This window comes from Rhinolophus ferrumequinum, chromosome 7 (genome assembly GCF_004115265.2).
Source record: "Rhinolophus ferrumequinum isolate MPI-CBG mRhiFer1 chromosome 7, mRhiFer1_v1.p, whole genome shotgun sequence".
Taxonomy (NCBI): domain Eukaryota; kingdom Metazoa; phylum Chordata; class Mammalia; order Chiroptera; family Rhinolophidae; genus Rhinolophus; species Rhinolophus ferrumequinum.
The window spans coordinates 47,170,022-47,314,200 of NC_046290.1; the positions used below are offsets into that span (position 1 = coordinate 47,170,022).

Here is a 144,179-nt window from a genome sequence, read left to right on the forward strand (position 1 = left end):
AAGGCAGAGATTTGCACCCATGTAGGTAGAAATATAAATAGATACCTGGACTTTTAAAGGCCAATGGGGAAGTTCAGTACTATTTCTGCACTATTGTATAAGACACTAATTGCTATCCAGTCTGAAGATGAAGACTCCATGTCATAGTGACAAATTGAAAGTTATATAAGTTATGAACAAACTATGTTATATTAAAAAAAAATCAAGTGCTATTTGTGATAATAATTGTGTGCAGCAAATAAAATAGACATGTTTTTAATGAGACCTGGTTCAAACCATGATGTTTCTTATAATCATTTCTTACACAGTTCCCATCTATGCTTTTATTTCAAATATCAACTCAATCATTTAATCATTCAACTCAGTCATTCAATATATATTTATTTGTGCCTTTTGCCAGGCATTGGTCTAGGTGATCAATTAGTGATCAACTCCTTGTTAACTCCTTGAGGACTTTTCATTTGTAATCTGGGCAAAATCATTGTCATCATGTTTCAATGCCTTTCTTTGTGTATTGTTATTCTTTCTGGTTCTCTCAGTCTTTGACAAAATACACACCAATGTGGATTATGTTGAGGAAAGTAAGAAAAGGAGCCTACCCTATTGCCTGCCCTCTCCATGGAGACCCTTGAGGAGATAGCAGAATTTCAACACTGAAACCACAATCCATTATTGGATGCCAAGATTTTCAGCAAAAGGATTAGTGACCTCAGTGGAGCTGGAAAAGACACACTTTATGGAGGAGCTGCTGGCTATTACAGGACAGTTTGGGAGCTAAATTGAGATAACCTCCCTTTCCCAAGCATACTAGAGGGAGGCGACCCTTAAGGGAAAGAAAAAATTGATTCTTGGTGTGACCTTTTTAAGACAAGGCCACCGATTCCTCACATTGAGAAGTGGAGTTTATGTCCCCTCCCCACGAATCTGGGTGGGCTGGTGCCTGCTTTGACCAATGGAGTATGGTGGAAGTGATGTTATATGACCTCCAAGGTTAGGTCCTACAAGGTTGTGGGACTTCCACCTTACTTGCTGGCTTACTCTTAGAATCTGAGCCATGCAAAAAGGCTGTGTAGAGGTGCTCTGGTTGTCAGTCCCAGCTGAGCCCACCCTTTCAGTCATCCCAGCACAGACAGCAGTCATTTGCATGAAGAAATCTCCAGATGATTTCTGTCCCCAGCTGTTCTAGTCAGTCCCAGATGAGGTCCCAGATATTGTAGAACAGGCACAAGCCATCCATTATGTCCTATGTAAATTTCTGCCCCACAGAATCTGAGCGCATCATAAAATGGTTGTTGCTTGATGCCACTGACTTTTGGGATGATTTTTCAGGTAGCGATAGACAAATGGAATAGTTGGGTCATAAATATTTAACTACCTGCCCTCCTCTAGTTTTCCATGTTTTACATTCTCTGTTCTATTAATTTACTCAAGCCCCAGTAAATTATGCCTATGTTAGCCGTTGTTTCATGTAACAATTCTTCTAAGGGCAACTTGATTGCATCCATTTCTAGTGAAGTGTGTACTGTTCTGAAGCACATTAATAAGGTTCCAAGTCAGCCTGCTGAAGGGAGGAGTTAGTATAACCAAGAAAGACTGACATACCCATAACACGCGTCTATGGGGTTAGTTCTTCAAAAATCACCCCAAATGAGCTCCACTATTTTGACAAATACTGATTAAATTGGGAAGAGGTACTTGACCTAAGAATAGCTAACATCAAACCTTAAATTGGCTGACAGTCGGTATGCTAGAGATGGCCAAGAGGAATGACATTGGCTAACTGGTACAGTGAGATTCTCACTCTGGGAACATCTGGACTCAGGAGAGAGCGAGAGAGAGAGAGAGAGAGAGAGAGAGAGAGAGAGAGAGAGAGAGAGAACATTTGGGAGTTGATAGTAGAAGGTAAACAGACCAAAGTCATGAGTAAGCAGAGGCTATGAGATAAAGAAAAGGGGAGCCAGGTCAGTTGCTATTATCAGGAGCAGTGGAGCAAAGTGGGGAAATGGCACTAGGAATCAATAAGTGACGATTTCAAAGGGGGTTGCAAGACATACAGGTCACTAGAGTTAGTCGAGTTACATTTTATCCAAGTCTTTATTCAGGGACATACCTCTCAAATGTAAAATTGTTCCTATGGGAAATGAATTTCCATTTGATCATTTGGTGACAGGATGTTTTATGATGCCATTTTTAGGAATCAATTTAGGTGTAAGGCACACTCTGTATCTGTTTCCCATCCATTTTCCCTCTTAGTAAAATCATGCCGTAGAATGACATTAGTATGAGTTTAATAAGATGTTGTAGGGGTCCCTGAACCCTCCTCTTGATACCATTGACAGGGCTGAATTTTCACAGAGCTGCATGTTCCCAGTAAGCCACTGCTGTCACCACATATAGTCCTGGCCTGGGAGGATTACTGGGTCCTCACCTAGCAGGTTCCTTCATCTATCCCCCTGTCTGGTTTCTATAAACCCAGAACAGGGCTGTCACAAAGTGGCCAAGGAAGGGCCAAAGAGGCCCCTGGATAACTCCTCAAACCTGTCTCACTATGGTAATCAGCAGTTAGCAGATCAGAGTTGAAAAATGCCATACAACCTGTCAATCTAATATAAGTAGAGACATAGCATCACCAAGAGAGTCTGCTATGGAGAGACTTTGAGAGGGAGGCCAAGTAGTTTTGAGATTGTATTTTTCCTGAACTGAGCTTAGACTGACACCTCGAAATACAGACCAGTTCATCTGCAAAGATTTCCCCCAAGCGGCATCCCAAGTGATCCATAAAATAATCTTGGCCTTCCACCAGCAGCTTTAGAAAGAGTGCTCACTCAGTTAAGGCTGGAGTAAAGAAGGCCATTTCCTGCCCTAAGCTCCATGTTGCAGTGTCGGAGAGAGCCTGGGCGTTCTCCAGCGGTCCCCACAGCAAGAAACTGCACCCATTAGCTACCTCCACCCCATAGTAACTAATGGAGATGTCACAACTGTACTGTGACAACTTTCTGCTCATTGTGGACCTGCCTAGGCATAAAATAAACAATGGGGTCTTTTTTTTACAAACCCCTGTTGTTTGGCAGCCATATACCCCTCCTGAAAGTGATGAGTCCCTTAGTCGGAGGACAACATCTGTGTATCTGTAAATGCTCTGTTAATGGATACAAACTATTTGCCTAGACTTGCTGTTAACCAAACTGGTGGCTTCACATGAGCAAGAAAAAGAAGGCTCGGAGCAGAGCCAGCAAGGTCAGGTGGATGCATGGATGTCCGAGAAACAGGAAGTAACCCCTGCCTACCCATGTGCCGTGTTTCCATGCAAAACACAATGTAATAATAACAAATAGGTGGCCCTGGAAATAAAATAAGGCAGAGCCCCATAATACACACAAAATACATAGGATTAATGGTGATTAGGAGGAACTAAGGACAGACTAGTTAATGATTTGGGTAAACAGGGGGACTTGACAGGTGTGAAGAGTGTTGTGTACACACAGTGGTAGAGAGGGTTATGCTGGCTTCCATCAGCATCACGTTCAGTAACGTGAGCTGGGCTTCCAGGACTGACTGACATCCTTATTATGCCCTTGGCAGCAGCGCTCCCTTTGTGAATGTCATTGAAGGAAATGGAAACCCTCTTCTGGTTTTGACTTTGCTTTCCTTGACCCTTTGCCCTGAGTCAGTCACGGCAAGGTGGTGTGTATCTCAGGTGCACTTTCGCAGTTGGGACCTGAAGCTAAACACTTAATTCTTGTGGAGTGGAGGAAGGAGTCAGGATGTGAGTTTGTAACCTTTCCCCTGAGCATAACCCTCAAAAGTCAAGGGCTGGAGTGTGGGGGTGGAGGTACATGGTGCTGCTCTAAACAAAGTGCATTTTTCTCAGCCAAGTCCTGCTCTGCCTTGGGAATGAAGCTCCATCCTTAAGCTTCTCTTCAGCTTTCCTTTGCCTCAAGGGTTTATCTGGCTCGCCCTCCCTCAGAGGACAGAAAACTTAGGTCAGAATAATTTGTGGGGCTCACTACAGAGATTACAGCCCGTCGGAAAGCACTTTCTAAAAGAAGCATTCTAGGTCGGGAGAATTCATTGTACCAATCTGCCCCAACTTCTTTTTACTTTTAGATTTCCTCCCAGGAAATTTCTGCTATTAAAACATGGAGTTTTGTCCAGAGGGGAGACCATTGATGGCATATGAGCACTTGTTCACGTTCTTAGAGTCTTAGAATCAGACAACGCATCCCTTTGCCTTTTCTTCTCACTGCTCACTGACAAGAGCTGTTTTTCTCAGCCTTTGCACTTAAAGGCAGCAAAGTGTGTGGTGTGCTCCACAGGCGCTGCTACCAGAATCAAGTAACTGTTGTTGAGACAGCTCTCTAACACTCAGACACACTGCCCTGCTGTCCTCACTTCTTATACTCAGACAACCTTCTCCCACCACCTGCCCAGCCCAGCCCCTTTCCTGAGTAACCATCTCGTCTGCCCAATGCATATGATTTTATCAGGCTGTCTCTGACTCATTTTAAATTGTTATTTATACCATCTGCGTTTCCAATTAACAGCAAAGGGGATTTCTTTGGGAGTTGAGGTAGCAACCCAAAGCAGATGTTTAAGACCTCAGAGAATAGATGCTTAGGGCAGTTGACTTAAGGGAATTATATTCTGTGTCTAGGAAGAATGAAGTGAGTGAAATGAAGGAGTCCAAGAAAATGAAACAGCTAGGGACAGAGCATGAGAGTGGATCTTTTAGTATTAGATCCCTATAACTCTGGCTGGAGAAAGAGGAAATGAATCACTTGGATTTGCCTACCTGATATTGCACACAACTTGAGAAATTCTGAGAGTTTCCTGAGCATAGGGCCATTTGATTCTCATTCGGGCCCAGTTTCCCCCATGGGAATCCTGGCCCGGACAGCTTGTCACCAACTCACAGGCCCCAAAGAGGCTCCAAAGCACAGCGATAGACCAGAATGAAGCAAGGCCTCTCTTGTCAAATAAACCTTGTTAAAAAAAAAAAAAAAAAAAAAAAACCCTCAAGATTTCCATGGTTAGGATACAACCCTGAAAGAAATTAAGATAAAATCCTGAATCCTCTCCTGGCACTCGCACCGCTAATCATGTTCTTATGTCCTGATTTATGCTGAGGGTTTTAAAAGACTCACAGCTGAATTACTCAGACCCATTTAAGTTGAAAGGGCCATGGGCTCAATCCTAAGGCAATAAATAAGCTCTTACAGTCCTGGTTGCTCCAGCCCTAGAGAAGACTGTCCACGGCAGGGGTGAGTGAGCCTAAGGCCTTGGGGAAATAGCTAATAATAACTGACAAGTACTGCAACTGACTGTGCAAGATACTTTATATACATGATCTCTGATGCTTACAGTGGCCTCAGAAAGTTGGTATGTCTATCTCAATTTTGCAGATACAGAAACAGGTTCAAATAGGACCAGTACCTTGTAAGTAGCAGGGCTAAGTTCCTGTCCTAGGTGGAGATCTCCAGACAGTGAGACAGAGATGCATGTGAAATGCTTTATTAAGAGAGGTTCCTGGGAAAGCTGGTCAGGGAGCAAGGAAGAGGAACCAGGAACGGAAGTAGGCCAGCTAAAGTTGCAACACCAAAGAAAGTCTCAAAAGTGAGCTCTGGAGACAATATCAGTCTCAGAGCTATTCCAATTGGGAGCAAGAGAGCTGGGGTATTTGTAACCCTGAGCCAGTCAGTTTTTGGTTAAGGACAGGATGTAAACCCTCTGGTATTTCCCTGCTGGCAAATGGTTCCAACGGTCTGAGGGAAAGCAAAGAGAAATAGGGGCTGGCTGCTGGGAAGAAAGCGGACTGAAAGCCAAATGCTTGCAGATGATAAAGGGACCCGGGGACAGAACTCGTGCTTCTCTGCTGGGACATATCCCTGCCACAGACACGGTCATAAAGCTGTGAGCCTTCTGCATCCAGTGGCTGGCATGCTGGGCCTTGGCGGCTGCATTGCAGCTGAGCTGGCTGCTGGCAGGGCCTGTCATAATGCCGTCACAGGGAGGGCGGGACAGCGGAGTCCATTTATTCCATGCCCCACCATCACAAAGAGCCACAATTCTAAACTTTTGCTTATGGCAGAGATAAAATGAGAGAATGGAAAGATGTCATCATTCAATGTTAAATTCCCAGGCCTAGACTGTCCCTAATGTAGTATAAATGACTATTTTCTATGTTTCCTATAATTGTCCCATAATTAGCACATTTATATTGTGTGACACTACCTTTTGTGATGGGACATTTTGGGTCTATTTTTAGAATTTAATCAATAGATTGTGAATAGAATGTAGCAATTATTTAAATCATAATGGTCATGATATTCTCATTATAGTCATGATCATCAATATTTAAAGTTACATGATGATGCTATAAATTTTTTGATATTTCACATCAGTCAAATGTTTTTCAATCATATTTTGTTGTGTATAAAAATCAACAAATGCTGTAACATTTCTTATTAAGAACACCAATTTCTTAAACGTAAATGTAAAAAATATGCCACAATTTTTGTTAGTCTGTTTTGGCATCTTTATTAGTTAACATATTGGAAATCTTGACATAAGGAGACTGAGCCTCTCGCAACCCTCGAGATAGCTGCAAAGAAAGCAGGGGTGACACACAGCTGTGAGACAGCTCTGGGCTTTCTCCCAGATAAAGAAGAAAAACCAACAAGATGTCTGTTTCAGGAGCTGGAGGTCCCACATCCAAGCAAATGGCCACCAGCCACAATCCCCTTCAGGTGCCAGCCAGGAAGTTCAGGAAGGTAGCATGTGCTCAGTAATTGTTGGGTGAAAGCATGAAAGAAAGCATGAAGCATCTAAAAGACCCATGGATTGTGGGGAACCGTTTCACTCAAAAGGCCTTTGAATTTGGAGAGGCTGAGGCAGCAGCCTGAGTTGCTGTAGGTTAAAAAGGCAGCGGTGAAGTCCATCCTGCAACAGCTTGGAAAGCCTCCAGCCTGGGACCTCCCCAGTGGTGTGGAATGGCTCCAGAGCTGTGTGGCTGACTCTTCACACCCACTTCAGGGGGCGTTGCCTTGGACACCCAGGCTCTGCCTCCGACCTCAGAGTCTAGAAGGGCCTGCTGTGGGAAAGGAATGTAAGAATGCATTAGCCATTATTTATGGCAATGGTGTACAAGCTTTTACTCAATATCTGTATTGTTTTAAAAAATTATTTAAAATACATCCCTAATATCTGCAGAACAGTTTTGACCTAGATCTTTCAGTTGTTGGCAGACGAGGTGATGTATGTGTTATTTTACCTAGACAGTTATTTTAGATTCACTTCATTTCAGTTCCTGGTACAGCACAAGTTACTAACCCCTGACTGAGTGCCGAACATTGTGTTAGGTGTTGGGATCGAGAGATGAAGAAGACCTCCTCCCTGCCCTCCAGAAGTTCATAGCCCATACACTCAAGGCAAGGGTATAGGGGTCAGAGGAGTAAATCCAAGAGTTAACAGTAGGTCACAGGGGACCCTAAGGCTACAGTGAAGCTCAGTTCGGCCCACTTTAAAGAGATTAAATATAATCATCGTCCCAACCACCTTAGGTACTAAGGGCAGGGGAATTGCCAAGACTAAAGGCAAAAGCTTCTATGATGTGGTAGGAATGTATATTTAGACATGAGGCAAGGAGGTCTGGTTAGGGTAGAGACCTTGTTGAATGGAGGGAGAACTTTCCATCAGTTTCTGCGTAGACCCAGTGGAAGCAATCCCAGGCCATCATCTCTGGTGGCTGGAACCTGATGTAAAGCTTGAGGGTTGGAAAGCAGGGACAGGTGCCAATGTGCCTCTTTGTCTCTTGAATGTGAGCTCTGCCCTCAGCCCCCTAAAGACAACCTGCGGAACAGAGTAAGTCAGCAACTATTTTCCCCTCTTGGTGAATCGATCTTCTATAAGGTTGTCCTTTGTCTTTCAAGCCCCCTCCCTCTGTTCTCTCCCTTCCCTTTCCCCAAAACTTTCAGTCCCCCGCTTTTATGGGTCTGCTGCTGTCCTTTCAACTCCTGCCTGCACCCTGTGCCACTCAGTCTCAGCCTCCTCCCCACGCCCCTGCCCTACAAGGAAACCTTATTCAAAAGCATCAGAAGCAGCAATTGCAAAGATGGCAGAAGCCCCACAACAAGAGGGGAGAACGCTTCCCATTTATTCTGGGGGTCCATTTTATGGATCTCAGATGGGAGCTCTGGCCCCTGAATGTTAGGGACTCAACTGGGCGGGCTTAGTTCTGCTCAGTTACCAAGAGCTGGTAAGCAGTTCCAGCTTAACATGACTCAAAAAATGAAGCCTAAAGGACTAAACATAAAAAGTGAAGTTCCCTTCACTCATTTTAGTTTTTAAAATCCTCTCTCATTCAGACTGTCCTCTCCATTCACCTGCAATAATGACCTTGTAGTGTACTGCTAATCTATTGGCCTCACAGAAAGTACAAACCATGGAGCAAAGAAATGCTGATTACTGCCCTTTTCTGGCTGTGGCAAGAGCTGTGTTTCCAGGTAAGCCCATAGATTAATGATTCTCCAAGGGCAGTTTCCCTGATCCTATCATCAGAATGATTTGGGGTGTGACCTTTTTGGATTCTTCCCCTCTCCTCCCCCTCGGGTGGGAGAGTAGGGAAATGAGTGCGATTCTGAGTCAGTAAGTCCAGGATGGCACTTGGGAGTTCACATTCTCACAAATGTTCCTCATGATTTTGATATACAGTCAAATTTGGAACTCGTTGCTCCAGAGAATATAATTAGTTTTTCTTTCCAATTCAGAACTTCATTTTCCTAAACCTCGCGGATTCTCAGACTCTGAAAGCCTGTGTTTTCCCTCCAAGGGGAGCCACACGTCGGCTTGAGCATGTCTCCCTCACTCCACTGCACACACTCCACGTCTTTGTGCCTGTTCACAGCCCAGCATGTCGCTCACTGCCCAGCTGCTGGGCGAGGTTTGACTGCCCAACAGCTCTGCAGTTATCTGAATGCGCAATAATGACCATTTGGAGTCACTATCATATTTCTCCGCGATGTGACACTCATCTGAAGGGATCATGTGTGGACAAAACGTGCCCCTTTGACAGCAATGTTATTTCAGTGCGTTTCCTCTTTCAAAGGGTTCCGCCTTTATCTTAACTATCAAATTGTTCTAGCTCCATAAAAGCAGGGCAGCTATTGTGATGGAAATTTATATACACAGTGTAAATGCTGAGCTTGTTTGTTGTTTGAAAGAAGCTGCTAGAGACTAACTAGATCAGGTATGTCCTGGTCCTTCATTCAGGCAGCAGATTCAAAGGCTGGTCTTGAAGCAAATCCTCCTCCCTCTTCCTTATTCAGGTTACAGAGGCCACCAAGGAGGAAGCATGTGTATGGACATGAGCACAGAGCTAACTGGGCCTCCTCACCCTCTCAGAGTCCAGAGCTCCTGCTTGGCACTGAGTCCTTGGCTTGTCAATGCTTTGAGGTAATAATCTCACCCTTTATCTCCTGGAAGAACACACTGATCCTTTTTTAAGCACAACAACACACCACTTTTTTGGTATTTATTTTTCCCCACTCCATTGGTGGATTTCTGCTCCCATATACCACATTTCATAAGAGATTAAGAACTGCTACATGCAAGATTGAATACCTAAAGTGGACGCAACCTGTGAGTCATTCTTGCTTGAGAAAGTTTCAGAGTGGCCACCACAGAGGATAAAGGAGATCATTTCTAAATTGGGGAAGAACTTAAAGTCACAGTCGTAATAGAAGTGTTGCTGCACGAAGCAAAAGTATTTAAAACATATTAAAGCTACTCAGTCATAAACACAATCACAGCTTCAGGGGATTTTTAATTTACGTGTCCCTGTTGCCAAAACCTAAAATTATAGATATTGGTCCACGTATAGGCCACACTACCCAGTATTGGTAAGCAAGGTGGAGACATCCATTTTTTTTCCTCACGAAATACAAGTGGGAAAAAATAAATGGGAGGCCATAGGGTATAATGAACAATGGACTAGCTATTGAGATCAGAGTTCACATCCCAACTCCATCATCACTGTGTCTTTGCCACCGCATATATTTCTTAATGAATGATAATAGTGAAAGAAGGCAGAACAGAAGGGATATTAGGAATAAGTTCACTGACACCCACAGTTAATAGATAAAGAAGCTGGCCATTAGAGAGGTTAACTGACAGGACTAAGGGAACCCAGCAATTCTCAACGTAGCGTGGGCAAAATCCCAGGCTTGCTGACTGCTAATCAGAGCTCTTTCTCATTGTGCCCTCAGTTTTATCACCCATTACGTGAGAACATTAATGCTTATTCTGGCTACCTCATAGAAATCTTAGAAAAATCAATTAAGATGATATGAGGGTTAGATTGAATTATCGCTAATGAAAGTGGCACTTAAAGACCATGTATTGGTTCTTTTCCAGTCCTCCTTAGCACAATGAATGGCCCCACCATCCATGCTGTTACACAAGATTTCGCACACACAACCCCAAATCTAATCTATCGCTAAATTCTATTGTTTCTTTCTATTATAAAAGGCATCTTGAGTCGGTCTACTTTTCACTATGTCTGATTCACTATCCTTATCTTGGTACCACCATCTCTCACTTAGACCACAGCAGTCGCCTTCTAGTTGGTCTTCCTTCATCCATTCTTACCCCCTTAAATGAATTCTCAACACAGAAGCCAGAGGGATCTTTAAAAATTTAATCATGGTCATGACCATCCCTGCTTAAAACCTTTCAATGATTTCCATTGCTTTTTAAATAAAATCAAAATCCTTAACCCTTTTATAGAGCGTCAAAAAGAATAAAATACTTAGCAATAAACTTAACAAAGGAAGTAAAAAGCTTACATTCTGAAAACTATAAAACATTCTTGAAAGAAATTAAAGAAAACCTAAATAAATGGAACCTCATATTCAGAGACCTAAAGACTTAATGTCATTAAAATAACAATACACCCCAAATTGGCCTATAAATTCAGTGCTATCCCTATCAAAATCCCAGTTGGCTACTGTGCAGAAATTGACAAGCTGTTCTTAAAATTCATATGGAAATTTAAAAAAACCTAGAATAGGCAAAATAATCTCGAAAAAGAAAAACAAAGTTGGAGGACTCACAATTTCTAATTTCAAAACTTACCATAAATCTACAGTAATCAAAACAATGTGTTAAAGGCATAAGAATAAACCTATACATGAATGGAATAGAATTAAGAGTCAAGAAATAACACCCTCACATCTATGGTCAATTGGTTTTTGACAAGAGTGCCAAGAAAACTCAATGGGAAAAGAATAATCTTTTCAAAAAATAGTGCTGGGAAAACTGGATATATCTATATACAAAAGAATGATGTTAGACCCTTCCTCACACCACACACAAAAAAATAACTCAAAAAGGATCACAGACTGAAATGTAAAAGCTAAAACTATAAAACTCTTAAAAGAAAATATTGGAGAAAAATCTTTGTGACCTGAATTAGGCAAAGCCTATTTAGATATGACATCAAAAGCACAACTAACAAAAGAAAAAAATAGAAAAATTGAATTATATCAAAATTAAAAATTTTTGTGCTTCAAAGGATGTCATCGTGAAAATTAAGAGAACTGCACTGAATGAGAGAAAGTATTTGCAAATTGTATGTTTGATAACGGGCTTATGTCTAGAACATATAAAGAACGCTTGTAATTCAATACTTAAAATACAAGTAGCCCAATTTATACCCAAGCAGAGTATAAATCAGTCATCAAGTTATAGGATTTCTAGAATAAAAGTGCTTTAGGGGGTGGCCCGATGGCTCAGTTGGTTAGAGCACGAGCTCTGAACAACAGGTTGCTGGTTCGATTCCCACATGGGCCAGTGAGCTGCACCTTCCACAACTAGATTAAAAGCAACAAGCTGCCTGCCGGAGGGGCAGGTGGATGGCTCAGTTGGTTAGAATGCCAGCTCTCTACAACAAGGTTGCCAGTTCAATTCCCGCATGGGATGGTGGGCTATACCCCCTGCAACTAAAGATTGAAAATGGTGACTGGACTTGGAGCTGAGCTGTGCCCTCCACAACTAGATTAAAGGACAACAACTTGGAACTGATGGGCCCTGGAGAAACACACTGTTCCCCAATATTCCCCAATAAAATTAAAAATAATAATAAAAAAATAAACGTTCTTTAGGAATTCACAGAAAGGAATAATGCATGCAAGGTAGAAGAACAGTTTGAGCTCTGCCCTTTGGGGGATTTAAAAAAATATGACTTCCAAGTTTTAGGACCTAGCATGTCCAGTAAAATTCAAATCACCGAGTGAGGTTTGAAGAGAGAATGATCTAGAATTCTGGGCCTATGCATCCATTTGGAGGAATAGCAAGAAGGACATTGGGACAAGGCTGAGCGAAGAAGGAAGGGAGATTAGGAGAGAAGTTTGTAGGAGCCAGATTGATTAGAGCTTTTAGGCCAATGTACTCGCTTTGGTTTTCACTCTGAGTAAGATGGGGAGTCAGCAGATGATTCCAAACAGAGTGATATACTCTAGCTTCAGTAGGAGGTCAAGGGCAGAAGCAAGGAGATCAGTTAGGAGCTTACATGCAATAACCCAGGAGAGAGATCATCGCGGCTTGGATCAGGGAATAACAGTGGAAGTGGTCAGATTTCAGACATGTTTGAAGGTTGAGCCAATGAGATTTGCTGATGATTGGAAGTGGGGTGTGAATGGTAGAGAGGACTCAAAGATGACTCCAAGTTTTTTGCTCAGAGCAAAACAGGACATGGAGGTGCCATTTACTAAGATCTGGAACACTCTGAGGGGAGATCAGGAGTTTGATTTTGAACTTGTTAGATTTGAAATGACAATGAAGGTACCTAAGAAGAGATAGCAAAGTAGGCAGTTTTCCAAGGAGTGTGACCAGCATTTTAAAATGCCTCCCAGGACAGAATCTTTCAGAGCTTGGGAAGTGAGAGTGTACCTGAAGTGTTAGGCTCCCAGTGACTTCACCCATAGCCCCACAGAAATTCCCAGAAGACACCAGGGGAGGCCACATAAGAGCATCTTCTTCACTTTCATCCCCAGGCTTTTGGTTACGGTCCTTTTAGATTTGTCATTACCTGATTTGTCCAAACTACATGGAAACAAGTTCCCATCCTATGGCAATTCTGTATCCCTTATGTGGTCATCTTATCTAAAATAGTAACCAGGTTATTATATAATTTGCTTCATGGTTTAAGATGCTGGACTACTCCTAGGTTGACAAGCAAACTATTTAACTGGGAGAGTTATCAAAGTTATCGAAGTTCAGATCTAGAATGCCCACTATCAACTCAGCTTGGTTAAAAAACAAACAAATATATATATGTATATATATGCACACACACATATGATTTTATAATAAATACCTTTGGAATTTTTAAATCACACATTTTCACTTATCTCATAAACCATGACCCAAGCACCAACCCAGATCTAAAAGGTGGTTGGCCTGATAACTCCACATGCCAATTTTTTTCCCAAGGAACAGACATTTGCAGATTGTCTATTTTGTGCCACATTCTTTTATGATATCTTAAAATTTTATGATATCTACCTAATTTTCCTCTTGAGAAGACAACTAAGACCCAGAGAAGTTAAGTAAGATGCCAAAGGGTACACAGCAGAGAAGTGGCAGAATCAAGAATGAAAAAAATCAGTAGGTTCTGTTGCATCACGCATCCCAGATTTGCACAGCGTTCCTCTGCTCCCGAAATCCAGCTAGCCGTTTAACCCTCCTGAGGTAGTCAAAGCGTATCCCCTTGGAACAATCATGGGTCCAGAGGAAGCAAGTTCCTCTTGAACTCTTTGGGGTATATGACATATGATACCAAAGATCGGGTGATAGCTTTCCTCCTTTATCTTTCTGCTGCTTCTTGGATTTTAAATATTTGGAATGTTTGGGTCCACAACTTTAAAGTTCTGGGAGCAGAGCACGCAGAGCCTGGCAGAATCTTCTGCAGCAAAGGCACAATCAACTACAGATTTTCATTTCCAACAGACAAATCTGTGCTTAACAACAAGGCACAGCCTAGTGGGAGATCTAATTTTGTCCCCGTTTGACAAATGGGGAAAATGAGATTCAGAGAGGTTAGTTCACCCCAAACCCACACAACTAGTAATAATAATGGGGCCTTGGCTTCGTGCAGCCGCACAGGACTATTCCCATCAGTTCTATGAATAACAAACAGCAGGTGCTTCTGTAGGACTTACAATGAAAGACACACATGTTAACTACTTCAGCCCTATGAGGTAGCACTAGTATTATCCTCCACATTTTATAAATGAAGAGACAGAGATGCAGTGATATTGAGTAATGTGTTCAAGGTCACACAGCTGGTAGGAGGCAGGTTCAGGATTCACATCCAGACAACCTGACTCCACAATCCATATGCCAATAACCACTCAGTCATGATCCTTTTTCTGACTCTCCTAGCAGTTCCAGATTTGGACAAGGTCATCTGACCTTAGCCCTGCGCTCCATCCATGTCTGTTTTGGCCAATGCAAAGCCTGGATTTCATCCCAAGGGGACAAGTACACGACGAGGAAAAAGGATGGTGGGTGAGCGCAATCTGCAGCAGGTGCACAGTTCTACAATGAGGTAGGACTGGTCCCCAGCCCTGCTGACTCTGCAGGGAGCTCATGAGCGATACAAATATAGACCCAGCTGAGCAATATCCTCTCTCTCTCTCTCTCTCTCTCTCTCTCTCTCTCTCTCTCTCTCTCTCTATATATATATATATATATATATATATATATATATATATACACACACATATATATGTATATATATATACACAAACATATATATCCCTTCCTTTTTCTCAGACACACTCACACACTCTCACATACACACTCACCAGCTGCATGTTAGAATTTCCTCCATCACCCACCTTTACAAATGGCAAGGCTAGTTAGTGGAGGGTGAAAAAAAAAGGCAAAGATCTGTGGTTGGTTTGCAGCTGCCAAAGGGTCAGGTTTGTTGGCAAGCAGTGAATAGAGGACACATTCTGTGGGATCCTGGCTTTGTCAAAAGCCGAGCAACATGGTGTTTTCTCCCGAGGGGTGTGAGTGTGAATGTGCGTGTGCATATGTGAGAGTCGCAGCAGGGACTGTGGCACCAGAGGGGTATGTAACACATAAGGAAATGGATCCACACATATCAAAGGCAAGAAATATGGGCACAGTGATTAGGAAAACACAAAGTCGTTCAGAGGTGGCGGCAGAGATCATGTTTCTCTTTCATGTGGATCCAAAAAGAACTTAAGCCTGTACTGATTTTGCCTGAGAAAGCCGCAGTGACAGAGGACTCAGGTACGTGTGAACACAGCAGCAGGAGCCGCGTCTACACCTGGATGATAATGGAAGGGCCTCAGCTGGGACCTGCTTCACCTCAGGAGCTACCTCCTCCAGGGGTCTCCCTGTGTCCACACAAAGCCTGTGAATCCTATCGGAAGACCCCAGGACGTCCTTAAAGAGCCCCATTAGCCTCTACAGAGTCAGAGGGACCCTCCACTCTCCACCATCTGCCACAGCACAGAAATGTTGAGGCAGTGGGAAGTCGTCCAGGAATGGCGAGTGATTGGGAAAAAGGAAAAGAATGAGAGAGGCACACAATGAAGAGAAAAGAGCATAAAAAACACCTCCCGAAATCTTGCACAGCATTTCTGACCCAGGGGTCTGGTCATATACTGCATGCTTTGAATGATTTGAGTCAAAGCAGGAGGCAAGGAGGGAGTCCTAGGAATGAACATTAGGATCACTAGTGAGAATAAAGAGGATGTTCAGATATAAGTGTTTGCGATCTACTCCCAACCCCTCCTCAATACCCACTCTAAAAAGAAGAAATCCGTGGATCTTACACTCAGCTGTTGTGATGTGCCTGGGACTGTTACAGAATGAATGGGGTGGTGACGGGCAAAATGAAATAAAATTGGAGCAGAATGAGAAGTTGGCAGATTCCCACTGACAGGATAGAGAGGGATGAAAAAGGAAAGAACAGACCTGATAAGGAGGGGTTAGGGGAGGCAGAAGAAGAGAATCATAGTGAGGGGTCTGTAGTAGTGGGAGGGAGAGAGGAAAGGACCCCCGAAGCAGCTGCTGTGTGTGTGAGCACGGGAAAGTGGAGGAGACCCAGAAAGAAGTTATTTAATAATTTAATATCCTTTTGGTAGATTTCGGTGGGGGGGCATATGTGTCTTGTTTGATTTGTTTCATTTTCTAAAAACCTCAGGAAACATTTAAATTGTTTTTCAATGAATTTGCATATTGGATTGGAATCTTCAAATGAGACACAAGGCCATCTTATTAGGGTTTCATTTTCTTTTAAACTCCATGACCTTAGAGATGGAAAAAGATACTTCATAAAAATGGAAATGAAAAAAAAGGAAAAAAAGAAAAGGTGGGGTAGCAATACTAATATCAGACAAAATAGACTTTAAAACAAAGTCTGAAACAAGAGACAAAGAAGGACCCAGTAATTCCACTTCTGGGGATTTACCCAAAAAAACCAAAACACTAATTCGAAAAGATATGTGCATCCATGTGTTCATTGCAGTATTATGTACAATAGTCAAGATATGAAACCACCCAATCAATGGATGAATAGATATAGAAGAGGTGGTATGTATATGCAATGGAATATTACTCAGCCATAAAAAGAGAATGAAATCTTGCCATCTGCAACAACATGGATAGATCTAGAGGGTATTAAGCTAAGTGAAATGAGTGAGACAGAGAAAGACAAATACCATATGATTTCACTTATATGTGGAATCTAAAAAACAAAATAGACAAACAAAACAAACAAATTCATAGATACAGAGAAAATTTTAAAGGCTGCCAGATGGTAGGAGGGTTGAGGAGATGAGTAAAAAGGGGAAGGGGTTAAGAAGTACAAATTGGTAGTTACAAAATAGTCATGGGATGTAAAGTACAGCATAGGGAATATAGTCAATAATATTGTAATAACTATGTTTGGTGTCAGATGGGTACTAGACTTATCGAGGCAATCACTTCATAAGTTATATAAATGTCTGATTACTATGTTGTACACCTGAAACTAATATAATATTGTGTGGCAACTGTAATTGAAACATAAAAAATTAGTGAAAGGAAAAAAGTTGGAAATAGAATTATTATATGGTCCAACAATTCCGCTTCTGGATATATATCCAAAGGAAATGAAATCACTATCTCAAAAAGGTATCTGTACCCCATGGTCACTGTAACATTATATGCAACAGCCAAGATATGAAAACAACCTAAGCGTCCATCGATGGATGAATGGATAAAGAAATGGTGATATATATATATATATATATATATATATATATATATATATATATATAATGGAATATTTTTCAGCCATTAAAAAGAAAAAATTCTGCCATTTGTGATAGCATGAATGAAGCTTGAAGGCATTATGCTAAGTGAAATAAGTCAAACAGGAAAATACAAATACTAATAATCAAGTTACATATAAATGAGATCAAATACAAATATGATCTCATTTATATGTGGAATCTAAAAAAAAAAATGAACTCTAATGCAAAGAACAGATTGGTGGTTGGCAGAGACAGAGGGTGGGCAAAATGGGTGAAGGTAGTCAAAAGGTACAAACTTCTAGTTATAAGATCAGTAAGTCCTGGGGATGTAGTATATAGTATCGTGACTATAGCTGACAATACTGTATTGTATATTGAAAGTAGCTCCTAAAAGTTCTCATCACAAGAAAAAAAAATGTGTAATTTTGTGAGGTGATGGATGTTAACTAAAGTTATTGTGGTAATCCTTTCACAATATATTTGTATACACATTTCAAATCATGTTGTATACCTAAAACTAATACAGTGTTATATAACAATTGTATCTCAAAAACACTGGGGGGGAAAAAAGTGAAAAATACTCCATGGTGGGGAGGGGGTGGTAGATGAAGGCATAAAGGATCAAATATATGGTGATGGAAGGAGAACTGACTCTGGGTGGTGAACACACAATGTGATATGTAGATGATGTATTACAGAATTGTACACCTGAAATCTATGTAACTTAACTAACCATTGTCACCCTAATAAACTTTAATTAAAAAAAAAAAAAAACACACATCTCCGTGAACTTTGATATGAAGGAGCAGGAGCCAAAGCCAAGTCTGCTTTCACTGTGTGTTCTGAGGTCTGGGTGTCTTCGGGGAGTCCAGATAGACAGGGAGCCGGGGAAGGCTGTCAGAGCATTTGTCCCTTCTCTATCTCAACCAGAGTCACTCTATTTTTAAAAATCAGTTTCATCGACAAAACAGGATTGAGTAGAATGTTTTCTTTGGGGAAAAAAAAAGAAGATTCCTCTAGAATAAAGTTTGAAAAACAATGATTTAGTCCATGTCCTTTGTCTTACCGAGAAGTAACTGAGCCGTGGAGTTTGTGACTTGCCCAGGGTCCAGCTCTTAGTTCTTGAGCCACCCTCAGTCTGGCTGTCTCTCCACACACATCCCTGCCTCTGGACATACAAATATTTCCAACCCATCCCTGTGCTCTGCTCCCTATCTGGGAGCAGGAAATTCAGGTTTTCTTTTCGATATGAAAACAAAAAAATCTAAAACCTAGAGAGAAACAATTCCACATCTAATATAGACAAATGCCACCACACCAAATAGAATCCCAGCTAACTAGAAAGGAAAAGTGTACAGCTATCCAGCACCTCATTTTTACTCCTAGAGCAATAAAATATTGGTTTTCTTAATTCTAAACTCAACCATGACTTTCTCCAGAGAATTCCCTGCTTAGTCCCTGTCTAGAGACATCCTGGAAGTAAATGGCATCTTCCCTTTGCTCCCTGGCTGAGTGCTCAGCTTCACCCCAGCTCTTGAAAGCCATCTTCACTCTCCTGTCTGGCCTCTCAGGCCCAGCAGCTAGTATCAACCAAATTTCACAGAAGCTACTTATTAAATAAAAACAGAGTGTTATGACTCTGAGAAGTGACCTGACCAGCCCAAGGCTCATTAACCCCTGAACTGACTCCTATTTCTCACCTGTTCCCTGAAGTTTATGGAAAGGCCTGTGGTGAGGCCATCCCTGCCCCCAACTGTTGCTAATTATCTTCAAAGACTCACTCAGAGCAAAACATTCAGCACAACTCAGGAATCTGATTTTGTAAAAAGGTGAGACTGTTTTGAAACACAACCAGCATATGCGAAGCAAAACTGCACCATTTAACGCACTGATTATTAAGTAAAAGAGTAGCAACAGTAGAACAGCTTTCTTCACACTGAAAAATCCAAATTAAGCAGGCAACTCAAACAAAATTTGAAATGTACTGATTTCATTTCAACCAACATCAATCAGTGGGTTGAAATAATGACATTCGATTTAAACTTTCACATTTTAGCAATCCAAAAACATCACCTTTGACCCTCACCTTTGGTCACCTTACCTTCCTTACTAACTCTATGGCCAGGGTAGCTTTTTCTCCGTAGGTTCTACGTGGGCCAATCTAACCCAACTCATGTCCAGTGCTGGAGACTGGGGGTCCCTGTGTGATTGGGACTCACCTGCCCTGAGCTCACAGTCCAGTGAGGGAAATAGAGCCCAACATATGAACAGAATAGAAATCCAATCACAGAGTGTTGAAGTGTGCTGAGCCGTGGCAGCAAAGAGAGTTATTTAGTCTGCCTGAGGGAGTCGTGAAGACTCTCTACCCCTCTTAGAGGGCTGGGTTTGCCATGAGTGGTAGGGGTTCTCTGGGGACTTGGAGCAGAAGGAACAACATGTATGAAGGCATGGACTTATGAGAACACAGGATCCAGTCCAGAGAAGGCCAGGAGATTCTGTGATGCCAGCGTGACATTGGGCAGGTAATGAGTAGTCAAGGAAGGTGAAGATGGAAAGGTAGATGGAAATAGATGGGATTTGCCATGTTTAGAAGATTCGGCTTTATTCTTTAGATAATTTTTAAGTACATGCCTTTATTCTTTTCTGCTTTCCAAATTAATTATGTGATACATACTCATTATGGAAATTTTTACATGGCAGGAAGAATTGCCCATAACTGTTAACATTTTCACTCATCGTTTCAGACACGCACACGCGCGCGCACACACACACACACACACACACAGGACCAGATGTCCAGATGGTCTTGTAACTTGCTGTTTTCATTTAACCACATCTTGTGAACATTTTCCATCTTCTATTATGGGATATTAGACCATTTGTAATTTTTCCATGTCTTTATGAAGCTATAAAGAGAATGCATGTACAATTCTGTTTGTGTAGTTGCTCGTCTACTGCCATAACTTAAAATCACAATTGCTGAATCCAAGTGAATCGACATTTTGAGGCCTTTCATATCTTGGCCTTTCATATCTAGGCCTCAAGAGTTAAAAATAACTCTTGAGAAAGACTGCACCGTTAACTCAACATAGGGAATTAACTGAGGAAATTTCCTTATTTCCTTACCATTATTGGGTCTTGCAATTTTTATAATTTTTGCCAGTTTGTTGACCAAAACTAATATATCACCAATATTTAACTTGCTTTTGATTACTACAAGGGTAAATTTTTTTATGTTCTTTGACCTTTTGGGGTATTTCTTCTATCCCTGTTCTTGCACCATTTTCCTATGAGGAGATTTTGCTTTTAGTGATTTATAAAAGTACCTCATACATTAATAATATAAACTTTTGGTTGGTTGCAAATGCTTTTTTCAGTTTGTCAATTCTTTGTAGTTTTGTTTATGATAATTTTATACCTAAACAAGTCTTTTGATTTCTACCTAAACAAAATCATCAGTCTTTTCTTTTATGCTTAAAAGGGCTATTCTCTCTCTGAGATCAGATAACTATTTACCTTCATATTCTTCTATTTAAATATTTAACACATTATAAATTTATTTGATGTGTGGGGTGAGATGAAAATCTAATTTACCCCTATAGTAGGCCCTGTCACGGCCACCCAAAGATCCTAATCCTTGGAACCTGTAAATGTTACTTTATATGTAAGAAGGATTTTGACAGCTGTGATTAATTGAAAGATCTTGACATGGGGAGATTATTTTGGATGGTCACTAAATCCAATCACAGTGTCCTTTTAAAAGAGAGACAGGGAAATTTAACTCACAGAGAAGAGGAGAAGGAGATGTGAAGATGGGGAAAGAGTTTGGAGTGATGTAGCCACAAGCCAAGGAAAGCCAGCATCCACCAGAGACGGGGACAGGCAAAGAACAGGTTTCTCCCGGAGCCTCCAGAGAGAGCTGGCCCTGCCAACATCTTGGTTTTGACACAGTGAAACTGATTTCTGAGTTCTGGCCACCAAATCTGTGAGAGAATAACTTTCTGTTGTTCTACATCACCAAGCTGATTGTAATTTGCTACAGCAGCCACAGGAAACTAACACAGAGTCCCAGTAAATAGTTTTCCTGAAACAATAAATATCCATCATTTTCTTACTCGCTTGAAATATCATGTCTATCACATTCAAAATATTTATGTTTGTTCCTGAGTTTTTCCTTCTTTTTATTCATCAGTCTATTCTTGTGTCAGTAAACACTATTTTAACTGCCATATCTTTTTAATTTTATATCTGGCAATACAAGTATCCCTTTATTAATTAAAAAATACATTTATTATTCTTAACTAATTAGTCTTTCAGATAATAGAAAATTTAGAGTAACTATTTTCAAATTCTCTAAAAATTGTCCTTTAGGATTTAATGAATTAAATTTGTAAGTTAATTCAGGGAGAATTTTCCTTTTTAAAATATTACTTGTTCCCATTCCCATTCTCTATCACTAAAATTCTTATTTTTTGTCCCACAGTAACTCTCAAAATTTCCCTCATATAGTTCCTGTGCATTTCTTAAGTTTCTATCTGGTTGTCTGCCCTTCTTTCCTTCCTTTCTCCCTGCCACACCCCTCCCTCCCTCCATTCATGTCATCTTCCCTCCTTTTTTCTTTCTTCTGTAGTTGCTTATATAATGTTTTTGAGCAGAGGAGTGACATGTTATTTCTTCTTTGGCAGTTAATTTAAATTTCTAACTTTGTTTTGTTATTTTCTTAGGCTAATACTGAAACTCAGTTTTAGGTTCTAGCAGATGCTGTGTGGGTGGTGGCAAGAGGCAATGCGAGTTATGGTGTACGTGGGGGTGGGATGGGACATCAACGTCTGTAACTTTTAATTACCTCTCCATATTCAAGGGATCGTTATTTACATAGTTTGAAATCAGTTACAACAGGGCCTTATGACATTTAAAAAGGGAAAACTATGTCTCAAAGAGCCACAGTTGGAAGCTGTCCTATAAAGACCTAGAATTCTAATCAGTTGTTGTCATCTCTGTCCTTTAGCTGTGGGAAGAAAACTCTCTTGTGCATCAATATGTGTTCTGAGCATCAAGCCACCCTCAACAACGTTCTATTTTTATTTGCACGGTGCTTTGGCTCGAGGAAAGCTTTAGAAGGAGAAGGGTTAGCCTACCCACTAGTCAGGTCTGAGAAATAGCCCTATTAGCACCTCTGCCAAATCAAGGCAGTAACAAGAGAATTTGGTGAAGAACTGCTCTGCCAAAAGATAGAGAGAAGGAAGATGTGATTCCATCTTTACCAGTGGGAGAAATGAATAAACCAGTAGGAAAAAAAAATCTCTACTTCATTGTTACCCTTCTAAACAAATAGTAAATGCTGGGTAGAAAAGCTGAAGGTATGGTTTTCAGCCTTGGGAATAAAATGAACCAATGTTGAGCACCACAGTTAATGATCACTGAAGATGAATTAATGATGCTAATCATGACTATAATATCATTGTTATTAAAATGCAAGAGCAATCTGTGAAAAAAAAAAGATGTTGTCTTCTTAGCAAGGCAGACTTTTTTACTTTCTTCAACTAATCAACACTCTGCCAAGGAGAAAGGAACATTCTGCCAGAATTTAAACTGGGAAAAGAAAAGTCCCAAAGCAAGTTTATATAAAGCCCAAGAAAAGTGATACATAATAAATTAAATACACTGAAATAAGCAAAGCATGAATATTTAACCACTTGACTATTTTAATTTAAAAGGGAGCTATGAGACCGAGGTTCACTCATACTCATACAGGATGGAAAGTTTAAGCCTGGATTGGCAGTACCGGAAGCTGTCCTGAATCTTTCTTTACTCAAGAGACTGGCAAACGGAACATGGCGCCAACATAGCATCAAGCTACAAGCCAAGCCAAACGTTTGTCAAAGGCTGACCGTGTCCCAGAGCCTACGTGGCTTCGGAACTTGGACACAGAACATACTGGATGTCTAGCTTCTTGCACCATTTGTCAGCATCACCTTAGAAGCCTGCAGGCACCAAATGACAAGATAGAAAATCATTTTGTTTGGGTCCTGGGATGGGGCCAGGCCCATTTATGGAGACCAGTTCCCTTGAGTCAAACCCCAAAGCAGAGATAAGGCAAACACATCTATCTTACCGTTCAGTAGACCGAATGGGTAAAGAACAGGCAACAGTGTCAGAGAAAGCAGCTGAGGAAGGAGTCCAGAGTGTCAAAATGGGACCTCGCTGCCACACGGAGGGACACGTGCTCCAGTTTCAGCAAGAGGGGGCTCTTGTGTCCTCAGGAAAGTTATTCTCTAGGCCTCAGTTTCCATCTGTTTGAAACCCTGCCCTTTGAGATTTATATAAAATTGATTCTACACTTCCCCGCCACACACACACACACACACACACACACACACACACATCAATTCTATGTCCTGTCGGAAGTCCACAGAATGCTCCTCAACATTTCTGTGAACAAAGATAACACACAATTCTCTGTCCTTGTGAAGTTTACTATCTGGGATGACAAAATAGCAGGGCAACACTGAAGAGGGAGATTTGCTGGCTGGGTGATGTTCTGAGGGAATATTTCACACAGCTACAAAAGGATGGCAAGAAGCAAAGATCAGTGGGAGGTGGCCTTGCAAACCACATGGGAGTGGTGCCTTGTCCTATGGCATGGAAAAGAGGTTTAAGACCTAATATTTATAAACTGTTAACTACCCACCTGGCCCTGTACTGAGCATGCATGATTTTACTTAATCCTCACACAGTTCTATGCCATAGGTGTTACCATCACCCCCATTTTGTGGATGAGAAAACATACTCAAAGAGGCTAGGAAACTCATTAAAAGGAAAAAGGTCATGAGTACCAGAGCTGGCACCCAACCCACATTTCTGCTCCAAAGCCCATGTTCTTTATCATCCCACTATACTGCTTTCTAATTGCTGAGAAGGCCAGAAAGGCAGTCCATCATTTAAAAATATGACATGACCTATGTGGACACAGACCGGTCTGGAGAGTCAGTGTTCTTTCTGGCCATATTAGAGCTTATATATATCTACTGTAGACACTGCTTAAAATGCAAAACGTTAGTTGATTCTTAGTAACAAGTACAGTTGGCTCTTGAACAATGCAGCAGTTAGGGGTGCTGACTTCGTGAAGTTGAAAATCCAAGTATAACTTTTCAGGCCCCCAAAACTTCAGTCACCCCTGGGTATCCGTGGGGATTGGTTCCAGGACTACCGCAGATACTAGAATCCGCGGATGCTCAAGTCCCTTATATAAAATGGATATAAAATGCATATAGTCGGCCCTCTGCATCTGCAGACTCCCAATCATGGATGGAAAATACTGAAAATATTGCAATGAGTTGAATCCACAGGTGTGAAACCCGGGAATACAGAGGGCCAACTGTATATTTATCGAAAAAAAAATCCATATGTAAGTGGACCTGCACCGTTCAAACCTGTGTTGTTCAAGGGCTAACTGTGTTATAGTCTGGCAGGTGCTAGAATATATCAGCTAACGCAAAATTCAAGTACATAATAGTCTAAGCATGAATAGACTTTTCTCTCCTACTGGCAGAACACAATAGAAATGCTTCACAGTTCAGCAGCTCTTTCCACGTCATAGCTTACTATTTCCCAAAATTCTTGTAAACCTCTGTATGTTTTCATTCCTTTGAAGTGCCCCAATGTCTCTTGGTAATGTGTAGTGGAATACAAACATCTAGAAAAAAAAAGTTTCTTTTTCCCAAATATTATCACTAGAGTATTTCTTCTCCTATATTCATCTCATGTTCAAGCAGAATGAATCCTAGAGAAATTGGATCTGTCCTGGATGTGCACTAAGGGACAAAGAGACAGAAATAGGGTGAGGATTTTGATTATCAAATCTATATCTTCTCTGAGAGTCAAGTCATCCCTTTGCAATCAGGCAGAAAATTTTCAAGTTTCCTAGCAAGTGATTATCTACACCAGCAGATTCTTGTCAGTGAACCTAAAATGCTTTCACAGGCAGTAATGCAAACGGGAAATTCACTCTCACAGGCTGTTTTCCTGGTAGGCTCTGTGAATGTGAAGGCATGGGGGCCGGGGGGGTAAGGGGTAGGATAAATGAGAGGGAAGAAAAGCTATTTTAAAGTGTTACATACTGATAGAAAAAGCACTGATTTCATCAGAGCCTTATAAAACAGCTCAGGTCTAATGGAACATGAAATGTGACTTGAATCTTGCACCCATTAGCCTTAGGAGAGCAGATTTTTCACTCCTAAGGTTCCCATTTAAGCAGTGCCCTTGGTGTGGCCTTCAGAATCATGGCCAGCCTGTCAATACCAGGATGGAACCCTGGGTGGCAGCTCTATATGCCTTGCTTTCCCTCCACTTCTTCACAGTGTGCCTCTCTGGGTGGAGCTGCAAGGTTCCAGGTTAAAACTTAACCAGCTTCGCCTCCAGGTGCTTCTAACACTGGTCAGAGTGAGCCAGGCCCTGCCTCTTTTGTTTCTATGTGGTTTCCTGACTTGTATTTGGGCTCATTAAACTGAGATAATAGGCAGTTATTAAACTGTGTGCAGACATTAAGTCCACTGGTGTGTATGTTTAAACATATCTAGATTGTGTTTATGAAGGGTGAGGGAGGGAATCTTGCCTACTTTGTTTTTCTTCAGAAAATAATGGTAAAGGGGGAGTTTGCTTTATATTATATATGTTCTTTACTATTTAATCGTATATATTTCTATTTATACTATTCATTTATGTTTACTGTATTACTTGAATGTTTACAATTAGGTATTATGTAATTGAAAATGCATTTTTAGAAGACTGAATGTCACATTTACAATACAACTTTTAAATATAGTATGAATATGCTCATTTTAAATAAATCTTAGGATACACTGATAAAAAGACTATTACAGGTCATCCATAATGATACTTTTTGGAGGTAACATCTGATAATACTTGGATGTATAGAATTTCACTTTTCCCCCCTGGAGATGTAGACATACATGGAGATATATACATACACACATATAAAATTACATTATACCGGGGTGCCAAAAAAATGTATACACATGACTTGTATTCATCTTGTTATCAGTATATATTGAGTATTACAATTTTAATACAGTTTTTTCCTTTCTTAAAGTGTGTATACATTTTTTTGGCACCCTCTGTATTTATTCTTTTGAACTGCTTATGCCTTTTCACTTAATAACATGTTTGCATTTGTAGGTGAACATATATAATCATTTTTTAAGGCAGCAGAGTATTCTATTATTAACCACTATTGTCAATTTCAGATCTTTCTAATATAAACAGTACTGGGGATAATATTAGAGATGCACATGCATTTTTGTAGGATAAACCTCCAGATGAGTAATTGCAGGGTCAAAGGCATATCTTCCCAAAGCCTTCCCACACTTATGGCCAAACTACTGGTGTGCACAAGCACATGGTGTGCAAATATGCCAGTTCCCTCACCCTCAGGTGAGACAACTGCCCTGCATGTTCTAAACTGGCCCTCAGGTCTCCAGAGGGACCTCATTCCCGTTACCTACAGTGACAACTCACTTCATAAAGACTCCTTTGTTTCCCACCTTCCTTTTTCTGCCTCTCTTCCCTACCTTCCTGACATTTTGTTTTGTTGTTTGTTTGTTTAATCTAGGATGACCACCCAACTAAACTATATGCATGTGAAATCTTTGTTCTAGGGTCTGTTTCTGCAAAAACCCAAACTAATTTTTTAAATGGACAGGAAAAATTATGCAGTATGATAGGAAAATACCTGCTATTGAGATAACATATAAGAAGGGAACCTGACTCAGCCTTGGGCGTCAGAGAAGGCTTCCTGGGGAAGATGGTGCATGGATTGTGTGAAGTCTGAAGGGCACATAGGAATCAGAGGAGGCAGGGTACATTCAGCATGGAGGAATTCTGATCTGACCAGCATGGCAAAGGCCGGGAAGCAAGAGCAAACGTGGTCTGTTAAAGGAAATGGAAATGTTCAGTGTGGCTGAGACATGCATCAAAAATGGTACAAAGATGAGTGATGAAGCTGGAGAGGAAAGAAATAAATACATCATAAAGGACCTTGTTGACCAGGCTGAGAAATACAGCGCAATGTGCCTATTTTCAGCAGAAATTTTAATCATTAGCATTTCCAGGCTTTACTAGGATTTGGATATAAAATGTGGGACTTGGTTAGTCTAAGCATTTTTTTTATATATTTTTCTTTAAAATGAATTCCATCCATCTTGCTATGCCCTTCCTTATGGTACTTTTCCCCATTCTACCAGAATCCATGCCCTTGTCTTTAAGCCCTTGGTTTAAAACTAAGCTTTTTGGTGTGGGGATTATCTCTGTTCTTTGTATCCTCCATAGTGCCTTGCACAAAGCACTGGTCATGGTAAGGACGTACATCCTAACTTGCTCATCCCTTTCCTCCATCTCTCTCTTCCTCTCCCTTCCCTCACCCTCCAAGTCGGGACTTCTTTGCAGTCAGCCCACATATATGAATCACAGTAGCGTCTCCCGAAGGGGAAACCCCCTCCACCAACCAGCTGGTCCAACCTCATTCCATTAACATTGCTGAGTGGGAAGGTCCCCATTACACAACCACAACAAAGCCCAGTGCGTGCTGAGCACTCCTCTCTCGTCCCTCCAAACTCCTCTGGGTCCTCATCTTTCCCATCATCTTCCTTTGCTTTAAGGATCTGATTCTTGCCCTTCAAGTCCCACTTATTGTCAAGTGCATGTATCTTGGCCTTCAGATTGAAAATAAGTAGTTATCCAATTTATAAGACACTGAAAACAGGCACTTCTTCTATGCTTAGGGGAAAACATTAATTCAAGATATAGAGGGAATACAGAGTTTAGAGCATGAGTAATAGAGATCCTTTAGAGCAGGGTTGAACAAACTTTCTCAGTAAAGGATGAGACAGTAAATATCTTGGGCTTTGCGGGCCATAAGGTCTCTGCTGCAGCTATTGAACTCTGCCTTTCCAGAGGGAAAGCAGTCATAGCCAATACCTAAGTAAGTGGCCAGGGCTGTGTGCCAGCACAACTTGACTTACGATAACAGGCAGTGAGCTAACTTGGCCCACTGACCATAGTTTACAAATCCCCATATAGACCAAACCTCTCATACAGATAAGGACACTAAACCCCAGAGGTGATGTGTTCCAGTTCACTCTGATAATTAATGGTAGTGCTGGGCTGAGGACCTGGGACTCCTAACCCTTCAGTCCTTAAGACGCGACTACTGCTTTTTCCACTTTGACTTGTATTGCTAACCAACACTCACCCCTAGCCAGTTTTTCCCTCTGATAGTTTGATAGATCCTAACACTCAGGAAGCAAAGACAGATATCAAAATTTTAAAGGTTGTGGACATTTTCCCAGGTGTCCTGTCATTTCTAACACAATCTATGTCTGCATTTTGGAGTGGTCAACCTCCAATTCTAGTAGATCATGTGTGTGTGTGTGTGTGTGAATGTATAGAAACATTGCCACTTACAAACAGGCAAGAATATTGACAAATGGTCAGATGGATCTTGTCCAAATTGAAGAAAGATTTTCTAGTTTGCTCATATTAAACTGAAGTGTCTAAATTTTCAGGAAGGAGGCTTTTAAATAATGCAAATATGAAGAGACAAGATGAAAAGCCAAGTCAACAAAACAATGAAACCTAGCTGAACCACTGGTAGTACATTCCAAATTGCTTGCTGTGCTACTATTGACTTTAAAAGGCAAGAGGAATGTTTTGTCTCACATCTCAACCAACATAGGCCCCATGACTTGAATGGTCTTAAAAGTGTTCTCAGTTATGGAAGAACTGACCTGTCCTCTCAAACACAAGTGCCAGTAGAAGGAGGCTTAAGCAAAGGCACTGCTGGTCCTTTTCTGACCAGTAAACCATGACAGCCAATGGCCCAATTTGGTAGGACAGACATGAATAACGAATAAAATTCTACTCCCTTCCAGTTTCAAGGGTTTGTTCTAACTGGTAGACTGTTTCCAGCACTCATGAACAATAACTACACTCGTAGATGTACAGCTAAGGACAGGTTTTACCTGTGCACACAGGTAACTTGTTTCCCATTGGCCATTTCAGCCATTCTCCCAAAACAGGCCTTGATCCACTTCAGTAGAGTCATGTTCAGAATGGTTCCACAGCATTCAAAAGTATTAATTAATAAATGAAATTACATGGAAGTATACCTGGAAAGATTATATTTATTCTAATGATGATTTATGAAGTTACTGTTCTGATAATTAACTCTGGCAGCTGCTTACAGTGAAAATGAAACAATCTGCTTCCCTGACTCTTTGCTCCAACCACTTTTTAAAAATTTGATTCTCAGCACCAAAAATATCCCACCAAAAAGGAAGTCAAAGGACTACCTACTAACTAACTAAAGGTAACAAGACTCATTCTTGAAAGTGAGGGATGTAAACTAATGTACCCACCCCCAAATCCAGGTCGCCTGCCCAGATTTGAGCCAGTGACTGCTAGACACTTAAAATTTATATTTACATTCATATTTATTTAATAAAGAAAAAGCTAAATTCCCTGATGTTGTTACAGCAACAAGAGACACTCCCACCCCCAATAGCTCCCTGCATCAGTTTTTCTCAAATATTCCCCAAACTCAATGGGCAATCAATATTAGAATGGTGAATAAATGAACAAAAGGGTGAACAGAAGGATATAGAAAAAGAAGAAAAAAACCACTCTACTCACTATGCATGAACCAAGAAAGAAGTAATCTTTACTGTGTTCTTGAAACATCACCATGAAACAGGAGGAATTTTTTACTCCAAACCATCAGAAATTGTTGATTATACCATCTTGCATAATATAGTAGGGGAGGAAAACTATTTTCTGAGAGTCTGTTATGCCAGGCATTTTGATTAGATTATTTTATTTCGTCTTCATCACTTCCCTGGGAGACAATTGTTATCTCTATTTTATAGATGACAACATTAAAGCTCAAAGGGATTAAGTGTTGTAACCAAGGTCACAAACTAGTAAGTGATAAACTCTGGATTTAAATCCAGCTCTATCTGACCTAAAACTCTTGTGCTGTCTGTAGCATGACCCGGCTTTTCTACTCTGACAAAGTAAAGAAACGCCTCCTGCACTCAAGATTACTACAATACTGTGTTAAGAGGGAAGGAAAAGATCAAATTCATTATTTTGGAAACAAGTGTTAGTCCCATTTCAAAGTTATAGACCCAGAAGCCAGAGGATTAGGGTTCCACCAGAAGTCCCAGGTGACACCAATAAATGACTTCAACACACTCAAGTGTTTTAAAACTCTTTAACACTCTTCAAAACTCAAATTTCCAACTTACTTTATTTTGTCCGGTACATCACATTGATTTAGACACTTTAGAGAGATCTGATGTAGATCACAGACTTTGAAAATTTAAAAATAAGGTGAGTGTGATGCTTAATGAAAAGGTTCCTAACTGAAATCTCTTAAGGAGAATGTTGTTAATGCCACTGTAAATAATAATGAAATGTAAAATATTTACTAGAACACAGTGGTCAATAATGCAGCTTTTATGAGTGGGAAATCATAAATAATACTTTTATTAGTAGTGAGAAATATCTTTTCTTTTATTGTTTAAACCCAGTAAAGAATGACTGGAACACTTTGGAATGCTGGTCTTAAAGATCTATCTGTGTTACAGTGTGTGGGGAATAAAATGGCGTCACTATTACTATTTTTATGTAACTTATAGGAACTCACACATTGATTTTTATGTATAACTAGCCACAAAGTCCTTTTTATTCCTTTTCTTGCATTTATGGGACATTGATCGGGCCTGTGGTTTAATGGACTGAACTTTATGTATTGTTTTGAATTAGCTGGTAGGGTACATAGCCCAAAACAAGCCTTGTATTGAAGCTTCTATTTTACTTTGTGCAGAGGTAACAAGATGCTATTTTTATAAATAGTGATAGTGAGAAATAACCACTGGATTATTTAAGTAAAGACACTCTAACACAAATAAAAACTAGTTCAGCAAACTGCCTTGCATATATATGTAAGACTCGCAAATTGCCTTGATCTGACTAACTGTTGGTCATTGTATAGACATAACCTAAGTCTGCTGTCTTGTTCAGATGAAAGAACAAAGACAATCAACTTATCTAAGTTTTTCACTGTGTAATAAGGTAATGCCATATTCACAGTTTTGTAGAGATGATTAAATAATGTAATGGATATGAAATGCTAGGAAGTTCTGACAACTAGCCACTGAAATGATTGTGGTTGCTGTTGTTACTACTATTTCTGCTACTAGTACTATCACCTCACAGCCTTCAGTCAGTCATTTAACCCATCAGTCAATATGGTGCATGCGGTGACACAGGTTCTTTGGGAGGACATCCTATGACATGACAGAATTGCTTCTCTAAAAGCTGCCATAGTCCAGAAAACCACTCAAGAAAACACAAATACTGCAGCTCTTCCTTTCTTTCATTTGGGGTGATGGAAACTTTCCCAGTGTTCTCAGAAATGCAAACTGTTTTCTTAAACCTCAATTGAATAAGAAACTGTGATTTAAAACATTTCCAAAAGGAGGATCTGTGAATCATGCACAGAAACAAATTGCTTTCTTTGACGTCAAAGACCCTTGGTGTAGTGACCATCCAACAATAGACTACTGAGAGACTTATTCCAAAGACTTTGTCCTTCTCAGTCTATTCCCAGAGGTTCATCACTCAGTAGAGAAACTTAACTGAAAAGTGGACTCCTGGGTCTGGTGCAGGGTGTATACTGGCCTTGCATCTTTGCATATATAATCAAAATGTTCTCCCACCCACGTCTCTTTAAAGAGATTGTCCAACACATACATACCTCAGAAATTTCTCCTCCCCTCTCTCATCTTCCAAGCTCCCATCCCTGGACACAGTATTAGTCTGGATAAATACTCAAGCAAGTTCAGTCAGATTTACTCTTCCAGGAACTTGGAATTGGGGCCAAGAGATTGAATCAATTAATTATGAGAAGGGAAATGGAAGATGATACAGACTGAGGGAATGGGACAGCTATTGGAATGTGGTCATGGTAACCACCTGCAAGTAGATGAATGAATCAAAAAGAAGGTCTACAGATAAATAAAGATGAAATGAGCATGTAGAAATAAAGAAAAGAGATGCAATCTTCCAGTGATTTTCCAGTCCCTAAGAAGACCTGCTGTCTTTCCTTCAAGTGTATTTCTGTAGGCTTTCTTTGCATTCCATAATAACCCCCCTATGCACTTGCACTTCCTTGAAAGGATTTAAATTCCCAGAGATCAAAAAACTTCCTGGCTAAAACATTCTCTACCGGCTCTGGAAGTTTATTTTGAACTAACCATCTCCCTGCCCTGATCTTCCAGAGGTGTCAATCACTTTGAACCTTAGGGAGTGCCTAACTGGTAGAAGTTGTGTTGCTTATTGATGAGAACTGGGAAAGAGGCAGACACAGAAACTCGTAAGAAGTAAACAGTGAGTAACACTAAAGAGAAGATCAAAGTTCAGTCCTGCCCTAAACAAGAAGGTGGGGCACTGTGACTGGCTTTGAAACACAGGTTGTCTTTTCTCATCTGCATTAGGTAGGTCTTTGGTTGTCTCGGTAACACTTGGAGCAAGAATTAAAGGAGTCCCTGCAGCCCAGCCCCATTCTTTTATTCCAAGAGGAAGACTGACATAAATTAACCCCAACATACACACACACACACACACACACACCTCTATTGTGTTTAAATTAACCACTGAGGTAATTAATAAGAAAGTCTTCCCTGAAGAGGAAACAATCATTCATGAATAAACAGTGTTCCATGTTCCAAAAGGGACCTAAGGACCAAACGAGAAGGAAGGGAGTGATTTCAAAGTGGAAAGAGAAAAAAGTTGTTGTTTTTGTATGTGTGGTTTTCATACCCTCTATAAAATAGTAAAATTTAAAGATTGAAAAAGTATGATTCCGTGGCTTTCATTTTGCTTGGACTTGTAATCAAGGAGCTTATAATTAGGAAGAGAGATGAGATAGGTGCATAAAGAGAACCATAGAACAAGAAAGTGACAAACATCATAAGACGGATAAAGAGGTGTGGGGCTTAGGGAGGAAGAAACTATCACTTTCCTGTGGGACATAAATGAGAACATCAAGATAAAGAGTAGAACCAAAGGAATAATTTTGGGCAAACTAGTGGAATAGACATTGGAATAGACAGTGGAATAGAATAATTTTGGACTGTGGAACAGACATTGTTTGGATTGCAGAACCTTCCCAGGAATATTCAAAGCACCGTGCCTCCAATGACTGCCACCAAAGGAAGCTGGACTTGGTCATCCCAGTATATATGTCTCTGTGGCCATGTTTCCTCTGGGAACTATGGATTGACTATCTAAATATAGTTGTTAACGTTTCTAAGAGAGAGGATAGGAAATGGGTGGCTATCAGGAAAAGGGGGATAACGAGTGGGCGGTTGCCGTTTTCTGGGGATCGTGGGGGGAAGTGTGGAGGGAGGAGCAGTGAGGGGGTAGGTAGTGATCCAAGCCCTCAGCGCTGGAAATTAAAACAAGCAGATGCTGCAATCCTCAGACTCTGCAGTCTTCCCCCGGAAAGCACCCGCAGATTTATGAAGCTGGAGGAGCAGGATCGCGAGGGGGTGCTCTCCTATTGGCCAGTGAGCTAATTAGGAGATGATTTCGAAGTGTCCCTGTGGTTGTCTCTGCCGGGAACCCACAGGGTTCACCAGTCCAGGACGGGTTTAGGTTGGTGTCCCGTTCCCCACACTGCCAGATTTCCGTACTACGTGTAGCGTGACCGGTGAGGCACCGTAGCGCCATCATGTGGCCCAGAATGAGGGTTTGACTCTCTCTCCCTTTGTTTCCACCCATGGTCCAGGGCAAGGAGCCCGAGTCTGTGCCATTCTTGGGACGGGGTGGAGACGTACTTATCCCCATTCATGAGAAACATTTTGGTTCTCAGCTTTGTCCTGAGAAGCCAGTCCTAGCTCCCTCTGACTCATGAGGGCCAGACAACTGCCATTCCCATGCCGGTTATAAAACACTTTCCTCTAAGTCACACATCTGCTCCGTGTGTCACCAAAGACCATGTAGCCTCAGCTCTTTACCCACAGTGGCTCCCTCTTTGTCTCTGGTCCTTGAAATTTCCCTTTCTTGCTTTTGAATTCAACCAGGTATTTTAAATTCTTTAATTTTCAAAGCATTTTTATGTGTTAAGACTGGGGTAAGGGATTACCCATGTCAGCTCAGTGTACCATTTTGGCTAAAAGACCGCAGCTAATAAGCGACAAAGCTGGGTTTCCAATCGAGGTACTCTGAATCTTAAACAAGGGTTAATTTTTAAAAACATATTCCTTCCAGAGCATCTGAATAAAGTTGAAAACCTTAGCCAAAGTAAATTTTAGCAAAGGTAGGATAAAGATAAACTCATGGAATTATTACCTCCAAAGCTACTGCAGGTTAAAACCACATGTTTGAGGAGGTTTTAGAAAACTGCACAGAACGAAACTCTTCAGTGGGTTAGTGTATTCTAGAGATTTATCCTGACCTTGTGAACTTGACCTTGGAGGCAGCTTGCCTCTCATAATGCTGCCATGTGTGAACAGGAGTCTAACCCAGCCTGGTAATTCCTATGTCCTTTTTGGCTATAGCAGGAAGAAATCATTGCTTGCTGGTGCTATTTCTCATATACAGATCATCTCGTCTAATCACGCACACATTCATCTGGTACACATCAAACATACACACTCCCAGCGTAAAGCCAGTAAGACGATGTTAAGAGCACGGGCTTTGCTTTGGGAAGAAGTGAAGCTTGTCATGAATCCTGGTATGTCTGTGGGAACAGGCTGCAGAAAAAGTGAGCCACAGCTACTCCTAGAAAACAAGAGGTTTGGCTTCTACCGGTTACAGCCCTCAGGTAGCCTGCCCTAGTCTTTACACAAACTTTTCATGTACTGAGTAGCAGAATCTCATCATAAAACACAGCTGTATTGATTATCTACAGTTTTCATTTCCACTAATGCTACCTCCTCTAGTGCAAGTAATTGAGTTATGATCGAGAGTTGATTATACAATAACAATTCAGTTAACTGGCTTGGGAGGGAAATGGGATGCTGGGTTAAGTGAGTTTCCTGTTTCTAAATAATTTAAGAGGTTAGAACCTGTCTCTGAAATCCTTTTTTATGCGTATATAGATATACTGATTGACTTAAATTAGTACACATTTATCAAGAACAAAATGTAAGAGCATGGGCATTGGCACAAGCTTCCATCAAGGCTTTATGTCTTCTTGGCTGCGTGATCTTGGGAAAGTTATTTAACTCCAAAGCCTCAGTTTCCTTACCTGTAGATTGGGGATGATAAACCCCATTTCCTAGGATTATTGTGGGGATTATATTAGATCATGGATGAAGAATGCTTGGCATGGCTCCTGATTGAGTTTATCCTCACTAAGCAGCACCTGTTATAGCTATTATTGTTATTATGAAACTGAAACTGTCTCATTGTAGAAGAGGCTGTCACAGCGTGACAGATCTGGGATAGACTCAGAACAACTCACAACAGAAGTCACTTGGAAAAGGTGGGGTTGGAAAACACAGCCAATGATTGGCCTATAGATTTGCACAAGAGAAAATGGGCAAGTAACGACTAGATCCTGTGCACCCCAGCTGGTGACGGAGCTTACACTGATTGAGTCAGTGCCCTGAAGCCCATATGGTTAGTTGTTGACAGAGAAGAGAATCCCTTGTCCCTATAAGATGCAAATCCCCAAGAGGTTCACTTTAAGAGCCATTGTTTTTGGACCAGATGCTATAACCCAGCGGTTGGAGCCAAGATTGTTTTTCTGTGTGATTATCGCTTGGTAAGAAGAACCATGGCCTGCAGTCTAGCTATGGAGAGTTACTGTTGTCATTTATGGAATTCCAGCTAATGAACTCATAGCAGGACGTGGTTTTAGGCATATCAGGAGACATTTACTCTTAAGAAAAGCCACCCTCTCTTTGTCTGCTCCAGTCCACCCTCCAGAGTCCCTCTCTGGTTTCCCACACGGTGTTTGTTCCTCTGGGCATTACTTCTCAGGAGGCTGGGAACAAAGAGATTGGGTTTTCCAAGGTTACCAAACTTATCTCTTCTCCTTTGCTGTACAAACAACTTGTGTGAAGGCCACCCAGATTTTTGCATTTAAAGAGAAAACTTGCAGGAAAGGATATGGCCCAGGCTGCTTTATATTTTGCCAAGTTGAGGCTCAAGTTGCCTCTGTGGGAGAACTCCCCTGCCATTGCTAACTATGCAGCCTAACTGTCCAGGGGGTAGGAGGCGTGTGGGATTCGGAGCTACAGTCCCAAGTCGTGTGTTGTTTTATTTTTGCCTCTATATACAATGTTCTGAGCTCAGTCAGAGTCTGCTAATGGACCACAAGTTGACAGCAATTTCACATTAGCAACAGAGAAGCAAACAGGGAATAAATCTTGACCTATAGCAGTTGTTCTCAGAATATGACCGGGACTCGTCGCATCAGCATTACCTGGGAAATGGTGAGAAATTCAAATTCTCAGGCCCCACCCCATTCCTGCCTACTGATTCAGAAACTCTGAGGATTGGCCCCAGTAATTGTTTTTAGAAAGCCCTCCAGGTGATTCTGATACATGCTAACGTTTGAGAACCACTGGCTTTTAGAAACCCTGGCAGTGTGAATAAAGGAAATCATTCTACAGTCTTATGAAAATCAAAGTGTGGCTGAACAGGTATGCCTGTGGAGGTAGGTGATGGTTTGGACAGAGCAAATAAACGAGAGGGACACACCTGAGCCTGTGTGAGTGGGGTTAGCGTCTGTTTTCACTTGTTAATTTATTAATTAATGTTTTCTCTGCCATATCAATGTTTCTGTTTGTCTTTCAGAAATAGCCATCTTCATGTACAGGGTTCTCAAACTGGCACAGTGGAGAAATGATGCAGGACAGGCCAGGAAGTAGAAAGAGCAATGCCACCAGTCCTGAAGGTCATACCAGGACCCAGGGAAGCCCAATGATACGGCTCAGAGGAGAAGGCTGGCTGAAAAGGGAAGAGAAGCAGAAAAAGAGAAAATGGATGGAAGAGTGGACGCAGACAAATCCACCCCAACATTTGCAGGGCTAGGGGCAAAAAGAACAAACGAAGATCCATACACTATATGTCGAAATATTTATAAATCAACTGGACATCAAGTGAACAGATTATTAAGTAAAATATATAATATCTTCCTACCTTGACAAATATATCTTCAGAGCAAACTGGAAGTCCAGAGTTGGGTAAATTTAGAATTCTTGGGGTTCTCAGAGTTCCAGAATGATCCCTTCCCTGGCCTCTGGTCCACAACCTGTTCCATTTCTCTTCCTGTCCTGGCTCAGTCCCTACACCAACAGGGATTTCATTCATATGCACAGACATGCTTCCTGGAAGTCCAAGCTCCCCATGCACCCCTCCTGCAAACAGTCTCCTGTGGCTACCACTCAGACCCGAAAGGGGTGGGGTACCCTAGCACTGAGGCTGGACCCAGGGAAGGTGCCCATAAAGGCCCAGGGCAGGGAATTCTGCCCGATTACTTGGATCAGGTCTCAAAGAGGAGCAGGCTGTAGGTGCGCATGACCCCTTAGCCTGTGGATTCTTCAGCCCATGCGCAGGGGTAAGGCAAATAAGAAGCATGGGTCCAGGACAGGGGCCATCTTGCTCAGGCCTAGAGACGGTATGGGGTAGAAAAGAGGAGGAGGCATCAAAGAAGTAAGAACGGGGAGGAAAGCGCAGGTGATACAGACTTCCGAATAAATCCTTCACAAATTGGCTTTTGCTGTTACCAGTCCAATGAGGGACATGATATTCTTCTGGGTAGCAAGCAATGATTTTTCCTGTAATTGGCTGAGCCACTCACGCCGTGGAGAAAAGTGAGTACCCCCACCTGATCCATGTGTTATTTCTCTTACTACTCAGAGACTAACAATGCCTTCTTTTCCTATAATAATAACTGTAGATCCATAACTATCTATGCTGGACACTGATGAGAAAGAACAAAGAAGGAAAAGAGGGAGGAAGAGAGTTAGTTAGTTGTTAGTATCATAGACCAAAAGTTTCTCTGGGTGAAATAAAAGAGTATTTCATCAAATAAACAACTGAAAACAAGTTTATACAGAAAATTGGTAACTTGATGCAGCATTTGGGGCTTTCTGATGTGGGTTGGTTTTTACTTGGCTTAGCTTCTGATGTTGCAAAAATTTCATTTGTGGAGATTCCATGGCCAACTGTTTTGATGTAGATTATTTGAGTTTTGTTGTTTGCTGTTTAGCACACATGAAATATGATGCATCTTCTCTGGGAATGTTTCATTTCCTGGGGCTGGAAATGTAATGGGGTTAGGTGACCTGCTCCATTTTGAGCTATATGTTCAGATCTATAATCTAGATCATAACATTCTTATGCTTTCAAAATCATTTTTTAAAGGATTGTGTCTTGGAAGAAAAAAATACTTTCTAAAGATAAAATCAACCAAAGGAATCACAAAGGAAAAATGGATAGAAAAGCATCATGCAAAAAAATTAAAAGGCAAACTGGAAAATAGATCTGTGACAAATAAAGTAAAGGTAATAATTATTAACATATACAAATGTATATACACACATTTTCATAATCATCAATGTTCCAATTTTTAAAATGTACAAAGACAGTGGTGGAAAGAAAAATTGTAATCTCTAGAACATGTTAAAATATTCAAAGGAAAGTAAGATAAAAATGAGAGCGGTTAATTGGTACAACTTTTCTGGATTCATCTTTACAAATGTATCAAGAGCCTTAAAAAATGTCTCTGGCCTGGAGCCTGGCAATTTCCCACAAAAAAACGTATTAGAGATGTGGGAAAATATTGATATAAATATATGTTCTGTGCAGAAATATTTGCAGAATCAAACAAAACAAAACAAAACTCGGTCTCTTCTCCCATCAGAGTCCACCTGTGTTCTAGAAGTTACACCCTAGAGCCCGACTCCCCAGGGATTTCATTCTTTCCATTTTTCTCTCTATCTCATTTATTATCAATCTCTCTCTCTACTCGATATATCTCATCAGCATACAAATTTGTCCAGTATATCCCATATTTTTACATCCTTTTTTTGATCCCACATCTTTATCTGGTTACAAGCCTATTCCTCTGCTTTCCTTCGTAGGAAACTCAGAGGAGTTATCTGCACACATGTCCTTCACTTTCTCACCTCTCATTCTCTTACTTACTTGCTCTCTTCTCGTCAACGTCAGAGATGACCTCCATCTTGTCAAGTCCAATGAGGACGTGCCTATCCTGTCCTCAAACCCTTAACAGTGTCGCACATGTTTAGTCACTGCCTTCTGTATCTTTCCTTGGCTTCCAGGACAACACATTCCTGTTTTTCCTCTTACCCCAGTGGCCACTCCTTATCGAGCTATTTTCCTGAATCTTTCTTCTCCACCCACCTTTTAAAGAGTAGAGCTCTTTAGGGTTCAGTTCAGAACATCTTCTTCATCCATATTTATTTCCTTAGCTGTTCTCGTCTAATCTCATGGCTTCTGAGACCTTCTTAGATCATTAACTCCAAAATTTATGTTTTCTGGCTTTGAACCTCTCCCTTGAAGTCTAGACTCATAGAGCCCACTACTTAGTCAACATTGACACTCGTATTTCAGGCACCTCAAACTTTACGTATCTCAAACGACCACTTAATCCCATCTCCTTCTCCCCAAAATACCCAGCTCTCCCTCGGCAATCTCCACCCCCTATCATCAGAAGTCACGCAGTGTCATTTCCACCTCATTCCATTCATGAAGTTCAGATCATTTGCAAGAGGAAGGGAATTACTTGTTTTTTTTTTTTTTTTTTTGTGAAATGAAGGGTTGCAAAGTTCTGGAAGAGGATGACATGTGGCCATTTTGAAAATACAGCTTGTCAAGCATGTGACAGAAAAACACAACTAGCAGAAAGTGACTGTGGTCACTAACAAAGCCAAAATACATCTTCAAGGTCAATGGGACAAGAGCTAGGATTAAGGGTGAGCTGAAAGGCAAACAGTTCTGGGGAAATCCCAGTGCCACACATGAACAAGTTCATGCTGAGGATCTTGCCACAAGGTCGCCTGATGGGGACTGAAAGACCAGGTCAACTGGGCCATTGACTCAGTCATCTATTCAAGAGGGCAATCACCTAGTTAGAAATAAGAGCAGTTAACTTCAGTGTGCCAAAACACATATGCACAGGAAATGCTTCCCAGAATATAACTCACCTGCCCATGGCTGCCTCTGATCTTGTTTTCTCCCTGTGCTTCACACAGAGTAAAAACCACGGTTTAAACTAGACTAAAGAAAATGTAAACTTTCAATCTTCCCCTTTAGTGTGAGACTGAAGTATCTGGACAAGTACCTACAAAAATTCTGATAAAATCCATCTCAACAGCTAATATTAGACATGCATAGACTTCCCTCTGTGGCGAAGAAGAAAAGACAGGAGGGAGGAAGGGAAGGAAGAAGAAAGGAAGATCAATGGACATATAAAAAGATAAGGTTGTTGAAAACAGAGGACTATTCTTTAGAGTCAGAGCAAATAGCACCCCCACCCCCAAGAAACAGGGAAAGCACTTACAAAAAAAGATGAGATCCCTGGGCCATCAGAGTTCTGAGAAGACATGATCTGAGATTATTCAAGATTGCTTTCAGAACTTAAAAAATTAGCAAATTCAAGATGCAATAGAGGTAATAAACAGCAAGCTGGATACTAAATTAATAAATGAGAGTTATAAGATGGGAAATCTCTTCGTTATTTACAGGGAAAGGATAAAGAAAATTACACAGGGAGCCAATCTATAAAAGACATAGAGGACAAATGCAGGCACTTTTTTCTAGGAGAGTACAGCAATAATATCACTGCAGAAAGACTTGACACTTCTAATCAAAAAGATATAAATTATTTGGGAAAAAGAGGGCCACACATAGGCATACTCTGATGATCTTGTAAACACTCAAATTAAACTTTGAATTTAAAGACTACGGATGGTGTCAGATGGGTACTAGACTTATTGGGGTGATCACTTCGTAAGGTACATAAATGTCTGATCACTGTGTTGTACACCTGAAACGAGTATAATCATGTATGTCAACTGTAATTGAAAAATAAATTTTAAAAAATAAATAAAGACTATGGAAACCCACAAATATGTTGGTATATAAAATGAATTACATTCAAAATGGAAATAAATTACATTATCGGAGTTTCCGGTAACACTAATTCACAAAAGGTAAGAGAATCAAATAATGGCTCTCAATCCTGAAAAATAGAAAAAATAAGGTAACTTGATAATGTGGCCGGTTACAAAATAAATTATCAAGAGTAAAGATCTTTTCCTGTTCCGGACAATATGGCAAAATAAATTCAATTCTGAAAAATGCTTGGAAGTGAGAGGGAAATCAGGGACCCCAGAGACCAACATAAAACCACAGAGAAATCTTTGGGGAGACATTGGGTTATTGGGTCTTGATGGCAGATTGAACAGAAGAGGGCTGGGAGCCACCAACAGGGTGCAGGATTGGTTACTGCTTTCTAGGCCCCAGTATGATTTTCCTAAGCCTTGGATTTGGAATGATGACCTTTTTCCGTAGGAGTGGTATCATACATTAGGGTCAGGCTCTAAGGATACTCAGAAAAGCCTAGGTGATTCATGATGTTTGTTAGCTTAGGGGCTGACTCTTGGAATAAAACTGGCCAGCCACACGGGCCGTCACAGAGTGAGAGCAGATCAACCCAGTGCGGAAGCCCACCATGATCTGGGTTCCTATCCAAACTCTTCTCATCCTCGCAGTGAGACTTTGGGCCAGATACTCAGTCTGCCTCAGCTTCACCCCTAAAATGGGGATAACAATAGTATCTACCCTTCTTGTGCAGATCAAATGAGATAGAACAAGTGAAATGGTTAGCACAGTTCTTAATTCACTGTAAATACATAAGTGCTAGCTCTTACTGTTCCACAAGCACTCATTTGTTACTCCACCTTTGGGCAGGTCAGTGCTTAGTTTATTAGCCCAGTGGGACAAGAAGAGTCAGCCTGAGCCCAGCGCTAACTGTGCCCGTGGGAGGTGATGGGGCAGCTCCATGGCAATGTCACAGGCTAGCTGAGGTGACACTGAGAAGAGTGTGAGCAGGTATGCTGGCCAGCTCCTAAGAATGTTCTCCTCACTCAATTCCCTGTGTAACACTGCATGTTCTGTCTGTACAGAGAACCAGTCATGTTTCTAGGGAAACAAAAATGAACACATTCATCATTTTCTCACAAATAAATCTGTCACCTAGCATTTTTTTCTACCCAACTCAGGATATCTGCTTGACTGTATCTGTGGCAGAGAATATGTACTGAGAGATGTTTGCTGTTCACCCATAATGTGCTGTTTCACTTAGTTAAGTGGAAACAAGATGTCTTCCCTCCAAGGTGCTCACAATATCTACCATCACCACCACCCCCCACCATCACCACCATCATGCTACACCTATACCACAAACATACCACACCACACACACATACACACATGCCACACACACATCACCATCACCACCCCTACCCTACACCATGCTACACACATGCCACACACACCACACTGCAAAACATTCTACACATCCCACACCACACCACTCATACCATTCCACACATATATACCATACACAAAACACCACCCTGATCTCTCTCTCTTTCTCTCTCTCTCTCTCTCTCTCTCTCTCTCTCTCTCACACACACACACACACACACACACACACACTCTCTCTCTCTCTCATTTGAAGATTTCATTTGTCTCTTCCAACATTTTTAGGCTAGTGTATAATCCTGGGACCCATGAACATTCACTCATATTTGTTAACTAGAATAAAGAAAGGAATAACTAGAATAAAGAATACAAGAGGGGACGTGTGTTGCCAGGAAGTCACTGCTGCCTCTGCTTATATTGCTCAGGAAGCAAAAAGCTGCCCCTTCCAACTGTGGAATGGTTCGGTGCTCTCCTGAGTCACCACTCCCCCACACCACATACCCACTTTTAGATTCATTCCCTCTCACATCCTGCTGTAAAATATTTCTGAAGGCTGAGCCATCCCTCCCTTTTAATATGTCCATCCAGTTAGCTTGCTTAATAGCTAAGCTTTGTTAGTGGTTTCTCCAGGATGTCTCTCTCCCACTGGCCCAGAGGAGACTGAAAAAGATGGATGTGTTTGACCTAGAGTGAAAAGGAGCAAAGTGGACAATCTTCTCACTCTGGCATTTGTGAGAAGTTCACTCTGGCATGAACTTTCCTCATGTTCACAACAATCATGGAGGGTTCTGTCTGTACCCCAAGTCCCTGTTGAAAGGTCTCCAGGGCAATTTTGCTGTCCAGATCCAGTGCCTCTGTGAGGATTTGGATCCCCACTAGAAGGTTCTAAGAGGCCAACGGAGAAAGCTAAGCCCCAGAGTTGGCTGGGTCATTCAGGAAATAGCGTAGATTCCAGAGCTGGCAGGACAGTGTTTCCCTTTGACCTCTGACCCACCATACCCAGGTCTTAACCAGAATTAATCTGACCTCTGAGTTGCCCCTAAAACTATCTCAAAGAGAGAGAAAGGGGAGGGATGGAGAGCAGATGTTCTAAGAACCAGCACAGTATTTAGTCAAAGATTCCTTTAGGCTTTATTTCTTAGGAATGTCATCCAAGAGAATAGCATTTAGGAATATTGAGAACCCCAAATGGTGCGTTAGCTTTCATTCACTTGACTAGGCCCCAGTATGATTTTCCTAAGCCTTGGATTTGGAACGATGACCTTTTTCCGTAGGAGTGGTATCATACACTAGGGTCAGGCTCTAAGGATACTCAGAAAAGCCTAGGTGATTCATGATGTTTGCTAGCTTAGGGGCTGACTCTTGGAATAAAACTGGCCAGCCACACGGGCCGTCACAGAGTGAGAGCAGATCAACCCAGTGCGGAAGCCCACCATGGTCTGGGTTCTTATCCAAACTCTTCTCATCCTCGCAGTGAGACCTTGGGCCAATTACTCAGTCGCCTCAGCTTCACCCCTAAAATGGGGATAACAATAGTATCTACCCTTCTTGTGCAGATCAAATGAGATAGTACAAGTGAAATGGTTAGCACAGTTCTTAATTCACTGTAAATACATAAGTGCTAGCTCTTACTATTCAACAAGTACTCATTGAGCACAGCCAGGCTCAGTGCTGGACGCTGGGCTACCGTGCCAGTGAAGATGAAGCCCATGAACTTCCTTCCTCTGCTCTGCTACCTCCCAGGCCTTGAGTGAAGAGATGTCTGGATGGCCTGGGTCCAGCAGAGTGGACCAGAACACTTAGGGGTGAGGACCTTGTGCCAGGCAAGCTCCTGGACACCTCCCCATCCCATCCGCATTCCCCATCCCTTCCTGCTCAGGGCTTCAGGACAGATTTGCCCACCTCCTTGTTGCTTCAACGAGGCCTCCCTCTCCCTTATCAGGTGATTGCCAAGTTGCACAATCAGAGTTTCCTGCCTCCGCTCACCTCTCCGTCTCTGGCAGACAGTTTTCAAGCGATGTTTTTCTGCTTGGCCACAGTAGAAGGGGCACACTCCCAGGCTCGTGAGAGCCTTCTCCTCACTCCCCTCACCCCTGCCAAGCTGCAGAGGGAAAGACACTGATGTATGTCAAGGGACAGTGGTCTCACCTTACGTGAAGGGGCAAAGCACAAACTCATGAAGATCGTTATTGCCCAGAACCACCTACCTGGATGAGTCAAGGACATTTCTGGCACTCACGTGAGAAGTTTCAGTTCAGTAGGTCTGCAGGGAGGCCCAACAAGAAGTATTTTCCCAAATTTTCATGCTAAGACATATTCCAATAGCAACAAAGGGACACACAGCTCCCTGGGATCCCTGGCCACTGCAGTCCAAGAGCATTGCTAGACACCTGGGTGGACAGAGCGCAAAGGCTCGGGGAGAAGGGGGGGACGGAGCACAGCTTTGTCAGACTTCCTCCCCTCCATTTCCTCCTCACTGCCACCAGAGAGAAGGGACAGCAGAAAAGATGGCAGGATCACCTTAAGCAAGAGGTGGGGTGGGTGAGGGGGACAAAAGAAGAGGAAATCCCACTGCTGATGGGCAGCGTGGAGCGTTCCTTTGGTCACAGGGCAGACCCCAGCCTTCTGAAGGTCGCAAGTGACATCAGGCCTCTCAGGAGAGTCTGTGAATCCATTTACATAGAGAAGGGCTGTGTGTTGGAAACTTCTTTAAAATGCTTTTTTCAGTCAAAAGCTCTCTCCCACCCCTCTTTTTTTTTTTTTAAAGTCACAGGACCCCAACCCTCCCGGCAGATCTCAAGGGAGACAAGTCACTGATGAAGAATGAGTTCTGTGCCCTGGCCTCTCCACTTGAACCTGCAGCTGGCCCTCTGTGAGGCTGGGATGTCCCCAGTGCCCTGGGGACAGCCACGGGGCTGCGTCTCCCAGCAGGTGTGTCAGAGAAGCAGCAGGAGTCTGAAAAAGACAGAGCTTTGTACAGAGCCTCTTCTTGGACCTCAAAGCTGATCCAAGCTACATTATTATGAAAAGTTATTAACTGATATTCGGTTACAGAATCATGGGCTGAACAAAGAATGAGGCCCAGTGCAGCCGAAAACCATATGGTCTTGGAGACTGCACACACCTGCAAGAGAACAGGCAGGCCTGGTTAGAAACCGTCATCAATTCTAGGCAAGCCATAAAGTTTGGACTTGCTTCATGGCACTTTCTAATTAGCTGCACGGTGAGTTTTCTCCACTTCCTTATAAAGGCCCGTGCCCCCTCCTCCACCCCTGTCTGTCTCCCACGGCCCAAGACATCTGGGAGAAGGTTCCCACCAGACTCCCAGCCCTCTGTCAGACCGTCGTAGACACTGGAAAGAGGAAAATAGCGTTTACCTCTGGATTCAAAGCAAAAATAGAGAGGAGACTCTTAGGAAGTTATCATGAGGAAATAATCCCAAAGGGAAAAAGCATACTGTGTTTCCCCGAAAATAAGACCGGCTCTTATATTAATTTTTGCTCCAAAAGAGCATTAGGGCTTACGTTCAGGGGTTGTCCTCCTGAAACATCATGCTAGGGTTTATTTTCTGGTTAGGTCTCATTTTCGGGGAGACACGGTAGTTAGTGCTTTCATATAACAGCAAGTCACAACAGCATTCATATTGATTAAATGTAAAAACAAAACAAGACAAAAACTGTTAAATCAATTATATAATATACACCCAATGGAATGGGGAAGCAAAAACTAGAAAGATAAGTGTGAATGCTATGTGATGCTTGGGAAAAGACTTACCATATAATGTACAGTTTTTAAAAAAGTGAATGTAAAAATGTATCTCTGCTATAATTATGCTGGTAAAGTTACATACGCATATGGCTTGAGTAGATTAAGGTGATGAAAACCTGAACACAGCTTGGCTGATTGTGGTGGTGAGATTGTGGAGGGTTTTTCCTGCCTTTTACTTAGAATTTTGTTCATGCTTTTGTAATGTTTGCAGAATGCACACTTACAAATAAAATGAAAATGAAAATAACGTAATGAATATTGTTTTTAAAAGCGGGGGAAGGGTGGAAGAGAAAAATAGTGTGGTATCAGAGCCAAACCTAGGCCAGTGTTTCCCAGAACGCAGCCACATGGAGTGACTTTTGTGAAGAATTCATTTCCATCACTCCTCATCCCCATAAGAAAGAAGAAAAGTGAACAGAGTCTTGGATGGGAGCAGAGGTTTCCACGGGCTTCTCTGACAGTCTGACAGTACAGACCCCAAAATCACTGGTTGTCAGTGACCGGGGTGAGGCTCTGCTTGGGTTTGCTCCATGGAACGTACATGACATGAGCTTGTCCGGAAGAAAAATGTCAGCCAGGCACGAAACAAGGCCGGCAGTGCCTGGGCAGAAGAATGTGCCCAAACAGCTGCACACACAGTGGCCCGGGAAGATTTGTGAAGAATTTCTAGAAAGCAGCATTGAGTTTTCTCCCAGCCTGGGTGCTCCCTGTTCTGGGGCTGGCTCCCCAGTGCTTTACCAGAAGTCTTGGCCACTAGCCACCTGGCTAGCAGAATGGAAAGGGGGCTGTGCCCGGGGCCCAGGCCACACTGCGCTTTGCAAAAGGAATTACCGTATAGGAACTTAGAATTTTATTCTTGGTCAGTTAAAACACACATTTGTACTGTCTGTGGATTCATACACATCCAGAGAGAGTCAGGGCCAGTCCCTTCTCCTACTAAATTCCAGGATTGAATGAAAGCCTTATATTTAAAATTCAAGAGACTCATCACAGGGGGAGACTCATCTAGGCTGGGTTTTCGTGCTTTATCACCCTGGGGGTGAGAGCAGGACAAGGAGGAAGTGATTGTGCACTCAGAGTAGGAGCGTAGAGTGTGTGGGAAGGGTCAGGGGAAAGAGTCCCCCTGTGTGCTTCGGAGGATGAGACAAGCTTACAAAATAGCTCATCTTCCAGTCCCCGAAGGGAGGCAGCTACACCGCATAATATTTCCAGTTAAGGGAAACATATAAACGTTCAAGACACAGCCTGGAACAATCAGGGTTATAATTCCTGGCTGCAGCCAATGGAAGGGAGGGAGCACATGTGTAATGAGGCTCAGAACGCGGCTCAGAGCCTGGAGTCACGAGTCGCTGATAAACACAACATAAATGTTTTAAGGGCCAGGCTGCACGGCACACAGCTTTGATACCTGAGAAGCACTTTGGAAGCACTTGCCCTTTGGAGGAATCAACTCAAGGCTTGTAAAATACACCTGTGATACTCTCATGGATTTTTTTTTTTTCAGGCGAAATGTGCTTAGTGCCTCCTGGCTACCCTGCACTTTGTAACTGCCATTTGCATGTCTTTTCTTGAGGAATGGGCCTCTCTTGGTGCTTTGGGGACGCTTTAGAGATGGTAGAAATAGTCTTACCAGTGGCTATGTCATGGTCACTCAAGGGTGCTATTGAACCTGGGTTCTGTTAACACTCCCTGGACAAATGAATTTGAGAGATGAAAGTCTTTCTTAAGCCCTACAAGATTCTCTGCTTTCAAGCATCTTCAATATTTTTAAAAAGCCTCTCCCTTGTTTTCTTTCATGGCATTTATCTTTGTGTTTCATCAGACAGATGGACCATATGATCTGCATGGGGATTTCCACCGGAAGTGGGTCCAAAAGAAGACATTCTGAGTTCTGAATATATTGTTCTTTCCTGCCTTTTGGTGAAATCTTCCCAAACTTTTGCATCTTACAGCTGAGCACCATGAAGAAAAAAAAGAGAAAAAAACTAGGAAAATCAAATGTAAAACACAATAGATCTTATTTATTTATCCTTTCTCAAATGAGATTGAGTCCTACATTTGACAACATTAAATCATACAAAGGAAACAGATGACCTTAGGACAGTCACACATGTCATGGCATTCAGAAAATACTCCTAGCCTTTGGTTGAAATGCCCTGCTCCCTATTTGCAAATATCCAGCTCCTACCTCTTCCTCCATAGTCAACCACTAATGCCCCATCCTCCAAGAAGCTTTCCCTGATCTTCCAGTCCCATGGGCATGAGAGGTGCCATAGTATCCTGGGTAAGAGCACAGACTCTGAGAGCAGACGTCTATATTCACATCTCAACAAATCCACTTGTGTCTGTGCAACCATGGGCAGGTTGCTCAACCTCTCTGTGCCCCAGTCTCCTCACCTAAAAAATGGGGAAACAAATATCATCTACTTTGTAGTTGTTGTGTGTGTGGGTTTTTTTTAATTAAATGTGTCAATACATATGAAGCTCTTACAACAGTGCCTTGGATATACCCTGTTTCCCCGAAAATAAGACCTAGCTAGACAATCAGCTCTAACGCGTCTTTTGGAGCAAAAATTAATATAAGACCCAGTCTTCTTTTACTATAATATAAGACGGGGTCTCATATAGTATAATATAACATAAGACCGTGTCTTATATTAATTTTTGCTCCAAAAGACGCATTAGAGCTGATTGTATAGCTAGGTCTTATTTTCGGGGAAATACGGTCAAAATCACTCAGTAAGTATTAACTACTATTACTACCCTCTTAAATATTTTCACAGGATTATCTTGATGTTCTTTAGTGACACACCCATTTTTGTGGTGGGAAGGAGAGGGTTTGCCTTGGATTCTTCTTATTTGAATCATATCTTCTGTCCTGTAATAAAAGATTTGGACACAGTTCTTTTTCTTTTCTTTCCTTAAAGCCACCCAGTAGAAAAAAGGGATTGACTATTACGTGAATGAATAATGAAAGACAGAAACACAAGAGTAAATTACAATATTGTGCCAAGATATGAGGCCTCCCTACCTACTGGGATCACAGTGTAGATGAGGGAAAGTAAAAGAAATATCACAGAGGGGTTGAGTATTCAGCAGATTACATGAGGAGAGAAGGGCATGAAGAGAGGAGCAAAGACCCCCAAGGAATCACAGGTTGGAAAAAAATGTGTGGAAAGGAGGGTGCCAGAGTCAGGTGTCTGTATGTGTGTGTGTGTGTGTGTGTGTGTAATACGTATTGTTTCAAATATTCATATAACACATATGCACTGAACTCTGACCATGTGCTAATAAACCCAGTGCTAGCAACAGCATGAGGGATTGGGGCAATGGTGGGGGGAAAAAATCCAACAATTGGGCGGTTACCAGAGGGTAATGAGGGAGGGGGTATGGGAGAAGAAGGTAAAGGGGGTCAAATATATGGTGATGGAAAGAGAACTGACTGGGTGGTGAGCACAAAATGTGATATATAGACCATGTATTACAGAATTATACCCTTGAAACCTATGCAATTTTATTAACCATTGTCACCCCAATAAATAAATAAATAAATAAACTAAAAGGAAAAAAAAAGTTCAACAAGACTCTAACCTCAGAAAGCATTGTGATTTGGGGGAAGAAAAATTGCCTGTGGCATCCAAGGAACCACGTCCTCTGTGTTATCCCAGGCACTGCCTTCCATCCTGCCCAGTTTCTCCCAAAGCAGTTCTATTTTTGCCAAGGGGATAGGAGACCAAGTCCATGGTCCCCTGCACTGCCCACTAGTACCCTTTCAGTGACACTTGCTGCTCCCCTTGACCTCTACTCCCTACCACGCTCTGCCCTCTGGGAGCCACTTCCTAGCCCTGTGAGCCCCCTCATCTGACATTGCCCCTCCCCCCTCGTGCTGCAGCAAGAATGAACACTCCCATGTGAGGGGCGTCTCCTGCTCTCCCTCTGTCCCCAGTGGGGGAGGTTCCCTGCACGCTGAACCACTCTAGAAGCCAGGATCTGAAGACATCAAACCACGTGGGTATGCACATCTGCCAACACCCCAGGAACGGACGGGACACCAAGTGTCAGAGCTAATGAGAACACCGAAGATCAACCAAACATTGAGCCTGAAGGGGTTCAGAGCATGTCACCCCAGAATATGCCACTCTGGTTTAAGGATTATTTTGATCTGAAGGCAACTGAATAGAAGCGGACACAAGAAAAATGCTCACCTTCCCCCTCTGTCAGGAAGAGTAGGACAGTTGTTAAACACCAGAGACAACTCTAGCCGCTCATCAGCACAGAGATGGACCAGACGCATCTGCATAACAAACCTCACTAAAACAACCTTTTTCTTCCATTAGTTTCCATCATATACCGTGTTTCCCTGAAAATAAGACCAAGCCAGACAATCAGCTCTAAGGAGTCTTTTGGAGCAAAAATTAATATAAGACCCAATCTTATTTTACTATAAGACCGGGTCTTTATACCATGATATGATATGCTACGATATAATACAATACCGGGTCTTATGTTAATTATTGCTCCAAAAGACGCATTAGAGCTGATTGTCCGGCTAGGTCTTATTTTCGGGGAAACACGGTATTTACCTTCCCATAGTTTGCTGTACCTAAAAGCCCAAAGCCCTCTTCTTTTGTCTTGTCACTTCTCTACAAAGATGCTATAAAAGCCCCAGTACCTTTGGGTACTCATCACTGACTTCTCCTGGGTGGACACTCTGATGCACGCATTAATAAACTTCTGATTGTTTTTCTCCTGTTAGTCTGGCCTTTGCCAGTCTAATATGCGGAGTTTTAACCACTGAACCTAAGGCGGGAAGAGGAAAAAGAAGAATCCTTTTTCCTCGCCTACAAGCCCCTCACTTTAGAAATGTGAAAAAGAATGGGCGGGGATACAGGACCTGCCACACATCATACAGCAAGTCTGTTATAAAGCTGAGGATGGCAGCCAGGCTCTTCACATTCCTTTATCCTACGGGAAATGCAACCTCCAAATTCTGATACTGCTGTTTTCTTCTTTCTGATCTCATTTCCCATATTAAAATTATATTGGCTATTAACAAGTAGAATGTCAAAAGCACTTAGAAATTATTTTGACCATGGCCCACAGAAAGAAATAAATTGTTATCATAACCCAGTATACATTCATATATGGAGCTGAGTCAAAGTGTTCGTGATAGAATATGTACACTTAGTAACTGCGACGCACAGTGGTATTTTCTGTTGTTTGGTTGGGTTCACTAAATTGAATTCATGACAGACAATTTGGAAAACGTGGACTTAGGAAGTGTCTTTGTGTGGGAATCACGCAAAAGCAGACACTGAGGAGAGGACTTGTGAGAAGGAAACTACTCAGGAGGTAAGTCCAAGAAATACACCTGAGGGGGTGGGGAAATGAAAAGGGGAGAGAGAAAAGCCACAGGTCGCTTCCATAGGCAAACTGGGGCTCAGTCCCACTCGGACCCACTGAGGAATGTTTAGAATGCATCTCAGAATTATCCCAGCAGAGTTAGGGAGCCTGGGATACTTATCCTGTTGAGGATTTCCCCCCAGGGAATATTAAGTCCGTAGGACTTGTGCACTGTGCTGTGAGGGCTGAGAAGCCACAGAAAGCCATCAGGCAGAAAGAAGCTGAGAAAAGCAGAGGGTCTAGATGCTTGAGGTGGGAAGTTATCCACGTGCAGGAAACATCCCCCTCGGCTACAGGTGGACTTGGAAGTGAGTGGAGGGGGCGTGGCGTAGGACAGGACAGCATCTGCTGCAGGAAGTGGCGTGCTGTCCGAGGCTGGGGTGCCCTCCCCATAAATCATCCTGACTACATTTCAAAATGAAAAAGCCAAAAAATGCCAGTTAGTAGGAAAGAAAGGGTTAAGAAAGAGAGCTGCTGTTAGAGTCAGACCCAGAGAAAATGCAAAGCAGTTCCCTCACATTTTTCATTTAAGTGTAATATTGCTGACATAAAGACAAGGCGAGGAGAAAATTAACTGCAATCTATAATCAAACTGTGTAGAATATTGTTGCTTGAAGTGTTATGATCTGAATGTCTCTGACAATAAGTCCAGACTTTAGCAGTATAAGATTCCATCTAGAGATTTTTCTTTCTCTACTTTGGATTTTCTACTCACACTCCAGCAATGGATGTCCAACATCTAGCCACCTCCATGATGTCTGGGCCTGCAGAATGACTCACGAAGTCAAACAGAAGGCACTGCTATATTTACAATCTAATAGGAGTTTGCGGTCTTTGAGGTTGAAACACTTTGTGTAACTATTAATTGTCATCATAATACAAATATGTCTGGAGAGACAAGTCCAAGGGAAAAGTGGGTTTTCACCAAGGACGAAGCCCTCACCTTCAGTGATCAAACACACATTTCAGATTTCCCAGCCTGGCATGTTCACAGCCCAGCATGTGTGGTCCATCTGGAACACATGGTCAGTGTAGGCAGACGGGCTACAGAGCTGCTGAGGAAAGAGGCCTGGACATTAGGCATGCTTTTGCCCATAGCTGTGTGACGTTAGACAAGTTGCTTAATTCTCTAAACTTCTTTTCTCCAAACTGTAAAAGCACTTTGAAGAGTAAGAAAGGGCTGCGTCATAGTCCTGATAAGGGATCAAAAGCAGAGAATTCCATCTTCTCTTAGTTGTGTAACTTGGGATGTTCCACTTTGGTCACTGCCTTGACCTGTCCATTCCATTTTTGGTACAAATAAAAGCAAACACTGAGAAGCATCAGAATTTATTCACAGGGAATTCTTTTTCATCTACCTGCTTTAAGCTCCCTATCAGATCTGAACAAATGGAGATGCTCCCTTTTATCCTTATTTCTATTATCACTGCCATTATCTACTACCGTAGCACACTTACCGAATATCTACAGTGTACAAAGCATTCGGCTAAGTGATCAGTGGGGATTCAAGGGCTCATAGTTATGATTCTCAAGAGGATTTTAGTGAAAAACAAAAATAGTACGTGCAAATAGAGACATAACAACATGAGGTGTCATGTGCTAAAGATGAGACGAGTGGAACGAGAGTGGGTGTGGTCACAAGTTAGAAACGCCCTCCTTGTGTGCAAAGCCAGTGCTCTGTGCTTTGAACTCCATTTCTCTTCACCTTCTTAGGCTCCATACCCCATCAACTATCCCTTATTCTTCCGACACATACAACCAGCTCCCGTCACTGGATACTTCTCATCAGATCTTTAAGAGGCTTAAGTGTTTTCCATTGAAAACAAAATCCTCACTGAGCCCCTTCTTGCCCCTCCAACTACCGTGTTTCCCCAAAAATAAGACCTAGGCGGACCATCAGCTCTAATGTATCTTTTGGAGCAAAAATTAATATAAGACTTGACCTTATTTTAATATAATATAAGACCGGGTCTATAATATAATGTAATGTAATATAATGTAATATAATACAATACAATACAATACAATACAATACAATATAATATAATATAATATAATATAATATAATACAAGACCCAGTCTATAATATAATATAATATAATTTAATATAAGACCGGGTCTTATATTAATTTTTGCTCCAAAAGATGCATTAGAGCTGATGGTCCGGCTAGGTCTTATTTTCAGGGAAACATGGTATCACCATTTTCAGACTAACATTTCAAAAGGGTCATCCACATGCACTCTCTTTATTCCTTCCCTTCTCACTCGCTCCTTAGCCCCTTCCCATCTGACTGATACCCTGAAACAGCTATCATCAAGGTTACCAGGGACCTCCATGCTACAGAACGCGAAGAACATTTTACAGTCTTCATCCTTCTTGACTTCTCAGCAGCTCACTGTCTCCTTACATTCTTAAGCTTTTTTATTGACATAGAATAGAATATATAAATGTGAAAAAGTCATGAATATAAACGTTTACAAAGTGAATACACTCTTATAACCACCATTTGGAAAAACTGAATATCACCAGTATCCTAGAAGGCCCCAACCTGGTTACTGAGAGGTAACTACCAGTAGTGGATGCTGGAAGGTGTCACCCGAACCTCTCCAGGTCTGAAACATTCATTCCTCCAACTACTGGGAGTGTTGGTAGCTGACAACTCTCAGCCTAGTCCCCTTCCAAGACTTCATCAGGATGAGGGGTGCATTCCCCTAGTTCACACACCCTCCTGAGGGCATCCCACATCCAGTGACTGGTTGATATGGAGTATAAAAGGCCTGACCCTTCATCCCAAATCAGTACAACTCTGAAGGGCTGGAGTAGTTGCAGAGCTCGCCTTTAGTTAGCTGACGCCTTTGTTGTGACTTCATCACAGTCCACCTTCTCCTGCCTTCATTTCTACGCACGTGTTGACCCCCAGAGCACTCTCCAGTAAGCTTCCTGCACACAAATCTCTGCTTCCTGGGGAACCCAAGCTATGATCCCACTCACCGAACTTCTAACATCATGGATTGTTCCACATAATTTTGAACTTTATAATAAATGGAATCATATGAAGTGGACACTTTCAAATCTGGTTTTTTATTCAATATTATGTATGTGGGGTTTACATATGTCATTGTGTACGACAGTAGCTTGCTCTTTTTAACGACAGTAGTCTTTAAATAAAGGCACCAGAGTATATTTACATGTTTACCGTTGATGGCATTTTAGGTCTTTTCTAATTTGGGGTTCTTACAAACAATGCTGCAGTGAACATTTGTGGACATATCTTTTGGTGCACATATGTTAGAACTTCTGTTGGGTACATACCTAGAGGTGTAATTTCCGTTACATAGGTAGATTTATGTTCAGTTCTCAGGGGTACTGCTAAGGAGTGTACAAAGTATTTGTGCCAATTTATACTCCAATTAGCAGAGCATGAGAGATGCAGTTGGATTTGCCATCTGGACTTTTACAGAAAAATTTTGCTGATTCCTGATCTAAGCCAAAGAATGAGAGGAACAAAAACGAAAAGTCCTAAGACAGAAAACCACTCGATATGTCTTCAAGGACAGATAACAACATCAGTTTGTCTAGACAGAGGAGGCTGGGTAGAAAAGTATGGTTTATATCAGACATCAGCAAAGTTTTCTGAAAAGGGCCAGCCAGATAGTAGGTTTTGTAGGCCTTATGGTCTCTGCTGCAAGCCACAGGCAAAGAGTAAAACATGAAAAGGGATATGTGCCAATAAAACTTTATTTGGGGACACTGATATTTGACTTTTATATCATTTTTGCATTGTCACAAAATATTACTTTCCTTTTAATTTTTTTCCCAACCATTAAAAATTATAAAAACTATTCTTATCTTATGAGGTAAACAAAAACAGGGAATGAGCCAGGTAGGGTCTACAGGCCCTGGTTTGTTGACACGTTTTGTAGATTGTGGAGTCCTAAACAAAAAATTTGAACTTCACTTGATAAGCAAATTATTTAGGATTGTTGAGGAAGGGTACGATGTGTACAAAGGAAGGAAAACTGAGGTGCTAGCATCATTTGGGCTGGATTGGAGAGGGAGAGATTGGAGAGGGACAACCAGTTAGGAGGTGGGCTTGACAGACCTGGTAAAGACCAACGAGGATCTGTTATGGGGACAGAGAGAGTAGAACAAAAGAGACAGAGTGTGTGCAGGAAGGTATTAGGAAGAAAAGGATTTGATGACTGCTGAGAGAGAAAAGGAAGAACCAGTATCGGACACCAGTGTTTTAAGCATGGGAAACTAGATGAGTGAGAGTCTGATGTTAAATGGTAGAAAAACAGTAGAGCTCAGTATTTAGGCCATGGGCAATAAAGCCAAAAATGCTTGAGTCTATAACCTGGCTTTTAAACCTATCAGCTGTAATCTCTCTGTTTCCTCTTCTAAAACAGGCTTAATAATAAAACCTATTTCTTGAGATTGTTACGAGAATTAAATAAGTTAATAAATATAAAGTGCTTAGAAGAGTGCCTGGCCTACACTAACAAGTGCTAGCTTTTATTATTAATTGTATAGTCTTATTTTTAAAATAATAAAATAAAAATTTTAAAGATAGGAAGCAAGTTTAAGGGGAAAAGTGGTATCTGGCTTTAGATGAGTGAATTTCAGCTCACCCTGGGCAGCAGCAAAACAGAACATGGAGAAAGAAAGTTCAGAAAGGCCAAGCTGTGTGTTCATATAAAGAGCAATTTGGTTCCATGGGAGTAGATGAGAATGCTGGAAGATCAAAGACATGAATATAAAAATCACACATTGTGGTCAAAAACTTAAGCCCTGGTTAAATCTCTTCTCTGTCTCTTTTAGTAGCTATGAACCCTTGGTTGGGCTACTTAACATCTCTATACCTTAGTTTTCCCGTCTGTAAAATGGGTATAAACATAGTACTAACTACATGGAGTAGTTGTAAAGATTATAAAAAGTAAATGTGAGGCCCAAACAGAATCTACCACAACATGAGTGTTCAATAAATGTTAGCCTTTATCCTTAGGACTACATTTACAGAAATGAGCAAAGAGGGAAGCACCAGGAATGGAAGGCCCAAAAGGCACAAGGAAATTCACCCAGGGAGATAGTCCTTGCAGGACTTCTCTATCTCCATCTCTACTGCACTACATCAGGATGAAGAAGAATGATTTTATAAGAATATATTAGACTCCTTTAAGATCAATGATAAAATCCCCAACTTTCCACTTAAATGCAGTTGACTTAAATCTGCTGGATGACAATGCCTTCAGGAACAGCCCCAGGTGCTCTTCAAGTGGCATTGGTGGAGCTGCCTGAAAAATCCTCTGGCTTACACAGATCTCCTCCTCAGTGAGGCTGGCATAAGATCCCCAAGTTGCTCCTTTTCAGTGCAGGTGGAGGGGCTGCCGTCATTTCAGAGAAAGCACGGGCTCCGCCTCCAGCTCTCACATTTAGCTCTGTACCCCATCAATCAGGATTGTACACTACGAAGTTGCTCATCTACTAATCCACAGTGACTGAGGTTATTTCTTTTTAAGCTTCTTAATTTGCTGCTTAGAAAATTACTTCGGGTGGAGGCAATTAGTGTTGCATACCTGAGAGGAGAAAATTGCAGCCTAAGCCCACTCTGACTGCATGGGTCAGGGATTTCCTCAGCACCCTTTTCAGTCCCCTTTTCTTTTTTTCTTAGCCCTTATTCAACCAATCTGACCTCTTAAAAGTTCCGAGATAATATCCTGGTGCCGTATTTAAAATTCATCAAAGCAACACTTGGGAAAGAAGAGCTTGGGTGTGAGGAATATAGATGACAATCCTCCCAAACAGAATTGGCTTCAAGAAGGTTTTCCCTGTCCGTCCTAACTGGTAAAGTCCGTGTATGGGGCTGTGTCTGTGTGTGTGGAAGTGGGGTACGTATGGGGAGGCCTGGACAGGGAGTAGACATTGACTTAGAAAACCTTCTTTTGAGTTTTTCTCACTGCGTTTCCTCGAAAATAAGACCTAACTGGAAAATAAGCCCTGGCATGATTTTTCAGGATGACATCCCCTGAACAGAAGCTCTAATGCGTCTTTTAGAGCAAAAATTAATATAAGATCTGGTCTTATTTTCGGGGAAACACGGTAGTAATCATAGCCTCTCTAATATTCTTAGTCATTTCTAGAAAAGTCACAGCAGAAATCTCTGCTGGGCCAGCCAAGTGAAAATCTCTGACAGGGAAGCCAAAGGCACACAGTCAGTCTTAGTTGGAAGCCACCAGGAAGGTACTCTAGGCCCTATAGGAGTTTTTTTTTTTGCCTTCTTTGCTTGTAGAAGTAACACTACTAGCTAGAACCTGCCTCTGCCTCTATTATCTGACCACTGCAACACAGATACACCATGAAAATACTGCCTGCTGTCCAGCCACACTGAGTTACTGCTCGGCCCAAGAACTGTTTGTGCACCTAAACGCCCTAGAGGTGGAAACTAGAGTTGCAGCTGATGTGTTCAGGGTCCTTCTCTGATGTTTGCAGCCCCAGATTCCATGGTTTCTTGGCTGTGATGGTTCCTAGGGCACAATTCTCCATGTGGGACACTCACTGGACACTCTGGTGACCCCTTTACTTTCACAACATAGGATATGAGTATTTGGTGTCAAAGTCATCTTGACCTTCCTCAGGAGGAATGCCCAGGACCTACTGGGGTTGCAGATGAAGTAAGCAGAGTCCAGATGGCACAATGGTAATAGGTATTAGGACAACTCCGGGTACAGCCCAGCAAGTCTGTCCTCCAAGTGACCCCAATGTGTGATGTCGGTGAGGTATGTTCTCTCTGACTGCCCGCAACTCCTTTCCCTTATCCCTGCGGCGTGTTTCCAAGACGTTGATTTTTTTTGTACCTGGCTCCTGGGCTGTGAAATATCATACCTTTTCCAGCCCTAGTATCTTTACCACAATAGAAAGACAATCTGGGTTAAAAGTAGACTTCCTGAGAGTCGGTCTCTGGAGGTTTATTCTCTTAAGAGTATAGTATTTATTAAAGGAGAGAGAATAAAATTGTCATCTGTCTCCAGATAAATGGGAATGCCATTGAACTGTAATCAATAAGTAGAGCTTTAGTGAGTGAAACAAACTTTTCTCCCCTGATGGATTATTATGTTTCTGGAAATCAGTGGGACCATTACACTAACAGGGCTGGGTCTGGATTCTATAATGTTTGGAGTGGTTTATTCAGTGGAGTCTTCGGTCCTACAATTAAGTCTTCCCTATAGACTTACCCCAGCCCCCATCAACTTTCTCACTCATAAACCCAGCTCTGCTTTCTCTGAAATATAGCAGATTTACTTTCGTTTTCATTTGAGTTTGAAGTGGGAGGTTGCACGAGTGAGGTCTGGACCCTGAGACTAAGTATAAGTTATAATTATATTTCTTCACATTATGCCTTTGATTATGTTTTGATTTGATGGATTGCATACCCCCTACTATACACATCAGGATCTTTTTGACAAAACTAAATACACATATTTTCATTAACCCTCCCAGTGACTTCCCAGAAATACCTCTTGAGAAGCCCCCCAGTGTTCCATGACAGCCTCTTTTGCTAAAATATTACCTCAGAGCCATAAAATTACTGGCAAGAAATGCTCTCTAGAAACCTTGTGACACTTCTCTTCTAACATAGAGGCCATGGAGGGCCACGACTGTGGCCATTTTGATTGAGCCGACCATTTGTTTTGTTCAAATACCAGAATGGACTAAATATTGCCTCCCCCAGAGATTTCTCCTTTGACTAAATGGGTGAACACAGAATTAGTGTACAGTAATTATTATTGGAGCTTGTATAGTGATGACTTCAGGGTCACAGCGTCTGAGTCCAGCAACCACTTCCTTGTTACATGACCACAGATAAAATCACTTCCTGTCTCAGTTTTCATGACTGTAAGAAGATAAGAAAAGAATTCCATTTGCACCCAAAATGGCCAATCACTATTCAGAACTGGTAGGCTGGGATAACTATTATTAAGAAACACTCCATAATGTTAATAATGATAGTTATTATTTTTAGCATTCATTTGCCTTGAGTTGATAGGCACAGAATATTTTGTGCTAGAGTTTGAAAGCGAAGGAAGAAAGTTGAGAGTGTTTGTACATTTACTTGAGGCTTTTGATGCCCCCATCCCTGAGAGAGCACGGAGAGACAAGTCGGATGGAGGAGAGACTATAATCTGTTCTCCATCCCTCTTCTCTGGCTGGTGTTGAGTGGAGTTAGAACAGTGATTGAAGAAGCTGGATTTCTGAGAGACGTTGTGAAGACTCTGTACAACAACAGTACTGTTTTAGGCCTAAGAGTCCTTGAGTTGAGAGAAAAGCCATCTCTCCATAGTTACATGGGACCTGGCCAACTTGACACCTTGAAAACTGATAGTAACATTGGAGGTAGGAAGATGGCACTCCAAATGAACTTGGGCATTTATACATGGCACCAGCAGGGGAAAGGGTAGGACAGTGGGCTGAAGGTATAGCTGAGGCAGAGAGGGAGTTCGTGGCACATACTGAGGGACAAAGTATGGCTCATATGCTGTTCTCAAGAAATGTGAGTCTCTTTAGAAAAACCAAGAAATACCTAGAAAGAAAACACTTTAAGGGGACAGAGCAAAGTGGAAAACTGGAGACTCTTCATAAGCAAGTGGGGAGAACAAACTCGGGATTATTGATGTCATTGTGATTTCATTTATAGGAAATAATAAATAAATTTTTTTTAAATAAACAAAAACCAATTAATCATAAATGTGTGAGTTTCTTTCTGGGTTTTATGCTGTTCTATTTTTCTATGTCTTTATGTTAAATACCTTGCTACCTGGTTTACTATAGCTTTATTATAAGTCATAAAATACGGTAAAACAAGATATCAAAAATTATTGAGTCCTTTTCATAATTGTTTGGGTTATTCTAGGTTCCTTGCATTTTCATATAAATTTTTGGATCAGCTAGTCAGTTTCTGTTAAAAAGCCTACTGGTATTTAGATTGAATTTGACAACAATACAAAGTAATTCAAAGAAAAAAAGTATAGTCTTTTCAACAAACTCTGTTGGAACAATAGGATAGTTTTATGAAAACAAAAACAAAAACAAACAAAAAGCCTCAATCCTTATCTCATGATATACAAAAGTTCACTTTAAATGGATTATATAAGAGCTAAAACAATACTTCTAGAAGAAAATATAGTAAAAAAAATCTTTATGACGTTGGGTTAGGGAAAGATTTCTTAAACAAAACATAAAAAACATAAAAGAGCTAATTGATAAATTGTACTTCATCAAGATTTAAAACTTGCTCTTAACTAAGACACTTAAGAAAATGAACAGGCAAGCTGCAGACTGGCAGAAAATATTTACAAAACATATATCTGACAAAAAACTCTTGGAACTCAATAAGAAGATGAGAAATGACCCAGTAAGATAAATGGGCAATAAAATAAATAAAAAGTTGCACAATTTCCCAAAGATCTGGGAACAGCAAATAAGTACATACAAAGATACTCAATATCATTAGTCATTAAGGAAGTCCAAATTAAACTAACAATAAGCCACCACTATACATCTGCTAGAAAGGATGAAATTAAAGACTAAAAATAACAAGTGTTGTCAAGGATGTGGAACAACTGGAGTTCTCATGTATTGCTATCGGGAATGCAAAATAATAAAGTCATTTTGGAAAACAGTTTGGCAGTATCTCATACGCATACACATCCCATTCCTACATATTCACCCAAAGGAATTATATATATATATATATATATATATATATATATGTGTATATATATATATATATATACACATATATATATATACATATACATATATATACATATATATGTATATATATATGTATATATATCACTTTCCAATGTAAGAATGTTAAATTACTAAGATTATTGTACTGTTATTAAAAAGCTAACATTTGTCTTTAAATAATTTTATTTTTAATATTTTGAGTGACTCCGAATTTTTTGTTTATTTTCCTTCCCATTACATCTTTCTTGAAAGTTAGAATACATAAAATGTAACTCTTCCATGAATATTATCATGTATTGTTTAGAGGGTATTATGATTCTTGATGGATTAGAAAAGGGACTTTGGATTCCAAATTAATGCATATCATTGCTAAGTAACACATCCTGTCACCAGGACCCTGAGAAGGTCCCAGGTATTTAGATTATGTGTATGTGTTGTGTTGACTTTAAACAAACAGTTGGCTGTTTCTCCAGCAAAATGGGTTTATTCAGGAACAATAAAGAATTGTAATTTGGGACATACTATCTAATGGTGAACGAAGAGCAAGCCCAGAGGACAAAGGAGAAAACCCTTAGAGTAAAGAGGGAGCTCAGAGGGGCTGTTATAAACAAAGAATCTATTGGAGGAAACTGGGACTTCATAGGCTAGTGGCTTTTCATTAGCTGAGTTGTAACAGTCTTTCATTGGCTAAGTGGTTGCTAGATGAGAAGATCCTCCTTCTTCCTGCTGGAGCAATAGAGTACAAAAACCTCTTCTTGTTCGAGATAGAAAGTACATCTTTTCTTGTTTGGAATAACTGATGAGTGGTAGGGCGTGAGAGCTCCCCCTACAGTACCTCCCAACTCCAATTTAAATGAGCTTTCCTTTTATTAATCTTAACAGTTGTCATCTCTAGAATCCCTCAAAATCTTAACAGAGCAATTGAGATTCTCACTTTCTTTGATTTTTCTTTCAGATTATTTCACATGCGTCTTTACATGCTTAAATCATAACCATGTGAGTAGAGCCTTCTTCTAGTTTTCCCTTGAGCATTGGATTCTCTGTAACTACAGATCTTCACCCCTGACATCTTTATGTGCAGAGAACAATGGTCAAATCAGCAATCATTATTCTTTGGTTTAAGAGGAGTTCAGGCAGGACAATGAGCTGAAAATCAAGGTAACAAAAGAATTGAAGGCTGTAGTGGGTCCTCTTCACAAGCCAGTGAACTTGATTCTTACTTATTGAGATGTGAGGAATCTGGGACTATTTCAGGAATGTCAGCAATTTTGCCCTAAAGCAACTTTGATTTTTTTGCCCCTCCCCACACTTGGTCATAAACTGGAAACATGGAGACCAACTCCATGGCTACCTCTTATAAGAAAGCCACTGCTTACTACTTAAATAAATCTCCTATTCTCTTTTTCTGGAAGAGAAAACACCCATTCTCCCAACTCCCCTGAGAAGAGCTCCAGTTTCTCATTTTCAAGACTGTTTACTCCAGCTGATGCCCTCACTAAAAAGAATGCCTTTGAAACTAGTAAACAAAGACCAGAGGAAGAAAATGAGGGTTTCCAGCCACAACTTCCTCAAGTAATAATTCTTTCTGTCTTCCCCAACCCATGCTCAAATCCCAACAGAAATGGGGTTTCCTGAGGCTTTAGGAAATTCCTTAAAAAGGAGGAGGGGGAAATTACATATAATTTCTATTGTATCTAGTCACAAAAAAGGGATTGTGTTTCCCACCCTTTCTTTCCTTTTAAGTTTTTAACTGTTAATAGTGGCAATTAATATGAATTTGCCACAATGACATTTTATGCTTTATTCTTCTGGAAAGAACTGGTTTATTAAGGGTTTGGCCTACTTACTTCCTAGAGAAGCCTGTGGCGGTTCTTCACATAAAGAAACCCTCCAAAATCCTGTTTCCACATAAGCAAACATCAAAGCAAGAATCTCATTGTCTCCTTTTTAATTCTGTTTCTCAAACTGTAGCCTGAGCAGAGCCATCTTTCCTTCAAATTCTCTCCACATGTCTGAGGTTTAGGGTCTGTCATCACACGGTTTAGAGATTTGCATGTATTTTATTGTGTTCTCAAAAAATTAAGAGGCCAAACTCCCTAAGAGCAATTACTAAGACTTGTTTAAGAGTCCCTCACCTTAGGAAAAGGAATCACTTGTTCAAACAAAACGTGTGCCAGTTTTCTTTATTTTATAATCTTATAAAAATGTTTTAGTTACACCAGGGGATTCTGAACATGTTTATGAACATTTTCCAAATGTTTTGAAGTCCAGAGTTGGGAGCCGAGTAATTGTCAGTTGATGGATGTGGGAGAGCCATTATAGGACATGACAGGACCACGTCAGCTTCCTTCTTTTCTTCCCACTCACCAGGACCCTGTCTCTGGAAGGCTTTCTGTGACCTTCGCGTGCTTGGCTAATTTTGGAGACCAGTTTTGCTTTACAATGCGCTGTTTGCATGGCCAGTGGTTTCCAGTATGTTTTCCCACTTGTTATCCCGTGTTTCCCACAATAACAACAGAGGGTGAGCCATTGGCACAAAGTTTGAGAGACCTGGGATGTTCCATTAAGTCCAATTTTCTGGTTAATAGAAAGTTATCTCACATATGTCCAGTCAATAAATAAAAATGTGTTGAGGGTTTCCTAATTATTCAAAGACTTGGTACTCAGTAAATCACCATTAAAACCAAATTTCAAAAAATATACTGGGCAAGAGTTACTTATCTTTTGGCGCTTCACAAAGTACATCAGAATTCTGCAGCATTTCAGGCTCATTTTGTTGAAGCTCCTGTTGTTAGCATAGACTGTGGAAGCACCCAATGCTGGATCATCCTAGAAGTTCACTCATATATAACTCATTTATGAAGCTGAACATGGCATTCAGAATGTCAGAAGGCTCCCAACAATAATAATGTGGGCTTACAAAACAGATACATGTGGCAGTAATTATTCAATTTACAAAGCATTCACCTTTAGAATTCCTTTGCATGGCATTTAAAGACTAAAGTAATTTACATAATTTCAAATTAAACCTAGTTTTATGAACATACTTGTGGTACAAAGAGTCCCCTTTCCCTCCCTCAATATGGCCACCCACCTTCCCTGCCACACACACACACACCTATGCACATATACTCAAACTTCCCTCCCAAGTGGGCAGAGTTATAAGAAAATGAAGAAGGACCTTATTGCTCTCCCATGGTCATTCTGTCCTCTTTCCAGAATCAAAATATGCTGTGTGAGGTCTTTTAGATCATCTAGTCCAATCTCATTTTATGGATGATAAACCAAAGAAGGTTAAGTGAGAAGTTAAGTGATTTGGCTGGAAGTCACAGAGTTCATTAGTACCAGAGCTGAGACTAGAACCCAAGCTATGAACCTCACATCACAGCCTCTGCTCTTTCTACTAAATTCTGTACTCTCACCTGGAAAGATAAGTGCTTCTTTATTTAGAGAATAAATAAAGCCTGCCTAAGAAGCTCATTTTCCCGATTCAATAATGCACACTCTCATGGAAGCCTTCTTGAGTTAATCTAATCAGAATTGTCCACGTTATAGAAAAAAGACCATGTCCAGATGGAGATGGGGAAGGTAGTCACCACTGCATGCAACATGCACCGCTTCTTCTACCTAAAAGGGTTACTAGCCTAACATTCTAGGTTGGTTTACTTTTTAACAAGGTGGAATATTCTAAATTTCTCCAGCATTGTCTCAAAACCCTGTGCCTTATTCTTTAATTATTTTTACAGTTTCCTCAGAACCCATCCTACATATTTAGCATCCATCCTGAATGGTACAGCTCACACTGAAATACAGGATTTTACACAGGCTCTGCTTAGTGCTGACCTTTGAAGAAAGATAGCACAGACTCGCTAAGAATCTCAACTGTATCATTTTACAAAGTTTTAGCACTTTCCTTTGAAGAGAAGAAAATTCCCACAATATTAAATTATTTCTTCTTCTAGGCATGTGTGCTAAAGCAGCCGTGTATTGGGGGCTATGAGTAGATGCATACAGTTTTCGTCATTACAACTATTGTAGCAACTAACTTCACTTTTAAACTACTTAATATATGATCTCTTAGAGGCCTGATTTGTCTTTTCTTTGAGGTGGAAATATTTGTCACAATCTTGTTTTGCTGCCCAATAAATCAAAATGTGGAGTCTCTTCTAATAAAAATAGTTGCTTTGAAGTATAACCTTAAATGTCTAATTTCCTACCAGCAATAATGAGGCTTTATCCAGCCATTTTGGGGGTCTGGGTTTTCTTTTTTTTTTCCCTATCCTTTTGTTTTTCTAACATGTGGGCTGCCTAATGACAGGATTTTGTATTCCAGATGTTTTGGCGAGAGAAAGCAATAAGCGACGGGTACACATCTCAGACTTTCATACCACCCAAGTGGTTGTTACGTCACTGGCCAGCATGAGCCTATCCAGACTGTCTCCACCACGTTCCCTCCTCCCTTCTATTTAATGTTGCTAACTCTTTAGTCATCGACACAAAATAACAGAAATTCTTTTATGTAGCTATTATTACAAAGACATTCAAAGAAGGGAAAAAGAATCTAAAAACACACAGAAGTTAAAGCCCATGTGGTTTTAATAAGAAGCAAAGAGATGGTTTAATTAAATAATAAGACTAGACTCCCTGGTGGTTAATAAGGTAATTTGCCACATGATTAAAGGTATATGCAAGTGGAATTTCTGTGGTAATATTCTTGCTCAAGTGAATACTTTTTGGAAACCGGGATTGTTAGTCACTTGAACGCTATGACTCTTTTGAAACAGAAGACTAGCAACAGCAGTCACTTCTTAAATTCTTCCATCATTATCTCAATCTTGTCAGAAAGACTGAGGAAATAGAGGACCATATGGGAGACCACAATCCAGCGGCAGGGCAGTCAGATGTCAGAGTGCACAGCTCTCGGCGTTCTCAGCACCAAGTGACACCAGAGACACACCATGAGGCTCCCAGGGAGCAGAGCCAGGTCCTGCTCTGACCGTCCTCTGGAATGGCTGAACAGATGCTGAAGGTTTGACGAACTGAAGCCTCTAGGACACCAGTCCACTTAAAAATGCTTCCATTTATTTACCATCTACCTTCCTGCTTCTCTCTCTTCCCTCTGCATCACATTGACATGTCTCTATTGCTTTTTGAAGTCTCTTCCCTCTCTGGGAAATTCTAAAGAGAATGAATATACATATGTATATATATGTATATACACATTATATGTGTATACATATTATATATATACATTCAGGTGACAGGGCCCGATGCAGACCTCTATAAGCCCCTGCTGCTGGATAAACAGGGAAAGCTGCACAGGTGCTGGCAACAATGGGGACACGTTGCCAGATGCCTGTGTGCCAAGAAGCCGAACGGTGCTCTCTGGGTTCCAGGCTCCTGCCTGCTGTGACCCTACGGAATCTCACTGCTCCTTATCTGTTGAATGGAGGCACAATAATTCAAAACGTTCCGTACACGCAAGGTGCTGCATACACATGTCAGATTACCGTCATTATCTTCTCTCCTTAGCACCTTCCACATGTCCCGAAGAGGCTTCTTGTCAGCAAGAAGATTCCTGCCAGCTCTGATAGTCTACCATTCTTCATTTATTCATTCGCTTTTGCAACAAATATTTATGAAGTTGGGGTTACTACAGTGAATGGGAATGCAAAATCCCTGCCCTCATGGAGCTTACTTTCTAGGAGAAAGACAGACAGTAAACAAGAAGACCACTAACACCATTAGGAAGTATGATAAACGCGACAAAGAAAATGAATAGGTTGATGTAATGAGGAGTCAGTGAAGGTGGGAGACGCTTTACAACCCTCTGTAAACAAGGTCACTGGATGTGAGTCATTTTAACTGGAATGCAAAGGATCAGGAAGAGCCAGCTACACAAAGAGGCCCGTTCTAAGGAAAGGGGTGAGGCCTTCAGGTGTGAAATAGGTTGGATGGTCAAACAGAAAAGCAGCCGGTGGACCTAAGACAAAGTAAATTGCTGAAATGAGGTCAGAGAAACAGGCAGGGCCCAGGTCATGCAGGACCCTGCCAGCCATGGTAACAGGTGCAAAGTTTATTCCAAGTGCAAGGGGAGTTATGAGAAGTGCTAAGCAAGGATGTGACGTGATCTGATGTACATTATGAAGGTAGCCCTCAGACTGATGTATGGAAAATGGATTTTAAGGGGCAAGATGGAAGAAAGAAGCCCAAGAAGAGAATGTTGAGGTAATCCACACAGGCAATGACGGTGACTTGGACAAAAAAGATTGCAAAGGATAAAGAAAATGTTGAAATATAGTTTGGAAGTAGAGTTGAAAGGACTTACAGAGGGTCCGGGTGTATATGATACGTACATTATCAGGATAGACCCGACCACCATGAGCACAGAAGATCAAACCAGAAGGAAAAGGAGGAAATTCAAAGAAGGCGGCCTTTCATTTTGTGACTTATTTTTCCCTAGGAAAATTGGGCTTGGGAGCTCTCAATTAGCCCCCCTCAACGCCTTTGGCTGCATAGGGGGAGTGGCTATCTCTAAATAAACCATGTCCTGACTGTATATGGCTAGGTAAATAAAAATCAATATGTTGATTCCTTTGAAAGGGCATAGGAAACCAACATGTGTTCCAGACATAAAATTATCTTGTTTTATGCTGATCTACAGACGCCTCAAGTCAATTAATGTGGTCTCCATCTAACCGAACTTAACACAGACATCTTAAAACAAGTTGGTCTTTTTCTTGACACCCGAAATTCAAACAACTACAACAGGAAAAACATGAGAATTGTATCTCTCTGTTCTCTCTCTCTCTCTCTCTCTCTCTCGCTCTCTCTCTCTCTCTCTCTCTCTCTCTCTCTCTCTTTCTCTCTCTCTCCCTCTCTTAGTTTTTATTCTGAAATAATTACAGGTTTACAGGAAACTGCAAAGATAAAACGAAGAGTCCCCACATGCCCTTCACCTAAGACTCCCAATGGTTAATTCTTGCATAACTATACTACAATTATTAAAACCAAGAAATTGACATTGGTACAATGTATGTGTATAGTTCTATTCCATTTTATCCCATGTATAGATTTCTGGAACCACCATCACAAATCAAGATTATCACAAAGATCTAATGGTGCCAACATTTTGCCAGTGTGAGTGAAGTGTAGAAATCTTACCATCCTCTAAGTCCCTTTGTCCCCAACACACTGCCACTATTTATAATATAACTGTCTCAAATAGTTCCTCTATATACGTTAAGATCCACATAAAACAATACTATGCTTTTCACTTTGACTGACAAATATAATTTTAAAAACTTAAGAGGAGACAGAAAGTCTTTGTTCATATTTTTATTCTTTTAATTCTTCTTGTTTCCTTCTGGATATTCCAAGATTCCTTCTTTTATCATTTCCTTTCTGTTTCAGGAACTTCTGTTTGCCAGTTTTTTAGGGAGGTCTATAGTGACAAATTCTTTTAGCCTTCCTTCATCTAAGAATGTCTTGGTTATCCTGAAGGATAATTTTACAGGATATAGAATTTTCTTCTAACTTTTGAAAAATGTTGTGCCACTTCATTCTGGCCTCCATGCTTTCTGATGAGGACTCCACTATGATTCAAATTGTTCTCTGTCGGTAAGTGGCATTTCTCTCGGAATTTTTTTGTTTTTGTCTGTAGTTTTCTAAGGTTTGATTATAATGTGTCTTAGTATGGATTTCTTCAGCTTTATTATGTTCGAGATTCTCTCAGCTTCTTGAATTTGTATGTTTCCCAATTTTTGCCAAATTTGGGAAGTTTTCAGTTCTTATTTCTTTGAGTACTTTTTCAGCCCCACCCTCTTTCTTCTCTCTGATGACATGAATGTCAGATCCTTTGTTATAGTCCCACAGGTCCCTGAAAGATTCTGTTCATTTTTTTCCTTTTTAGTCTATACTTTATTACTCAGATTGGTAATTTCTACCTTTCTGTCTTCACATTCTTCTGTCCTCCCCATTCTGCTGATGAGCCACATTACGTTTCTTATTTTGTTATTGTATTTTTGGCTTCTAAAATTTTCCCTTGGTTCTTCTTTGTTTTTGTTTTTTTTCTTTGTTTTTTTTTTTTTTTTGGCTCTTTGCTGATTCTTTCTATTTTTTCATTATTTCAAACATGTTCATAATTGCTCGTCAAAGCATTTTTATGATGGCTTTTTTAAAATCCTTGCCAGATAATTCCAACAGATGTGACATTTCAGTGTTGGTGTCTGTTGATTCCTTCTATCCTCTTTTATAAAACTTTTACTCATTACCCCCATTGTCAGAGTGACCTGACTATCCTTTACTCCAAGGACAAGCATTCCTGCGAGCCCCAGGAGATTTTGGTCTATGCTGGTTTCTTGTTGCATAACATAGGCATTTTACAGTGGTTAGGAAGACAGACTTTGGGGTCTGACAGACTCAGGTTCAAACTTGATTTTAACACTTATCAGCTCCATGACTTTGGACACATTATTTAACTTTTCAGCCTCAGTTGCCTAATATGTAATGGGATATGCATACATTTCTTATATTTGTGGGGGAGGGGAAGGAGCGAAAGGGTCAGGGTAAACAAGATGATGTTTTTGTAATGGGTACAAATTGTTTGAGGGATGATAACATTTAAACAAAAATTTATTATGAAAGATAACATACACACAGAAGAGCACATAAAATATATACTTTGTACATTTCAAAAAGAAGTGAATATGCACAGTCAAAATATAGACTAGCCATGGTCAAGAAGTAGAACATTGTTAGTATCTTAGAAGTAGATTGGCCAGTTTAGCAAATACAAATATAGGAAATGAATTCCAGGTAAATAATAATTTTTTAAGTATAAGTTTGTCCTATGTAATATTTGAGAAATACTTTTACTAAAATAGTATTTATTGTTTATCTGAAATTCAAATTTAACTGGGTATCTTGTATTTTGCTTTGAAATTCTACTTGGAATTCTACTCCCCATCACATTACCCACCCTTTTATATGCCTTTCTTCATAATTGTTCCTTTGTCTTTCCTTGCAGTTTTAACAACTATGTATTGATTTCAAAATGTCAAGTTTAGTTTTGCCTGTTTGGGACTAGCATGGTTTTTGTTGTTGCTATTGATGTTATTTTATTTCTGTTAAACCCTGTCAAATCCAGATCCAATTCTCCATTCACCAATGTCATGAGCAGTCTAATATCTGTCATGTTTTTATGGTAATCCAGAAATAATTAAGAAAATCCAGGGGACAGGCCTCAGGTTATCAGCATACTGAGACCGCCTCTGAAGATGTTTCTTTCCAGACTCACACAGCCTTGTCAAAGGCAGGTTGTCCTGCTGGTGGCCACACTCCCTTCATGCTTCGCTGGCCTTGGGGACTCATTGCTTTTGGATTCCAGCACCCCCATGTAACCCTGAGCCATTTCCTTCCAAGCTCCAACGTTTTCTAGAGTGCTGGTTGCATATGGGCTTGAGTTTCACTATTGTTGGAATGTACCAACCACCCCTCTTTCCTTATCTTGATCCCTGGAGAACTCCACTCTCCCCTACCCAAAGCCCTTCTTTCTCAGCCCTTGGGGGGAAAAAAGCATGTCTTCCTACCCTTTGGTTTCATGAGGAGGTTTAGTTGCTCTAGGGAAGAAGTGCTCAATGATTTATGAAGCCAACGGCCCAGCACCACCAAAGAGCTGCTTTATCTTTCCAAGAGAAAAAAAGACTGAGACTTTAGAAGAGCAGTAGTGGCCTCCCATCCCCCCAGGAAGGAAGAGCTTGCTTCTTCTGAGCAGTGGAAATAAATAATGTAGTCATATTTGCATATTCTGCTACATTAGATTCTCAAAAATTTACATACAAAGCATCCATCTCAATACCTGGAAAACAATGAGAGTCACTAAAAACAGCGTTAGTATTATTTTTTGTATAATCTTTTCTTGTGCACCAGACTTTTCTCCTCAAGTTGAAGAAGGCCAGAATCTAGATTTAAAGGCCCACCCATTGCAAAATACACTGTGTTCCTTCTACCACAAACCTGTTTTCTTTTTGAATCCAGATGCAAACTAGTAAAAATGAACATCATATGTATCCTGGCAGGAGAAAACTAATAGTAACAGGGCAGCATGCAGCCGGAAGGGCAAGGATGTAGGGGTTAAAACGGAAAGCCTGTCTTGTTCTCTTCACCTTAATGGGTGGCAGTTCATGGTCTGTCTGTGTGTCAACAAGGGTCTCTGGCTCTTTCCCACCACCTGGTAGGCCCCTCTTCCCCAGCTGCCTCTCTGAGTCTCTGTTCAGCTGAGCCCATGAAAGAGCTGCAGAGATAGTTGGGAAGAGATTCTGCCCCACCATCCCCCAGGGAGAGCTGGCCCAGTCACTATGCGTTGACCACCACATTGACTACTGTCTGTCAAAGCCAGTGACACACGCAAGGGCAAATAAGTCACAAATAGCTTCACTTGTATTTGAATCAAGGATCAAGGCCATTAAGAAATAAGTCAGAGAGCCAGGCCATAGCCCTATCGTAAAAGGCCTGCCGTCCTACATCCGCAAAGTAAGCAATCTTCCTAAAACTGGGAGGAAGAGCTGATCCTGCCCTAAATCCTCTCTGGCAAAATTCAAAAGTGGAGTCAGTAGAAGATTTGTTCTCATGAGGTTTCTTGCATGGCCATCAGACGCCAGATTGCCAAGTGAGAGACCTATCATTACGCCTCCATCTAAGCCGGCACTCTTCACGTTTCCACATCGTATCCGTACTCATATTAGGAGACAGCAAGGGACATGAGGGCTCTTTGATCAGCCTACTGATTGTGCTGAATTGCAGCACCACAGGCTGCATGTTACAAATGCTCCTGGACTTAGTAACCCTACATAACTTATGCATTGGACTTGGTAGACCAAGGCAGCTTTATGTATAAAGATCTCTAGCAGAACAGTTCAGGTTGTGTAGGAAGAAGATGGCTCCATGTATGTTGAATTGGCCTTATGGACTATTCTATTTATTTCTTCGTTATACCTAGTGTCATTTCAGAGACCTAATCAAGATTTCAGAGATATATCCTTCTTGGCTATTTTATTGCTAGGGTTGCTCGCGTCTGAAACTCTCCACTTCTTCATATAGAAACCCGAACAACTTGCCTAAAAATTGCCATGGTCACACCAGGCTGTGAGAACTCCATGGAAAACGTCATGGCCCAATTCTAATGGCATTAATGAGAGATGCTGCTCTTGCCTCACAGACGGCAGGTGGCACTTTTTTAAAGAAAAGTTTGGGAATTCGTCAAATTGGCCAAAGGGAAAGAAGAACTTGGGGCCCAAATATCCACTCATTTGTGGAAAGGAAAGTCTGGTGAGGCTGGAGGCTTTCCCTGAAGCCACACACTCTCCACTGGCCTCCCATGGTGAGAGCCTAAGAGAGGAGGTAGAAGAGCTCTGAGAAAAGACTCTACATGACCCCTCCAGACCAGCCTAGGGAATAGCATTTGGGTAGCACTCACAAAGTCCTCTACACCTGTTATCTTCATGTCACTAGGTTCTGTGATAGTGCCCCATTTACATACGAGCAAAGAGAGACTGGCAAAGGTCACAAAACTATAGAACACAAAGCTAGTAGGGGCAGAGGTCCATGTGGAGCACAGGTCTTCTCGTTCCACAGTGAATGCTTCTTTTTGTTTCCCTTCTGATTACAAAAGCACAGAAAAATACGAAGAAGGCGGACTACATCCACACCATGCCTACTCAGAAGCAGGCATTATTGACATTTTGCTACATGTTTTTCTACTTTTATTTATATGATTACTGTAGAAAATCTGCAAAGTACAAAAATGTATGGAAGTAAAATCTGAAATCACACCAAGGTAAACTGAGGTACATTTCCATCCAAACTTTTTTTCTGAGTGTGTTTTTAAAACAATGTTTTAGACAATATAATATCCCCTTGTCTATATGCCTTACTTCTCGTGACGATCACACTAGCTGCTCATGCCACCAGTCTTCCCAAGGCCTTTCCAACCCATGACTATGAAGTGGCCCTGTTGACAGTAGTAACACAAAGAAGGCCTCTGTGTAATACAAGACCCCCCCCCCTTTCTCCACACCTCTATGTCATTTTTGGGACCTCTCAGCATATCTCATGTTTGTTCTCAAAAAAAATCCTTGCACACTTTTCTCTCAGTCCTTTTCATTGGCTTCCACTGTCTAAAAAATCGCTTAAGGGTTGTGCTCTAACTGCCACTCCTCCTTCCATGGAATCCAAGGCTCCAGTTGGGCCCCTTCTGTACTTTGTGCCCCAACCTGGGGCAGTGCTCTAGGCAGAAATGGGAGAAGTTGCTCTTTCTCACTCTCTGAGATGTACTTAGATACCCAAGGTTTAAGGCCAGCACTTCCCAAACTTCAATGTACCTATAAATTACCTGGGATCTTGTTAAAATACAGATCGCCATTCATGAGGCCTTGGGTGGGTCTATATGCTTCCCTGAGAGATTGATGCTGCTGGCCCCAGTACCACACTTTGAGCAGCAAGGCCCTAGAATTCCTCTGTGAAAATAACCTCTCTGCTTAGGTCTTAGAGCTCTGCTGAAGGACCAGGTGGGTACTATCCTGTCTCCCCCATCCAACTTGGCTCCTTTTTCCTTTCTCTTTCCCCCATTCACATAAACTCATATAAGTAGATATGTGCTGGCTTCCCACTCCTTTCACTTACCCATAAGCCCAGACACTTCTATTAGCTCCTGTGCCACCCCATTGCAGATGCTCTGTTCCTTATTCTCCTTCTGTTCTGTTGTCAGCTTTTCCTAACTACCAGATTCCCATAAACACCATCGGCAAGAAGTTGACTTATCTCCTTGTCCGCTCTTGTCTGTCAACCAAGAGCCTCATCTCATAACCACAATGACCCCAGAAGCTGTGCTCCACACCCAAGACTGGTTTCTCTCTTAAAGGAATCATTTGCCAGCAGTTAGAAAAATTATTTTCCCAGCTAAAACAAAAACAAACAAAAAAAACCCCCCAAAAACACTGTGCAATAAACAGTTTTACACATAATGCTTTGTCTACATTTCTGAATATTTCCTCTTTAGAACAGACCTCTAGAGCTGCAACTACAAGATCAAAAGATACAGAAACTTTGGGTGTCTTTATACATATCAGCTCCCATTCTTTCCTGGGGCCACACTGCCTAACACTGAGTGAGTGTCTGTGGCTTAATTTGAGGGGCTCTGAAAACAATAGAAATATACTCCCTGCTCCCAAGTTCCAAAACCAGCTCTTTCCTGATGACCGAAATCCACCCCACCACCACTTCAGTTATGCGCGCAGTAGATGCTGTGAAAATACCAAAGTTACCATTACCTGGGCTAGGAAGTAGACCACACCCTTAGGAGGCATTGATGCTTTAACTCACAGCTTTCCTCCAATGGAGGAAGGCTCACTGTGTCAGCAGTGCCAGTAAATTTGAGTGTATTGTTGCCGGGCGGTGTGTCTATAAAGACGAGAAACCGTGTGAGAGGGCAGAAATCTGAAACATGGATCTTGTGCCCCAACTTCCAACTCTCCACCCAACTTTTCACGATGCAGGGGGCTGGGAGGATGGAGCAGCAAGGGGCTGCTGTGGATGTCATCCTACGGTGTGAGAAAGCAGAACAGTGGACACTGGCAGGAGGTGAGAAAGGCTCACCGCCCAGTTACCCTGCTGCACTATTCTGCCTCTTCCAGTCAGGAGATGGTTGAAGATGCTCTTTCTTCACCTCTAAACTCCAACTGTACTCCCCCTGCCTCTGCAGATTCCTATATGCTGAGAAGCCATGCCAAGCAGGTCACACAGGCACTTTCAGAACTTCCAGGACTCTTTGGGAATCATCCCACATAGAAACGCTTCTTCCCTTATTACTTTACAGAAAGCCCAGGGTCTCTGAGAGGAAGCCCTGTCCAGTTATGAGGAACACTTGTGGTTCATCAAAAGCAAATTGCGCAAAGAAGAGCACACAAAAGAACAATTAATAAACTTTAGGAAATCAAAGCAGCATCAGGAGCTGTACATTTTATAGAGTCTGCTCATTAAAAGAGAAAAACAATGAGCCCTGTGACCAGACACCACTCCCTTGAGGCTGGCCATGGTGGATCCCACAGGCTATTATCTCAGTGCCTCATTTCCAATTCGAATGGATGCCACCTGTCTTGCTTTGGCCTGCAGTGGATGGTGTTTTCTGGTTTAAAAGGCAGAAAGAAAAAGACTCATGTTGTGCTTTTTACTTGCCAGCATAGCATCTGTTCCCATCTACAACAGGATTGCTGGCTGAAGAACATATGCCAGGATCTTTTTTTCAATAGTGATTTTTTTTTTTTTTTAATTTCTAGAAAAGTTCCTATCACAGCCTTAGATCCTCAGCCCCTTGGTGGAAAGAATGGGCATTTTGCAGGCCCAGTTCCTACCCAGTCCCAGTCTGTGGCTTGGTGTTATCAACTAACTGATCCATTGTTCACATGCACATGGTCTAGGAAACTGGAACTTTTCAGAAGTGATTTCAGTTCCCACATGTGCGAAGATGGCTGCCAGCAAATTCTTTCTGAAACACCCTTATTATTATAATTAATCTTGTTGGCCTCATTTTTAAAAAGAAAAACATATAAACAAGCCATTGGTGGCTCCGTTGGTATGCCACTGGTCCAAAAATTATGCATTTGTTTAATGCATTTGTTTTAGTTCAATAAAGATGAATTAAGATGAGATTATGTGCAAAACACCTCCTAGGCCATGGATGGGTGAGCTAGAGCAGTATTAGAGAAATAGAAGATTCTGGAACTACATGATATTAAGGGGTCACTGGCAAAAAGTGCCCATTTCACACTTTTTCTTCCCTAGCATCTTAGAAAGACAATATTCCAAAGTTGACAACCGCGGATAGAGTGAGAGAGGCCCCTCTCACTGCTTAGTTCCTCAATCACATTGCTGGCATCTGAATGTTTAAAGCTTTGCAGTTCCTTTCTGAAGCGCACCAGGGAGATAGATTTTCAAGTTGTCTGTTGATTCACTTGGCAAGATGAGTCTTCTCAACCTTATCCTGAGAAAGAGATAATAGTTTGGAGCCCAAGGATGTGCTCCTTGGGAAAATGGGAGCGAAATCTGTACCAGGTTTTTCACAAAGACACTAGGATACCAGAGTTTCCAGCCCTGATGGTGACAGGCAAGATGGGAGAAGGAAATAACATCAAAAATAACAACCTTGACAGAAACAAAAGGGCAACAGTTGTAACTGCCATTAATGGAACAGCTGCTATGTACCAGGCACAGATGTAGGATTTCCATGTTATGGATGAGAAAACCAAGGCTCAGAGAGGTTAAGTAATTTGCTGAAGGTAACAAAGCCAATTAATGTGGTAGTTAAAAGCATGAGTTTTGGTCAAAGACTGACTTGAGTTGAAAACCCAGCTCTATCACTTAATAGTTAAGTGTTTTATGATTTAGGGTAAAGCACTGAACCTCTCTCTGGTGGTTAATTTCCATTTGACATCTTATAATAAAGAGTGAGCTTTTAAGACTCACCCCTCTTCTCCTTCAACCCCACCTCTGGGCAAGCTGATTAGAAAGCCTGGGTGCTCCTTCCTTTGGTGCTGGCTGGAAATTTAAACCAAGGATGGGAACCCTCACTCTAGCCCTACCCCCTAACCGCCATAAAATTACCAAGTCAATCTCCTTTCCCTGCTTTTTGAAGCCATTTCAGACCTGCTTGGGAGCGGCCATGCTCACCCAGACAGCCTCATTATGTGAGTCAAACCTTTTCATACCCTCTTAGTGTCTATATGGTATCATCAGTCTCAACATCCCAGCCACATTCTGAGTGTGGTCCATCTTGTTTCTTCAGAGTCTCCAACCCATTCTCCTCGTCCTCTAATCTGCTTGTGCCCTGGAAAGCTGATCCGCAAAGCATCATCAGTTTACCTTGCCTTCTGGCTTCCCATTGGGTTTAGTCAGCAAGAGGCCCAGACAGGAGAGAAGAGGGGGAAAGACACAGGTGGGCATGCTTGTCCCCACCTCCTCCATGACTCGATGCCACTTTTCTGTCTGTTGCATCCTCCTCCTATGATATCAGCTCCCATCAGGCAGGCCCTCCTCACAGGCTACCACCCTCTGTGTCCTCCTCTTGCCCCTTCAGCACTACAGGTGGGACCCGTCTACCAAGGGTGCTTCAACACCCTTTGTTGGTTCCCTTATCCCTGCCTCACCCCTGTAAGGAGTCTTTTTATTAGAGGTTCCTTAATGGAATCATCTGAATTTAATTCTGCTTCCTGCCAGGACCTCAATCCTCTCCTTGGTAAAATAGGAGGACTAGCCATACCTCATGATAATGCATTATAGGATTGTTGTGGTGATTAAATAAGATACTTCAGGCAGGCACCTAGAGCACTGCCTATATGTGCAAGGTAAACTATACTATTTTTGTTATTACTTACAACAGCAATAATATGATGCACAGTGACACTGGAATTAAAAATTCAGGTCTTTCTGCTTGTAAAATTCATGCTTTTCCCACCAAGCTACACTTCTTCCCTTCTTTGGAGAGAAGAGCTCCGACATCTCCCTCCCAGCCCATCTTGGAAATATCATATTTATACTGTCACATGAATTAAATCATTCCTTATTCCTTACTTAAACAAAGCTTCTCCAGCTCAACGGATTTGTCAGTTAAATGGGAGCTCGCCAAAAGAACAAAGTGTACTGTTTTCCTTTTAACATCTCAATGCCAGACATGATTCTATGTCTTTAACCCAGCAGGGACTTTCTGGAACATCAACTCATCAGGCAGCCAATGAGAATACAATATAAATCATAGTAACTAGTATACAAATGATAGGTGTTTGTCACAAGTCCATTATCAGAAATCAAATATTCATTGGGCAACAGACATGACCTTTAGAGTTTCTAAACATTTGTGACCACGGCTTGAGATGCTCCCCATCTGCCAATGCTCAGAGAGGCAACTTATAGGAAGAGAAGATTATATACAGTCCTTAAAAATAGCCAGCAAATGTGATTATAACTTAGAAAGACGCCCAGGTCAATGTGAAACAAATAATATATAGTGTGTGTAGATGAGGACACAGTAAAGAAGGAGGCAGAAAAGCTATGGAAAAGTAAGGGGATTTGGGTGACCATACAAATAAGTTGCATTTCAAAGACCATCCTGCTCTGGAGGACCTCCATCCACCATCGCAGACATTTTTCCTACAAGTATCTCCTGCCCGCCCTGGGATTCAGAAAGCAGTGAATTAAAGAGACAGTTCTTTTTGTAACCTACCTACAAAAAGGGAAAGGCTTCCATCACTGAAATAATTTTAAATGATCACCTCTCCAGGGCACAATCTCTCGATAGATGAGACACGTACGTGAGCCTGGCACTGAATATAGCAGCAGGAAGACACAACGAAGAACATGGCTTGGAAACAGAAAAACCTAGGTTCAAATTCTAATTCTGCCACTCGCTAGTTAGGAGCTCTTGAACAAGTTATGCCACCTCTTCCTCCCCTTTTTTAGTAAATGAGGATAATCAGACCTATTTAAAGGTTATATTTAGAATCATGTCGAATTTAGGAAAACTACCCAGCATAAACATAGTATACGTTTAATAAACAATAGTTATCGTTACTATTGACCTCCAAGTAAATAACTTGAGCAGCACTAACAGGAGTAGACTCCATGGGAAATTGCTCAGAGATGCCCTCCCGAGCACCAGCATGGGAGCCATGACACCACGAGTCCAGTCTAATAATACTGCCAATAACTTGCTATGACCTTGGCCAAGTCACAGGATCTTAGATGCTAATGGGGGCCTTTGAGCTATTTTCAAAATTTCAGAGAGTCCAGTGGAAAGCGTCTAATTGTTGGAGCTTAGGCTGTACAAGCTCTGCCTTTGTGCTTTCAGAAAGAATTATCTCAGAGTCACATAATTACCTTGATTATTTTCATTTTGATCTGATAGTCTAATTGACATTACATATGACTGTAATTAATATTATTGAGAAAATCAATGAATTATTGAAAAAATACAGCATTTTGTTAGGAACCTCTGACAAAATACACGAAAGAAATTTAAAGAGCTCTTTGTTGAGGAAAAGTCCAGAAATCATTTCCTAAGGTACTTTCAGCTCTACTTTACATTTTTATTATTCTCCTCCTTGATTCTCCAGAATTTTCTCCCGTAGGAGGAAAGTCAAAAGTATTTTAATTCATTTTCCCTTGCCTCTCTTCACCACACAAATGTATCTAGTCACATAACACCAGCCACAGGTAACCCAACTTTACACGAGGGCCTCTTTCAGGCCTTTTATCATCCATAAACAAAAAAGGATATAAGTTTTGACTTATCCTTTCAAGAAAAAAAAAATGAGCACATACTCTGGGCCAAGTACTGTCTAGATAATGGGAACATAACAGTGAACAAAACAGAAAAGTTCCCTGCCTTTATGGAGTTTAGATTCTAGTGTGGAAAGACAGACGATAAACCAAATCATCAAACAGATAGAATTAGTGATAAGTGCCTTTAAGAAGAGAAAAAGGCTTCGTAAGGTTGGAGAGATAAAGCAGTTGGGGAAAGGTACAGTGAAGAGGTGAAAACTGAGTAAATATTTGAGGGTGAAGGACAGGCGTGTTGATAGCTGAAAAAGAGTGCTCTGGATAGAGAGTGGAGCCAGAGAGGGAGTGAACTTGGCAAAGAACCTTTGGCCACTGTGGCTGGAGAGGAGCCAACTAGCAGTGTGTGGCAAAGGGAGCAGAGAGGTGGCCAGGAGCCAAACCCTGTGGGGCCTTGTGGACCATGGTCAAGACTGTGGATCTTATTCCAAGTGTGTCAGGGGAAACCATTGGAGCATTTTGAATATGGAAGGGACATTTCCAAAGCTCTCACCAACAGCAAGCCTGGGGCGGGAACACCAGTAACATGCTGAGCCAAGTAGTCCTGAAAACATGGAACTGCCACAGTAATACAAAGCAGCAGAGTCTACTCTCCTCGTGTCCCTGGATTTGAATGGAGCCTTTCCCCATATTAAACAGAGGGGCTCTGCCCTGCTTGAAACCCTAAAGCTGCTCTTTGACCCTGGCAGTATCTCAAAGTAATTCAATGTAAAGACCCATTTTTAAAAAGTTTTTTTTATTTTGCTTCTTTTTTTTTCCCATTTTATTTATTTATTTATTTATTTATATTAGTTTCAGGTGCACAAGACAAAGTAATACTTAGACGTTTAGCATTTCTATCCCTCACTCTGTGTCAACTCCCCTCCCCCACCCACTACCCCTCTGACATCGCACAGAGCCATTACATTTCCACTGCCTCTATTCCTAATGCTGTACTCCACTTCTTGTAAGTATATACATACATATATATACATATATATATATAAAATTATAGTTGGAATTCATCATTGTTCAGCTTCAGGTGTACAGTGCAGTGATCAGGCATCTACATCATCCCTGAGGTGGTCTCCCTAATGGGACACGTGTCCATCGGATACCCTACAAAATCTTTACAACATTATTGATTACATTCCTCAAATTAATTTTCAAAACCATCTTGTGGTTACCGACTGCTTTCTAATCCCCTCACCTTCCCCCTTATCCCCACCCCCCCGCCCATCTAGCAACCCTCAGTTTTTCCTCTATGTAAAGACCCATTTTTTAATGTGAACATTAAAATGACAGTAAAGAGTATTACAGGCAAATGCAAAACCTATCACGGAATCACAGAGACTTTAAACTAGAATTGCACCTATAACTCACGGCTTTATCTATTTCTCAATCTAGGCACGTCTAGGTGTGCCAGCATTTATGTGTTGGCTGGAATAAAGCTCCTTTGCAATGGTGGGGGATACATCCGTTTAATAACACGACCTCATTTTTCCTGCCTGTCTGCTTGGGACAAAGGCATGGGCACCCTTTCTTAATCTACAATGTCTGCCCTTCAAACACATATTGGGGACCCTAATTCTGAATTGTCAACCATAAAGCTCCTATTAAAAGCTCAGGTAATATGACATATTTGAGAGGGTTTTCAGATTTCACCATCAAATCATTCCCAGTGTCAGCAGAGAATAAATACATTCATTAGAAGGTCTGGGGGTAAATCCTGAAGTGGCGTGCTAAGAAAAGAAATTTCTTTAGAGATTTCATCATAAAAATATCGTTGTGATTCTTTTTGGTTATAACTATACATTATGAAATATCCATGCTAGTTTTAATAGGTAGTATTTCAAACTACCAGTGAAACTGCTCAACTTTCTGTCCTTCCCCAGCCTCATATGCAATGCAGTGAGCATCCGTGATTGTGTTCTCTGTTTATCACCGGGCTCTGAGTCCTCCCTGGCTTCCCAGGTTAGAATCTGTGAAGAAATTCCACCTAAAGGCAGCCAGATGTTCCTCCCCATCAGGCCACCAAAAACTTCTACAGCCAGATTATACCAAGTTCCCTTTCGAATTCCTTCACATCAATGTGACTCCAGATCATATTCAGCATTTTTTTTTTAAGAATCAATGTACAAAACAGCCATATTTATAGCTGGTTGTTTATAATAACTCCTATGACAAATTCCTCCCCGCCCTCAGGAAATTTCTCTTTGTGAAATAATTTTTTAAAAATAAGAACTCATGAATCTTTTTTTTTTTCTTTTTTGCTTTGACTAAGAGGAAACTGAGATGCGTTTTGCATTCAATTTTATAATAGTAGCATTTCTTAGACTAAGTTTCTGGTATAATTATCCTGTCAATGCCACCACCCTACCTACCCTATATTAATCGGCTTTAGGGTTTTAATTTTTATGTAAATATCTTTCAGATATATTGAACCTCAATTTTTACTGTAAACCATTTCAAACATGTTTGCTAAGTAGTCAAGACAGACAACTCCATGAGCTTGCATGTGTGAAAGAGAAATAGGGAGAGGTTTATTCATTCATTCATTCAACAAACCCTGACAGAGCTCTTCCGATGCCCAGACTTTGGGCTAGTCTAGGAGTATACAGTGTGTTTCTTTTTCCTTTTCACTGGGGAGAAACTACATGACCTTTAAATATCTCCTCTAGTCCAATGTTTCTATCGTCTTTCATTTTTAAAAAAAATAGCACTTTTAAACTGTGTATTCTATCTTCTATAACGGCCTTGGAAAATCTTATTTTGGAGCACATTTCTCCAGACACCTGCATTCCCCACTCTGCCTCCCCAGAGAACCACACTGAATTTTCTTGAAAGTCCTGCTGTATCGTTTGACATTTTAAAACAAATGCCTACTTTAAAATGCCAAATTGTGTGGAGACTGAAGATGAGGGAAGTATGTCTGACCACTGTCTCTGGAAGCTTAGGGTTTGGCTATGAAGGCTGTCCTGCTCATATCATGGTCCAGCCTGGAACGCCAGATCCAGAAATCCTTGAGCCAAGTTCCACAGCACTAATTTACTTCTTAGTACTTAAGAAGCCAACTCGCAGATGCCCTCAAGGAAGCAAATACCAGTGAGCTATTGCCAGCCCCTGAGGAAAAGACGACAGCCTCGGCCACATTCCCTTTTGGTTTTAGATGTGGTCCACATGGCTTTGTAGTGTGTGTACAAACCTTCCTCTGCTTTCCACCATCTCAAGCTCCACTTTGTACTAGATCATATTAGATCGAGGCACGTCAGCCAAGCTCTCCTCCCACCAACAGGAGACTCCCTGGGAAGAAACTGGCCTTTCTCACTGCCCACAGAGCAAGCATCCAAACCTGACCAGAACAACGTTCCAACCACAGGTAACCACTCTTGTAGGAGCCTGGGAGAGGTTTAGGGAACAGCTGCATTCGGCCTCCTTCTCACTCCCACACTGTTATATACACTCATACCTGCATTTTCCCCAGACAATGCCTATCACTTCGAAAAGCCCAGTCCTCTGTTACATCACATGGACGATTTAAAAGCAGGCTTATTAAATTACCTTCTAATTAATTGGCTCTTGAGTTGGCCAAGTCAGATCGCTAGAGGCTGAGTCCCTTTATTGTATGATTTGCTTATTACTCAGGCCAACCATAACAAATTATAAACATCTATAAAGACAATGTTGAGACGGCTAGGGACCCACATGGAACCATTTCTAATCCAGGTTCTATGTTTGTTCCTGCGTATATCAGAGGCTAGGGATGGGATTAATTTACACATGAAGACAAGTTAGGAAATCTTTGTAAAATCAGTCTCCCAAGACTGTATCATGGTTTGCATATAGAGGTCATTCCATAAATATTAGCTGATTGGAAATGTTTCTCAGTGTTTTTGAATGTACATTTAAATGTGTATTCAAATATTTATTGATTCTGGACAGTCCAATAATTCCTCCAACTAAAGCAACTAGAGTTCACACTCAGGCTCAGCTTTGCCTTAGTTTTAGCACCAGCCCACGCCCTAGACTAAGAAAAGAGAACCATCTCTGGTTTGGTATAGCTCGTGGTTTCCAACTCATCATTCTTACTGGTAACTTTCTTCCGGAACTTCTATTATATTTATTGTACTTTGGCTTGTCTCTGGTCCCAGGCCAGCCATCCTCCTGGTTCCTGCAGGTCATCACCCATCCTTCATTAATCCCTGTCTCAAAGGAAGAATCCCTGTTCCTTTTGAAAGCCATTTGCAACCTGAAGTCCTACCCTGACAGCCCCACTTCTTCCAGAGCCTTACTCATTAAATTATTTCCTCTCTCCTATCTTCAGAAGGTGCGTCCCCCTTCTCTACCTACCAATATTTAAACATCTTTCTGTCCCATTCTAAAACTAAAATTCTCTTGATTCTGTTTTCCTTCCACCGGAGCTCTTTCTCTCCTGCTCCTTCCCATGATAGCAGGCTTGCCACCTCCTCTTCTCACTTCCCATTCTCTGGAGGCAGATGACACACTGCCATCTGTCATCTGCCTCCAACTCTCCAGAAAACCGGCTCTCACAAAGTTTACCAGTGGCTCCCGACCCCCACCCCACTGGCACACTTTTCCTCCTCATCTTGCCGCGGACTTGGCCTCGTTGGCTATGTGCCCACAACTACCCCTAGCTTCCAGCTCACCATTTCTTCCTGGCTTTAATGTCTTCTGACCATTCTTTCACTGTCCCTCTACCCTGCTCTTCTTCCTTTGCTTTCCCCGCTAAATATTGATTCTCCCCCCGACTTTTTTCTCTTTTTCTTCTACTTGCTGTCCCTAAAGTCAGTCAGGCACAAATCTTTAAATTCAGACATGTCAGAACTGTATATTTTGGTTTTGCTACTTATGAGCTATCAGATCTTAGAAAATTACTTAACGTTTACAGCTTTCAGCTTTCTCTGCTATAAAATAAAGGTAAATGATAACAACAACAATCATGAGAATCACTCTCTCATAGAGTTGTTGTTCCAAGCCTGCAAACGGCCTAGCCCAGTGCTGATAAACAGCGAACTCAATACATGGCAGCGATTTGTTACTGTCTTTATCATCATGACCCCCAGAGAGGGCCGTTCTTCTCAACTTCCCCCCTGACCTCAGCTCATGCATGTGATTCGTTCCCCTCACCTTTATATTCCCAGCCCTGGCCTCTCCCCTGAACTCCAAACAATGCTGCAAGCCTTCCACTAGACACCTGCTCTAGGATGTCCAGAAACACCACAAACTCAGCATGTCCTGTTACGGGCTGGATTCTGTCCTCCCAAAATTTACTTGTGGGAACCCTCACTCAAAATCTGACTGTCTTGGAAACAGGGCCTTTTGAAGAGGTGAAGTTGAAATGAGGCTGTTGGGGTGGGTCCTAATCCAACCGGACCGGTGTCCTGCTAAGGGGAGGATATTTGGATACACAGAGAGGCAGTAGGGATGCACGCACAGAGGAAAGACCACGTGAGGACGCAGTGAGAAGGCGGCCATCTGCAAGCCAAGGACAGAAGCCTCAGGAGAAAGCAAACCTGCTGACACCTTGACTTGGACTTCTAGCTTCCAGAACTGTGAGAAGATGAATTTCTGTTGTTTAAGTCGCCCAGTCTATGGTATTGCGTTATAGCAACCCTAGCAAACAACACATGTCCCAAGCTGAAATGGCTGTGTCTTTCCTAAAATATGCTTCTCTTCCTACTGACCGATGACTTTGGCTGATCAACGACTCTTCCTTCTCCCTCATCGCCCACATCTCTTCAGTCCCTGAGGCCTGCTGACTTTCATTTCTGAATAGCTCACAATCCACGCAATACCTTTCTGAGCTCAGGCCCACATGATCTTTCATCTGGTCTATTGCACCAGCCTCCCACTTAATTGGTCTCTCTCACCACATCATTTCTCCATTTCAAGTAATGGGTGGCCGGTATCCCAGTTAGATTAATCATTATATAGCACAGGCTTGTTTGCATCTGCCTTCAGAAAAAAAACAAATCCTTTATTAACTCCCCACTGCCTGATAAAAGTGCCTGACGCCTGAAAGCATTCACAATTTGGCTCCAGCTTACCCATCACTCTTGTGCCTTGCTATTTCCTTCCTTCGACTTTTGTTCTAGTCAAACAGGAAAACTGAAACACTGCTCCATCGTTTTTGAGCAATCCTTGAACTAAAATGCCTCCCCATTCCTCAGACTGTCATGTTTCTCCCATTCTTTAAGTTTCAGCTCAAATTCCACACCACTAAGCCTTTCTTCCCTTATTTCCTGTAGCAGTCTTTGCTTTGGGCTCAGCCCTGACAGCCCTCATCATGACAGCCTGTGTCATGTATCGATCCTTCTGCCCACTGAGGGCCAGGTGGCTTGCTCTCATTCACCTTGGCTCTCATCCCCTGTGGCGCCCAGCACAGCACCTGGCACATATCTCTCCCACAATGTTGACTGACGAGCAAATGAAGAATATTGGTAACAAGATCATGAAGACAAACAGGCCTTGATACGCTATGTAAGCCATTCTCAAAAAAGAACCGCTGTTCCTGATTTCACTCTAGAAAACTGGATGGTTCATTCAACTAGCCAAAGTGAATCACTAGTCTATATTATATTCTGAAATTTAAGCACTAGAGAGGAGGCAAATAATTTAAAAATTTTTAAAAGACAATGGCGGTAGGAGGCAGAGGGTCCAGTTGTGAGGTCATTAATACTCAGCCATCAGCCATCACATGTTGACCTTAACATTTCTCTGGGAATGATTTTCGATTTTATTAATGACTCCTAGAAATCTACCTTCACACCACACTGTTCAATATTAAGAAGCACTTCCACTGGTGCCACCTTTTCTGACTTTGCTGGTTCCCAAAGGATCCCCTCAGCCCACTTTATTTTCCTTCATTGTGACATGTGTTACAGAACACAGGTACCATAGAGTTAGGTCAACGATGTGGCCTGTGGAATCTGTTCTGACTGGCCACTCCTGGACACCACTGCCCCGGCTCACAGCGTTAGAGCACTCGTTACCTTCCCAGGGGCATTCTCAAATGGGGCTGCTATGGCTGCATTCTCTTTCTGCTGATAAGCTTAGCACACATCAGCAAGGATCGGATTGGACACATTGTTTGGGTTACTTTTCATAGTTTTTATATTAAGAAAGAGTGTGTCTCATGTGTTGTGCAAGTGACTGCCTGTCCTGCCATAGTGCCAATCAGGGGTGATCACGCAGCAGCTGCTTTGCCCTGGCCCTCAAACACTAGGTGTTACAGCCTGCTACAGCTCTTCCAGGCAAGGGAGATTCTGCCAAGCTAGTTAATAATTTGCTTGTCTATCTTGGCAAACAGATATAATTCTACCTCTCTTAAAACAAGAAAATGAGCTTGTCTAAACAAAGCCTTAAAATAAATTGCAGGAACACCTAAGACTCAGAAAGTGTAAGATCACATACTTATTAGTTAGACACTGTCCTTGGCCCTCTAAGCCGGTTTCCTTGTCTGGTAAATAGAGTAATACTTGCTTCTCTCATCCTAGGTATTTTGTGAATCCAACTAGTTGAGTACATCATTTGAAAATTGTATAACACCATACAAATATATTACTTATTTTACATGTATTTGACATATAATAACTCTGAGCTTTCTTATCGACATATGAAAGTTTCTTGTCATTAACTAACTCAGTATGTGTTTACACCAAATATTCTCCCACCACCACCAAATTTCTGTGTACTCAGTAGGAATGAGTATGTGATATAATCTACCATGTGCCTGATACATGGTAGATATGCAATAAATCCCCACTAAATTAGTTAATTGGTTAGTATTACAAGCTTTTACTGATATGCCTGCAGTTACACAGTGACCAGATTCACTGCCCCTCCTTCTGTGGTCTTTCTACACATTTTATGAAAAATAATGGACAAAGCAGGCCCAGCCTGGTTAAAACATTTAACAATGGACTACAATGTTTTATTCACATTCTGTTGGCTACACTGTTTCTCCTCCACTCCTTAAGAGGCTTCTTGGCTATTTTCTTGGAGTAAGTCAGGAGTTGGAGAGGAGGAACATATCAGGCTGAGAAGTAGCAGGGAGAAGGAGGAGGTAAATGTGTACACAGGACTTGAGCAGAAGATCTGAGATGAGTCTAGATCCTGACACTTTCTCCCCAGGTGTCAATTTCCTCACATAAACAACCAGGAATAACAAGGTTTGCTGTGTGGTAAACAAGATAATGCCAAGGATTCTAATTATTTTTACGTCATAAAAGATGTAAGTAAAACAGTTTTTCTTTGACCCCTGGAGTTAAAACATTTTTTCTTTGATCATCGAAGTATAAACATGACCCTAGTTCTTAAATGAGCAGTTGTGTTCTTCTTTAATACATTTTCTCAGCAGGCATTTTCTGGGGACGCCTGGGGGGCAGGTACAGGGCTGGGTGCTGCAGGTCCTACCCTTCGTGGGATAGTCCAATCTAGCTCTGTTCTGGCTTCAGTCAAAGTACACCAGCCTCCAAAAAGCTGAGTGATGGTGTACATAGAGCTGAAGGCAGAATGCATTCTGGGAAAATAAAACTTGGAAAAGTAGATTCGTGTCTCATCATACCATATGGCCATCTGAGTGATCAGATGCATCTATCTGTGCTATTGATAGAAGAAAAGCATTACGTATACTTATAATTATGAGGAATTACATCATTAAAGAATTTAGAAATAGAAATTATCTCCCATTTAAATTAGAAAGAGCATGGGGGGGCGGAATTAGATGCATCACCATATGGATAATCTTAATTCTAATTTTCATTTTAATGGAAAGGAAGCTTCAAATGCTTTATTCTCTTCAGTAAGACTTTTCTGGGTCTCTCTAGCTTGAGCAAACCACATTTCAGCTGGCATCTGTTTTCCAGAGAGTTCACACCACCTAAAAGCATTTCAGGTGAGAATATCAGATACTGATATGTTACTCCACATATTACGGGGAATCTTTAAACACTGGCTCTAAGAGTGCATGATTCTTTTTTTAAAAGAAATGTTTTCCCTTCATTTTAAAGGTAATATAGGTGCTTTGAAAAAGAGATATAAAAAATAATAGATTGTCTGGAATCCCAGCACCGTATACTATTTTACATCTTTCTTATCTCTGCATTCATAAGTGAGTATAATTTTTATCATTGACTATCAACACAGTCCAACACAGTGAGGTGTTGGACACTGTACCAGTCCCCAGGACTTCACCTAAACCTCAACATCTAAGCCTAAATTGCTCAGATGAGCCCAGAACTATCTCTTCTCCAGATTCCTCCATTATTCCAAACTCTTGGTACTGAAATCTCAAATTTATGTCTCCTCCTTCTGCTATGGAAAGTATCTAATTAGTGACCAGAGCTTGTTTTTATTTCACAACACTGATTATATTTCCACTGTCAGCAACTAAATTGGATCCATTTACCTTTCCTAGAATTGTTGAAAAAGGCTTCTTAATGGTATCCTCAACACTAATATCTGTTTCCTCCATTCTGGCCCCACCTCTATGTCAAATTATTCTTGCCCCAAACAGTTTGACCATACCACTCTGCTACTCAGAAACCTTCCACAACTCTCCAGTGCTTACTGGATTACATCTACCATGTTTCCCCGAAAATAAGACCTAGCCGGACCATCAGTTCTAATGCATCTTTTGAAGCAAAAATTAATATAAGACCCGGTCTTATTTTACTATAATATAAGACCAGGTCTTTAATATAATATAATATAATATAATATAATATAATATAATATAATATAATTAACATAATATAATTAACATAACGTAACGTAATGTAACATAACATAACATAACACCGGGTACAATATAATATGATACTGGGTCTTATATTAATATTTGCTCCAAAAGATGCATTAGAGCTGATAGCTAGGTCTTATTTTCGGGGAAAAAAGGTAAAACTACCAACTTAATATCTACAATTGACCCCAGTATATCTTTACAACCTCCCCTCTCCTCCACTCCTCTACACAAAACATCAACTCCTGACAAATTTATATACACATTCTCTTCCAAATATAGTTTCCTCCTCCCATCCATCTTGCTTTTTTGTAGGCCAATTTCCCCACCAGGACTGCCTTCCAAACATAATTCTAACTCCCAAGACCAGGGTTAGCTCCCATTTCCTTAGTAATGAGGCTCATCCTCTAACTTGAAACTAATCATTCCTTCCTAAAAATTTCCCATAATTGTTATCAAATGTTATATAGAATTCATTTGGTAATTAACCACTTACTGCATACTAATATCTCTTCAATTATTGCTTTCTATTGTTAAGTGCTCTATTGTTATTTAAGCTTTCATATTTGTAAATCTTGTATCTTCAATTTGATTGTTTACCTCTTCTTTAGTAAAGGGACAAGTTCATCCTCTTTGTATCTCACAAAGCATGTATGAGTAATATGTACATGGTACATACGGCTCAGTAAATGTTTGTTGATACAATTTGTTGTTTAGATACATTAAGAAGTACTTACCTCTAACATTTAAGACACGTTTAAAGTCATCACTTTATATTCTTTCAGTTAACACGCCTTTGTGGTTATCCTCAGAGCTTTGAGAAAGCATGCATCTCCCAAAATATTTTTGTATCTGTTATGATTTTGTACCCTGTATCCTTCTTCCTAGCTCCATGTGTCACACTGTATGGCAGATTTGGCCTTCTACTTTACCATTAAACTAATTGAGTGTGATTTTTTAAACAATGAAAGTAGAGAGCTAGATTAATTATGCTAGTTATGTGAAATAAGAACCCTTTCCCCAACTCCACACAGGTCTCACTCAACAAAATCGTTTTAAAAAGAAAAAAAGTGAGCTTAGCCACTCACTGCAATTTTCAGGTAGTATTATTTAAAAAGCTTTGAAAAGAAATGAGTGTGATATGCTCATTGACCTGTTTGAAAGAAGCTAGATAACTGTAAACCATGAAATAATCAACTAGCTATTATCCTCACACCACTTCAGGGTTTTTCAGACAACTAGTGACTGGTGGTCAATTGCCTACCAGCCATCTTCTACCTCCAGCTCCCACTCAGCCCACTTTACCTAACCACACTGAAAGTGAATGCTCATTTGGTCCAACCCACTAAATATCAATTGAAGACAGGTCGAAAAATAAGTATCTTCTCGTGTCATTATCTGTTGATTGTTAGTCACCGCCTGGAGCACAGTGATAGGAAGAATTCTAAAGCCATACCCAGGCTTAACAGGAAGGGCCTGTTAGTGATGCCTGCCATGGACACAAAAGGCAACTGTATTGGCACCTGAAGCATGAATTTACTATCTCTGGCCTAAGCAAAACTTAAGACCCTGAGTTCCTCGATGGCACAGATTCTGCTCCATTCGTCTTTCCCCCAACTACCTTTCCTTTCCCTTTCACCCAGACTTAACCCAGTTTGTGCTATGAAGTCGGAGCCATTTGAGAAAGCATGGTTGCTTAGATGTATCTGTGCCTATAGTGGACATGTGTGATCTCTGTCACACTCAGTTTTCATTTCCCTTTTTTTGGGGAAATGGTCTCCATTTTCATTTGGAAACCCACTCATCTCCTATTTTCAGTTGGTGTGGTTCTAGTAGAGACGATTCTACCCCAAACTCATTGTGCCATGTGATTCTGGCCCAAATCATCGCATTTCTCAATAATTGGTTTCCAAAGGGTATATGACCCTATCAGGGCCGAGGAGATACCTTGAGATTTTTGCTGAGGTGTTTGTCAGAGAGTCACTCTTCTTGCTTGCTGGACTTGAAGCTAACTCCATATTGTCACATGAAATTGGGAGTTTTAAGCTAACAAAAAGAAAGACTATATCAAAATACGTAACAGTAATAAGTCATGATTACATCAAATGAGTCCCAAAGTCTATCATTCCTGAAGCCCTGTGACTGCCTCTCATCTATAAATTCCTTTTTCTGCTTAACCCCTTTTGAATTTTCTGTTACTTATAACTAACACAGTGGCCCTGAGATAAACCTTCATGAGGGCCTTCTCTGACTCCTAGCAACTGCAAAAACGGTAATAATGTCTAGTGGAAAGTATGAGAAAAGGCTGCATGGGTGACAACCCTACCAGTAGAAAACATATTCAAAAGCAAAAGTTTGGGGAATTGACTGCTAGTTTGACATGTCTTTTCTTTTTTTATGCCACTGCTTTCTTCTGTGAGTGCTGATAAATGAGAATGAGCTATTTACTTTGTAAGTGCTTTAACAGCAGTTAGATTGAGCCAGGAAGGGGAGGTTGGTGGCTGAGTCACAGTCCAAGTGGAGTTTTGGTGGCAATCACCAAAGAAAGAAGAGAAGCCTTCTCTAGAAGCAGGACTGGGCCAGACAGCTGTGGGAAAAGGTGCCAGCTAAAGGCAGTTCCAAGGCTCAGATCAGAGCCCCCCAGGCTCACACACCTTGAAAGCTTTCCACAGGAGATGAGGAAGGGGGAAAGGGGCCCCAGCCTACTAACTCAAGAAGTCAGTTTTTAAGAGGAAAAGGTTCTTCACGAAATTATCTGCCCTCGCTGGATCTTGGCAGCATGGTTTCATTACTGGAGTGCTGGATCATGTCAGAACATTGCCCAGAGGGCTATGCCCATTGCTTAGCAAGTATCATTGACATTATTAACCTTGAGTAACTTGAAGAAACAGTGGAGTCTTGGCCACGATCCGAATTTCTTCATCTAATGTTGATATTTTTCCCAACTAAAAATAGTAGCTTCCTGCTTCCCTGAGATCAGGCTCAGAGGGCGCCTTAGACATCAATGTTGAAATGCTTATTTCAGCTCCAGGAAAAAGAGTCTGTTGTGTCTCATTTTTGACTCAGGATTGCTGTCTGAGGCAAAACTATCTTTTGCTGTAACACCCCCACAAAAGCCTGCAGGAAAGGGTCACACAGAATCCACAAAGAGAAAAATCAGCAAAGATTTCCTTTCTTCTTTCTTTTTCAGTCCCTTTTAGCTCTGAGCTATTGATGTCCAAATGATGAGGCCAGTTCTGAATGGTCCTTGATCTTCAGGATGAGTTCAAAGATATCGAAAGTCAGTCTCCAAGGCTGACGGGAAAATGATGCTTTCTACTTTGCCGCCAAAGGAGTTTAAAGTCTGCTTCATAGAAATGCAAAGGTGAGAACTAAGAAGGAAGTTCAAGATTGTTCACTGACATTGGAAGATAGGGCTTTTTTTCCTACTGGCAAATCAAATTCACACAGCTGTGTCTTAGGAACAATTAGACACACCTAGAAGATCAGACCAGAATGCCAAGAAAACGTCCCCAGGAGAGAAACAGTAAACACTCTGACATCATGTGCACTGATTGGATTTTTAAATTCTGAGGTCTTTTCACATAGATCTTACTCAGATAAAAATGCAAGCATCTGAACCATATGCCTAAGTGTTTTCTCTACACTGCTGGCCTGAGCAGCTGGCAAAATATGATCTAGGACTGATAAACCGTCCTGACAAAAGCACTTCAGAGGAATCTGCAGGACAGGGTCTGAAAGATGTCTGAATTTTAAAAAGGTACTAATTGCTCAAAGGATGAAACAATTCCTCTGAAATCTAACCCAGTATCTTAATAGAACCCAGAGCGACACTGAGAGAGTCTTAGGGAGAAAACCTGCTTGCTTTCTAACTCCTTCTAGAAAAGAGAAAAGTACACCCTCTAAGAATAGGGAGACATAAAAGAATGCACTGAGTGGAACTTTTCAGTCACTGATGAATCCTTCAAGAACTGTAACAAAAACTTGACTTAAGCAAGTGAGCAAGAAACAAAAAAACGAAAAAGCAAAACATCTATTACAAAGGAACTATGGAGATAATGTCAATCCAATCCTTCCAACAGCTGTTGCAGAGGCCTGTCAGGAAGACAGGGAAGGGACTGTGCCCAGGGGCATGAATGGATGGCCCATCAACACAGGACCTCTGATCCGCCAAGGAGAACATGAACCTCACAGCTGGGGCCTGCTCTGCTTCTCTGGCACGTGCAGCTATGGATTCCATATCAGCTATCAACAGTTGTCTGATAAGAACTTATCAGACATATAAAATCCTATATTACTAGGCAGCAAAACCATGTAAGGACTCAAATGGCCATATGCCATCTGAACCAATCAGGGCCTGGGGACTTGGGTGACCATTGCCATGTGCCACAGTACCTCCATGTCAGGGGATCGCAAAGATTTCCAGCTCTCCAGTAAGCATGTCTCATTCCTTTTTTTGTTTTTATCTAAAGAACTTGAAACTTGAAGATCATTAAACAACTCGATACCTAACACACAGATATATGTCCCAGTGGGATCTTCAGCTCTTGATCCCTGTTGCCAATGACATTTGCAATAAGAACCAATGAACCAAATCAAAAAAAGAATGAAAGTTTCAGGATAGCTATTCTATGCCCCAAATGGACAATCAATATATGACTGCTGTCTGCAAAACTATGATGTAAACAAATAATAACATAAAAAAAACATCCCAAGCTTATTCAATATGCACACATCAGTCTCTGGTGATGTCTCCAGGAATTGAGTATAAAATATTGTGCAGAAATGGGGGTACTCTCATCATAATAAAGAAGGATAATGGTTTTACAAAATACTGCACTGCCCATGGTCCCATTACCCTTCCCTCAGTCCCCTTCTTCTCTGCCTCTTCCTTCTGCCATGACAGCCACGCACAACCAAGGGAGTCGCTGAGATTACTAAACAGAAGATAAATCGCGGTTGTAGGCCTCCAGCCCCCCCAGAGCTCAGGAGGGAGTTGCTCTCAGATGGTAATGGCTTTGTTACTGGTGTTACGGAGACGGCAGCATATCGTCTCTAGAAGATACATTGGTATTGTCCACTTTTCACAGGGTAAATTAAATTCCTTTGAGCTTATTTACCAACTTGAAGATGGCTATATTGCCTGTGAGCAGAAGTTTCAGAGTGAGATTATGCTAACGCCTCGTCTTCCTATCTCAGTGGCATAGCATAAGAGAGATGACTAGTCATGGGATCCGTGACGTTCTCTCCTGTCTTCACAATGTGCTGGAATTCAACCTTCTGCTTGGCTGGATTTTTGAGTTTGAGGATTTTTGTATGTTTGTTTTGAGGGAGAGAGAATGATGTTTTCACCTTTACCGCTACCTGCTATGGAAGTCTTGGCACTTCTGGGTCACCTGTTGCTTGTTGGGCACCTACTATGTGCCAGGCTTTATGCTAACTCCATGTACATATATGATCTCATTTAAAGACAATTATCTCTTGAGATAGATGTCATATGTCCTCATTATACAAACTTAAAGAAGTTAAGTTTCTTGCCGAAGGTCACAGTAAATGATTGAAAAACCAGAAACTCAATATGCATCCTTTCATTATCTCAGTTGCCACTTCCCCAGAACTACAGCTTTGTCCAACACATCAGAACCAGAAAGGAGCTGCCACTGTCATGTGGTCTGTGGCAACATAAACCTGTCTGCCATATTTCCATGTAACCAAAATGTGAATGTGTCAGCGACTGCCCAGCTTCTCAATAAAGTACCTGCCACTCCTTCCAGTCACTGAGAGCCGAAGGACAGCAGGGGCGTTCTTTTCTTCCTCTGCCTGTAACAATCCACAAATGAACCTCAGTGTACAATTGGCTAGTATGGGTGGCCCAAAGAAGTACTTAGAGCTTACTAAGAAACATTCCAGTGGGATGTGAACCACTCAGTGTTACCAGCTCCCAGGACCCAGTGCTTCCCTTCCTACTTGGCCTCTTGGGAAAGAGATAAAGATGAAAGTAATCAATATTATCGCATGATCGAAAGTTCTGGGTATGGCATAGTTGCATTCAGAGAAAATAAGATCATAAATTAATACAAATGTTTGCATTTTAATTTAATTATTCCTGAATTTATATGCTCTAGTTAGTGCAGAAAATTTACGTCTGGAGAGAACCATATTGAAGAATACTGGATCTCATCGTAAAGACAAGCTGACCTCATCATCATGTCCGTAACACCTGTACTTCTCTTATTGCATCAGATCAACATTATGATTACACAATGATGTATCTGAAATTTTATCAGATTGGAATCTGTTCAGCTTTTCTCAAATCTCTGTCTCCCACTTTTGCTGGGTATGTGGTCCACGAGAAATCACTTTTCTTCTAAAAATAGCTATAAGACAGTCAAGGTCAAGGGTCACATCACAAAGGGCACTTCTCAAACTTTCCCACCAAAATCTCCCGAGGACAGGCAGTCAATTGTGGAAATCTCTTATTTTTTCCCACAAATCCACATATTTGAATATAAAAATATCTTATATTACTTATGTACTTAGAGCTGAAGCTTTGGGAAGATGCATCATATACATCCAGTATTTCAAGTACCACTTTACATTCTGAGGGTACAAATACGGAATCTAATGTTCTTGGTTCTTAAAAATCAGAGCCAAGGGAAGGAGCGAGGAGAAATGGAAAAAGGGAAGCTGTCTGGCGAACTAAAGCTCAGGGTTAAATTTATTGTAAATCAAAAACAAGAACGAATCTTAGCCTGCCATGTTTTAAGTGACACTGTGCAAATGTGCATGAGCTTTGTGTCCCAGTTATGCTGGCAACACAGCCACCACTTCACAGAAAGGAACAATTGTCATAGGGCTACTGAAGGGCTTATTTCCCAGGCAGGGCTCCTGGTCTGCAACCAAAAAGCTGACTCATGGGAATGCTTCTGCACTGACCCAGCTGGAAACCCCCAGAGAATTTTCCAAGTGCTTCTTTCCATCCTCAGCAGCAAGCTGGGAAGATGAGTGTCCCACTACTGCTCTCTGGTACCATGTCTCAGGTGGTCTCTGCTCAACAGGTCTTCCTCCTGGCCAGGGTCCCCATATGAAATGGGCACCACTACGGTGTGGAAGAAGTGGCCTCCATGTGGTGAGGTCCTGTTACAGCACTTCAGTCTCTTATCACCAGGCCTTATCTGGCCATCTGTGTATGTTTGTGAAGATGGTTGCCATGGCACCAGGTCTGTGGGCAGTGAGTGAGGTAGTGCAGGGCTCCTCACAGGACAGATACTCAGGTGGAACCTCAAAGAAATCCTGGAAGGTGCTAGGATGGAAGTCACAGCCTAAATGACCCTGGGTTGTAGGCGAGGAAAAGGGAGGCAGAGAGGAGCAAGGAAGTTTCTGGAGGTTCTCAGAGGTTATGACAGAGGTAGTGCAGCTCCCTAAAACTCCCTCAGAAAGAGCCATCGGTCCGCTCTTGCCAAACCTTCTTGGGCCACCATGCTGCTTTGGCTTTCTGATTGGGCCAGCTCTATACAAAAATAAAGTAGATATGTGTATAAAATATATATACAGATATATTGCCCTAATTGCAAAGCAGCATATTTTCTTCTCTTTTCTTATAAAGGAAAAAATAAAAAACAGCAATCTTAACAAAAATAAAGCTAACATAATTTCTATAATTTTCAAGTAAAGAAAAGTGTATACATGGGAGCTAAACTTCTGTTTCCTCCAGAATACTGAGCATAGAGGGGTAGGGAAGATTGCAATATCTTCTGGTTTAAAGATAAAGTAAAAAAAGGAAAGAAAGAAAGGAAGGAAGGAAGGAAGGAAGGAAGGAAGGAAGGAAGGAAGGAAGGAAGGAAGGAAGGAAGGAAAGAAGGAAAGAAAGAAAGAAAGAAAGAAAGAAAGAAAGAAAGAAAGAAAGAAAGAAAGAAAGAAAGAAAGAGAGAACAAAAGGGAAAAAGAGAAAAAAGGGAAAGAGGAGAATAACTCAAGAACAGGCAGAAGAGAGGCCATGAGGCCATTTCATAGTCAGGCATTCAGTATTTTCAAGGTTTTAAGAGTAATAATCCTTAAACCTTCACCCCAGCAGAATCTGAAGAGATTAAAAGTGTGAGTTAAGTATAGATCACAGAGTTGGATTTTGTACTTTCCCCTGTGTGACCTGGGAGGGGAAAAGGAACTCTGGGCCCAGGAGGACAAAGATAACTAATATTAATACAGCGCATACTATGTGCAGACGCTCTTTCCTGTACTTCCCATATTTTAATGCTCACAGCAACCCTGGAGTGAGGGGAGCAGAGTCACTCTACTTTACAGATGTGAAAACTGTGGCCCAGATGGGTCAAGTGGCTTGCCCAAGGTCACACAGCCAGTAAATGGGGGACACAAGATTTGAACACAGGTGGTCTGACCCAGAGCTCGCCCTCTTCATCACTGCCCTAAACCACTTCTCCAGGGAAGTGGTTCTTGAGTGTGTGTTCACTGTTGCTCTCAGGAATGGTTTCCCCAAAGCAAGACTGCAAGTTTTTTTGTTTTTTGGTTTGTTTGTTTGTTTTGTAATTGAGTAGACATTTCTAGCAGGTTTTGGAAAGCAATGTGAACAAGAGCTGGATGTAGGAGGGCTGGTGAAGCAGCCCCTCGATGTGAATGTACTTCACACTACTGAACTCTACACTCAGAAACAATTAAGATGGTAAATTTTATGTTACGTGTATTTTACCACAATATTAAAAAAAAAAGGTTTTTGAAAGATACCACTGTGGAACCAAAGGAATGTGTTGCACATGAAATGTCCAGCATGTGTGCAAGGTGGACAAACCACCTTATGGGGAAGCTGCAGGGGACTGCTCAGACCACTGGCTTCTTACCCTCCTCCTTTTTCTTCAGTATCTTCCTCAAAATCTATGTACATCGTCACCAAGCCTATTATTTGCAAGATCTTGCTGATTGGCCCTGTTTTCTCTGCCCATGTTGCCTCCACCCCCTTACACAATATGCATTCTAGCTCGTCTCTCTTATGCTAGTGTTCTCTTCCCCTCCAGTCTTTTCAGTCTGCCATTTCCAGTCAAGTATTTCTAAAAGAATTCTTTTCCCATGTCACGAGCCTGCCCAGTGAAATATAATAATTACCCCTTCATGACTGCGTCATGTCTAACCTCAGTACTCGTTAGCACTAGGCGACCACCCTGAGCAGCAAACCTGGTTTTCTGTGGCTTTCTTAATGAGCCTTCATCTCCAGCCAGATCAGACTCTCCCTCAGTCTCTCCTCTGTGCCTTCTGCTAAATCTCCCCATCTTGAAATAGAGGAGAGCCCCAATTTTATCTCCTTTTCTGCCATCAATCTGAGCGCTGCACACTGGGGTGGAGGCATGAGTCACTCAGCTAGAAGGGAGGGACCCTGTCATCATCTGCATCTCAATATGGCCTTATGTTCTCTGTCATTGCAGCGGCAAAAACATTCTTTGTGTTTGACTGTGGCTTATGGGAGAAATGAAGCACCATCATGGTACTGGTGAAACTGGGAGCTCACAAAAGTAAAGGACCTATTAGACCTTTCTCTTCTCTACAGTTTAAGCCTCTCCTCCTTCAGAAAGCTTCCCTGGCTGTGCTGAGGCTTGGTGTTCTCTGTCCTTTCTCTGTTCTGATGGCATGAGAAGAAATTCTGACCTGTAAACACTTAGCAGAGGTTGATATACTATCCGATGTTCCTTAATTCATTCATTTGTATGAACCTTACCTCTTCTACCAGATTTTAAATGTTTGTGTAAATCAGGAATCATGTTGTCTATGTCTCTTGCTTTCACTACATCACAAAGCACAAAACTGGACACATTACAGGTGCTCAATAAATACCATGGCTTGTTCATCTGGAAGCAGAATGCTAAGGTCTCAGAAGAGCCCCTGACGGCTGTGGAGAGACGATGCGCTATGTCGATCCTCCTAGAGAGACGGATGTCTCCAGGGAGACACGGCCCATTCTAGTGAGCCACCTCAGTTCTCTTTGTCAAATACTTCCCTAGGGTTTCTCTTTCCAACCTTGAGAAATGACTGCCCGGGCAGTATAATCTTTCTGGAATTCTTTATCAACACTGAATCATGAAAGGGGAAATTCCAAGAAATGTATTTCTTTTTTTCACATGATACTTTCCTCATTTCAAAGCAGGACTCATAGAAGTTCACTGTTAGCCCAAGGCTCCGTAAAGATGGATTATCCTCTAAACTCCCAACACCTTGCAGACACATAGTGTCATTCAGTTGCCCCGTCACTCCAACTTATAAAATGAAAGAGGATCGTTATGAAAGTCAGATCTCCTGATGGCTCCCACAGCCCGTGGAACTTGTGGCAACAGTTAGTTACCTCTACCCAGGAAAGAACCTCTGAAAAATAGACAACAGATTCTCCAGCAGCCTAAGAGAACTTTCATCAATGTTGGCCTTAAGTCCTGAGAGAAGCAAATGACTAGTCGGGAAGCTGTCCAGATAAGCCCACGCCCTGGCAGGGCTATATTCCATGGCGCCCAATTGCTTGGAGGCCTTACTGAACATTGGGGTTGGCTTCCATTGAAAACACAGAGGGGAATGAGAAACAATCAAAAAACACTCCTTCCAGCCCTGGCACAATAGACCTTTGTTTTGTATATTCTCTATGTAAGAACATGGCAATTATTTTCTGAGCGAACTTGTTTGAGCAATAAAGTGTTTCAGGGCAAAATGCAGAGATACAATTAGAATTAAAGCTAACGAAACTAATAGTTTCAAATTAAGCCCATATACAACTGTGACACCACAAAACTGCCTTCCCTTCTTTATCTTAGGGAAACATCTCAGCTGTATCAGGAAAAAATTAGTTGTCTTTTCTAGGAGTTAAAATGGTAAAATGCCTGGTATACAGAAAACACTTCACAGTTTTTGAGTGAACAAAGGTTTTATTGCCGGAGGGCAACCTTTTACCAGGTGGACCTTCATCTCCAATGGGAAGCAGTGAAATCTTGCTGGCACCCTACAGACACGGAATATCGAGGTCTCGTTTCCTTCTCATCTCTTTGCCTCATCCGACCACACTCTCCTCTTTGTAACACATGCATCACTAAGGAAACCATGGTAACATTAGTGCTTCTGTTGAGCGCAGTGACAGCTCAAAAGACAAAGGAAGGGGTTCAGCTTATTATTTGAAACCAGAAGTATGATTTGGGAAACATTCTGAACTATTCCACGATTTGAAGAAATTGCTAGGTTGCTAGAGTAATTTGCTAGAGGGTCGTTATAAGTCACTAACTGCAGTGTTGCTGTGATAAAATTCTCACCAAGTCGCTTACATGTAGGAACAATATGGGGTCTGGTCGGTGGGTGAAATTCCCAGGTGAGGAGAATTTGGTCTGTAAGATTTGGCAACATCTTTGAGTCTGCCGTATAATCTGATTGCCTGGCTCTAGTAGCAGTGCCCAGTGACATCCCAGAGGTCTTTTCTGACAAGTTTTGTCGCCTACTATGTCCTCACTCATGTTTGGTCACCACGCACAGGCTGTCAAATTCAGCTGTCTGTGGAAAAATTATACCAACCACATGCTCAGGCAGAAGGAATACAATACATTGCTTATTTTGTATCTACAAAGCTAAACGATGTGGAAAACACCAGGCCTGCTCAGTTACCCTCCATAAGGACAACTGAAGATGTGTCAAAGTAACCTCAGGTCAAACACATACCAATTTATAATCAGATGACATTCGCAATAATAAGAGAAACTTACTTGAATCTTAGTTGTTGAATGCTGCGGAATGTGTCACCTCCGTTTTCAAGATGAAGGGAGTTGTTTATTGGAAGGGCTTGCGTTTGCCAATCTGAAGTCTTTAGTATTACTGGCCAGCTTTTTCTCTGCAGTTTAGTTACTTTATTTGTAAAAGCGAATTCCTTCTTAGTAGGGACAAACTTCTTCCTAGGGATATTTCTTTTGCTTCTCTGTATTCCCTCTACTATCCGTAACACGAGCACTTGCCCATAGTTGGAACTCAGTAAATATTTCCTGAAAGAACAAACGGATGAAGAAAGGAGGACAATTTAGGATGTGTGATATGGCTGCCAAAAGAAGGAGGAAAATAGTGTAAAATCACTTTGAACATTAATAGACAATAAACACAAGAAATTTCATTCATGATAAGGTAAATGCTATTATTTTAGTAATGTCCCAGAAAAATAAATGTGTCCAAAGAACATTTATTTGGCGATGTAATCAAATAACCAGAAATTCCATTGAGACATCAGCTTGCCTGGGTATTTGAGTGAAGTGACAGGTAGTTTAGTTGATCCAGTTGACCCGTTTGCGGTCCTTGTTCCATGGTAGCTTAGTGGTGACTCAGCATTCCTGTCAAGAACCGGAAGGAAAGGAAAAGGGAGGCCAGGCCACAACTGTGCCATGGTGTGGTCAAGAGAACATTGGCTGAGAGCTAGTAGATCTGGTTTCTACAACAAGATTATAACAACATCTCTAGAAACAAAGCTCCTTTTCACCAAGTTGGCCTTGGCATGAAATTGTTTGGGAATGTTCTGTTCTCCTCAGAGGGAGCAGAGGGACATGGGGCAGGGAGCAGATGGCAGTGAAAAATCAGCCAAATTCCAGAGTTGTTCGCTGCTCTGTGGACGTCCCCTCATCAGACTTGGGGAGGGGCTTCCAGGCCACTGCTCTGTGATGCTCCATTCCTAGCCATTGGTCCTCCCTCTTGGGACCATCCACTAACAAGGACACAGCAGGGGCTAGTCTGAGAGAGATTGGACTATTGTCTACTGTCCCAGATCCCTGCCCATTCTTCATTCTGGCCTGTCTATTACAGGCCAGTCCCCTTGCCAGAAAGGAAACTAGAAGATAAAAGGAAGAAAAGGCTTTTTTGTCTGCTACTGGTGGTGCCACCAACAGCAATAGCACTGGGACCAGTAACTATGGGCTCCAGCAGCTCCCCAGGTGACTGGGAGCTCTAGCAGTGTCAGCCCTGGTTTCACCAGATCAGAGCATGGCATCCTGAGTTCCTGTTCAGAGGGAACAACATAGATCCAACAGCAGCAGTGGTCACTGCAGCAGCATGTCTAGCAGCTCAGCAGAGAGCGTGGGCTTATAGGTTCCAGCCCCAGGGGAAAACCAGCGTCCTGATCTCTGGGGAACAGCTCCCTCTCCTTGTGTCCCCCTCCCCCACCCTCCCAGCCCTTCTATAACTTTTTTACTGTATTAATCTTCTCAGTTTGAAGCATCCAGAGTAGTTTCTGTCTTCATGTCTAGATATTGGTTGATATACCTCCACCTGTCTCCCAGAGCAGGTTTCAAAGCAGGGAGCCACAGCCTGTTTCATGCAGAAGGTAGGTTATGAAAGGTGAACTGAACAGAGTACCACCTTACAAAGCTCAACTCCATTTTGAAAATCATGAAATGTGACAAACCGTCCTTCAGCCAACCAACACATTATGACATGTGTTCATGGTGTACGCTGTGATGTGCCACCCAGATGCACCCTGAGGAATGAAGGACTACTCCCAAAAGACTGTCCCCAACTGTCAGTCCTCTTCATAATTGCCTTAGCTGAAGAAAACTGCCTCACCTGACGTCCTACCTTGTTTCAGTGGCAGCACCCACCTGGTGACAAATCCACAGGGGTATATAAATGCCCAGACCCATGTTCCAACTATGAAGGGCCATCCCAGTTCTAGCGCTTTCCACGGAGTCAGCTGAGGTGTTTCTGGGACGATATCGCAGCTCGGCATCTCCTTCTTCCCAGTCTGCTTTTTTCCTTTCTCTTTCGTGTGAGTTTATCCCAAGAGTTCTCCTTTAGAAACATCCTTCATGCTAATCTGTACCTCAGAGTCTGCTGCCCAAGGGACCCGTATTAGTTTGCTAGTGCTGCCGTAACAAAGCACCACAGACCGAGTGGCTTAAAAGCCAGAAATTTATTATCTCACAGTTCTGGAGGTTAGAAGTCCAAAAGCAAGGTATTAGCAGGGTTTGTCCCTACTGAGGGCAGGGAGTGAAGGAAGGACCCGTTCTAGGCCATCCTTCTCGACTTGCAGATTTCCGTCTTCATATTCATATGATGTTCTCCATATATGTGTCTGTCTCGAAATGTCCCCTTTTCATAAGGACACTGGTCATATTGGAATAGGGCCCACCCTAAAGACCTCATTTTAACTTGATTGCATCTGCAAAGACCCCTCTTTAAATAAGGTCGCATTCTGAGATACTGGGGATTAAGACTTTAACACATAAATTTGGAGAAGGGGGAGATATGATCCAACACAGAACAGGGACCTACCTGCTACTACATTCAATTATGTTTTCAACCAGGAAGTCAGTGGACATGAACCTGATGTCTTTCCGCGCCCTCTCCACGATTTACACCCAGTCATAGCAAGTGGCCTTTATGAAAGCGTCTGCCCACTAAGAAAGTTGGAAGAAAGAAAGATGCTCCCTAAGGTTACATATGGGTTCTCCAACACAGGTTGGCAAGATTTAAATCAGGAAGGACAGAGTCTGGTTCCCAGGCTAGAGGGAAACCTGAAATGGGGAGTCTATTGGGAAATCTGCATTTACAAGGAACCTATTTATTACACATAGCTGGGTGATGAGAAATGTGTCTGATATATTAACCTCTGAAAGGGTGTCTGGGAATGTAACGTAATTAGCTTTTTATGTCCTTTGTTCTCAAAATTAATAACAGTATAATGATGAGTGGAGGTGGGAGGAGGGAGATGCAGACAAATAGATGGATTTTTCACTAGAGAAAGATGGATTTTTGTTGTTGTTGTTGTTGTTTATTTACTGGTAGAGTTATGATGGCATCGCTGAGGTTTTTCTCCACATACACATTGCTTTAGTTTCAAGCTGAAAATGCAAACACACATTGTTGTGGAAAGCATTGTTGCAGTAAAAAGCCGTAAGCATCAACATTTTGTTAGTGGGGGCAGGGCAGCAGGAAATGTTGGTTACAGAGAAATTCCTATAAATGCTTGAAAACAACTCAAAGCCAGGCTGCACTTTGAAACTCAAGGATATTCTGATTCAAGTTGGTGTTGCAGTCCATATCTGGAGCCATCAAAACCATGTTTGGATGGGGCATCTGAAGGGGCACAAACAGGCAAGGTTACAGTTTGGCCCCGGGCCCTAATTCCCAAGAATACTTGCCTCAAAAACATCAGAAAGCAGTGGAGGTCTGAGAATCAAGTGCAAATGTGCTCATGTGCCAAGAAAACCTAAGACGGCTATTTTCACAGCATATTGGGGCTTGGCCAGGTTCCAGAAACCATCAGCAAAGTAGCCTGCCCTGATACTTCAAAGGAAGAACTCGCACTGATAAATCCTGCCCCACACTTTCCACAGCACACACTTAATCTTGAGGCATATAATACCACAACAATGAGTCATCAGGCTGGAGCCTTAGGCCTCTCCATAGGACAGGGAGAAAGAAAAAAGTCTCCCACATCTGTTGTCTAGGGCAATTCCCCTCACTCCTCAAAACTACACTAAAACAGAGTAATAAAAACTGTCATAAGGCAAGTGAGTTACGGCCTGGTTTACCTGTAACAGAGCCCCTGACAGAACTGTAAGAACTCAGCCCACCATTTTTCATTATCACATTTTGATAAAACCCATCAGACGGGGTAACCAATCTGCTTTATTCCTCAGATTGAGCTCAGAGATCTCAGGGGGCCTTTCAGACGTGAGACAAACTGAGAGCTTTTCTTTAAAACACACACACACACACACACACACACACACCTTTCTCAAGAGGTCTGAAACTTGGAGAGCCTCAGTCTTCTGAGTGTATTCAAAATAAATGAAAATTTAGCAGATATTCTTGAGAATACTCAAAATAAATAATACCAAACCTAGGTGTCATGGAAGAGAAGTAAGCAATAAGGGAACTCCAAGGCCAGGGATGAAGGGCCTTTGCTTCTTTGTGAGGGGGAAATAATAACAAGAATTTCTTTGCTACAGATCCTACACTGTCTGGAATGCTCCGGGGCTACTGGCAGTTAGGTCGGGCAGGCTTTCCCCCCTCTGGTCACTTAGCAATGGTCTGTGGAAGGATAGTGGAATTTGTCTAAATCTTCTCTTGAACAAGACAAGCAAGCCAACAAATGCAGTGATTGCATAAGAAGCTGGAGGCTATGTCTTAGGAGACTCATTCGTTTTTGGTGTTTGCATGTGGCCGTGTCTGCATTTGGATGGATTTCTGGGCACACCGACACTTCCCCACCCCATTCACCCCTACTCTCTCCTTGAGGCAATTATTATGCCTAACTCCTAAAGGTACACACTTTCCAGATACAAAGTCCTTTTCCAAAGACTCTTCCTGGTTTTACTGGATTCTAATTTTCCTTTCATTCAGGTTTTCATTGATCTCACCTGGGGTTCCACGTGCAGTCAGATTAGACTCTGGCAGGCATCTGGGAACAGGCGCCACTGCCACCTTTGTCAGTGAAGAAAACAAGGAGCCGCCCAGTTGCCTACTTGTAGGTGCCAATAAAATCTTGCCCTCACCATTCCTTGAACTTTTCAGAACTTTAGTCAACAAGGCTTTTTAGGAGGGGTGGCCAATAGTATGGCCTGTCACTGGTAAGGGCCACCTTTTTCATCACTTTAGTCATAAAATCTGTCAAGTTTTATGTGGGGTCCTCCATAAATCTTACTGAGTAATTCCATGCACAGTAGCCACCTAGCTTGAAGAAAGCAAAACTTGGTGAGCATTGTGTTGGTTTGCCAAAGTGAGCAGACAATGTTCTGTGCAAGAAGTGCGTGAGACCCCTTTGGCAGTGGCAAATAGTCCAAACCACAAGCAGAGGTGGAGGATAAGCACAGCTCTCCTCAAACACCTCCAGAGTCCAGGATCCTGGCACCTGTCAGGGCACAGGGGTGATGCCTAATACGAAAGGGACTTTGAGGAAGGGACTGAAATGGGATTCCTGACTTCTGTGCGAGGAAATTCAGTTCCAGAGTGTGCATTGGGGTTCCCCATGTCCAGTCCACATTAGGAAGAAGAAAAAAAACAGGACGAACTTTTCCAGCACTGAGACCTTCTCCAGAATATTCTCCCAGCTACAAGAGTTATTGTGGGTAGCTCTGGTGGAGCAAAAATTGAAGTGAGAAAGTTAGTTCCCTGTGCTAATGCCATCATTTACTACCTTCTGGAATATGAGCAAAGTACTTGACTTCTCTGAGCTTCATTCCTCATAAAGTTCTTAGGATGACTAAATATAAGGGTATAAAATGTTAATGGATAATGTTTATTAAGCATTTCCTATAAGCCAGGCACAGTGCTAAGAAAATAATATCCCACATGAGAAACAAAGTGAAGTACAGAGATGAAGTAAATTGCTCAATGCCACACAGTTAAAACACAGCAGATACCTAATATGTATATATTTTAGTTATTTTATCATTTTAGAATGATGAGAATATCGGCTACTACCATAATACATGAATTCTTTTTTTAATCCAGTGGCAGTGTTTTTTCATTGTTAACAGAACACAGAATTTATAAAAAGGTTCAGTCAGGATAGCCATTGTTCTGTAATAAAGTTGGGAGACCGATTAAGCTGGCAGAAGCATTTTGTTGTTGTTTGTTTTGGTTCTGCTGGGAGTAGTACAGCCTTCACAAGATGCTTCCTCTTGTAGCCACTTGGTGACAGCTCTGAGGCTGAGCAAATTGGAGGTGAGAATGCAACACGGAGAGATGGCCTGTAAACACCCAAGGACTGAAGACAAATCTTAGAGAATACAGCACCCCTTTACAGAGACAGCAGGTTTCTGTTTCATAAAGGTGAGATTGGCAAGAATTCCAGACCAGCTGCCCAAAATGGAAAGAGGAACTCTGTAAGCCAATAAGGTTTCCATCTCTACAAGTATCCAAGTAGAAGCCAGCAATCAGAATTAGCAGTTCGGGGGCAGAGACTCTCCTCAGTTGAGATCACTCTTCTGTTCTGCCATCCCAGAGCAGAGGCCTGCTAAGCTTGCGGAAGCCACTTAGCCTTGGAGAGCCTCACTTCTATATCCAAGATGAAGGAGGGGGAAAGACCATGGGAAATGAAAGGGGTTACCTTGAGGTTTATTTCTCTTCCAGAGTTCGGAGGTTCTTAAGCATATCGAAGAAGCTACTTTGAACCTACTTTAGATAAAATAAACAGAACCCCAAACAAAGCCCAGTTTTGGCCAAGCACAGTATTCCTGACCCTTCAGAGCACGCACTTCTGTCTCTTTCCATAGTGGCTTGAAAGAAAGACATTTCAAGATCTCTACATTTTTCTTCTTCTTTCTCTTCTCCTTCTCCTAGTCCTTCATTTTCTTTGCCATCATCAGCACCATTTGCGTATTTAGGGAGGGTGTTTGTTTAGTTTGCTTGTTTTTACAGAAAGTGCCTTACATAAGCCACTGCTCACACTGACCTAGTAATGGGAAGTAAACCACGTGTCACAGAACTTCAAGCACCCTCACATGTGGACTAAAGCTGCAGAATACGTGCCCACCAACAGATCCCCGCCCCACACCACTCCAAGAAGGGCCCACCAACAGCTCTAAGCTAACAGGTTCTTGAAGCATAAATTGCTATGTTTATATCATGTGACCCTACCTCCCTGACCACAGGTATAGAAAGAAATCTGACCTAAGAGCAGCCAGTCTCTGAGCTGGCCTAACACAAAATTCAGGTCCAGCAAAGACAATGGGGATAAATGGAACCACTCAGATTCTCTCTCCTGAAGTCTAAGGGAGAGAGAGAGAGAGAGAGAGAGAGAGAGAGAGAGAGATTGATTCATGAGATGGAAGATGGAAGGCAGGAAGGAAACAGAAGTTGAGAGACATTCAGCAGAAATCTAGAGCCGCAGAAGCCACAGGAAAGAGAAACAATGGGTCGGCAAGAGCTAAGGCAAGTCTGGAGTAGAAAAGGCAAGTCTACTAGAAAGTAGAAAACGAGTGACATACAGAAGAGAAGATGAGCCACTTGGTTGTGCAGTGGCATGAACAGCAGAAAATAACCTCCCAGTTCCTGTCATCCACTCTTTGTGAAGACTTGGCTCTTTGTAATTTCCCATGAGGTGCGGTACAGATTCCTGACTACATGTCTCCATCAATGAATCTCCATTTCTTCATTGTAACCTGAGTCAGTCTCTCTTTCTTATCATCAGAAATGCCTATTAAATAGAAAATGCTACATGAACTTGTTGGCTAAACAATGATTTCTAATCTGTTCACAGCTCCACTGACATTGATGTTTCTGTTCTGGAAAATTCCAGGGTTTATCTTCCATTTTTACTGAATTGACCACTTGGCTGTTTTAAAAATGCTCTAAACCTTTTATTTCCAAAATGCCCCTATACCCTCTTTAATATACTTCTCAAACTGTCCGAAGCTATCCATATCTCAAAGTACTTGATACTGTTACTTCAGCTATCACCTTACACTTGTACTTTCTCAGACAGATTTTTCCAAGTAATTTTCCAATTGGTTTCAAGGACATGATCTCTTTTGAACCCTGCAATAACCTTGTGAGGTGAAAGTAATGACAGTACCTTATACAGTACTATATAAATAATAATAGTAATATAGTGCTATCTAATTTGCAGATCATTTTCACATCTATAATCTTATTTGATTCAATGCATTTAACAACTTTGTGAGTGTAAGTTTCTCATTTTACAGGTGAAAAAACTGAGATTTGGGGAAAAGAAAGAACCCTCCCAAGTGCACACAACCCAGAAGGGTTTCTACCGGGATATAGACCCTCCATATCAGTGTTAAAACGCTTTGGGGTCTTTTTTCCACCCTGGACACACAGGAGCAGCTCTTAGATGTGATTACACAGCATTGAAGTACCTAGTTTCTTCTCTCTATTGAGTCAAAGGTCCCTTAGGTTTCCTATTCACCATCCCGCATGACTGTAATCTGCCTACATGGTCCGGCTACCACTGCTGCAGCAACACTCTAAGGAGGGCCGTTTAACAAGGAAACTCACCTTTGTCTTCCACCAGGACACAAATATTTCATTGATAGCATTAATTTAGCACATAAACCTGTTTCTTTCTGGTCACTTGATTTGATATGTATGTGTCTCATAACCCAGGCTACCTGACGCAAAGCTTTACCCTAACACAGAGGATATTTTTTTTTTTTTTTTAATATCAGGAAGCTGATACTTTCAGAGTGGCAAATCAAACCAGCCGGCTCTAAATACATTGTACATTTCAGCTTGTGGGACAGAATGTTGAGATTATTTTGCTTTGAGAGAGAGAGAGAGAGAGAGAGAGAAAGAGAGAGAGAGAGAGAGAGACATAGAGAGAGACTCAAAATATAAATTGTTGTTCATTTTTATTTATAATAAAGGTGGTTGTTCTACAGCACACAAAGCTCATTGTTGTATCATTCCTTGAAAAAGACCTTGACATTCAGTGTGCCCTTCTTCCTGCCATTTGAAAGCCAAGGGATTTTAGATTTTGTTTGTCCCAGTAGCTGTCCTTTCCAGGAACACAGATGGCTGATACAGTTTATAATGGCAAGTCTAGTGATTAGAGCAGCATTGGACATGTAATAAAGTAAACAATATGTGAAATAGCATGAGCTGGATTCTGGAGGGCTCCTCCACCGTGTCAGAACTACTGCCTAGAGAGGCATTTAGATAAAAGTCAGCAAATCCATGGCACATGGGCTCCAAACTATCAATCAAAGCTTTCTTGCTGATACCAGACATAGCCTCAGATTCTTCAAGACATAATATTCTAGGTACCTACTTAGCCAAAAATCAGACCTAATTACAAGGTGAACCCTACTTGCCATTTAAAATTTAGATGATTGCTAGCAGACAAGATTTCCCGTGATTGATCTTGGTCTCACAACCATTGGGTCCAACTACATCATCCCACTATAATTGGACTCCATGACCAGCATGTGAAGGTGATAACAAAATGTGTCCATCACCCTGTAGGATAAATGTGCACGGTAACGCTTGCTGTCCCGCTCATGTTGGGAACTCCATTTAGAGTTATTCAAGCGCCACACTCCAATAATACAAGACTGTGATCTCCCCAACATATCATGTGATTTCCCACCTCTGTGCTTTTACACACTCTATTCCCTCTGCCTGGAATGTCCTTTCTCTTGCAGGTAACTTATAAACTCCTTCTGATCCTTCAACACGTCAAGTTTAAATATTAGGTTGGTGCAAAAGTAATTGAGGTTCAAAAGGTTAAAAATAATTGCAAAAACCACAATTACTTTTGCACCAACCTAATATTATCATCAAGCCATAACTCACCTCTAGATAAAAACCTGAGAGAAACATACGCACCAGGAAACACACAAATGTTCATAGCAGTGGGCAATAGCCAGTGAGAATGAGTAAATTGTGGGATGTTCATACAATGGGATACTGCATGACAATGAGACCAAATAAACCAGAGATACACTTGACATTAATGAAGCTTATAAACAATGTGGAATGGATGAGGCAAAGATGCAAAAGAACATGTACTCTGTGTTTTCTTTATATAAAAATCCAAAGCAGGCAAAACTAACCTATAGTGCTTATGGATATATAGGTGGTTGAACTATAAAGAAAAGGACAGCTGTGATCATGATAAAAGCCAGAACAGACTGGTCTCCTCTGAGAGAGGACAGTTGTTGGGCAGAAAGTAACGTGAGGGCTTCCGGGTACTAATGATGCTCCCTTCCTTCACATGGATTGTGGCAACTTGGTGTTCATTCTTTGTTATAACATTTGTATTTTATGTACTTTTCTGTATGTATGCTATATTTAATGACTTTTAAAGAGATCAAAGAAAAATGAGTACAGAAATTGTCCAAACAGAAACTCACAATTAAGAAATGTCCTCAAGGGGTGGCCGGTTGGCTCAGTTGGTTAGAGAGTGCTGCTGATGGCACCAGGGTTGCTGGTTCGATCCCCGCATGGGGCACTGTAAGCTGTGCCCTCCTTAAAAAAAAAAAAGAAATGTCATCGAAAAGACAGACATCATCTTCCTGATTAGAGGGTCCATTTTAATGGAAGAAGGGCCCCTCATGCCGTTACTCATTAGCAGAGAAACCCCTGGCATCAACGTAAAACGTGCTTTGTTAGTAGATGGGTGAAGAAAAAAATACCCTTTCTCTGGTGTACCATGACTATTGGAGCATAAATATATGCTTATGGGAAATAAATTCATTCAGTTTTTTTTTTGGTTTTTTTTTTGAGGACCCTAAATTCTTGCTTACTCTTGTCTGCTTGGAGCAGAGCCTTCAGAAATGTGGTTCAGTGTTTGCATTCTCCCTCCTGGGATCATCTCTTCCATGGAGGAAAATTTTAAAGCTATTTCTGAAAGCCAGTCTTGACGGGATATAATTTTTTATTCTTTTAAATAAGGAGGAATTCATAAACTTCCTAAAAGTGGGAGAAAGAGAGGAGCATCAAAGGCGATTACATCCTGCCCACTTCAATTCCCCCCATGGCTGCAATCGGATATAGTCTCCTTCTTCATTTCCCATCCTAAACTGGTGAGCACTGCTGCTCTGCGTACTCAACAGCTGCCAGGGCCCTCCGCAGGCAGCTGCTTCTTGAGGCTATGTGGAGTGAGTCTGAGATCCTGGCATCTCAGTTCCTCAGCTCGAGGGTCTGTGATACGCCCCAGTGTACAGGTAGAAAGGATGTGTTCAGAGCTCAAGATTTGCCTTCGGCCACTTCCTTTGTAAGCATTTTATGGAGAAGCTCAAGTTCTCAGAGGTAGGGTGGAAGGAATATCTAATCAGCTGAGTGGCCTGAATTTTTTCCCATGAACCAAAGAATCCAAACCAAAGCAGGCAGCAGGGGGGATGGGAGGCAGGACCAGAACCACTCTGAAATCAACCGTATAGCCAAGTGCACTGCGCAGGCTGGCGCTGGCAGGGTGCACACAATAAAGGGAGGAGCGCTAAAGGAGGGGGAATGGGGTGACTCTTTTGGCTTTGTTTTAATTTCTAGAAGAACTCACTTACATTATTAGTAGTTGTAATGTTCAATTGAGGAAGACGGATTTTATAAAAAGAGAAAGGAATGTGTTGGACAAACAGAGATAACGAGAGATACAGTGAAGGAGAGAGTCAAAGAGACAGAACAGAAAGAAAAAGAGAGACGGAGGCAGAGAGACACTGAAAGAAGCAGAGGGAGGCAGTGGACAGGAACTTCCCTTACCTTTGTTCATTTTTTTAAGTGAAGAAGTGTGTTGTACTTAAACCCATTTAATTACTGTGATGAATTGCATACTTGCCACCAACAGCCTTGTTCTCACTCGCCCTACCTGCTAATGGGCTGTAAATATGACCTTTAAAAAAGGAACCAGGTTTGATGTGGATTTGTGTTCACCTATGTTAATGGCATGTGGGGACATAGATTAGCTGTGTCTGCCAGTGACTCACTGTACTGACCTGGCCTGGCCCAGTCAAACAGGACGGAGGTACTGCCCTGACTGTATGCATATCCAGGCTCTTCTCAGCCAAAGTAACATCTCCAGCAAACGAGACAACATTTATAGCCCAAGCAGAAATCTCCGGTTATTGTTTGGTAAGCAGTTGGGTCCTGGAGGACTCATCCAGGTGATGAGCAGCTTCAGCTGGAAATAACTACAAACAGCTTTAAAGGGAAAGGGCTGGTGTGAGGGGTGGAGGGAATTAATGAGCTCCAAGCAGCAAAAGAGTTACAGCATAATTAACTCCCAGCCAGCCTCATCCATGGTACAGTAGTGCTGTCCAACCCAACCCAGAGCGTCCACCCCAGCTAGAATTAAAGTTTCATTCAGTGGCATACGGCATTAAAAAGAAAGCTCTGCACAGGACAAAAGGGAGACATCGATGAACTTCACAGAGAAAGGGTGGCCATTCCTTCCTGCACAGTTGGACCAGTGGGTGGATTTTAAGGTACTGCTCTTAGATTGTCTGAACTAGACTGAAGGAAGTCTGAGTCTGGGCTATTTGGAAAGGAAAATGATGGAAATATCTGCCTGATGCCTGCAGAAGCGATTTGTTTTGACTATTGCTGCTGCTATTTTTCTTAAGGTTAGAGCCCACAGGGCTGTGAAAAAACAGTGCCCTGAATGGAAAAAAAAATGCTTTCTCTTCAAGCAACTGGGAAGCGCTGTGCTTTGGGCCCCCATGTGCCACCCTACATGTTCCATGCTCAGGACAAGGAGAGACCTCTCTCACATTTTTAACACCCAGAGCAGATCATTTTTTAATATCACCTCCTCTCTTCAACAAAATTATTGTCATCAAAATCTTGAAATAAAATTAAAAAATTAATGTGGCCAGAAAAGGCAGTGAAAACTTCATAGGTAGTCAAAATTTTCCTTTATTATACTTTGTATCTTACAAGAGAGGAAGGAAGGAAAGAAGGAAGGAAGGAAGGAAGGAAGGAAGGAAGGAAGGAAGGAAGGAAGGAAGGAAGGAAGGAAGGAAGGGAAAGAAGGGCTTTTTGCATAAAAGAAAAAAGCACCATTTATTCAAGTCTTACAGTTTAAACCTGGATCGTTTCTCTATAATATGCTATAATATTAGTTTATGTAAACAATTGACCAGTAACTTCTAAGTAAATTTTAATAAAATCAAAATGTCTGCAAAAAGTACAAGTCAGATAACTATTAAATGATATGTGTGGTGATATTTTATTTATCAGATTTATTCTTTAGTTTTAAAACAAATAATTATAACTTTAAAGGAAGAGTACATTTCAGTTTTAAAGATATTATTTACATTCAGTAAAATAGTTCATGTCAGAACTAAAATTTGCACTTAACAAAAATATTATACCTCACAGGTTTCAGTGTTTGAAATTATAAATACTCAAAATGTTCACATAGCATGAGAGAAATGAAGTAATTGAAGTAACAATTACTTCATTTGAACAACTAATTCAAATTTTATTTCTTGACCTTTTGCAATCATTGTTCCTGTCACATCTATGCAGCATGGTGGGGCTGGAGAAACAAACTACACATGATACACACGCAAATGAGTCCAAACCATTGAGCTTGTTCATGAAATAAAAGCATGTAACCTATCCCCATACAATCAGGAATCCTCTAAATTAACTTCCATGTAAAATATAATGTTTATTAAAGGATAAATAGTAAAAATGTGATGATTTAAAGCTTATGTACAGTATTAAATCTCAACAATAATCACAACTACTATTTAAAATTTAGATGATTGAAATTTTTTTTCAGGGAAGATATTTTATCATGCCATTATTTATTTAGAATCAGAGGCACACAGTGATAACAAAAAATCAAATCCCATTTTAGTCCATTTTTTAACTGTTTTGAAATTCTTTACCGATTTGCACCCCCAGTTGCTGGCATTGGGTGGACCTCTCCCACTGCCCTGCCCTTACGATGCCTCTGCCTCTTATTCTCTGCCTGTGACCACAGGCCCTGAGATAATCTCAGCAGGGCAGCCCAGGGCATCTCCTATTACACCTGACCAGAGTGAGAAAGACAAAAGGTACCGGGCAGAAGCCACAGTTATTGAGGCACTGCTCTGTGTCGAGTCTTCAACCAAGTATTTTCTCTTACAATGGCTCTTTCATTCTTCCCAACAACTCTTCATGGGAGGGGTTATAACCCCACTATTTGGAAATGAGGAAAAGCAGACTATAAGACATTAAGTGGCTTACCCAATAGCCCCCTGCTTATAAGTGGCAGAATCTGGATTGAAACCTAGATAAAACTAAGAATGAGGCTCAAGTTACCTCCTGAAGGTGAGCACATACAGATCTGTGGCATTCCCAGGAGATGGCATAGAATACCCTGGCTGTGTACAAATACTCAGAAGACATGCTGAGGGTCCCACTACTCTAATTAGTACAAACTCACCTTTCCGGGGCTCTTTCCTGAACTCAGGTAAGTCACCCCTTGAACATCAATGGACCACTAATCCTATGCCAACAAAGGGCTTACGTTTAACTCAGGGAGGTAGAGAAAGTTCATCAGATGGTTTCTGGACTTTCTTTTCCTTCCTTCTTTCCTTCTTTCCTTTTTTCCTTCCTTCCTTCCTTCCTTTCTTCTCTCCCTCTGTCTTATTTCATTCTCTTTCTCTCTGTCTCTCCCTCTGCCTGTCTCTCTCTCTCTCCTTCTTTTCTATTATTTTTTCAACTTCCTTCCTTACCAACATCTGTATCTTGTGTGAAATTGCTGTAGCTATCACATTAAATTCCAGAGAATTTCTCATTTGGGACCTTACATATTACATATAGTTCCAAAGAGCTGATGGATCCCTTTTATGTTCTCTATTACTAAAGCTTAAGGGGAACATTTTGTGTCTCTCTTCTTCTCACTATATTAAAAAATAATAATCTAGTTCCCCATATTCTGAAGTTTAGCTGAGGTCTTGCTTATGGGTTAGTATTGATTAGTATTCATTTATAACCAGTATAATATTTTCCCTACAGGGTACATGTTGCAATTTCCAGAATCAAGCCACAGAAAGCTTTGGCTCACATAATAAGTGCAAGATTTGGCAAAAATGAACCTGTAATCATGGTCTCTGTTCTCCTCTCCACTTCTGGGGAGAGCTATTTTGTCTCCATCTGTTGTCTTACCCTTGCGTACAACAAGGGGCAACAAACACAACACTGGCCATCACACATCACTGGGGGAAGATTCCTCCCCTCTCACCAACAGGGCATGGGTGGCCTAGTGGGAGCTGAGGCACACGGCTAAGGTACACAAGGCCTGGTACACAGCACAGCCTTCCCTGAGCTTCATCTCCTCTGGAGGCACACCCCTGACAGCTTTCCTAGCAACGAGATAGGCGACTGAGGACGGGAGACAGCAATTGAGTAGCTCTTCTCTGTCTATAGCTAGCAGAGGGACAGGTGTCATGACCATTATTTTCCTCATTACTGGTTTACCTATTCACAACATGTTGGAGGAGAATAAGCATTTTCAGCCAAAATGTATCCATTAGGATTATGTTCAGCTGCACATAACAGTAGCCCAAATAAATGCCTTAAACATACACAGGTTTACTTTCCCCCACATAAAAGAAGTCCTTAAGTAGGCAGCCCAAGGCTGTAATGGCAGTTCCACAGTCATCAGGAACCCAGACTCTTTGAACCTTTTTACCTCATCAGAGTTAGCTCATGGTTTACATCGTCAAGGTCTCTTCATGATCCAAGACGACTGTTGGAATGCCAGCCGTGATCTTTGCATTTTGAGAGAGAAAAAGGAGGGAGAAGGAGAGCAAAAAGGGGACCTCTTCCAGCTGAGGCAGCGTTCTTGAAGATTTCTAGAAACCCAAACATTAGCTCCTACTTACAGGAGACTAGGAAATGTATCTCTTTATCCTGGCATCTCATGATCCAGAATAAAACCAGAGCTGTTAGTGAGGAAGAGGGGAGACTCAGAAGAGAGTAGGCATCCAAAATATCTGCCACAAGCTAGGTGCCAGCCCCAGAGCTACGGACTTAATTTGCATTGCCTGGCTTCTTCCTCAAAACATCTCTACCAGCCTTAGGTCATTAGAAGAGAAGTCTTAAGGATTGGCAATCCAACAACCCAATTTTATTTAAGCTAACATTTGAAGAGAGCTTTAGGATTTATTCTAACACATCCCCCTTTAGGTAAATTATATCCTTAACTTGATTTTCTAGAGGAGGGAATTGAGATTTAGAAAGTTTTAAGTGATTGGTTCAAAGTCCCACCACTAATTAGAGGTAAAACTGGTACTAGCATGCAGATCTCCTGACACCTGCCCCCACATTGTTTTTTCTGTCTTTTTTTTTTTTAAGAAATTAAAGATAAAGGAAATTTTCAGAGACTATTACAAATGTCTAACCGCAACTCTGAGTTCCCAAATGATATTTTTGTCATTTTGCTTCAGATTCTTTTCATTTAGATTTAAAAAACTACTGAGAGAGTTGAAATCCATCTTTTACCCGTCCCCAAACCCTTTGTTACCCAGAGATAATCAACATAATTAATTTGATGGGTAGCCTCTTGGTCCATATTTCTTTTTTAATCTCTCATATGCATCCATAAATATATTGTTTTTGCAGCTTTTTTTTTTCATTCAAATGTGTTTTGAACTGTATTCAGGTTAAGGCACATAGTTCATTTATTTTAACTGCTGTGTGAAATTCTATATCTAAATATGCAGTACATTTTATTTATTCGTTTCCATTTTCCTACTACGTGTATTGAGTGTTTAGTCAATCCTATGAGAACGTATTCTAAGAGCTTTTTATGTATTAGCTCCCTTAATCTTCATAACAAATCCATGAGGAAGGGATCCTTATAATCTTGTTGCAGGTGAGGAAGAAAATAAAGCAAAAGAGTAGAAATTTGCTCACGGTTACATAGCTGATAAGCACCAGAGCCAGAATTCAATCCCAGAGGAGCTGAATTCAGAACCTACACGCTTGACTTCTACTCGGCATTACCCAGGCCTAATGCTCAGGTATCCTTATCAGTACAGCCACACCCGTTGTGAAAATATTGCCCCCTACACTTTGCCCCCACCTGGGAGGATTCTGCCTGGCTTTCTGTGGCCAACATTGTTCTGATTGGTTGGTGCCTACACAATACATTATGGCTAAAATATTTTGAAAATCGCTCCTATTCTATATTGGTTGGACACTTGAGTTGGTTCCAATTCTTTACCCCTACAAAGAAAGGGAACCTAAACATAGAAATGCTGAGTCACAGATTATACTCAACAAAGGTTTTACTAAAAACTACTGATTGCTCTTGAAAATTAGCTATACTAATAAGCTAATGTAAACTCTTCACCAATATTTTATATCCTCAAACTTTTTAATTTTGCCAGTTTGTTTGGGTGTAAAATGGTATCTCCTTGTCTTTATTTGCACTTTACTGATTACTAGTAAGGTAGAGGGGGTTTATTATGTGTTTTTCAGCAATTTAGATTTACACTTCTTTGAATTGCTTTTCTCTATCTTTGCTCATTTTTAAAATAGCTTCTTTTTCGTTTTATGTATTTTCTTTTTCTTTATATAGTTTGGACATTAAGTTTTTGCCTATTATATCCAATGCAAATTCTCCCCAAACACTCCTTACCTCTCGACTCCATCTCCTGTCTTCTGTCATGTAAAAGTTTTTAATTCCATACGGTCAAATCTGTAAATCTTTTTCTTTATAGGATGCATTTTTTTGCTACTTTTAAAAAAAAGAGGCTTCTCACTCTTGAGGTAGTGAAGAAATGCTATATTTTCTTCTAATTGTTTTATAATTTTGTTTCTTATGTTTGTTCTTGTGTGTGGTGTGATGAAAGAATCCAGTTTATTTTTTTCTACTTGGAAATCATTCCAACACCACTAAGTTAATGTTATCTTTTCCCCACTGACTTTTTAGTACCACTTCTAGCCTAAGTAACCAGGTTCCATATATATACTGATCTATTTCTCGGTTTTCTACGCTATTTCACGGATCTATTTTTCTAGTCTTAGTTTCCTTTCCATTTAATTCTCTGGCTTAAAAATAATGCATGTTTGAGCCTAATACATTCTATTTACTCATATAATTTCTATAGTCCTGATGTTAAACACAAGCCTCAAAATTTGGTAAGTGCTTGACTGTTTTTGAGGAAGTTAGGCTAGAAAGCATCAGGTCTCTTTGGTTTCCATAAAGGAGATTTGACTTGCACTGCTGAGGGATCTAGGTGTTTGAAGTACATTCCGCTGCAGTAGAAGGAAGAGTGAATTCTAAAGGTAGTGAGTAAGAAGGAATGAATCTCACGTTATACATGCACAGAGATACCCCACTGCTGATAGCCATTCTCTAGCATCTTCTGAGCAGATCTCAACAACAGCACATCATTTGTAATCTTCATTCATATTAATTTAGGTTGGCCATATATCCCAGTTTTTGATAACACAAGCATATAAAGAAGACTGAATAAATATTGAGTTCCAGAGCTTAAAGAACAAAGGCAATTTTAAAATTACATTGCTTTTTATACTTGATTGTATCCAAACTACATAATGATCTGTAATTTATAGTATTTTACAGGGTTCAGCTGTCTGTATATATTTATGATCTAGAGTCTGGCTCAGGAAAAATTCCCTTCTATCTAGCATAGTTACACACACTGTACGCTGAGAATGCATAGATGGATCAATGTCCTGCACACAATGTCCTGAAGAAGTAAATAAGGGTAGAAAAGAAATAGGTTCCTCACAGCAATCCTAAGTTTGTCTATAGTAATATCTCTCTTCTGTCCAGAAATGAGACCCAGACCAGGGGCAGGGGAATGGAGAGGATGGGGCCCACCCAGGAACTTGTATATCATGGAATCCAGCTTTTGACCATCACCCCAACCCAACCATGATGGTTAGGAAGATGAGCCATAGTCTTAGTTACTATTAAGAAACACGTCATAGGCAGACCTGACAAAAAAGTTTTAAAACTCAAACCACAAGCTGTATGTTTCATATTCTATAAATCATAAAGTACCCGATCTATAGAATTGAAAAGCTCCTGCAAAAGACTCCTGTGTGGCAGCTTCGAGAATATGACACAGTCCAATCAGAAGATTGTTTTCAATGTTAGAATGTATTTTTTTCACAGGCAATTTGACTTTCCTGGGCTGATGGAACTGGGGTGGGGGAGTGAGGACGAGCAATTTCTAAAGACATGCAAACTTTCTGGTTCTGCTGGTGAGGCTGCATCAGAAATGGCAAGATACTAACTGCACAGAGCCAGCATTAAGAGTTCACAGTCACTGTTTCTCTGGTCATACTCCCTCCCTCCACCCCTACCCGAGTCTTTTCCCAAATGAAATTTTTCAGAAGTGAAAAGAGATCATTTTTAGTCATTAGAGGAAATGTGAGGATATTTCTGATCTGGAGCTTTTAATTTCTGTAATTAAAATGATATATTACTCAGGTTAAATTTAAATAAAAAGGCAATCAATTATACAACTAAGAACACTTACCTTTTAAAAAAATGTTTTCTCTCCTGCATGAGAGTTGACCTGGCTCCTCTGATCTTCACCATACAAAATAATTGCTTTTAAAAAGGAAAATAATCCAGGCTACCCATTTGTTCTAAGCAAGAGGTTGGACACAGAATGAAATCGAAACTCCACCCCCGCTAACAACCATATTGGAACCTCTCTATAAGTGTTCTCCAGGTCCACGACTGGGACCACGTTTTAGGCAAAGCTGTGGTTTAACAAGATTCTTCTGCTTCACCCAGGAACAAACACCTTGGACAAGTTGCAAGACTAAAATGCCATGCATTGTATTCTGCATCATAGTGGGTCATGTTTATGCAAGGTCCCAGTACAATTGTTCACAACTTCGTATTTCTTTTTACTCTATTTCTTGACATGCAGACTCGACTGGTATGCTTATGTCAATCTCGCTGTTGTTCTTGCTTTGTTGTGGTTATATGTTTTAATGGAAACTCTTCTTCCTGAAAGACATCCAGCTCCATGCCAGATCTATGGAATCTATAGATTTTCCTCCTGGAACATAAAACAAGAGCTCGGATTCAACTGGCCAACAAATGTATTTGCTAAAGGAGGCTTTCCTCAAATGTCACTCATTCATTCAACAAGTATTTACTGAGCACCTCTTGGGGTCCAGGCATTGTGCTTGTCTGTGAATACAATCGTGAATGAAACAGATGCACAGGGTCCTGGGCCTGGGTGGTGGGTGCCTCCAATGGGAGACACAGGGAGACACAAGCAAATATGTAATTACCTACTGTGTTACGTGGAGGGAGGAAAACGTAGGTGACTCTAATGGAGAACAGTGTAGTAGAAGGCTGCTATTAGGTTGGTGCAAAAGTAATTACGGTTTAAAAGGTGAAAAATAAGTGCAACAACCTCAATTCCTTTTGCATCAACCTAATACTGAGGCAGAATAGCTGAGGAAGACCTCTTGGAAGTGGGACATTTAAGCCAAGTCCTAAGAGATGAGGAGGACCCCACCACCCAAAGGGAAAAGGCAGAAGGAAGAGTATCAGCAGAAAAACTGCAGTGAAGGTCCTGCAGAGTGCTTAGACCCTTCCCTCTCACCACCTCTGCCCATCTGTGGCCCTGCCCATTCATAGGGCAAGTCCAGTCCCTTTGCCCTAAGAACCCTGCCTGCCCAGCCAGCATGCATGGTGCTCTCTCTTCTATAGCCTCCTCTAGCACTTCATCTGTTTCCCACGACTTACTACCTCACCATATGCTGGGTTGTATTGTCCTCAGATGGTTCCTGTGGTTAAACTTGTCTCCCCAACAAGTTTTGTAAACCCAATGAGGACAGAGGGCATGTGCCCTTTTGTACCCCACGCTACGTCTGCCCAGCACTAGAGTGGAACTGACGTGGGCTGCATTGAAATGAACTGAAGATGTTAGGCCTGGCGGGGCAGGTGAACAGCCGTGGCTAAGCTGCTTTTCTATCTGCATCTGCTCACATTAGATGAAATGCAAATAGATAGGCCCCATCTCTCTCTGTTCTATTTAGCATTTATATGACACCTTTCAGCACAGAAAAATGAGTAAGTGGAACCAGAAGTGGCTGTTCCATGTGCTCATCCCCCAGCCTGGCTGCAGCCAGGCATCTGGTCCCCACCTGCCCCCCACATGCCCCTCCTCCCCAACAGGGCAGGCTGCAGGCACCACCGCCTTGCTTTCAGCAGAGTTCTTCCCACTGAGCCGCACACTGTTGAAAGAATGCATTGTCTGTGCTAAAGGGAGAACGCGGGTAGCACATTACAAATCTGAGCTGCTAAGTGATAAATGAGCAATGAAAAGCGTCCTGACATCATTAAGGTGTTCCTGAACATGCTCTCTGCTCAGCCTCACCCGCATGCACCCGTGTGAAGACAGAATGGCTTGTAGGATGACCAAAGCCTGGCCTCGACGTCACCAACTTGGGTCATTTCAATCCCATGGGATTTTTCTAAATTCTGTCACTGGGGAACACAGGCATTTTATAGAAACTGTTAGACTCATATCTCTGTAAACTTTCTTGGAGGACAGGGCTCTCTTCAGCCATATGAAAATGCACTTGCCTTTTCATTGCTCAGAGTATTCCCAGAGTTTGAAGCAGTCCGTTAGCATTACCTCCAGCCCCCAGTTCTAGAAGCGTCCCCCCAACCCCCCAGGGCACGCACATCTGGATGGGTCCCTCTGTAGAACCCATACCACATCCTCCACATACCCCTGGCTCCAGCAGGACCCAGCATTGACAGAGAATTCAGGGCAGACCACCTGCTGGGCAACAGAGCAGTTTATCTGACATTTATGAGATGAAATTTGTCAGGGCCAGAAAGGGCATCCCTTTAAAATCCTTTAAAGAGCATCATAACCGCTGGAATGCTGCTGGGGGCGGGGGATGCTAAAAGCAACTCTTGTATTCTGATCTACTAACGTTGCAGAATTCTAAGTTTCAGGTGTTGGTCAGCAAATGCAGTGTGTGTGGGGTGGGGGAGAGGCTGGATTAATTTCCTCATGGCTCAGTCACTACTAATTTGCTTGTAAGGATCCCATGGTCATTGGGGTAGAAGATACGTAATTCCACAACATATTGTGACAATATGAGGGGAAAAATCCTGGTTCCATCTCTAGCTAATGATGTGGCCTTGGACAAGTCACTTAGCATCTTGGTTTCCCTACCTGCAAACCAGGGAGAAATAATGGCACCTATTGCATAAAATATAATGAGGATTAAACAATGGCAAAATTACCTGCTCAGCACAGGGTCTGGCACATAGAAGGGTAGAGTAAATATGTACTGCTTACTGCAGACCTACTTAGTATGTCACACACTGAATTATGTGCTTTACTTAGTTCTCTGATTTAATCCTACAACAACTCTCAATGGTAAGGTCTGTATTTATAATCACTGTGCTATTCTGTTCACCTTGTTTCCCTACAAGAAATATTTTCACGTCAGTGGTTATTCCTGTCTGCAATTTCCCCTTGAAAAATTGCTCCAGGATGGGTACTTCCTAAGGGGAAGCTTTCTCCATTAGCCAGACAGGAGGGGAAATGTAAGGGCAAGCCTTGACCCACCATTACCAAGAAATCAACTGTGGGAGTGAGTCATCTTTCTCTCGCCACTGGGCTGGACTTGGTGATTAATGGGAGACATTTAAGATTAATACCCTTTTTGGTTCAAGCTTTGAAAATTAAAGCTCTTGGAAACGTGAGCCCAGAGAATGAAGAAAAGAGAAGGAAGTAGAATAATATTCCCTTTCTAGTTGCGTGCTTTCAAAAACTCAATCTCCTTCTGCCAAAATTTAGAGACTTGCCTGTCCCTTGTCTACGTCACGTTGCTTTCCTTCTTTCCCTCCTCACCTCCAAAAGGACATTAGTTCCAGCCAAATGGTTATCATAGATCCTCAGCACAATTTCCAAGTTACTAAATGAGACAGTGGAACAACTGATTGTACTGGCACAGGCCAACAGTGGATAATAAGGGAGTAGCATGTGGGCTCAGGCAGCTATTGTTGCTGCATTTGTTTTCAAAGCATTAGTGCACAGGCTATGCTGCCTGAGCCCTTGAGATTCTTGAAAAGGAAAAGATTCCTCCGTTAGAGTCTTATCAAAGCCAAGTTTCTCAGGGCTCTGTCCTCTCCTTACCACCTTAGCAGAGGTGACACCATCTCATCCTGAGATGGGCTCTAAGACCCAGCCACCAAGAGCACCCTCTGGCCCCACATGTCACCATCAGAGGTAAGCTACCTAAGTGATCATGGATGACATTTACTGAACCCTTTCCACTGTAGTAAAAGTGCTTCTCAGTCTTCCATTTGAATATCAAAACAGAGGCATTTAAAAAGGTCTTTTGTTTTCAGGTATATAAGGAGAAGGAAGCTGAAGCTGAGAGATGGTGAGAACCTCACCTACAATTGCACAGCTGGTGAGGGGCCAGGCCAGCATCTGAACCCAGTTTTTTGTCTTAGACCCTGAATACATTGCTCGAAAATTAGGAGAGAGAAAAGGGAAGCACAGGAAGTGGGGAAAAGAAAAGAGACAAAAGAAGTTGTGATGCAAGACCAAAAATTAAATTACATGCTGCCTTGACATCTTCTAAAACACAAAGGGCCTCAAATGGCCAACCACAAGTTCTTTCTCTTCTGCTCCCACAGACACAGTCCTCGAGCCAGACAGACCTCCTTGTCAGCAAGGAGCTCGAGCACTCTACAACTGCCACGGTCTTTACATGAGAGCAATGATGGAGAACGTTATTCTTAGAGTTTTTCAAGCAAATAGGAATCAACAAGCATGCTGTAGGACTGGAGCAGTCTACTTGGTATAATGTCCGAATATGTACTCACCGGTAAGCGTTGACATTTATTGAGCATTTACTATATGGCAAGCACTGTAACAGGCCTTGACATGCATTCACTCATTTTATTCTCACCACAACCCTTTGAAGTAGATACAAGTATCACCCTAATTTCCCAGATGAGGAAATGGAAGCACAGACAGGTTCATCCATTCACTCAAGGTTCAGAAATTCTGTGTAGCTGGTCTGGGGAAAAGGCCTAGGCAATTGTCTCTTTTCAGAGCACCCCCAGCAGGGTCTCGCAGGCTGCCGGGGTCAAGAACTCTGTGACAAGACAGAGCAATGATCCTGTGATCCTATAATCACATAATGCCTTGCACGGCAACTGTTCCCTACAACTGTTGTATGTCTTCGATTAGATTATAAACTCCCAGGAGTGACAAGGTTGAACAGGAGGAAGGTCTTATCATGCCTTGGAATCCATTCCTTCAGGACCAGCAGCACCACAAGGGTGTACCCAGAGTAGACATTCAATATACTCGAAGGCTTCAGACTCAGATCGCGCACAGTACCTGCACAATGCTCACATTCAAGGCTTTCCATCCATCCTTTCATTTATTCTGTGAGGTCAGTGTTACTATTATTCCCACATTAGAGATGAGAAAACACAGGCACAAAGAGGTTAGGGACACACAACTAGGAAACGGCAGAGCTTTAAGTCAAACCTAGTCTGGCTCCAGAGCATGGTCCAACTCCACAGGATATAACAGAAGGTTGGGGAAAGGGGGAGGGAAAAGGAGGAGAAGCCATAAACAGGAAGGTGGAGAGAAACAGAGAACGCCAAGCTGTATTAGTTTGCTAGGACTGCAGTAACAAATTACCATAGACTGGGGAGGGAGGGGGACGCTTAAAAAATAGAAATTTATTGTCCCACAGCTCTAGAGGCCAGAAGTCCAAGCTCAAGGTGTCAGCAGGGTTGTTTCCTTCTGAGGCTGTAAGGAAGAATTTGTCCCGGGCCCTCACCCAGCTTCTGGTGGCTTGCTGGCCGTCTTTGTCATTCCTTAGCATATAGAAACATCCCCCTGACCTTCTCTGCCTTTATCTTCCACATAGAATCCTCCCTGTGTGTGGGTCTGTCTCCAGAGTTCCCCGTTTCATATGGACACAGGTTGGGACTTAACGTTAAGCGCTGTATTGACAAGTAGGTTAATAAACCGGAACTCCATGGGAGTAGAAAGGAAATGACTCCCGGAGATTTGAGACTCCACTCTGGTGTATTCAGATGAAGGTGGTCAAACTTCAGCGGTGGTCAGGGTAGGAAAAGCCAGGAGCAGGCTTTCTCTGACTCAAAGAAGGAGTGGTCATGGACTGGTGACCACCTTTTCCTAGTAACGCTTCAGCTCCCCAATTGCACGACCTTCTCATCAATGAAAGCCAATAAGCTTTAAAAAACAAACAAACAAAACCTGAAACAGCAGCAGCAAAACCCACACATACACAAAAGAGTAACCTTATGTTGTCTGTGAAAAGCCTCAAAAAATGTCAACAAGTGCTGAGTCAGGAAATTCTCCCCTAATAGCTTTTGTTGGAAACGTTTAACATTTCAACTTTATCTCTTCTTTACTTTCAGACAGCTCCTCAGAAGTATTCAGATGCAACAATACCATCATTCAGGCCTTTTGGCAACCAGAGGACTCCCTCTGAGCCATGGCCAATGTACACCCTCACAGAATCCGAGCTTACACACCCAGGGGAGCTGATTTCCTCCAGCCCTTCTGAGATGAGGGAGAGGAAGATAACTGGTCTGACACACCACTGCCTTCTTGCCATCTGACCACCAAAAAGAGCATACCTTAGGTAGGGACTTCTGAGCAGACACACCTCAAAAGCTGAGGTTTCATCTCTGGCAACGGCCAAGAAATACCAAGGAACCTCCATAATGAACCTTTCAATGCCATCCAGAGGCTCGTGGTCACCCTCACTTCACAAGACAAGAGTTCGACTAAAGAAGAACACAACACTACTTCAGCTTTCCTCACACCTCAATCTTCCAACGGGGGTCCCAGGCCACTCTATTACTGCCTCCCTGTGCCAATTGCTACCCTGTGGTTCTTAGCTCCCTGAGCACCTCCATGTGTCTCCATTGCCGTGTCTCACCTAAGTGGGGAAGCCACCTTCTTCTGAACCGAACAGCAACAAGGGGACAGAGGAGAAGTGATGGAGTAAAGTAGGCAGGGAGGAAATGCCAAAAGGGAATGGAAGGAATGGAAGTAATGCAATTTGGAGTGGCCTAAGCTGATTGCTGACTTAATTCATATGTGCCCTTCCTTAATGAAACACCATCTTTCTGGTCAGACAAGTAAAGAGGCATCTTTTAACACAGAGCAATAAACAGCAAGGAAAATAGAGGCACATTCCTTTCCCACCACACTCAGCCCCAAAGGCACAGCCTACTCCCAACAGGAGATTCACAAACTTTCAGGTTGGCATCCACTGCACCTGAGTCGGCAGAGTCCATCCTTCTCAATATCTTGGGTGGAATCAATGAGCCCATTGTTCTCAAGCTTGAGCTGAGAAATAGTATGTACAGAATAAAGGAACAGCCAGCGCCAGAGGTAATCTTTGGCCACACAATCATCATGCTAGAATAAATAATGCGTCAATATACATCGATTAGGACATGACATATTAATAGTGCAAACATTATGAGGTCATTATCCCCGGATATGAGCATTAAAAAAAGAGGCTGAGCCAGCAACCAGTGCCCTTTTCAGCAGGAGCATCAAACGTCTCTGAAAACACAGCAGAAAGGGCCAGGCTCACCATTCAAACACAGAGTTGAGAGCACACTACAGCAGCCACTGATGGAGCCACTCCAGGAAAGTCTGAAGAGATTGAGTCGCAGGCCTCACTCATGCAAAACTGAGCATTTTCACATTCAATGCCTGGTAGAGAAAAGGGAGGGAAACAAGTGTTTGTTGGGCACCTGCTCACGGGCTCATCCTCATTGACTGTAATCCTCCTAACTCCACAAATAGATACCATCATGCTCATCTTCCAGGTGACATCAAGAGAGGACAAGTGACTCGGACTCAAGAATCAGTTATCAAGTCAACATGCGTTTTCCTTGCAAAAGAATGCTCAAGTCAGACTCAAGGCCAACGAACACTAACTTGGTGTTGCTTCATTGAGCACAGAATCTTTGGCATCACAACCAGGTTATGACGTTGGCAAGCAAAGGGAACTAGTTTATCCTTCTCCCCTCGCAATCTCTATGAGATCCCACTCCCCCACTCCTACAGCGTCCTGGTTCCACCAGACAGCTTTCTGGGCCGCTTCTACCTATAAACACAAGTCTCATTGTGGCACGTAAGAGCTTTTCGGGTATGAAAAGGTCTCATCCATGTCAAAAGTTCTCTCTCCTTCCATTTTGAAGATTTCCTCCCCTGTAGCTGAGGACTGACTCCACATGGGTCAGAAGTAGTGAGAGATATGGGAATGTTCTCCTTTTTCTTACCCATCACTCCTCCTCCCTTCTGTCTTTCTGGACAGAGCAGGGTTGAGGAGACTAGAAGGCGCTCAGGGTTTTGCTTGGCGGTGCTCCTAGCAGTACTCTCTTGACTCTGAACATTCTCTGCATCACAAGCAATCAAATGGTGCTTATAAAGCCTCACACAGGAGATCTCCTCTCTATACAATTCTGTGATCTGGCGGCAGAGCCCTCTGGCAGGCCTTTTGGGAATACGCACAGCTCTGCCCCTGCCCCTAGCTTCCCGCTTCTCCCCCTCACCCTCACAGGAAGCCCTCTTGCTCAGTGTCCCCAGAAGGCACTGAGGCATCCACTTGGTCCATAGGAAGCTCACACCTGCTTGCCACACCAAATGTAAGGAAGCCGGCTGCCTCTAATCATCTTATCTCCTTTTCCCTGCTATGCTGTGTTATTCCAGCTAGACTCCTGACTGCAGAGCGCTCCAGGCAAGGTCCAGGCTTTACGTTCACATCTGCCCCCCAACTTGCAGGGGGAACTACAAACCTCTCCCAAAGCACTCCACCAGAGAGCAAGAGTCCAGCCTCCTTCCTTGCAGGCACCCCAATCTCCAGGAGTGGCAGGCCCTCGCTTCACCTTGCAGGGCCCAGGGCAAGAGTCCAAATGGAGGCTCACATGCCAAATATCCACCTATTTAAAAGTTACAAATCTAGCTAACAGTACCATTAAATAAAATATCTCCTAGCCTCCTATCTTGACAAGTATACTTTCATGATGGCCTAGAAGGTCGGTTGGAAATTAGAATTCTCAGTCTCCTTGGAATTTGAATCTGAGAGAGACGTTCCTCCCACCCCAGACCCTGCCTCTGGTGGACAGCCTGCTCTGCGTCTCTTCCTACCCCATCAGAGGAGCCTCAAGCACGCACATGTGGCCATCCAGGATGTATATCCAGGATCAGCCACATCCCCCCAAAACTGCTGTCCCCTGGCCACACTCAGGACCAGGGCTGAGCACAGTTCACCTTGGTCAGTGGAGCTCAGCAGGCATTCTGGGAGACCTGCACACCTGGAATATGGTGGGGAGCAGACATCCAGGAGGATATGCCCCCTAATGCCAGGATTACCTGCTCCATGGTGGGGAATATGCTCGAGGAATTTCTGAGAGGGTCTCTCTAAAATACAGAGGTCAGGGTAGGGACCCAACTTTAGGGAGGCTCTGAAGAGTGTTTTCTTGGCCTTCGCTCACCCAACTTGAAGGTGCACCATGGGAAAGGTAGGTCAAATGCCACAGCCCTGTCCCCAAAAGCCCTTATCTCACCACTCAGTGACTCCCTTTCTATGAACCTATAAATTCTGCATGGGATGGCGCACCTGCAGGGCAAAAGGCCAGTCTGGCCACCTCTTCATAACCCCAGAGGAGGCTACTCACCAGGTCCTTGGCTGTTATCATTAGACTATGGAGATACTTTCTGCCCCTGTCCTCAGTTTGGGGGTTTTAGCCACAGTTCCCAGACATCCAATTCCATCAGGTTACAGAATGGACAGACATATAGTACTAATGTGACATGGATTTTCAGTTTAGCAGGCGTGTTTTACACGCCCACATTTTAACACTATGTGAGTGAGGGGGATGGAGAGAGTATGGTTCGCATATGGGCAGCTTTAAAATCAGGTTCTATTCTGTGACAGGAATAAATTTATGGAAACGTGAAGGGACAGATACCAAGTCCCTGTTAAGGGAAACCCTATGAAGACTTAGGGAGAGAAATTTGCTATTTCCTTCAACTCAAAAGTTCTGATCTAACTATTTATTAGTTGTATGATTTTTAGATGTCAGTGAATTTTCTGGGCCATCTGGAAGCTGGAGGTACGAAGAATACCCATTGACCTAGGCACTAGGCTGAGTGCTCCGACTCATGGCCGCATTCAATCCTCACCATATCCCGTAAGGACCATTATCATACTTGGGGTCTGTTCTTGCCTCCCAGCCTGAAGCACAGGCTGCAGGACCCTGGATTTCTCAACGCCAGTACATTCTATGTCTTGTTGGGATACATCGCTCCCCCATGTGGGATCTTCTCGATGTCAGCAACTGCACTTTTGAGTTTGCCCTTACTCTCAAGATGCCGTGGGCCATGTTATTCATGCTGTGTGGGGCTTCTCAGCACAAGCATCAGCACCTGAGCCTGGATCCCCATCCCCACGCAGCGCAGAGGTCCGCAACTGCCCCCAGCAAGCTCAGCACCACCTGGTCCATGCAAACTGGGTGCCACATGGCTCCGATTATTGCTTTCTTACCAACCATCCCTAAAGGTAGTGGCTTTAAGTCAGGATAATAATTTTAGTATCTCTCTTGTTTTGTCTGGATCAGGAACTTGTGGAGGGCTCAGCTAGGTGCTTCTGTCTTGGGGTCTCTGTTTGGTTGTAGTCAGATGGTGACTGGACCTAGAACAGTGTGGGAGTTGACACAGCTGGCAAGACATCCCTCTCTTCATGCAAACCCAGGTCCTTTCCATGTGGCCTTCCCACGGGACTAGTTTGGGCTTCCTCCCAGCACAGCAGCCTCAGGGCAGGGCCCTAGCAGCAGTGCTCCAGTGAGCATTGCAGAAGCTGCATCACCTCTTCCGACCTAGACTTAGAAATCACATAGCATCGCTCTGCCATAGTCTCAAGACTGGCAAGACGCACAGGGAAGAAACAGTCCCCACATCTCTATGAGAGGAGAGTTAACATTATGTTGCACAAAAAGCATGTGGGATGGGAGAAAATATCGCAGTCATCTTTGGAGAATATAATTTGTCACATCTACTGAAGAGGAGGGTTTCTTAGTAAATAAGACAGACTCCGATACCAGAGGCTACCAGAACATTTGGTCACATTGTTCCCATTCGGCTGCATGGGGTGGGCTTAGTTTGTTCACTGTCTTCTTATGAGGGCCTGGGTTGCCCATTTACTCCAGTTTCTCACTGAAACTCCAGCTCTGGCATTTGAAAATGCAGGCTTCCTCCCCTACTCCCCTAGTCCCTGGCCACCCCGCCCAGCCGGATCCTGTTCCTGATGTTTGCCACACTGACCGCAATAAGACATATTGTCGTCCTAATTCTCACCTGGCAAACACCACTGAGAGGGTCCACTGCCGCTCCCCTTTTGCCCCTCTAACACCCTCCTGTAACATCCATTCCAGCCCAAACTGGAATCAAGTTCCCTCAATGGCCTTAGAGTGGACACTGGTGTCACTGCACCCTCTCAGGAGGACCAAGTCCTTTTGGCTGTCACTTCCTGAAAGCTCCAGCCTTGCACTGGTCTTGGCTCTCTCACCCACTCCAAGGCAGCATGGAGCTATTTATTTTACCCATTTGTGTCCCTCCATTAAGATATCCAATGTGAATCTCACCAAAGCAGCTGGGCCAACCCATAGGCTGCTTAATGCCATGACATTTCAGCAGGACACTCCAAGGCATAGGCCAAGATAAGACCCAGCTCTGACATTTGCTAGCAGTATGAACTTTGGGCAAGTCACTTAACCCTCTGAATTCCTCTGATGAGGATAAGAGAACTTGCTTATCCTCACAGGCTTATCCTCAGGTTCAAATAAGGTATACTATATGAAATGAGTTGAAGACTATTGCATGTAACATGTAATAATAGTAATAATTATTATTGTTATTGGCCTAACGCTGCTTCTGTATTTTCTTCCACTGCCTACAGGGTCTGTGAACCCTTCGGCCAAAATATGCCCATGCCCTGGTGGCTGCCCTGCTCAAAGCACAAGAGGTCAATTCATCTTCTTCCTCCGCGCCCCTGCAGAGTGAGACAGGTGCAGCAAACACCACGCTGCCCACGTGCTCTCTGCCCACAGTGTCACAGATGTGCTGTGGGCAATTTGACCTTCTTTGGGACATCCTACTAATGCCAACCGAGGATGAGTGGGCCCTGTGACCAGTCCCACACACCTGGTCACAGCCAAGCTGTGCAACTTGTGAGCAGTGAGGCCCATCGCAGGGCCGCCACCAGCCAAGCAGAGGGCCTCCCCCTGTCCACTTCTGTCTTATCTCTGGGGCACAGGTGGGAACTAAGTCCATGAAGACAGGCCAAGGCTCCAGAGTCACAGAGACTATGTAATTGAGGGAGCAGAGCCCTGGATGCAGAGCTCCTTCCTCCCACACGGCTCTCAGGGGCTATGCCTGGGACAAATTCCCAAGGATGCTGCTCTTTCCACTTATGTGGACACCACCTGGCAGGAAGGAACTCTTTAAAAGATTCAAATTTGATGCTTCTGGGCTCCAGGCTTTTTTTCCTTATTCTCATCTTTCCCAGCCAGAAAAGGGGATGCAGGCCCAGCTCTGAGGCTCTGGCTTAGATGTGATGCAAAGAGACTTATTCCTAACTGCAGATTGCCAATAGTGCTGGAGGGGGCTGAGGGAAGGAATGACAGAACTGTGTCTCTTTCAAGAAAACCCAGAGGGCAGAAAGAGTCAAAAGATTAGAAAAGGGCAGCTGTGCTGCCAGAGATGGGATGGCAAGGGGAGAACCCGCCTCCCAGGCCACCATGAATCAAGGTTTTAAAACTTTTATAGACACATATCTTTATATTCCTCAGAGTAGCTTCGGGGAGAGGAAGAGAGAGTGACAGTTTAATCTTTCTATCTTTGCCAATCCCTATTTCCTCCTTCCGAACCACCCCTCTCCCGCCCTCCTTGCCTAGAAAAGCCATCTGGTGTGGACTGGGGCTGAGCAGTGGTTCAGAAAAAGCAGCTGGAGCAGCCGGACACAGTGACGCTCAGCTAATGAAAAGAACCTTGGGAGGAGTTTTTCAAACTGGAGCCACTTGGCTGACTATTGGGCAGTGGTGGGTGGGCTGGATGGAAGAAGCAGGGAGAGGGAGAAATAAACAGCCAGGGATCCAAAACAAGAGAATAAGCCTAGAATAGTGGGAAGGGAATGCAGCACACAGAAAAGGCCAAAGTACACAAGAAGAGAGAGAGGGAAGAACCTGTCTCCTCAGGAAAGAAAGTACAAGGGAAAAAAAGGAGGAAGAGGTGAGAGGAGAAGAAAGTGCTAAAAATGGGAGAGGAGAAAAAACAAAAAAGAGGCTTGAGACGAGAGGAGTCAAAAAGAGATACGACATTAAGAGAAGCAGGAAGAGAGGAAGGGAAAAATCCACAAATTATAAATGGGTCGTGCCCTAGAAATGGTTTTACAATATGCAAGTTTAAAACGAGAAACCCATCTCCATCCAAAACACTGAATCACATATTGACTATGTTCCTCATGTGACCTGCAAAACAGAGCCCGCTGGCACAAGCCTGAGAGTGCACACCTCCTTAAATTTTGCCCCCGGGTGCCTCTCTGGCCTTACCCATGCCCTGGCCCTGCTACAAATCCCCAGGCTCTCAATCTTGTCTGCACATTAGAATTTCCAGCTTGTTAAAAGAACCTCTCCCTGGGCCCTGCTTAGACCAACTTAATCTGGCTCTCTGGTAGAGGGGCCCAGGCAGGGTTTTAAAGCACCCCAAAGTCATTCTCATGGGTAGTCAGTTTTATATATCTGGTTAACTTATACTATCATGTACAGTTGACCCCTGAACAACGGGGAGAGGGGGGTGGAGTTAGGGGCACCAACCCCCATGTAGTCAAAAACCTGCGTATAACTTTTGACTTCTCCAAACCTTAGCTGTCCCGAGGTGTCTGTGACAGATTGGTTGCAGGACTCCTCTCGCCTAGATACCAAAATCCGTGGGTGCTCAAGTCCCTTATGTGACATGGCATGGAACAATGCCCTCCACACCCACCACAAATAGAAAAAGAGTACAGGTATTTCCTGTAAAAATCCACGTGTAAGTGCATCCACACAGTTCAAACCCATGTTGTTCAAGGGTCAACTCGATAATTCTATTCATGACTGCCACAAATAATATTGTTCCTAAGAGCGAAGGCATTTAGATTTTAACTCCAGATGTCAGGCACAAACCAGCCCCCACACCGTGTATCCCACCCACCCACATACTACAAGGCGTACTCAGCCCGTGAAGGTGGGGGACGGAGAAGCTGGTGGGGCTTCCCCCTCCCCCAGGGAAGGGCCTCTATTATGGTCCCAACATGGGGAGGGCTATCCAGTCACGAGTGGGAAACATTTCATAAGTTGAGTATTTACAAGCCAGGGGGATCTTATTTGAGTTTGGTTAAAGCTGAAAGCAAAGGGGGAAATGTGTCAATAGTAAATAGCGGAGGGATGGGAGCTCTATAAGAAATGGCAGAACCTTCGAGTTAATAAATAAAGAAGACACATGCCTGGAAACAAAGTTGAAATGTGGCTTAACAATTCCGTACTAGGAACTCTGCCGAGCCAGGATGTCAGGGAAACTGGTTTTTAAAGCTGTGTTAACTTGTGTCAGAGCTGCCAGACATAACGAGATCATTCCAATCAAATCAATACAGCCATTTCTCCCGGGGAGAAAGGAAGAGGAAGATAGGGCAGGAGCACTAAATTCTGCCACCTGTGGGGCCCTTGAAGCGATTTCACAGGAACCTCTTCGGCCCACACACCCACCCACATGCTGACAACAGAAGGATTAGGTCCCTGTCCCACTTCCTACAGATCCTTGGGTCCTCGGAGATACACGCATGGAAAGCAGGACGATGCTTGTGAAAAACACCCGGGGAGACAGTTGGCAGCGGCACAAAGTTTCATGAAATCCTTGAAGCCAACAAGACAGAACAGAACGGGCCAGAGGGTACAGCCAAAAACCTGTTGTTTCTTCACCTCTTCCAGGATCGTACAATATAAAGTTAATCAAATAATTGAATTACACAAGCAATAGCCTAGCAAGGATTATGTAAATGGAGCCAGTATCTGGTGACCAAGTGGGCTTTCCTGAATTCCCTTCCAAAGAGACTCCCCAGTCAGCAAACAGGCGGCCTGGGAAGTCGCGTGGGGGGCTGTTGCCCAGGCTGATTGCCCACTGTGCCTGCACAGAACAGAATCTCAGCCTTCCCTTGGAGAGGTTTCTCCCACCGTGAGAGTGGCTGTGTCATAAAGAACAACTGGTGTGGGAGAGGCCTGCACATCCTCATCCTCTCTCTTCCTCCATTGGGAACAGAATAGCACACGGCTTTGCCAAAATCATTCAAATTCCTTTTGTGAGTCAGGCTCTGCAGTTGACCAGGATCAGAGTACTTCACAAGTTACCCCAGAATGGGGGTTTAATATAGGGACACAGGTTGGGCAAGGAAGGCAGTAGCCCAGCCAGGGGGCAATTGGGACATGCCCCCGAAAACAAGGCAGCTCCAGCAACCTCGGGCAAAGCAGCAGCTCCAGGGATCTGGTCTTCTTGACCCTCAGAATTTGGGCTGCTACTCCCATCACGATATTAGGTCAGTGCAAAAGTAATTCCGGTTTCAAAGGTTAAAAATAATTGCAAAAACCACAATTACTTTTGCACCAACCTAATAATTCAATCACTCTCTTCTACAGCTTCTACAGCTTCTGCAGCAACTTTGTCTGTCTACCACATGGCATGTGCCTACTCATGGCTTCTGTTCCTCATGGTATCTGCTTACTTGTCCCCTCTCTCCGTGCCCCTTGGCTTCTGTTACAACTCTAGAATCTTCCATTCAAAGAATGATTCCAAGATGGAGGGGCCGATTAGGTCAGTTAATTACGACCCTGTATGAAGCTTTTTTATTGGGCAGAAATCTCACTGCAGCCTCCCCCTTGCTGCCTTTGAGTCAGGCACCATCCACTGGTGCAAACCGTGAAAGCCAGGGTGGAAGGTAGAAAGCATGGCAACCTATGCATGAGGAATTCCCTGCGGCTTTGTCAGAAGGGGGCTATGACCAGGCAAAACACCTTGTCCAGGACCATCTCAGCCTACCCTGCTGCTCAGCTTTCCTTTCACAAATGGTCTGAATGGTCCTGGGCAGCACACTATAGCTGGCATAAGTGAAGCATACACAGGAAGACAATGCATTCCTGTAAAGACAGCAGTCAGTAACTGATTCCAAACATAAAAAAGTCTGGATTCACACCCTATACGTAGCTGAAAATCACTGTGGTAAGGTCGAATCAGGTGCCAAGGAAAGAAAACCAATTCTTAAGAATAATAGCCAATAATTAATAAGTGCTGGCTCTGGGTGAGGCTCTGTGCTAAGCACTCAACCAGCGTCCACCGCATCCCCTGTGACACCCTGACATCACTGTGGGGCAGTGTGGCACACCTGTGTGCTGGCAGCCTCAAAGCACGCCCAACCTCTTCTCCTTCAACCACTACTACAGAAGCTGAGAAAGACTCCCAACTTCTCTCACAGGTGAAGGGTCTTGTGACCCTGTTCGGGCCAATGAAATATAAGGGGAAATTATCTGGGAGCTTTTGGGAAAGTTTTTCCGTTTTAGAGAAAAGGAGGAAGCTGTCCTAAAACATGGACTTTCCTTCTGTACATACCTTTATTTTTTTAATGCTGCTATCATCTCCCATTTCCATGCCCTGCTTCCTACTGTGAATAGAGACAATATCTGGAGAGACCTCAGCTCTCTTGCAAGATGAGGCAGCAAATATGAAGATGAAAGTTAAAGATGGCGAAGTTGTCAGAAAGAGCCTGGGCCCCAAATATGTCTGTTGAGGAGCTGAATCAACACCAACTAGGAGGTGTGATCAAAAGATATGGTGAATGTTTAAATTTTAAAAAATGTATTACAGTAAAAGACACATTGTCAATAATCCCCCTCAAAATACTCCCCCTCACTTCTAACATACTTATTCCATCGTTCTTGCCACTTTCTGAAATAGTTTTGGAAGTCGTCTTTCATGTCTTTATTTCTTCCTCCATCATGACAACACTCTGTGTCACACATCGCTTCTGGTATACGCCAATTTCTGTCAAATAAAAACATTATGGTGTGTCCTCATCCACCTTATTTACTGGATCTGGCACCATGTGACTTCTAGCTCTTTCCCAAAGTCAAAATGACCATGAAAGGAAAACGTTTTGAATCAATTCAGGACATCAAGGCAGCCACGATGATGCAACTAAAGACACTCATGAAAGAGGACGTCCTGAACTGTTTCAGAAAGGGGCAAGAACAATGGGGTAAGTGTGTTCGAAGCGAGGGGAAGTATTTTAAGAGGGATTAATGGCAATGTGTCTTTTACTGTAATAATTTTTTTTATTTAAACATTCACTGTATATTTTTATCATACCTAGTACATATCCAAACTGATATAAGAAGTATTATTACTATTCCCATCTTACAGATAAGGAAACTGAGGCTCAGAGTTAGTTAGCAATGCTCCAAATTCTCAGCTACAAAAGGGTTTAGTCAGGATTCAAAACCAAGCCTGCCGATTCCAGAAACCTAACCATCATGACATACTCCTCTCCAGCCAGAAGAAATCTTAGAATTGGAAAGTCCATAGTTGGAAGGACTCTGTGGCCCAATTCCTTTTCATTAATTGATAAATGGTCAAATGCTGGGCCCAGGTCCTCTTGATGTCCCCCTCCTGAAGTATTAGGACTGAATCCTGACTACCAATACAGGGTTTTTTATTTTACACTTTACATTGCCCCATGCTTTCTCTCCTGAGAAAAACAAGAGGCTATCAATTCTGTATGGTACCACGGTGGCTTCCATTTGTCTTAGCTAAGGAGTTATCACCTTGACTCATTTTGGACCTCTGATGCCACAGAAACCAAGACAGAAGTAAAGACAATAGCATTATATGTCAGGGCATTGTCATGTTCACCACAATACACTTCAATGTATTTAGACCATATTAAGCCGAGATATTTTATACCAGAAAATGTTACCTGAGAAGGACCATTATTAGTGGCTTTTGCAATATTCACTCTGGAAGCCTCCAGTGCAGTCCCTTAGGGAGAACAGTATTGCATGGGAAACCAATGGCAGACCCCATCCCTAAGGCAATTTCTATTATTAAGCTGCTCAAAGGAAAACCCAAAATAAAACAAAATAAAAATCTCCAATTTCCTAAGGTTTCCAAAAAAACAAAGAGGTCTGTTTACACATAAATTTGCTATCTTTCCAAAGGGTGTTGGGCATGATGGAGACTGATTTTGAAAACCCAGCTCACGAATCATTTTATTCTGCACTCTGGCTTCTTTTCAAGCATCTCTTAACTTTCCCAAAAAACTGCCATCATCCTGTGATTGATGCATTTCTGGAGATTCAGCTGAATCTGTCTGTTCACATTATCCAGCTGTTCAGTGCCTGTGGTTTTTACTAATGGTCGTTACATTTGATCATTCCCTCCTTGCCCCTAAACGTTTTGGCAGTGCTCACGAGAAATGTAGATTGCAACTGGTACTGAGAGCCTTGCAAATGATGCAAAATCTAGGAGAGAAAAATGGTTTACCTTTGAAATAATATGGGATCGAGGTAGGACATCAGAAGAATCATATGTTCCTTTACTCCACCGGTACTTATGAAGCGCTTACTGTGTGTCGAGCTTTGTGCTCAGCATTCCAGGTGCATGCCTCTGTTTAACCGTGCCTCAGGTGCATGTGTAAGCACTAACATTACGTTCATTTTAAGGTCAGGAAATGAAGGCTTAGCAAGATAGAAGAGCATACAATCTAGAAAGAGAGCCGGTAATACACACGCACACATGCACATGCAAACTCCCACATAAAGTAGACTATGTTACTTAGATGATACAGATATCAGGGCTTAGATAAAGAAGAGATTGCATTCAGGCCTCGTAAAGAAGACTGCATTTTACTTGGGTTGGGGGCAAGGGGTGTGTGCTGTCTAGAAAATGAATAAGATTGCAGGGAAAAAAAGAAAGAAAGGGAAATCCCCAGAGGAAAAAAATGACTTCAGTAAAAGTGTAGAGGCCAGGAAATATAAAACACACGTGGAAATGGTGTCCCATGCAGTTTAGTAAGAGCAAAGGACACAGGTGTAAAGGTGTTAGGACTGGTCAGGTGGGTTGGACATAGTGTCACGGAGGACCTAGAATGTGTCAAGGCACTGACACAGGCAAGAAACATGGACACAAAACAAAACAGGCACTGGTTAAGTGGGGGAATGCAGTGTCAAGAACCGTCCTGATACAGAGGGCCGTCGACACACATTCAGGCAGGTTTAGTGTCTGGGAGGGAATGTTGAGCAAAAATAATAATGCGAAGAGCTTCCGGTTTAAAATGGTACCTGGCTAGCAATCCCTACTTCCACTTCTCTCAGTTGCCCAATAAACATACTTATGAATACATCTTTTAAAGAATGAAACTCAAAAATAGCACTAAAACTGACCTGCTAAAATATGGACAGAATTTCCACCGACTCCAAAACAGCTGAAAGCGGATTCAGAGAAACAGCAAGCGGCCAGGCTGTTGTTGCTCTCCTCAAGCAGAAAAGTCCACACATGGCAAAGAAAGTAAGGTGGCCCCTGGTCCTTCCCCACTGTCTGCCCTTTCTCAAAAGCCCAAGGTCAATGCCAAATGAAAAAGTGGATGACTATCCCTCTATCGTACGAGTGTTTCTAAGGCACCAGAGTAAAATGACAATCATCTGATCTCCATCTTGTCCTCTCCCACTATCCCCATCCCACCCAAATTTCCTACGTCTATGGACTGAAAACCCTGAGCAGGAAGCTAAAGGGGTCTATCATGATGCTTTGCGTCCTAGTGGGTATGGCCCTCACATTGAAGTTATATTAGCAAGAAAAAAGGCTAAGAAATCTAACAGCAAGGAATGCTGGAGTCGTACATTTCCACGAACTCTCTTGGTTTGAGTGTCAGAGAATCAAGCAGTGGGGTGAGATGATCCCATTTCTGTATAGCAGAGCCACAAAATCTATCTCCTGGCAAACCCTGAATCCAGAGGGAACCTGTCTAATCTAAGGATTAGTAAACAATAAACTAAATATGAGCCCTATGAAAAAGTTCCAAAGTTCAAAAGAAAGGGAACAACATCCTAAAGATCAAGAAGATGAACACAATTTTGAAAATGATTTACTAGTGAACAAAAAGAGAAATATTAGGAAATGTGTTGGTATCTCCAATAGGATCTAAGAATACATGGCTTCTCTGAAATAAGAATGTAAAGCCCAAAAGCTGAACTGAAAGAACACGATGCGATAAAAAGACAACATGATGGATTCAAAGACAATTAGCGCAGGTGAGAAGGTTGCTAGGTCATATAAGGAGGCTGAAATTACAATATGAGAAATAAAGTCATCAATGAAGACAGTAAACTAGACATTGGGAAATCAAATCAGTAACATATCACGTGAACTTGAAAAGTTCTCCCAGAATACAGGGCGAAAAAGAGGGTGCCAAAAAATGTGCCACTTTTTTAAGACAAAAGAATAGATGATATGTGTAGAAGACAATAAAAGAAATTTTGATCTACAAATAATAGGTGTTACCAAAGACAAGACTGAAACACAGTAGGAACAAAGCAATGAGCACAAGTATAACTTGGAGGTCAGAGCTGGAAAGTTCTCATATAGGAAAACTGCTTAATTTGTCTGTCTCAACGATTGATCTGATAACCAAGATGGCAGCTACTAAGGGGTACAGGCAGGGAGCATCTGCAGTGTCAATATGCTGGACAAATAGATGATTCACGGCCTGGGCAGGACAGAGTGGGATGGTGCAAGATTTCATCACATTACTCAGAATCTCGTGCAGTATAAAATTTATGAATTCTTTCTAGAGTTTTCCATTTCATATCTTCAGACCACAGTTGACCACAGGTAAATAAAACTGGGGAAAGTGAAATCACAGGGGACTGCTGTACACCAAGAATATTAACAAGAATATTATATCTGATGGTGGGATTAGTAGGAATTTCTTCATTTTTTGAGATGGTCTAAATCTCCAACAATCATCCTGTATTATTTTTATATCATTAAAAAATTATTTCAAAAACAAGGCATGTGAATCCAACTAGCTTAAAATAGTCTTTAAAGGGTGCCTCGTTTCTTCGTGTTGTGCTCGCTTCCATCTTGTAAATTTCTAAAGATATCATCAGTTATTCACCAGCATTCATAAGATAATAAAAGTTATAAAGAAATTGACATTACAGGAAGCTGACATTGTTATTTTGTTAGTGACTCCTAAATTATCTTGTATCCACAATCCCCAAACAAATGTGCATGGTTTCCACTTAGGGGTACTGCGACAGGGCCTAGCAAAATTGTTGTTTTTGTCTTTAAGATAGATCAGTCCAAAATTACATGAGGCTCCTTGAAATTTCAGTTGTTGGAAAAAGCATGTATGTAAACATGAGTATGTTCTTTAAAAATACACCATAAATATACCAACGTGAAAAATATTTTTGCGGAAGAGAGAAGAAATTTGTTCTGTATTGTTGTGGAGGAAGGACCTATAATCAAAGGTAAAGGAAGTTTCTGACACAGAACAAGAATTCCTCAGCAATTAGAGGTTCCTTGCAAAGCAATGAGCCTTCCATCACTAATAATGTAAATAGCAAACAGGAGACCACTTGTTTGGGAGGAAGAAATAGCCAAAAAGTAATTTCTGTGTTACATTTTGAAGAAAACTGAAAGATGGACAGGATAATCTTTAAGGCAAAATAGTCATATAAGTTATGGTCAAAACTGAGCACTTTTGAGAGAAAAGAGTCAGTATTAATAATTACACCAGGATAAGGGACATCCTAGTTAAAATGGAATTTTTGATCATCCTTCCTTTGGGTATCCTCTAACTCTTAGGCATTAACTAAACTTCTACATTCATAAACCTTAAGTCTTACACCCATGTTTCAAGTGCTAAACTTTTCCAATGTCTACATTTTATTGGCTTAATGAATTATAGTAATGGTCAGACATTCTGGTGTGTAACAACCTTTCTCTGCACAGGGTGGGTGAGAATGGGGTAGAAACGCTGAATTCCTTCCAATAATTGGCCCTTGGAGAAAAGAGAGAAGTGAGCAGAGTTAATTGGAACCCTACAAGGCATATGGCACTGGCAACCCCCGAATTATTTTGAGCTGCAGTTAGCATACCTAGGTGATTACTACTTGGATATTTCGGTGCTTCCTAAGCATAGCTGGAATGTGTAGCTCTGATTTGTTTTCCAGCTGGAAATGTTACAGAAACAGGAAGATTTCTGCCTTTGTGTGTCTTGTTGTATCTTGCCTTGGCTTGGCAGGAGCTCTAGACTGACAGTCATGTACATCACTTCCGCTACGCTCTGGGCTCAACGAAAGTAATTTAGAATGACCTCCAGCAACATCCACAGAATCTCCCCAGCAACAGATAAGCCCACCCTCAAGCCGGTTCCACGTCCATGTGATTTTATTGTCTACCATGACTACAGGGTCATCAGTTGGAAAAGGGTGGTAGGGAAGAGGTAAAAGCAGGCTTTTGGAGACACTCATTGACGTGATGTGATTTTAAGGCTTCCTGCCTCTTCTGACTATCTCTCCATTGAACTATCAAAAGTACCAGTGGGCCAAGGCACCATATTCTTATAATTGCCCCATAGGAATGCATTTAAGTGTTTTATTCTAGAAGTAAGACAGGAATCTATTAGTTATCAATAGTGTTTATATTCCTGCAATCAGACTGTGAACTCGCCCAAGGCAGAAATCCTTTTTATACTTTTGAGTGTCCTCTGGGCTTGGCAAAGAGTAGGTGTTCAATACATGTTGGGGAAAATGGTGGTGCTGTGGTAGTGATGATGGTAATAATTATAATGGCTATTTTTTAAAAGGGAAGCTATTGTTTATCATGAATAGAAAGGGAAGGGCTGCCAAGAGAAGGAGTCAGGTGAATTTTGAGAGGGAATTAAGTCCAGTAATGACCCAAAGATGCTATCAAAGGCAGACCAGGCTGGGGCTGCACAGCAAACAACATTGAGCAGCTAGGAGATACTGAGCCTCTGAGGGGAGCAAGGAAGGATGTAGAAAGTGGAGAAGGAGCCTCTGAAATGCAGACTGCACAGAACTAAAAATAAGTCATGTCTGATTAGAAATTTTGCCTGAAGCAGAGAACCAGGACACAGTCTCAAAAGTCAAGAGGAAGAGCTCTTTCCAGAGAGGCTCGTATATCAATTAACTCACGATGGACTTAAATTGCAAAGAAAGTGTATATATCTTTGGACATTCTTATTAATCTGGCAATTGGGAAGCAGGGACAAGTAAAATGTGCAAGTTGTCTAAAAACCAGTGATGATATCATCTACTCTTGGCACCTTCACGAAAGCTAGCACATCCTTTGGGTGATTGGAGTATCGCTAGAGCATCGAACTCCTCACGTAGTCCATAGTAGAGGAACTAGCTTGTTTTTATAGGTGAGCAAAACTGAGATGTTCCACAGTCACCTTTGACCAGTTAAAACAGCTCATCCCTGAAGCTTTCAGAATGCCAGCCAATGAGACAGCAACACCAAAATTTCTTGAAGTGAATCTATTAGTTGAGGAGCAATGTCCCTCCCTGAACACCTCCCCGGGAGCTGAGGAGGAGAGGATGGCGGGAACTGCGCAGCTTTTGTATGGAGTGCTAGGGCAGATGCATGCTGCAAAGCCAGAGACGCACTTCCCAGGTGCCTGGAAGCAC

At 42.0% G+C, this 144,179-nt stretch overlaps 1 long non-coding RNA gene across 2 annotated transcripts; it reads right to left on the minus strand.

Annotated features, from left to right (window-relative positions):
- Positions 1–6,527: 6,527 nt before the first annotated feature.
- On the minus strand, positions 6,528–111,876 carry LOC117024499 (uncharacterized). Of its 2 annotated transcripts, XR_004423465.1 has the most exons (4): positions 111,754–111,876; positions 101,662–101,934; positions 95,688–95,749; positions 91,877–91,975 (listed from the first exon to the last, which is right to left on the minus strand). It is a non-coding gene; the product is annotated as an uncharacterized LOC117024499 (long non-coding RNA). The 2 variants fall into 2 exon arrangements; XR_004423464.1 differs by lacking the exons at positions 91,877–91,975; positions 95,688–95,749 and adding an exon at positions 6,528–7,090.
- Between the last annotated feature and the right edge of the window lie 32,303 nt (positions 111,877–144,179).